The sequence below is a fragment of the Salmo salar genome, chromosome 11 (genome assembly GCF_965601325.2).
Source record: "Salmo salar chromosome 11, fSalSal1, whole genome shotgun sequence".
Classification (NCBI taxonomy): domain Eukaryota; kingdom Metazoa; phylum Chordata; class Actinopteri; order Salmoniformes; family Salmonidae; genus Salmo; species Salmo salar.
Window position 1 is genome coordinate 112,945,759 of NC_138301.1, and position 115,899 is coordinate 113,061,657.

General features: G+C 44.0%; 6 protein-coding genes across 16 annotated transcripts; 4 read left to right on the plus strand and 2 right to left on the minus strand.

Annotated features, from left to right (window-relative positions):
- Positions 1–7,805: 7,805 nt before the first annotated feature.
- LOC106563767 (sterile alpha motif domain-containing protein 9) lies at positions 7,806–28,807 on the minus strand. Its single transcript, XM_014129612.3, has 11 exons — positions 28,683–28,807; positions 22,431–25,610; positions 22,030–22,067; positions 21,615–21,679; positions 11,721–11,935; positions 11,275–11,528; positions 10,899–11,033; positions 10,590–10,722; positions 10,249–10,278; positions 8,936–9,203; positions 7,806–8,595 (listed from the first exon to the last, which is right to left on the minus strand). Exons 2-11 carry the CDS (start codon positions 25,372–25,374, stop codon positions 8,589–8,591), a joined length of 4,089 nt encoding a protein of 1,362 aa, XP_013985087.3. The 5' UTR covers positions 25,375–25,610; positions 28,683–28,807; the 3' UTR covers positions 7,806–8,588.
- A 17,835-nt stretch (positions 28,808–46,642) lies between these two features.
- On the plus strand, positions 46,643–61,382 carry LOC100194605 (v-akt murine thymoma viral oncogene homolog 2). 2 transcript variants are annotated; one of them, XM_082957504.1, is made up of 14 exons: positions 46,643–46,900; positions 51,786–51,942; positions 52,161–52,289; positions 52,576–52,687; positions 52,997–53,144; positions 53,447–53,578; positions 54,048–54,113; positions 56,364–56,432; positions 57,523–57,645; positions 57,958–58,086; positions 58,609–58,823; positions 59,908–59,995; positions 60,523–60,625; positions 60,714–61,382. In XM_082957504.1, the coding sequence occupies exons 2-14, from the start codon at positions 51,897–51,899 to the stop codon at positions 60,791–60,793; spliced, it is 1,440 nt and encodes a 479-aa protein (XP_082813630.1). In that variant the 5' UTR covers positions 46,643–46,900; positions 51,786–51,896; the 3' UTR covers positions 60,794–61,382.
- On the plus strand, positions 61,007–65,510 carry LOC145858909 (uncharacterized). Its single transcript, XM_082957579.1, has 3 exons — positions 61,007–61,105; positions 61,376–62,681; positions 62,721–65,510. Exons 1-3 carry the CDS (start codon positions 61,007–61,009, stop codon positions 64,445–64,447), a joined length of 3,132 nt encoding a protein of 1,043 aa, XP_082813705.1. The 3' UTR covers positions 64,448–65,510.
- An 11,006-nt stretch (positions 65,511–76,516) lies between these two features.
- Positions 76,517–87,583, plus strand: LOC106563768 (uncharacterized). 2 transcript variants are annotated; one of them, XM_014129614.3, is made up of 5 exons: positions 76,570–76,707; positions 76,812–76,885; positions 80,499–80,716; positions 84,077–84,237; positions 84,451–87,583. In XM_014129614.3, exons 3-5 carry the CDS (start codon positions 80,506–80,508, stop codon positions 85,759–85,761), a joined length of 1,683 nt encoding a protein of 560 aa, XP_013985089.2. In that variant the 5' UTR covers positions 76,570–76,707; positions 76,812–76,885; positions 80,499–80,505; the 3' UTR covers positions 85,762–87,583. The 2 variants fall into 2 exon arrangements, with proteins under 2 accessions (XP_013985088.2, XP_013985089.2); XM_014129613.3 differs by lacking the exon at positions 76,812–76,885 and having other exon boundaries at positions 76,517–76,707.
- On the minus strand, positions 87,566–92,306 carry LOC106563769 (uncharacterized). Of its 8 annotated transcripts, XR_014379477.1 has the most exons (5): positions 91,902–92,033; positions 91,361–91,448; positions 89,266–89,428; positions 88,924–89,114; positions 87,566–88,508 (listed from the first exon to the last, which is right to left on the minus strand). XR_014379477.1 is itself a non-coding variant. In XM_014129617.3 (4 exons), exons 1-4 carry the CDS (start codon positions 91,994–91,996, stop codon positions 88,501–88,503), a joined length of 354 nt encoding a protein of 117 aa, XP_013985092.1. In that variant the 5' UTR covers positions 91,997–92,033; the 3' UTR covers positions 87,566–88,500. The 8 variants fall into 8 exon arrangements, 2 of the variants coding, with proteins under 2 accessions (XP_013985092.1, XP_013985090.3); XR_014379479.1 differs by lacking the exon at positions 88,924–89,114 and having other exon boundaries at positions 91,783–92,005; XR_014379478.1 differs by lacking the exon at positions 88,924–89,114 and having other exon boundaries at positions 91,361–91,524; positions 91,783–91,993.
- On the plus strand, positions 92,307–106,140 carry sumf2 (sulfatase modifying factor 2). 2 transcript variants are annotated; one of them, XM_014129611.3, is made up of 9 exons: positions 92,307–92,580; positions 92,675–92,822; positions 96,056–96,170; positions 96,302–96,346; positions 96,643–96,793; positions 98,637–98,692; positions 104,361–104,445; positions 104,829–104,970; positions 105,815–106,140. In XM_014129611.3, the coding sequence occupies exons 1-9, from the start codon at positions 92,493–92,495 to the stop codon at positions 105,891–105,893; spliced, it is 909 nt and encodes a 302-aa protein (XP_013985086.1). In that variant the 5' UTR covers positions 92,307–92,492; the 3' UTR covers positions 105,894–106,140. The 2 variants fall into 2 exon arrangements, with proteins under 2 accessions (XP_013985086.1, NP_001135212.1); NM_001141740.1 differs by having other exon boundaries at positions 92,359–92,580; positions 104,829–106,140.
- The last annotated feature ends 9,759 nt before the right edge of the window (positions 106,141–115,899 follow it).

Sequence of the window (115,899 nt, forward strand, 5' to 3'; positions counted from 1 at the left end):
AGTCAAATATCACCCCGTCCCCTAGTCAAATATCCCCCCTCCCCATGTCAAATATCACCCCTCCCCTAGTCAAATATCACCCCTGCCCTAGTCAAATATCCCCCCTCCCCTAGTGAAATATCACCCCTCCCCTAGTCAAATATCCCCCCTCCCCTAGTCAAATATCACCCCTCCCCTAGTCAAATATCCCCCCTCCCCTAGTCAAATATCACCCCACCCCTAGTCAAATATCACCCCGTCCCCTAGTCAAATATCCCCCCTCCCCTAGTCAAATATCACCCCTCCCCTAGTGAAATATCACCCCTCCCCTAGTCAAATATCCCCCCTCCCCTAGTGAAATATCACCCCTCCCCTAGTCAAATATCCCCCCTCCCCTAGTGAAATATCACCCCTCCCCTAGTGAAATATCCCCCCTCCCCTAGTCAAATATCCCCCCTCCCCTAGTGAAATATCCCCCCTCCCCTAGTCAAATATCCCCCCTCCCCTAGTCAAATATCACCCCTCCCCTAGTCAAATATCCCCCCTCCCCTAGTCAAATATCCCCCCTCCCCTAGTCAAATATCCCCCCTCCCCTATTCAAATATCCCCCCTCCCCTAGTCAAATATCCCCCCTCCCCTGGTGAAATATCACCCCTCCCCTAGTCAAATATCCCCCCTCCCCTAGTCAAATATCCCCCCTCCCCTAGTCAAATATCACCCCTCCCCTAGTCAAATATCACCCCACCCCTAGTCAAATATCACCCCTCCCCTAGTCAAATAACCCCCCTCCCCTAGTGAAATATCACCCCTCCCCTAGTCAAATATCACCCCACCCCTAGTCAAATATCACCCCACCCCTAGTCAAATATCCCCCCTCCCCTAGTCAAATATCACCCCTCCCCTAGTCAAATATCCCCCCTCCCCTAGTCAAATATCCCCCCTCCCCTAGTCAAATATCCCCCCTCCCCTAGTGAAATATCACCCCTCCCCTAGTCAAATATCAACCTGCACTAGTCAAATATCACCCCTCCCCTAGTCAAATATCCCCCCTCCCCTAGTCAAATATCCCCCCTCCCCTAGTCAAATATCCCCCCTCCCCTAGTGAAATATCACCCCTCCCCTAGTCAAATATCCCCGCTCCCCTAGTCAAATATCCCCCCTCCCCTAGTCAAATATCCCCCCTCCCCTAGTCAAATATCACCCCTCCCCTAGTCAAATATCACCCCTCCCCTAGTCAAATATCACCCCTCCCCTAGTCAAATATCCCCCCTCCCCTAGTCAAATATCCCCCCCTCCCCTAGTCAAATATCACCCCTCCCCAATCAAATATCACCCCTCCCCTAGTCAAATATCACCCCTCCCCTAGTCAAATATCCCCCCTCCCCTAGTCAAATATCCCCCCTCCCCTAGTGAAATATCCCCCCTCCCCTAGTCAAATATCACCCCTCCCCTAGTCAAATATCAACCTGCACTAGTCAAATATCCCCCCTCCCCTAGTAAAATATCACCCCTCCCCTAGTGAAATATCACCCCTCCCCTAGTCAAATATCACCCCTCCCCTAGTCAAATATCCCCCCTCCCCTAGTCAAATATCCCCCCTCCCCTAGTCAAATATCACCCCGTCCCCTAGTCAAATATCACCCCACCCCTAGTCAAATATCACCCCTCCCCTAGTCAAATATTACCCCTCCCCTAGTCAAATATCACCCCTCCCCTAGTCAAATATCCCCCCTCCCCTAGTCAAATATCCCCCCTCCCCTAGTCAAATATCCCCCCTCCCCTAGTCAAATATCAACCTGCACTAGTCAAATATCCCCCCTCCCCTAGTCAAATATCACCCCTCCCCTAGTCAAATATCACCCCTCCCCTAGTCAAATATCACCCCTCCCCTCGTCAAATATCAACCTGCACTAGTCAAATATCCCCCCTCCCCTAGTGAAATATCCCCCCTCCCCTAGTCAAATATCCCCCCTCCCCTAGTCAAATATCCCCTCTCCCCTAGTCAAATATCCCCCCTCCCCTGGTGAAATATCACTCCTCCCCTAGTCAAATATCCCCCCTCCCCTAGTCAAATATCCCCCCTCCCCTAGTCAAATATCACCCCTCCCCTAGTCAAATATCACCCCACCCCTAGTCAAATATCACCCCTCCCCTAGTCAAATAACCCCCCTCCCCTAGTGAAATATCACCCCTCCCCTAGTCAAATATCACCCTTCCCCTAGTCAAATAACCCCCCTCCCCTAGTGAAATATCACCCCTCCCCTAGTCAAATATCACCCCACCCCTAGTCAAATATCACCCCACCCCTAGTCAAATATCCCCCCTCCCCTAGTCAAATATCACCCCTCCCCTAGTCAAATATCCCCCCTCCCCTAGTCAAATATCCCCCCTCCCCTAGTCAAATATCACCCCTCCCCTAGTCAAATATCAACCTGCACTAGTCAAATATCACCCCTCCCCTAGTCAAATATCCCCCCTCCCCTAGTCAAATATCCCCCCTCCCCTAGTCAAATATCCCCCCTCCCCTAGTGAAATATCACCCCTCCCCTAGTCAAATATCCCCCCTCCCCTAGTCAAATATCCCCCCTCCCCTAGTCAAATATCACCCCTCCCCTAGTCAAATATCACCCCTCCCCTAGTCAAATATCCCCCCCTCCGCTAGTCAAATATCACCCCTCCCCTAGTCAAATATCACCCCTCCCCTAGTCAAATATCACCCCTCCCCTAGTCAAATATCCCCCCTCCCCTAGTCAAATATCCCCCCTCCCCTAGTGAAATATCCCCCCTCCCCTAGTCAAATATCACCCCTCCCCTAGTCAAATATCAACCTGCACTAGTCAAATATCCCCCCTCCCCTAGTCAAATATCACCCCTCCCCTAGTCAAATATCACCCCTCCCCTAGTCAAATATCACCCCTCCCCTAGTCAAATATCCCCCCTCCCCTAGTCAAATATCACCCCGTCCCCTAGTGAAATATCACCCCACCCCTAGTAAAATATCACCCCTCCCCTAGTCAAATATCACCCCTCCCCTAGTCAAATATCACCCCTCCCCTAGTCAAATATCCCCCCTCCCCTAGTCAAATATCCCCCCTCCCCTAGTCAAATATCACCCCGTCCCCTAGTCAAATATCACCCCACCCCTATTCAAATATCACCCCTCCCCTAGTCAAATATCACCCTCCCCTAGTCAAATATCACCCCTCCCCTAGTCAAATATCCCCCCTCCCCTAGTCAAATATCCCCCCTCCCCTAGTCAAATATCCCCCCTCCCCTAGTCAAATATCAACCTGCACTAGTCAAATATCCCCCCTCCCCTAGTCAAATATCACCCCTCCCCTAGTCAAATATCACCCCTCCCCTAGTCAAATATCACCCCTCCCCTAGTCAAATATCACCCCTCCCCTCGTCAAATATCAACCTGCACTAGTCAAATATCCCCCCTCCCCTAGTGAAATATCCCCCCTCCCCTAGTCAAATATCCCCCCTCCCCTAGTCAAATATCCCCCTCCCCTAGTCAAATATCCCCCCTCCCCTGGTGAAATATCACTCCTCCCCTAGTCAAATATCCCCCCTCCCCTAGTCAAATATCCCCCCTCCCCTAGTCAAATATCACCCCTCCCCTAGTCAAATATCACCCCACCCCTAGTCAAATATCACCCCTCCCCTAGTCAAATAACCCCCCTCCCCTAGTGAAATATCACCCCTCCCCAAGTCAAATATCACCCCACCCCTAGTCAAATATCACCCCACCCCTAGTCAAATATCCCCCCTCCCCTAGTCAAATATCACCCCTCCCCTAGTCAAATATCCCCCCTCCCCTAGTCAAATATCCCCCCTCCCCTAGTCAAATATCCCCCCTCCCCTAGTCAAATATCCCCCCTCCCCTAGTCAAATATCACCCCTCCCCTAGTCAAATATCAACCTGCACTAGTCAAATATCACCCCTCCCCTAGTCAAATATCCCCCCTCCCCTAGTCAAATATCCCCCCTCCCCTAGTGAAATATCCCCCCTCCCCTAGTGAAATATCACCCCTCCCCTAGTCAAATATCCCCCCTCCCCTAGTCAAATATCCCCCCTCCCCTAGTCAAATATCCCCCCTAGTGAAATATCACCCCTCCCCTAGTCAAATATCCCCCCTCCCCTAGTCAAATATCACCCCTCCCCTAGTCAAATATCCCCCCTCCCCTAGTCAAATATCACCCCTTCCCTAGTCAAATATCCCCCCTCCCCTAGTCAAATATCAACCTGCACTAGTCAAATATCCCCCCTCCCCATGTCAAATATCACCCCTCCCCTAGTCAAATATCACCCCTCCCCTAGTGAAATATCCCCCCTCCCCTAGTCAAATATCCCCCCTCCCCTAGTGAAATATCACCCCTCCCCTAGTCAAATATCCCCCCTCCCCTAGTCAAATATCCCCCCTCCACTAGTCAAATATCACCCCTCCCCTAGTGAAATATCACCCCTCCCCTAGTCAAATATCCCCCCTCCCCTAGTCAAATATCACCCCTCCCCTAGTCAAATATCCCCCCTCCCCTAGTGAAATATCCCCCCTCCCCTAGTCAAATATCCCCCCTCCCTTAGTCAAATATCCCCCCTCCCCTAGTCAAATATCCCCCCTCCCCTAGTCAAATATCCCCCCTCCCCTAGTGAAATATCACCCCTCCCCTAGTCAAATATCCCCCCTCCCCTAGTCAAATATCCCCCCTCCCCTAGTCAAATATCACCCCTCCCCTAGTCAAATATCACCCCACCCCTAGTCAAATATCACCCCTCCCCTAGTCAAATATCCCCCCTCCCCTAGTGAAATATCACCCCTCCCCTAGTCAAATATCCCCCCTCCCCTAGTCAAATATCCCCCCTCCCCTAGTCAAATATCACCCCTCCCCTAGTCAAATATCACCCCACCCCTAGTCAAATATCACCCCTCCCCTAGTCAAATATCCCCCCTCCCCTAGTGAAATATCACCCCTCCCCTAGTCAAATAATCCCCCCTCCCCTAGTCAAATATCACCCCTCCCCTAGTCAAATATCACCCCTCCCCTAGTCAAATATCACCCCTCCCCTCGTCAAATATCACCCCTCCCCTAGTCAAATATCACCCCTCCCCTCGTCAAATATCAACCTGCACTAGTCAAATATCCCCCCTCCCCTAGTGAAATATCCCCCCTCCCCTAGTCAAATATCCCCCCTCCCCTAGTCAAATATCCCCCCTCCCCTAGTCAAATATCACCCCACCCCTAGTCAAATATCACCCCGTCCCCTAGTCAAATATCCCCCCTCCCCATGTCAAATATCACCCCTCCCCTAGTCAAATATCACCCCTCCCCTAGTCAAATATCCCCCCTCCCCTAGTGAAATATCACCCCTCCCCTAGTCAAATATCCCCCCTCCCCTAGTCAAATATCACCCCTCCCCTAGTCAAATATCCCCCCTCCCCTAGTCAAATATCACCCCACCCCTAGTCAAATATCACCCCGTCCCCTAGTCAAATATCCCCCCTCCCCTAGTCAAATATCACCCCTCCCCTAGTGAAATATCACCCCTCCCCTAGTCAAATATCCCCCCTCCCCTAGTGAAATATCACCCCTCCCCTAGTCAAATATCCCCCCTCCCCTAGTCAAATATCACCCCTCCCCTAGTGAAATATCACCCCTCCCCTAGTCAAATATCCCCCCTCCCCTAGTCAAATATCACCCCTCCCCTAGTCAAATATCACCCCACCCCTAGTCAAATATCACCCCTCCCCTAGTCAAATAACCCCCCTCCCCTAGTCAAATATCCCCCCTCCCCTAGTCAAATATCCCCCCTCCCCTAGTCAAATATCACCCCTCCCCTAGTCAAATATCAACCTGCACTAGTCAAATATCACCCCTCCCCTAGTCAAATATCCCCCCTCCCCTAGTCAAATATCCCCCCTCCCCTAGTCAAATATCCCCCCTCCCCTAGTGAAATATCACCCCTCCCCTAGTCAAATATCCCCCCTCCCCTAGTCAAATATCCCCCCTCCCCTAGTCAAATATCACCCCTCCCCTAGTCAAATATCACCCCTCCCCTAGTCAAATATCACCCCTCCCCTAGTCAAATATCACCCCTCCCCTAGTCAAATATCCCCCCTCCCCTAGTCAAATATCCCCCCCTCCCCTAGTCAAATATCACCCCTCCCCTAGTCAAATATCACCCCTCCCCTAGTCAAATATCACCCCTCCCCTAGTCAAATATCCCCCCTCCCCTAGTCAAATATCCCCCCTCCCCTAGTGAAATATCCCCCCTCCCCTAGTCAAATATCACCCCTCCCCTAGTCAAATATCAACCTGCACTAGTCAAATATCCCCCCTCCCCTAGTAAAATATCACCCCTCCCCTAGTGAAATATCACCCCTCCCCTAGTCAAATATCACCCCTCCCCTAGTCAAATATCCCCCCTCCCCTAGTCAAATATCCCCCCTCCCCTAGTCAAATATCACCCCGTCCCCTAGTCAAATATCACCCCACCCCTAGTCAAATATCACCCCTCCCCTAGTCAAATATCACCCCTCCCCTAGTCAAATATCACCCCTCCCCTAGTCAAATATCCCCCCTCCCCTAGTCAAATATCCCCCCTCCCCTAGTCAAATATCACCCCTCCCCTAGTCAAATATCAACCTGCACTAGTCAAATATCACCCCTCCCCTAGTCAAATATCCCCCCTCCCCTAGTCAAATATCACCCCTCCCCTAGTCAAATATCACCCCTCCCCTAGTCAAATATCCCCCCTCCCCTAGTCAAATATCCCCCCTCCCCTAGTCAAATATCACCCCTCCCCTAGTCAAATATCAACCTGCACTAGTCAAATATCACCCCTCCCCTAGTCAAATATCCCCCCTCCCCTAGTCAAATATCACCCCTCCCCTAGTCAAATATCCCCCCTCCCCTAGTCAAATATCACCCCTCCCCTAGTCAAATATCAACCTGCACTAGTCAAATATCACCCCTCCCCTAGTCAAATATCCCCCCTCCCCTAGTCAAATATCACCCCTCCCCTAGTCAAATATCAACCTGCACTAGTCAAATATCACCCCTCCCCTAGTCAAATATCCCCCCTCCCCTAGTCAAATATCCCCCCTCCCCTAGTGAAATATCCCCCCTCCCCTAGTGAAATATCACCCCTCCCCTAGTCAAATATCCCCCCTCCCCTAGTCAAATATCCCCCCTCCCCTAGTCAAATATCACCCCTCCCCTAGTCAAATATCCCCCCTCCCCTAGTCAAATATCACCCCTCCCCTAGTCAAATATCCCCCCTCCCCTAGTCAAATATCACCCCTTCCCTAGTCAAATATCACCCCTCCCCTAGTCAAATATCACCCCTCCCCTAGTCAAATATCCCCCCTCCCCTAGTCAAATATCACCCGTCCCTTAGTCATATATCATGGCTTGGTTTTTGCATTGACATGCACTGCCAACTGTGGGACCTTTATATAGACAGGTGATTGCCTTTACAAATCATGTCCAATCAATTGAATTTACCACAGGTGGACACCAATCAAGTTGTAGAAACATCTGAATGATGATCAATGGAAACAGGATGCACCTGAGCTCAATTTCAAGTCTCATAGCAAAGGATCTAACCCGGTATTTCCCGCCAAAACAGGAAGTGTCATTCAAAAGCATTATGAAGCATTATAAAGCATATAAATGTCTGGATTTGATTAGAGCTTTGATCAGCATGAAAATTCAAATCTGATGCTAGCAGAGCCTGATGAGCCACATATTAAATAACTTTTATGAGCCCTACATTGACTTTTAATAAGCCCAAGCCCAAATGATTGTGCCGTTATCCAATACATATATGATATACTTTATATGCCTTTTATTTAACTAAGCAGGTCAGTTAAGAACAAATTCTTAATTACAATGACGGCCTATCCCGGGCCAAACCCTAACCACATCTGGAGTCTTTGAAAATGTATAAATCATAAATCCATCACAGCAGATCTATTACAGCATTATAGAAAATAAAATACATGTCATTAAAAACATCATCAACATAAAAAAAATGTACTTTATCAACAGAAATCTACTTCATAAATATATGGCATACCATTTGATTGAGTGACAGGGTCTGATGAATACACTACTTCAAATAGAAAACATAGAATCAAACACCAAAAATACTAATAAAAGCAATGTTTATAATATAAGACCATCAATTCATGACAACACAGTATCAATAAAACACATTTTCTTTTCAGTTACAGTCCATTTTTGACATTGTTTCTAATCAGAGCTTCTGTACCAGGCTCTGGTATGAATATGACGCTGTGAACGACAGCTGCTTATCCATTCCTAAGTCAGAACATTATATGACTCAGTGGTCCAGGACAATACAGAGATGCTGGAGAGGTGATGACTGGGCTGTGAGGTTATGCCTGTGTAATTACAATTTTTATATCAGTTAATCCAGAGGCGTTTTCATATTTATTTAATCAAAACCATAAATTAATTGAGGAAGGTCCTTGGCCAAGTTATCATCAGTGCCTTCATTTGGTCAGCTTCAATCTTTCCTTACTGGGTTGATCTCGTGAAGTATATTTAACCACTATGACACAGACGTTAGCATTTTTGGATTAGGTTCTGCAAGTCAGAGGATGAGGCAGAGAGAGATAGAGGAAAGAGGATGAGGCAGAGAGAGAGGAAAGAGGAGGAGGCCGAGAGTGATAGAGAGAGAGAGGAAAGAGGAGGAGGCAGAGTGTGATAGAGAGAGAGGAAAGAGGAGGCAGAGAGTGATAGAGAGAGAGAGGAAAGAGGAGGAGGCAGAGAGAAAGAAGAATGGATTAAATGTAACAAATAAAGACATGTGATGATAGCAAAGTTCCCTCCTTTAACCATCAAAAATGTTTTGTTTCTCTTCGATCTTAATAACTGTATTTTACCTTTAAATTGACATGTAGAAGGTAGGGTAACTTTCTCTTACCCAGATTTTTCCAAGTCCTCAATGAGATAGGGACTCTGTTTCTTCAAGACTTCGAGGAAAGCAGACGCCACCTTTGGTTCTTTAATCACATATTTCAGTAGTTTCCTAAATTGGTCCTGAACAGTTTTTTCAACTTCTATTTTCGAGTAATCTTCCCAACTAATCATGTCTTTTGAAAGCAGAGCATCTGCTATTGACATAGCATTTTTGGCCCTCTGAATGATTTCAGCTCTGTGGTTCTTTAGAAACTTCACATTTGATGTCAATGCTGGGGGAAGAAATCAATTAATATACAGTATATGGTGTTAGGGTTTGCAGCAGAAGTTTCTAGAGCTGTTTTAACCACTTGAGGTCTCTCCAGTTACCATTCCTTTTGATAGTTATGTCTTGTATAGAGCTGAAAATATTTCCTATCCTACATTATCTGTTCTACACTTAACTAAAGTATAAATGCAACATGTAAAAAGTGTTGGTCCCATGTTTCATGAGCTGAAATAAAATATCCCAGAAATGTTCCATACACACAAAAAGCTACTTTCTCTGAAATTGTGCACAAATTTGTTTACATCCCTGTTAGTGAGCATTTCTCCTTTGCCAAGATAATCCATCCACCTGACAGCTGTGGCATATCAAGAAGCTGATTAAACAGCATGATCATTACACAGGTGCACCTTGTGCTGAGGACAATAAAAGGCCACTCAAATGTGCAGTTTTGTCACACAACACAATGCCACAGATGTCTCAAGTTGAGGGAGCGTGCAATTGGCATGCTGACTGCAGGAATGTCCACCAGAGCTGTTGCCAGATAATTTAATGTTAATTTCTCTACCATAAGCACATCGTTTTAGAGAATTTGGCAGTATGTTCAACTGGCCTCACAACTGCAGACCACGTGTAACCACGCCAGCCCATGACCTCCACATACGGCTTTTTCACCTGTGGGATCATCTGAGACCAGCCACCCGAACAGCTGATGAAACTGAGGAGTATTTATTTCTGTAATAAAGCACTAATTCTGATTGGCTGGGCCTGGCTCCCAAGTTGCTGGGCCTATGCCCCCCCCCCCCCCAGGCCCTTCAATAGCTGTGCCCCTGCCCAGTCATGTGAAATCCCTAAATTAGGGCCTAATTTATTTATTTCAATTGACTGATTTCCAATTGACTGATATGAACTAACTCAGTAAAACAGTTGAAATTGTTGAGTTTATATTTTTGTTCAGTATACATAACATATTTCTATCTGAATGCTCTGTATGTTCTGAATGTTTTGTAGCTTTGCGCCTCACTGACTATGACTCATGAAAACAAACTTACACATTGAATGAGTGGCATCGTTGTATTCATCTGAAAAATAAACAAACAAGAAAGATAATACATCTTAAAACTTTAACCCCCTAGAGTCTAATTAGCGTAATAAAAAAGTCCTCATCAAAAGCCGTCAGTTTAAGTTAGATGAAAGGTGGCAGCGCTAGAGCGGTGTTTGTCAGACCACGAGACATCCTGAAAATAAGACTTCTCACGAAAACGTCTGCAGCGCCCAAATGGTTTGGTCGTTATGACCCCTCTATCAAAAGATGAGACTCCCCCCTAGACTGTAGAGGGTTTTAATAGTATCTGTCCAAAAATGTAAGTTATGAGTGGCATCTATCGCTTACCTTTTGATAGTATATCGTCCCATACTGTATTTCCATCATCTCCGATTAACGCCATCTGAATGTCAATCCCTGTATTATCCATAACCATCTTAAAACGGCTTGGTTCGATGTATTCATGTAACAGCTGAATCTTCTGTATGGACGGCCATATGGTGCAACGAATGAGACAGAAACAAAAAAGACAAACAGAAGAGAATATGAGATAACGAGAGCGAGAGAAAGAAAGAGGTCAAACTTAATGAATAGATAAAAATATTAGAACTTTGAATTAAATGTCAGAGTCATATGCCTAATCTGCTAAAACAGCACCTGTGGTTTGATAGATTTGGCATGGGGATTTTGGAGCGCAAAATGACTTTTCAGCTTTAGGGGGCCATTTGGACTTGACAGGAGAAATTTGGAATATCCTTTGGACATCTGATCTTCCTCCTCTTTCTGCACAGCCTATAAAATGAACAATGGAGCAGTAAGTCTGCCCAATAATTCACACAACAACATGCAACTCTGATCATGCAAGTCTGTGAATACAAATATTTAAAGATGGCATTTAAAAAGGTAATGACCGACCTATGCTGCGTTTACCTTGAATGTGATCTCCGGGAACGTGGCATTGTCTACAAGCACAATTGGATTGAATCCCGGCCTAACAGTCAACATAGACACTTAATGATGGTTGGTGCCTTACCTCTTGTTGACTGGAGTTTCTCAGGAGCAGGTACAGCCGTGAAATTAGTGTTTCCTCTTTCACTGCCAGATAGAGCACCACATTACAGTGTACTTCTACATCCCAAAAATAGGGAAAGGTCAGTGAAAAAGATGAGAACTTAGGACGAAGAAGCTTAACATGGAATCGGGTGACCTCATGCACTTCCTCTAAAGACTCTCCATGTTCGTCTACATGAAGAATCTTCATGTCATTCCCCAGGGAAGGGTTGGTCCCTGCACAACACAATCAATTGGAGAGAATTAAAAAAATCTTATATTATTAATTCAGCACAATCAAGAACAATGTTAAGTCCTTTAGTCAAGATGAGCTTGAACTCAAATAAAACAAATAAACTTTTATTTTGTTAATTTTTTAAAAGTTAAATTACACAACAATTTTTTTCGGAATATGTTATATTATTTGACCTAAACAGATGAAGTGTGGCAGATGAACTTCCTCCAGTTCACCAAACTCCATAGTGATGTCCAGCAATGGACCACCTTGTGTGTACTGCATGCGTTTCAGAAATTGACTGTAGGGTTCCCAGTTCCTGTAGTGGTACTTCAGAATGACATTGCTCTCACACACCCAGCGAAGTCCAGACACGGTGCACTCATAGCACCCTTTGGGAGACTGGTGCCTGAGGTAACAAAAAAAGTCAAGCAAAACATGTCAAAGGATGAAGTGGTTGGACCAACGGACAGCTTTATATCCTTCAGACATCTCTTACTGTACATGCAGCTCTTATCTTGTATCATTAAAGATGTCCTCCAGGGATTTTTTTTGTACTTTTACTGTTGAAAAGTGATATCCCAAGTATAAATACAGTAAAGCACACACACCAAATGGTCAATTTTTTAGCTTAGACCAAAATAGTGTTTTTTTTACACACAACTGTAAACTACCAATGAGTAGGGTATTCAAGGAGTTGGTCTGATGGGGATTTGTGATGTCATCGGCCTCCCCCCTTGCTGCAAATCAAATCAAATTTTATTTGTCACATGATTTGTAAATAACAGGTGTAGACTAACAGTGAAATGTTTACTTACTTCCCACAATGCAGAGAGAAAAACAGAAAAATAACAGAAAGATAATAACACAAGGAATAAATGCACAATGAGTAACGCTAACGTGGCTACATACATGAGTTACCAGTACCCTAAGTCATCACGCAGGGGTACGAGGTAATTGAGGTAGATATGTACACAATGGGTAGAGGTAAATAAGCAGTAGCGGCAGCGTATGTGATGAGTCAAAAGAGTTAGTGCAATGGACGGTCAATGCAGATAGTTAACCTAATAGCAACCTAGACTATTTAGCAGTCTTATGGCTTGGGGGTAGAAGCTGTTCACGGTCCTGTTGGTTCCAGACTTGGTGCATTGGTACCACATGCAAGGCAGCAGCAGAGAGAAAATTCAATGACTTGGGTGGCTGGTGTCTTTAACCATTTTTAGGGCTTTCCTCTGACTCCTGGATGGCAGGGAGCTCGACCCCAGTGATGTACTGGGCCATATGCATTACCCTCTGTAGTGCCTTTGTAACAGTATAGCTTCCGTCCCTCTCCTCGCCCCTACCTGGGCTCAAACCAGGGACCCTCTGCACACATAGACAACTGACACCCACGAAGCATCGTTACCCATCGGGCCACAAAAGCCCTTGCAGAGCAAGGGGAACAACTACTTCAGGTCTCAGAGCGAGTGATGTCACCGATTGAAACAGTAGTAGCGTGCACCCCGCTAACTAGCTAACCATTTCACATCGGTTACACCTTGCAGTCAGATGCCAAGCAGTTGCCATACCAAGCGGTGACGCAGCCAGTCAAGATGCTCTCAATGGTGCAGGTGTAGAACTTTGAGGATTTCAGGGCCAATCCCCAAACTTTTCAGCGTCTTGAAGGGGAAGTGGCATTGGCATGCCTTCTTCACGACTGTGTTGGTGTGTGTGGACCATGTTAATTCCTTAGTGGTGTTGGTGGAAAATGAGAGAAAGTGATACTCGAGACTTGCTGGTGCAGAGGCCCAGCATGATGACTCAATCATGATTCGTATATTTGGATATCACAGGAGACAGCCACACCTTTGCGGTGGCAACCTCCGGGATGAGACATTCACTGATGCCACTGATGCCAGGAGAGGTGTGAAGACTGATGAACATTTTAAATGCTTAAATGAATGTTACTGTGTGAATGAAATTGTCATTTGGATTATTTCAAGAGCTCATAAAGATCTATGAATATTGATATGTTACATTGTACTGTAAGTGCTATGGATTTATTGTTACGGGGAAACAGTGGTGCACACCTATCATAAAGTTCTGAGGTGTGGTGATTCGTTTAGAGAATGAGTGTTGATCCTGCCTTTTGTTTTAACTAGCAAATACATGTTAATTCAGGTTGGGGGAGAGTTCCTGCTTGAATTTGGTTAAAAGGACAGTGAATTCGCTCAAAAATTTACTCTGTGTATTCTGTAATTTATCGTGTATTTCATGTACACTAATTGAATGTAAATTATTTTGTGACTAATAAATCGTATTGGTTAAATTGAGTAAATTAATTCCTCGTTTGACAGAGTAATTCTTTGATTGACTATACGTTTATTATTGAGTAGGTCTATTGGAAGTTTTATTTACACTATACACATAGCATATGATCGTGTTCCACCCTGATCTACTTGCCTCAATAAATTACTGCAAGAAGATTGTTCACCAGGATTAGCTATTTGTATCTATTCTCTTACTAATTGCATAACGGTGCAAGTTATACACATGTTCATTATAGTGTTGGGTTCTAGTTCGAAATACTTGCTATACTAGAAGTTAATGGTTACAGTGAGGGAAAAAAGTATTTGATCCCCTGCTGATTTTGTACATTTGCCCACTGACAAAGAAATGATCAGTCTATAATTTTAATGGTAGGTTGATTTGACCAGTGAGAGACAGAATAACAAAAAAAATCCAGAAAAACACATGTCAAAAATGTTATAAATTATTTGCATTTTAATGAGGGAAATAAGTATTTGACCCCCTCTCAATCAAAAAAAGATTTCTGGCTCCCAGGTGTCTTTTATACAGGTAACGAGCTGAGATTAGGAGCACACTCTTAAAGGGAGCGCTCCTAATCTCAGTTTGTTACCTGTATAAAAGACACCTGTCCACAGAAGCAATCAATCAATCAGATTCCAAACTCTCCACCATGTCCAAGACCAAAGAGCTCTCCAAGAATGTCAGGGACAAGATTGTAGACCTACACAAGGCTGGAATGGGCTACAAGACCATCACCAAGCAGCTTGGTGAGAAGGTGACAACAGTTGGTGCGATTATTCGCAAATGGAAGAAACACAAAAGAACTGTCAATCTCCCTCGGCCTGGGGCTCCATGCAAGATCTCACCTCATGGAGTTGCAATGATCATGAGAACGGTGAGGGATCAGCCCAGAACTACACGGGAGGATCTTGTCAATGATTTCAAGGCAGCTGGGACCATAGTCACCAATAAAACAATTGGTAACACACTACGCCATGAAGGACTGAAATCTTGCAGCGCCCGCAAGGTCCCCCTGCTCAAGAAAGCACATATACAGAGCCTTGCGAAAGTATTCGGCCCCCTTGAACTTTTCGACCTTTTGCCACATTTCAGGCTTCAAACATAAAGATATAAAACTGTAATTTTTTGTGAAGAATCAACAACAAGTGGGACACAATCATGAAGTGGAACGAAATGTATTGGATATTTCAAACTTTTTTAACAAATAAAAAACTGAAAAATTGGGCGTGCAAAATTATTCAGCCCCCTTAAGTTAATACTTTGTAGCGCCACCTTTTGCTGCGATTACAGCTGTAAGTCGCTTGGGGTATGTCTCTATCAGTTTTGCACATCGAGAGACTGACATTTTTGCCCATTGCTCCTTGCAAAACAGCTCGAGCTCAGTGAGGTTGGATGGAAAGCGTTTGTGAACAGCAGTTTTCAGTTCTTTCCACAGATTCTCGATTGGATTCAGGTCTGGACTTTGACTTGGCCATTCTAACACCTGGATATGTTTATTTATGAACCATTCCATTGTAGATTTTGCTTTATGTTTTGGATCATTGTCTTGTTGGAAGACAAATCTCCGTCCCAGTCTCAGGTCTTTTGCAGACTCCATCAGGTTTTCTTCCAGAATGGTCCTGTATTTGGCTCCATCCATCTTCCCATCAATTTTAACCATCTTCCCTGCCCCTGCTGAAGAAAAGCAGGCCCAACCCATGATGCTGCCACCACCATGTTTGACAGTGGGGATGGTGTGTTCACGGTGATGAGCTGTGTTGCTTTTACGCCAAACATAACGTTTTGCATTGTTGCCAAAAAGTTCGATTTTGGTTTCATCTGACCAGAGCACCTTCTTCCACATGTTTGGTGTGTCTCCCAGGTGGCTAGTGGCAAACTTTAAACAACACTTTTTATGGATATCTTTAAGAAATGGCTTTCTTCTTGCCACTCTTCCATAAAGGCCAGATTTGTGCAGTATACGACTGATTGTTGTCCTATGGACAGAGTCTCCCACCTCAGCTGTAGATCTCTGCAGTTAATCCAGAGTGATCATGGGCCTCTTGGCTGCATCTCTGATCAGTCTTCTCCTTGTATGAGCTGAAAGTTTAGAGGGACGGCCGGGTCTTCGTAGATTTGCAGTGGTCTGATACTCCTTCCATTTCAATATTATCGCTTGCACAGTGCTCCTTGGGATGTTTAAAGCTTGGGAAATCTTTTTGTATCCAAATCCGGCTTTAAACTTCTCCACAACAGTATCTCGGACCTGCCTGGTGTGTTCCTTGTTCTTCATGATGCTCTCTGCGCTTTAAACGGACCTCTGAGACTATCACAGAGCAGGTGCATTTATACGGAGACTTGATTACACACAGGTGGATTCTATTTATCATCATTAGTCATTTAGGTCAACATTGGATCATTCAGAGATCCTCACTGAACTTCTGGAGAGAGTTTGCTGCACTGAAAGTAAAGGGGCTGAATAATTTTGCACGCCCAATTTTTCAGTTTTTTATTTGTTAAAAAAGTTTGAAATATCCAATACATTTCGTTCCACTTCATAATTGTGTCCCACTTGTTGTTGATTCTTCACAAAAAAATTACAGTTTTATATCTTTATGTTTGAAGCCTGAAATGTGGCAAAAGGTCGAAAAGTTCAAGGGGGCCGAATACTTTCGCAAGGCACTGTACAATATGAACACCGAGGAACTTGAAGCTCTCAACCCGCTCCACCCGCTCCACTACAGCCACGTCGATGTGGATAGGGGCGTGCTCTGCCCACCGTTTCCTGTAGTCCACGATAAGCTCTTTTATCTTGCTGAAGTTGAGGGAAAGGTTGTTGTCCTGGCATGCCAGGTCAATGACCTCCTCCCTATAGGCTGTCTCATCATTGTTGGTAATCAGGTCTACTACCACTGTCGTGTCGTCAGCAAACTTAATGAAGGTGTTGGAGTCGTGTACGGCCACGCAGTCGTGGAAAACAGGGAGTACAAGAGGGGACTAGGCACGCACCTCTGAGGGGCCCATGTGTTGAGGGTCAGCATGGAGGATTTGTTGTTGCCTACCCTCACCAGCTGGGGGAGGCCCATCAGAAAGACCAGGATCCAGTTGCAGAGGGAGGAGTCCCAGGGCCCTGAGCTTGGTGATGAGCTTGGAGGGCACTATGGCGTTGAAGGCTGAGCAGTAGTCGATGAAAAACATTCTTTGCTTGAGGGACAATGCCTTTTGTTAAGTAAATCAGGTGATAAATGAGCTGAAAAGGAGACTGGAGTAGGACTTTAATACATCTAACTGGGCACAGATGTCAATTCAACATCTAGTTTTGATTAACATTTGGTTGAGTTGTCAATTAACATGAACTCAATGTGATGTCAACAAAAAAATGACACAATGTCATTGGACTTTGGTTTGGTGAAAAATGACAAAGTTCCATTACGTTGATGACTTTTTGCAAATCAAATCACTTTTCCATGTTGATTCAACGTCATCACATTGATGACTTCTAATATTAAGAAAGTCTCGAGGTATTGCTCGAATGAGGTAGAGTACCTGATGATAAGCTGTAGACTACACTATCTACCAAGAGAGTGCTCATCTATATGATTCGTAGCAGTCTATTTACCACCACCGATCGAAGCTGGCACTAAGACCGCTCTCAACCAACTCTATAAGGCCATAAGCAAAGAAGAAAATGCTCACCCAGAAGCAGTGCTCCTAGTGGCCGGGGACTTTAATACAGGCAAACTTAAATCAGTTTAATCAAATTTTTACCAGCATGTCACATGTGCAACCAGAGGACAAAAATTCCTAGACCACCTTTACTCCACACACAGAGACACATACAAAGCTCTCCACCGCCCTCCATTTGGCAAATCTGACCATAATTCTATCCTCCTGATTCCTGCTTACAAGCAAAAACTAAAGCAGGAAGTACCTTGAAGTACTCAAAACAGAAGTGGTCAGATGACGCAGATGCTACACTACAGGACTGTTTTGCTAGCACAGACTGGAATATGTTCCGGGATTCATCCAATGGCATTGAAGGGTACACCACCTCAGTCACCGGCTTCATCAATAAGTGCATCGACGACGTTATCCCCACAGTGACCGTACGTACATATCCCAAACAGAAGCTATTACAGGCAACATCCACATCGAGCTAAAGGCTAGGGCTGCCGCTTTCAAGGAGCGGGAGACTAATCCGGACGCTTCTAAGAAATCCCGCTATGCCCTCAGACGAACCATCAAACAAGCAAAGCGTCAATACAGGATTAAGATTGAATCATACTACACTGGCTCTGACACTCGTCGGATGTGGCAGGGCTTGAAAACTATTACGGACTACAAAGGGAAACCCAGACGTGAGCTGCCCAGTGATGCGACCCTACCAGATGAGCTAAATGCCTTTTATGCTCACTTCGAGGCAAGCAACACTGAAGCATGCACGAGAGCACAAGCTGTTCTGGATGACTGTGTGATAACTCTCTCGGTAGCCGATGTGAACAAAACCTTTAAACAGGTCAACATTCACAAAGCCGCTGGGCCAGATGATTTACCAGGATGTGTACTCAAAGCATGCGTGGACCAACTGTCAAGTGTCTTTACTGACATTTTCAACCTCTCCCTGACCGAGTCTGTAACACCTACATGTTTCAAGCAGACCACCATAGTCCCTGTGCTCGTTCTCAGCCCTTTCCTGTACTCCCTGCTCACCCATGACTGCGTGGCCATGCACGCCTCCAACTCAATCATCAAGTTTGCAGACAACAATACAGTGGTAGGCTTGATTACCAACAACGACGAGACGGCCTACAGGGAGGAGGTGAGGGCCCTCGGAGTGTGGTGTCAGGAAAATAACCTCTCACTCAATGTCAACAAAACAAAGGAGATGATCGTGGACTTCAGGAAAGAGCAGAGGGAGCAGCCCACTATCTACATTGACAGGACAGTAGTGGAGAGGGTGGAGAGTTTTAAGTTCCTCGGCGTACACATCACGGACAAACTGAAATGGTCCACCCACACAGACAGCGTGGTGAAGAAGGCGCAACAGCGCCTCTTCAACCTCAGGAGGCTGAAGAAATTTGGCTTGTCACCAAAAACATTCACAAACTTTTACAGATACACAATTGAGAGCATCCTGTCGGGCTGTATCACCGCCTGGTACGGCAGCTGCTCCGCCCATAATCGGAAGGCTCTACGTCTGCACAGCACATCACCGGGTGCAAACTAACTGCCCTCCAGGACACCTACACCACCCGATGTCACAGGAAGGCCAAAAAGATCATCAAGGACATCAATCACCCGAGCCACTGCCTGTTCACCCCGCTATCATCCAGAAGGCGAAGTCAGTACAGGTGCATCAAATCGGGAACCGGGAGACTGAAAAACAGCTTCTATCTCAAGGCCATCAGACTGTTAAACAGCCATCACTAACATTGAGTGGCTGCTGCCAACATACTGACTCAACTCCAGCCACTTTAAAAATGAGAAAATTGATGTAATCAATTTATCACTAGCCACTTTATATTATATAATGTTTACATACCCTACATTACTCATCTCATATGTATATAATGTACGCTATACCATCTACTGCATCTTGCCATCTTGATGTAATGTATCACTAGCCACTTAAACAATGCCGCTTTATATGTTTTCATACCCTACATTACTCATCTCATATGTATGTACTGTACTCTATACCATCTATTGCATCTTGCCTATGCCGTTCGGCCATCACTCATTTATATATTTGTATGTACATATTCGTATTCATTCCTTTACACTTGTGTGTATAAGGTAGTTGTTGTGAAAATGTTAGGTTATATTACTTGTGTCACGACTCCCACCGAAGGTGGCTCCCCCTCCTGCTCGGGTGGCGCTCGGCGGTCATCGTCACCGGCCTACTAGCTGCCACTGATTCCCTTTTTTGTTGTTGTTAGATATTACTGCATGGTTGGAACTAGAAGCACAAGCATTTCACTACACTTGCATTAACACCTGCTAACCATGTGTATGTGACAAATACATTTGATTTGATTTGAAGGTAACCTGCCTAAATTATTACCACCCTGTGGCACTCACGTCGGTAGCCATGAAGTGCTTTGAAAGGCTGGTCATGGCTCACATCAACAGCATCCTCCTGGACCCCCGAGACCCACTCCAATTCGCATACCGCCCCAACACATCCACAGATGATGCAATCTCAATCGCACTCCACACTGCTCTTTCACACCTAGACACAAGGAACACCTATGTGAGAATGCTGTTCATTGACTACAGCTCAGCGTTCAACACCATAGTGCCCACGAAGCTCATCACAAAGCTAAGGACTCTGGGACGAAACACCTCCCTCTGCAACTGGATCCTGGACTTCCTGACGGACCGCCCCCAGATGGTAAGAGTAGGCAACAACACATCTGCCACGCTAATCCTTAACACTGGGGCCCCTCAGGGTGTGAGCTTAGTCCCCTCCTGTACTCCCTGTTCACTCAATGCTGCGTGGCCAAACACAACTCCAACACCATTATTAAGTTTGCTGATGACAACAGTGGTAGGCCTGATCACCGACAACGATGAGACGGCCTATAGGGAGGAGGTCAGAGAACTGGCAGTGTGGTGCCAGGACAACAACCTCTCCCTCAACGTGAGCAAGACAAAGGAGCTGATCGTGGACTACAGGAAAAGGCGGGTCGAACAGGCCCCCATTAACATCAACGGGGCTGTACTGGAGCGGGTCGAGAGTTTCAAGTTCCTTGGTGTCCACATCACCAACAAACTATCATGGTCCAAACATACCAAGACAGTCGTGAAGAGGGCACAACAAAACCTTTTCCCCCTCAGGAGACTGAAAAGATTTGGCATGGGTCCCCAGATCCTCAAAAGGTTCTACAGCTGCACCATCGAGAGCATCCTGACCGGTTGCATCACCGCCTGGTATGGCAACTGCTCGGCATCTGACCGTAAGGTGCAACAAAGGGTAGTGCGAACGGCCCAGTACATCACTGGGGCCAAGCTTCCTGCCACCCAGGACCTATATAATAGGCGGTGTCAAAGGAAAGCCCATAAAACTGTCAGAGACTCCAGTCACCCAAGTTATAGACTGTTTTCTCTGCTACCGCACGGCAAGCGGTACCGGAGCGCCAAGTCTAGGACCAAAAGGCTCCTCAACAGCTTCTACCCCCAAGCCATAAGACTGCTGAACAATTAATAAAATCGCCACAGGACTATTTACATTGAGCCTTCCCTTTTGTACACTGCTGCTACTGGCTGTTTATTATCTATTATAGTTTATTATCATAGTCACTTCACCACTACCTACATGTACAAATTACCTCAACTAACCTGTACCCCCGCACACTGACTCAGTACCGGTACCCCCTGTGTTATTTTTATTCTTATTGTGTTACTTTTTATTATTATTTTTTTACTTTAGTCTATTTGGTAAATGTTTTCTTAACTCTTCATGAATTGCACTGTTGGTTAAGAGCTTGTAGGCAAGCATTTCACGGTAAGGTATACACTTGTTGTATTCGGCGCATGTGACAAATAAAGTTTGATTTGATGAAAATGACGTGGGAATAATGTTGATTCAACCAGTTTTTGCCCAGTGGGATGATGTAACTTTGAGATACACATAGCATCACCAGACATAACCATCCTTGACTAGATGCACAGCATTATTCAGAATATTCAAATATTGTGGTTATGATACTCATGTATACACAATATTCATCTTCACCCTCTTCTCCTGGACAAGTGCTTATTCTATGAACATGGATAAAAGGAAGCTGCAGATTTACCTGTACATTTTCTTTCCTCCTTCCATGGAGACTGATGGTCGAACCTGAAGCCAGTTTGTGGAGTCCTGGAGGGGTGGGGGAGGTGTTCAGGTCACTAAAGGTTTCCTAAAGGCCTTCCTCCGACCAAACTAATTTGTCCTAGCATATGTGGAAATGGCTTGATCTCCCTGGAGTTTAGGCTTAGGTTTTGTAAAGCACCTTGTGACAGACACATTTGTAAACAACATTTAAACTGTATAAAAAGTGAATTGATTGATTGATTGATTGATTGTAGCAGGGTCGGGGTTACTTGCATTTCAGTTCAGTCAATTCAGGGAGTGAACTGCAACTAAATTAAATTTACTGAAATTATAATGGAATTGACTCCAAACATGCAGCGATGTCAGGGACCCAAAATGTATATTTTCTTACTTACCTGAATGTGTCTACAAGTCTTACAGCCCATTGGAATCCCTGAAATAGTAAATGTTTTCACATGATGTACACCTTTGATGAGTAGTTTACCATATGGCTAATCAGAGAAAACGATATTTGCTCTGCTACCAAAAGAGGTAAAATGTCTAACATTAATGTCTAATATAAATCGAGATATTTACTTCATGTTCACATAATGTTCTGTATAAGACTAACATCCATCTGTATATTAATTTGTCATTAAGTCACCTAAATTTCCCCCAAAGTCTGGGTAACATGAACAAGAAGGAGTCACGCATTACCAGGTAAACATTTAACTCATAAAGTTTTATACAAATTACTAACATTTAAACGGGACCCATCATGTGGAACAGATCTAATACAAGTGAAGGTATGACTGACCTTGATTTAATGTTTTTGATTCTTCTATCATGGTTTCCTCTGATCCAATGGCATCATCCATTTGTTTCTGAACATTTGCTCCAGATCCCACTGTGGGCATTGTGTACTTTATGTCAAAAGCCACAGGGCCACTGATATTGAAGCCAAGGTAAAATGAGATGTTGCCATCCTTCCACACACTGGCCTGTTTTTTGGGACAAATCTCAATCTCTTTGTCTGCAATATGGACAAATGCCTTATGCTCTCTGACCACTCCATTGACACGAAGAAGTTGGCTTTGAAAACTCTGCCCTGGATTCTCCTCCGTCTCAGACTGTTCACATTGGTTGTTTATTTTAAATTTGAAAACAAGTCTTCTCAAACCGTCACCCTTTCCCAGGAAGAACAGGGACACAAGTTCTCTGGATCGAAGATACTTCTTGTATTTGTTGTTATATGCATGTTTCATAAGCTCAACATACATGTTGAAGTCAATGTCGTTGGTGCCATCCTCCTCTCTTGCTTCCTCGGGCCAAAATAGTAGCAGGACAAGGAGGCAAAACTCTGGGGTCCAGAGTTCTCTATTGTCTTCCTTCATGAACTTCTGAAGAATGGCTCTTAGTTGTGGTAGAATTGTGGGTTCTGGAAATGTCACTGGCCCATTGGTCTGGATGATGTTGGCCAGGATGTAATTACAGGCAATGTTCACATTGCCACGTGTTTCTTTTTGATCATAGATTGTTCTCCACAATTCTGTGATGTGTTGCAACTCAGACTTACTGGTGTTTTGATTGACACAGGAGAGCAGTCCAGGAAAGGTAGAGGCCTTTTTCTCTTGAAGTTTCTGAAACTGCATACCCCCTGGTTTCTGTGCATGGAACGGTCTGGGGGTACTCGTGTACTTCGTATAGCAATCATTGATATCTTGCTGGAAGTATGGTGGCTGGTCATTTAAGGTACTGGGCTCAGAGTAAGTGATGTACCTCTCAAAAAACTCCCATTTCCTTTCAACATCATCTCTGAGACTGGCGAGGAGAGGCTTGTACTTCTCGATTTTTCTATCTTTAAATAGTTGAGGAAGATGTTCTGCTGATGTTTTCTGGGTGAGAAGATTTTTCCATGTTTGGGTGATCTTGGTAAGGGAATAAAAAACAGTGTTCGCAACCTGCAAAAAGCCAAAGTGCCCCCTATTGTTAAAGATGCTGTAATCTTCTATGCCAGTTCCTTTTTCTTTTTCAGCCAACTCTTCCTCCTGTTTGAAGGCCTTGATGGCCTTTTCAGCATAGGACAAAATGTATCTTGCACATGATGACACCGGTTTGGTCTTCAAATGATTCTTATGGACTTGTCCCAGTGTATCAGCAATGAATGAATTTCTGGGCTCTCTCCTTTTAGCTTCTTTAGCCTCCTTCTCAGCTTTGTCATAGTCCCTCACTTTGATGTAGTAAAAGCGAGCAAGAGCTTGGGGGTAAAACGGATCAAGCATGAATGTATCTGATGCATTTTTCAAGACAGTTAAACAAGTGTGAACGCCTTCTTTGTCCTCAATATCTTGGATCAATCTGGAAAACTTCTCCTGTCCCTTTGGGGTTGTTTCCCTCTTAGTTAGCATGTCTTTGAAGTACTGGAACAAGGATAGCTGGATTTGAGCTTTGGTTACAAACCTCAGAAAGTCCAGTATCGTCTCACTCCTGGTCACACCAGCCTTGGCCAGTAACTCAGCACATTGATGAGCTATAAGTGAGTGTGCCATGTGAACATGCTTGTCTTCTCCCTTCTTCCTAGAGAATGCCACCATGAGATCGCTGAAAGGCTGCATTCCCCCCTCTTCCAAAGAGTCTGTATGCCTGAGAAATGCTTCACACTGTGACTGCAACAGATAGGAGCCAGGAACATAGGTATTTAGCAGCACAAGAAATGCAAAAAGTTTGGTTTTGCCAGATGTTTTGTTTGTCTTCGTAAATGAAATGATTTTCATTCCTTTTTCTGAACAAAGCGTTTCTCTCACATATTCTTTACTGAAATCAGATTTCATTATGTTAAAGCTGTAAAACATGATTAGTTTCTGTCTGTGGTACATTCGCAGCTCTTTTTCTTTGTTTTCAAAGATTACTTTCTCTGAGTCTGACAGTTGAGTTCTGAGGGTCAATTTGGTCTTGGAAATTGTCTCTTTTTTGGTTTTGTTTTTTTCTTTGATTTTTGTTCCTTCTTGTTTTTGGTGTCTTCTTCCTTCCTCTATAGTCTTCCCATCAGCATTTTCACCAAGGCTGACCTTGCGCATGCAATGTATGATAATGACCACAGGGAATTTGGCATGTATATTTTGCTCTTTAATTTCTCTGGTGAGGCTGTCCTGTAGAGAATTATTCAGGTGTTCGTTGTCCAGAAAGAGGAGCACAGTGTTCTGTTTTTCTGGACCACCTGTTTTGAAAAGTCTTATCACCTGTTTGGCAATTGCCTTTGTATCTAAACTGAGGTCTTTCTGTGCTTGTTTGGCATTAAACGTCTTGTCAGAAGAAGGGTTGACCAGAACAGTACATCTGAGCTGTTTCCTCAAGTCCCAGAGTACCTGCATGGCCAGGGTGGTCCCCCCACTGCCTGTCTCATGCTGGAGATTAACGGTGGTTGTGCTCCAGTGGCTCTGTTGAAGTACCATAATCTGCTCCCTAAGTTCCTCATAGCCTTCCCTCTTGATAATACCAACAGCCTTTCCTTTTTCTGTAGGTGTGGCACTGCTATCAGAGTCTGCCTTCTCATCTCCCAGGTAAAAGTTAATCCATTTGGGTGGGGTTCCCTTGTAAAAATCTGACTCCGTCTCCAATGCAACTGCTGGTTCGATTTGCTCTCCTTCAAACTCATTTGCGCTCAAAACATCTAGAAATGAGAGTGAGTCCCTGAATTCACTCTCCAGGGGAATTCCACCCCCTCCTGCCTTGGGAAGGGTTAGTATTACTTTGCCAGCCATAACAGCAGTGTTTTAACAGTGAAGGAAAACAGTTTTTTTTTATCATGACCAGTTGTTCTGTGCTATGTGCATGTGATTCTTCCTGAGAAGGCTGAGCATTCCTGTGGCATGTAAGTTGTGGCAGCATAGGGCATCACAGATCAGGTAAGTTGTTCTGTATTGACGTTTTTAAGAGTGTTGTTCCAGTAGTGCAGTGCAGCTCCAGTTTGTCGCATTGTTTCTTGTCATGTCCAAATCTACAAGGACAACATTTAGAAAACAAACAGCATTTCAGTCAAAAGTTGTTCTTGCTGACAAAAGCACACTAATTACCCTATATTTTAGCCCATTGTAAGGAATGCGAATTGTTCCACTGACTTAAATAGCTATTGTGAAATACCAAATAAGTTGGTGAAGGTTGGAAGGAAAAATGCTGGCCGGAGCCTGCATTTGGACATATTTTGGTAGTTCTGTTTACCTAGGAAAATGTTGTTTTGATGCTAATTTCCTGCAATTCTACGTCGTGTAACATTACTCATGACATCTTTCAGCTAGGCTATTTCATGATAATTTCATATAACATTTAATGTAATATGGATAGGGAAAATAGAGTCTAGACTATTTCGACATATGTTATTTCACAAATATGTAACTTTTTTTTTTGTTTAACTTTAGGCCTGGAAAACACAATAAAACAAATTCCATTACTTTTCCAGGATATTATGAATGCACCCCACATGTCAATTCTACGTCTATTCCACGTTGGTTCAACGTCATTTTGTTGAAATGACATAGAAACAATGTTGAATTCAACCAGTGTGTGCCCAGTGGGACCAGTACTCATACTGTAGGTTATATCCCAGCTGTGTTAGAAGTTATAAACAGATAGAAAGTGTAGGCTCTGTAGATGATAGAAATAGGCTAATGACTTTCAAATGTTAAATCATTCAACTAAATGTATAACCTACAAAAGCCCTCAGGCTACAACATCACACATTCCTGTGTTCCAGTGTTTAAACTTGTAAAGCAATCCAAGTAGCCTAGTGGTTAGCGCATTGGACTAGTAACTGAAAGGTTGCAAGATCAGAATCCCCAAGCTGACAAGGTAAAAATCGGTTGTTCTGCCCCTGAACAAGTCAGTTAACCCACTGTTCCTATGCCGTCATTGAAATAAGAATTTGTTCTTAATTAACTGACTTGCCTAGTTAAATAAAGGTAAAATACATTTTTTTAATGTATAAAAAATCCTGGCCTTAATTCACCATTTCAGCTCACATACATGTATTTATATTTAAATTAATATGGCCAGGATATGGCACGATGCAATGCGGCGTGCCTGGACACAGCCCTTAGCCATGGTATGTTGGCCACATACCTCAAACCCTGAGGTGCCTTATTGCTATTATAAACTGGTTACCAATGTAATTAGAATGTTTTGTCATACCTGTGGTATACGGTCTGATATACTACGGCTTTTAGCCAATCAGCATTCAGGACTTGAACCATCCAGTTTATAAATATATTTATACCATGGCATTGCTGAATACTCGTTTCTAATTGACTTAAAGGACATTCTAGAGCGTGCACTAAAACGCACAGCATATCAGCACAGTAGAATTCAATGGCTTCATTCTTACATGTTCTGTTTGAGCTGCTTTTGAAGGCAAAAGTTTAATTGAAAACATTGTCATTGTTGAATTCAATTTTCATAATAGTAAGCAAGGACTGATGGTTTGGTTAGGTAAACTAGCAAGTCTGTTTGGTTACTTAGGCAACTACTGTAGCTATCTAGTAAAGTTGTTATCTACTTAACTGGATGTTGAACACATTTCTACCTGAAATTGAACTCATTTCTAGCAGCAAATGTGTTAAATTATAGCCATGGTGTTAAATTAATAATCAACTCTGGGCTCTATGCATTCTCTGGAAAACAATGCAACTCCATGGAAGGTGTCAGACTAGGATAACACCTCTGCAAGATTAACAACTCAGCTCGAACCTGCGTACCAACGTTATTCCTTGTCTATTATTCCTCCAGATCTGGTAAACGGCGCTCAACCTTATCACCGGGTTAGTTTATAGCTATGGACAGTTCTTCTACCTCAGCGATAAGGGCCTTAACAATAGGTGGGCTATGCTCACTCCCGTTCCACCTGGTGCCATCTCGGATCATCCAGGCCAGAGCTTCCACCGTAGACCACTACAAGGGGCCCTATTGGGCCAGTAACCGAAAGGTTGCTGGATCAAACCCCCGAGCTGACAAGGTAAAAATCTGTCGTTCTGTACCTGAGCAAGGCAGTTAACCCACTGTTCCCCGGGTGCCGAAGACATGGATGTCGATTAAGGCGGCCCCCCGCACCTCTCAGCATGCCATATTATTATTATTATTATTATTTCAACATCATAATATTTCACCATCAATCTCCTACAGGCAGGGGCGTCAAATCCTTCCACGGAGGGCCCAACGTACGGTTTTTCCTTTATAAGAAGACCTAGACAACCAGCTAATTAGTGACATAATTTCATCAGTCAGGTGCAAGGGAGGAGCAAAAACCAGCAGAAACCCTGTGGAATGAGCCCACACCTGTGCCCCAAGGCCTTATCCTCAGAGCCTAATAGACATAGTCCTAATTTACCTTACAACAAACTAACATCTCATCCTTAAGCATTTGACTCCAGTCACCTTTTAACATTATCCAATATTTTCAACCTGTAAGATATTTGAATCAATTCCAGTCCCAATTAATTTATTTTCCTTCTTTTTTAAAGTCAATGTCCATTGTTTCTCTGAGTGGTCATTCTCCTCTGTGCTCTGTTTGTGAGTGTAAGTGAAACTTCTCTGTGTGTGTGTGTGTGTGTGTGTGTGTGTGTGTGTGTGTGTGTGTGTGTGTGTGTGTGTGTGTGTGTGTGTGTGTGTGTGTGTGTGTGTGTGTGTGTGTGTGTGTGTGTGTGTGTGTGTGTGTGTGTGTGTGTGTGTGTGTGTGTGTGTGAGATTGGGGCCTTCTGGTCACCACTTCCTGCCCATGCGCTCATCTATTAGAAAATGATGACTAATCCATTGTGCAACACACCTTCCACCTCATTCATTATTTTCCATAGAACCCATAGCCCCTCGGTGATTGTCCCTTACATATATATTTATTTTTTAGAGTACATTTATTGACATCTCATGTTCACTATTGTTTTGAAAAAATATAAACATGGAGGAGTGATGAAGAAAAACGTATTATCAACAGATCATTTACAGTTGTCATGTAAATGCGGCAGTCAAATACTTATATTCTGCATCAGAATTTCGGAATAAATGGGATAGAAAGCATTTTAAATACCTTATTCCTCATGACTTTGTTAAAATAATCTTCCGTATTTGTTCGTTGGTCTGTTGCTAGGAGTGCAATCCCTGAGTTGAAACTTGAGTTGAAACTTGTTCTTCCTTGCCACAGCACTCACTGTGTTCCACGGAAGGGATCAAGGGGATTGGATGCATGTTTTATAGAAACGCCCCTCAAGATTTGAGTTGCACTGAATGGTGAGAGAACGTTCTCTGCTGAGTTAATACAACTCTAAAAAGAGTAGCACTGTTTTATGTTCAACATTGTCAACAAAATTAGGTTGCTGTTACTTCAGTCCCTATTGCAGAATGCAGCCTTTTAACAGCTTGTAGTAAAGTCGATTTAATCCACACTTGCATTAGTCCCCTCGTTTGGTGATTGGTGTTTTGGTTGTGACAACGAAAAGGAAGCAGACAGACCTACAGTATATTTTAGCAGGGAAGTTTGGCAGGATGACCTGATTTGTAATTTAAAATAATTTTGTCAAACATATTGTGAACCCAAAAGTGTAAACTTGACTCTAGAGGGGGGACACTAAATAAAATAAAACTGTTGTTTAGGGTTTAGGGGCAGATTTATGTAATCTTGTCATCTGGAGATTTAATTATCTATTTACTTGATTTAGTCTGATCAGTGGAACAATTGTCATTCTTAACAATGGGCTAAAATATAGGGTAGTTACTGTGCTTGTCAGCAAGAACACTACTGTTATTCCCCACACTTTATTTTAGTGTTCCACTACTTCAAAATTTTGCTAGTGTAGTCAGCATGGGGATTGCTAAATCGAATCCCCAAGCTGACAAGGTAAAAATCTGTTATTCTGCCCCTGAACAAGGCAGTTAACCCCCTGTTCCTAGGCTGTCATTGTAAAAAATAATTTGTTCTTAAAACTTTTTAGGGATAGAGGGCAGTATTGGGAATTTTGGATGAATGAGGTGCCCAATGTAAACTGCCTGTTACTCAGGCCCAGAAGCTAGGATATGCATATAATTGGTATATTTGGATAGAAAACACTCTAAAGATTCCAAAACTGTTAACATAATGTCTGTGAGTATAACAGAACTGATATGGCAGGCGAAATCCTGAGGAAAATCCATCCAGGAAGTGGGATATTTTGATGTGTATAGTTTTCAATTGAATGCCTATACAGTATCTAATGGCTCAGGACTCAGATTGCCGTTCCTATGGCTTCCACTAGATGTCAACAGTCTTTAGAAATTGTTTCAGGCTTGTTTTCTGAAAAATGAGGAAGAATGATTGCGCGCCGTTCGTTGTTTTTCCTTTCTATTGAATATGCTATTGTCCGGTTGAAATATTATCGATTATTTAGACAATTGACAACCTGAGGATTGATTATAAACGTCGTTTGACATGTTTCGACGAACTTTACCGGTACTATTAGGATGTATTCATCTGCATGTTTTGACCGCCTTTGAGCCAGTGGATTACTGAACAAAACGCGCCAACAAAACAACGTTTTTTGGATATAAAGAGGGACTTTATCGAACAAAACAAACATTTATTGTGTTACGGGGACTCTTGTTAGTGCAACCATATGAAGATCATCAAAGATAAGTGATTAATTTTATCACTATTTCTGACTTTTGTGACTCCTCTACTTGGCTTGAAAATGTTTGTATGCTTTTGTAAGCGGGGCGCTGTCCTCAGATAATCGCATAGAATGCTTTCGATGTCTGCGATCATGGACATATAGCTTTGTTATATGTTCTTAAACTACAAATATGAATGTTTTTAAAAACACTGAATCATGTTGCTGGTTCAATTTTAAACACTAACTTCACTGACGTATGAATGCAGCAGATTTAAAACATAACAGCAACTATATTGGAATATGGTTTTAGAGTAATGGAGTAGAGAGCGCTGCATGTCGCCAGCGAAGAAGAGGGAAGTATACCTAAACCAGTCTGACCTGTTCCTTGGCCTACAGATGTGTGGGTTTATTATTCACATTTCTAAACTGCCCAGATGACATTTTTCAAACAGCACCAATACTTACTTAGTCACATAATACTATATGCATGTCTGAAGTTAGGGTTTGCTTCACAGCCAGGCATGCCAGGACTCTAGACACCTGACTGGTGAACGAAACCACTGCAGGAGTTGGTTTAAAGGTATTAGGTCAGAGAGAGAGAGTGAGCGAGAGAGGGGTCAAGGGAGAGAAGGAAAGAGAGAGAGAGAGGTGTGTGTATGTGTGTGTATGTGTGTGTGGGGAGACGGGGGGGGGGGGGGGGGGGGGGGGGGTAATTCCACCGTACCTATATGAGATGGCAAGGTGAAGCTACTTTCTGCATCTCAGATCTACATGAGGTGCCTAGAGTGTGATAGATGGATAACCCCACCTCCATTCTGCCATGTTGCTTTCACCCATCCATTCCTATCAGATCTGTGAACGGGAGGTAATTTAAGCTGAAGGGGAGGCCCTATTTTCCCAGCCTTGATCTTATTCAAAGAACTCACTGCCAAGCATCAACCAATCGGGTGTCTGTATTTTTTTCAGGCCAACCACCAGAATCCAATCAGTTTTCAAGTTGTTTTTCCTTATAAAGGCAGAATTACAGCAGGAGCCTATTGGCTATCTTAAAATCGCAAGGGGTAATTTGACACTTAAGAGACTTTGAGCGTGTGAATGAAATCTATTCATTGAAGAATGGACAGAAACTGTACCTCAGATCCCCTGTGTAGACCACACACGTGTCCAGTCTGTTGTAACACCAGGCATGGAAGACTGGGCCTCATAATACACATCAGTCAGAGGGAGGAGAAAGGGGGAGAGAATGAAAGAGTAAAGAAAGAGGAGGACTCTTTTCTCTGTATATATCAACGATGTCGTTCTTGCTGCGGGTGATTGCCTGATCCACCTCTACGCAGACGACACCATTCTGTATACATCTGTCCCTTCTTTGGACACTGTGTTAACTAACCTCCAAACAAGCTTCAATGCCATACAACACTCATTTACATTTTTACATTTACGTCATGTAGCAGACGCTTTGAGGCATCGAAAGCTCGCAACGCTAAGAGCCCTGACCACTCGGTTTTAAAGTTTGACCAGGAGCACTCACTCCAGTTAGAGGGTGCATTATCAGGTATTGGAGCGTCGAGAGATGACGCACAACAACGGTTTCTACCACGAAACCACGAATCCAAAAACCGAAAAAGACGTTTAGAATCCTCTTGGTGCAGAATCCGATCCAAGGAGATATTACGATATCTCGACACATTCCATCAGCCAATCTGATTGATCATTCTTTTCATGATTTCGAGCCAGCTGTCTCTGTGAATGAGCAACTTCCCTCCTCCTTGCAGTTGTGCAATACGGTAGTTGAGATGAACTTCTCTTGGCCTTCGGACACTTCCGCAAGCACTGCGGCCGTCTCAGCAAGAAAAACATCGATTCGCAGAGTATACTCTGCTTCCGATGATACACCTTCCGCTTTGTGGGGGACTGTCAACCCCTTACAATGACACTAATGGTGTCAGTCCAGCAACTGACCCGATGACTCCCACTGGTGAAACACTTTGCGATATCACTTTGCGATATCCTCGTCTCAGTTTGCAGGTACTGAAGAGGTTTCCACACGCGGACGCGGTGGTGACTGACAGACATCGACAGCCACTGAGCGTTTTGAAGCACAAACACCAGGAGATTTGGTTGAAAGGTTACAGCCATTGTCATAATAACGCGGCCACTGACAACTCGTACATAGGGTCCGAACTTTTCGTTTGCGCCTCGGACACCAACACCACCCGCTGGTGGGGGGGTCCCGAGACACAAAGGGGGGGAATAGTAGCCCAGTCCCATGATGAGCCTTATCGAGGCCGGTGGGGGGGGGGGGGGTCGAGACTACGGACAACACCGTACGAGGCCGCCAGAGCATAAATCAAATCTAGTTGTAAACTCCCCTTTGAGAACAGTGAGGAGCAGACAGGCCCCTAGACGGGGATTATCTTAGAACACACCTAAGATAGTACGGAGGTGTACCACACTGGTCGTAAAGGAAGTCCAGTGGACTTGTCCACCTCCAAAACAAATGCCAACAATAATCATTCCTTGCCATGGGTAGTAGCCACTACAAGACAACTAGTAAAATGCTCTAATTGTGTATTCCTGTAGGATAACATTTCAGAATAAATCGGTAGGACAACTGGTCCCCTTGAGTACCAGTACCAATACCACAGTCAGTCCAGCAACACTCAGTAAGAGGATTAGTAACCTCACAAGTTAAATTGCTATTGATAATAGCAACATAGGAGTCACTCAGAGTGCAACACGTGGAGGGGAATCTCCATTGCACTCTTCCAATGGTTAACACATGCCACTAATAAATAGAACCCTCCGTTCAGGAGAAAATTATTAGAAGTCATGAACCATGATCACACCACGGAAGACTGGTCTAATACTTAGAGTACTTCCGTCGTGAGGTTAGCTCCTCCGTGGATAACATAGCTATGAAATAGACTTCTTCATACCTACCACCACTACAGTAGTGAAAGACAGTGACTGGTAGTAAAACCACTACAGACTCCCTCGACACCAATTCTGAATGACCTCCAGGCATTGACCTGAAAATTACCTGACTACGTCAGACTCATTCTGAACAAGTTGTAATCTGCCAGGATACTTGGTTTTCTTCCCTTGACATGTGCGCTTGTGTAAGCACAAACGCACAAGCACAACGGAACATCCAATTAGGATTTATGCTAGGATTACTTAGGGTCCGAGCAAAATACCAGCCTTAGTAAAGTTGAACATTTATTTTGAGGCCTTTAATGCTACAGCTACGGCACTAACCAGTTTTCTTCCCAGAAGTCCATAGGTCATCCCTGTAGACTGCCCAAAACTAGTGCCTTACAGCTGTAGACTTATCATATAGTTATCAACTTAGGATAGTAACCTAAGCAACACCCCGCAAATTAGGAACGCCCTAGATATGACATTAGACAATGCCATGATAGGGTCATTCTGCCAAGACCTTGGACGTAGATAGAATACAGTCCAATTAGATGATTAAGGTGTCATAACTATATTTTGTTTTGTTTATGCTTTCATTCATTTTGTTTCATTTCCTTCGGCACATAGAAAGTGATAGAGCCATGAACAACTTCCCCATACAACCATCAGTTAGTGCATCAACGCCGCTCATTTGGGAGGAAATGTAATGATATATTTCATGAGTGTGTGTGCGTGCGTGCGTGCGTGCGTTGTTAACATCTGCCTAAGTTACTACCCAGATCTTCCAGTCTGGACGACCAGACGACGGGTCCGGAACGGTGATCCCATTCACGGACATCCGCTGCCCAGCCTTGGAGCGGACTTCTTCATTTGCAGACACCCTAACCTGGTCGACCACCAGAGGGGGGACTGCAACAGCTATCACCAACTGGACATATGTTGCCCCAGCCTTGGAGCGGACTTCTTCATTCGCATAAACCCTACCCGGGTCGACCACCAGATGGGGACCACAACAATGGTCCACAACCAGGACAACCCACGGTCATTTTTATGTTGGTTTGCAACATGCAGGTTAATCACAAGATTGAACCCAACATGGGGGGACTGTCATGATGTTGGCCTGTGGGTAAGGTTTATGACCCCCCCATAAATACCTTTCTCCTTTCCCTCTCTCTCTGACTCTACTGAAGGACTCTTGAATAGCCTTTGTTAAACATAGAGAGGCTGGGAACATCAAACAAGTGGGGGGAAAGGAACCATATTTCGGTAATAGAACCAGTTGAAAATATGCGTTGGTACTTAATGTATATAATGTCTGTTCAGTTGTCATCTGAGACATTATGACTGATGACAGGACGACATAAACTGTATCTGGGAAAGTCTACACATTCTAGTTATCAGATTCACATGGAATTCTTGTGCAAATTAAATGTTAAATGTTTGAATATGAAACTATTTGTGAAAAGATTAAATGTAATTTTAGCTTCCAAATGAGAGAATTGGGTTTTCATAAGGTTAGAGCCCTGCTCACTCAGTGGCCCGCCCATGTGAAGGGACATTGGTTGTAAACTATGAAACCTGCCCTCTCTCCCTCCACTATATAAGCCCTCGACGAAAATGTAACCTCCTGTTCCGAGGACGACGGTCCATACGTTAAAAAGGACTAACATGTCAACTATAGAATTAAGCCAACCTCAGCGTGAGCTTTGGTTGTGAATGGTATGAACTTTGAAATCTTATTCACTAAAGAAGTGAGACCTCCTAGCCATTGAGTTAGCAACAGCAGCTGTAAACGTTGGGCTAGGAAAGGACGGACGACGTATCCAGTCTAACACACAGCGAAGATACTACAACATACCCAATTTACCACCAGAGACATTCTTCCGAGGACAGGAAGATCTCTGTTGGCCAACACGGCCAGCATCTACGACCAACCTACCGAAGCGCAGCTCAGAGTAAATATTTATTGCATTTTCCTTTTCCAAATGGGCGGTAATTTAGAATGCATAAGATACTGTATTTACGAAAGCTTAGCTTCTCCCTTTGTTCCTCAGTCTTCCCGCTCTTTCATTCAAGCCCAACCACCTCTCTTTGTGTAACCAGCCGTCACGTCGGCTCCGTCCACCAGGGATGTTTTCTGTATGACATAATTTGCATTCTGTGTATATGTAATTCTGTGTGATTAGTTAGGTATTTAGTAAATAAATAATTAAACCCAATTTTGTATTGCTGATTCAACTTGTTAATCTAGAAAAAAGAAACGCACACCTATAAAGGCGAGGTGCTGGCTAGCGGAGTAGAAAACTAGAAAATAAGAGAGCACACTCTAAGAGCTCAGATGCAAAAATTTAATAACCAACGTTTCGACAGCGAAGCTGTCTTCATCAGGGTATCATCACAAACACTGCGAGATGAGTCATTTATATAGTGTCAAGAAACACACAGGTGTTTGTAATCATGGCCAAGTGTGGCCTAATATCATTGGTTAACTCAAATATTTAAAAAAATGGCATACAAAGAACATACAAAAAGACAAACAAATGGATAGCATACGATCATAGCATTTGTAGTCTAAAATGTATCTAACAAACAATTACAATGGCAAAATCACAATAATCACAAGAATGGCTTCAGATCAAAGTCTATGTTGAGACCGAAGGGAGCAAGGGTCTTTAAATTAAAGATCCAGGCAGCCTCTCGTTTTAACAATAAATTATCAAGGTCACCCCCTCTCCTCGGGAGGGTGACATGTTCGATGCCAATATAACGCAGAGACGAAATCGAATGGTTTGCTTCCAAAAAGTGGGCCGCAACTGGGTAAGTCAGGTTTTTGCACCTAATGGTGCTACGATGCTCTGAGATACGTACTTTTAATTCACGCTTTGTTTTACCCACATAATTTTTACCACAAGGACAAGTTATAAGATAAATAACTGCCTTAGTGGAACATGTAATAACACCTTTAATTGGGATAGATTTCCCTGTTTGGGGGTGTTTGAAGGATCTACATTTATAAGTGCCATTGCATTGAGCACAGCCATTACACTTGTAATTTCCATCCAGTATGGGCGCAAATAGACGTTGTTCAGGAATATCTTGGGGTGGTAAATCAGAGTGTACCAATTGGTCTCTGAGATTTCTTCCCCGCGAGAATACGACCAGGGGAAGATCAGAAAACACATTACCGAGACTATCATCATATTTCAGAATGTGCCAATGTTTGTGAACGATTCCTTTAATTTGTTCAGAGCACTTTGAATAGCGGGTAGTGTGAACACAAGAATGCGTCTTTTTGCGAGACTGACCTTGAAAAAGGTCATGTCTCGTTTTGTTTTGAATTTTCTCAATGGCAATATTAATCTGATCCTTGTTGTACCCCCTCTCCTTGAACAAGAATGTTACAAACCCTCCAGGGCGCCCTATTGTAGCGGGCATTGATGCAGTAACGGCCCCTATTGTAGCGGGCATTGATGCAGTAACGGCCCCTATTGTAGCGGGCATTGATGCAGTAACGGCCCCTATTGTAGCGGGCATTGATGCAGTAACGGCCCCTATTGTAGCGGGCATTGATGCAGTAACGGCCCCTATTGTAGCGGGCATTGATGCAGTAACGGCCCCTATTGTAGCGGGCATTGATGCAGTAACGGCCCCTCTATCTACTTTTGTTGACTTTTTTATTAGACCACTTGCAGAACAGCTCCCCTCCTTTGTAAAGGACACCAGCAGTATGATCTCTATCATTGAATCTCTTGATCCTCTGCCCGAGAACACCTTGTTAGTTACTTTTGATGTTGAGTCGTTATACACAAATATTCCACACGAGGGGGGTATTGAAGCCATGGAACATTTTCTTCTGCAACGTGACCCTATGAACTACCTTCCAGTGCCTGCATTATAACATTGGCTGAAATAGTACTCACACATAACTATTTCATGTTTCTAAATGATTTCTTTATTCAGACGAAGGGTACTGCTATGGGATCCCCCATGGCTCCTAACTATGCTAATTTGTATGTGGGTTACATGGAGAAACAATCCATTTTCAACCCTTTCAAAAATGTTTTCTTGCCTAACATCATTATTTGGAAACGGTATATTGATGATATTTTTGTTCTATGGAGGGGGGATGCAGAACTGCTCCAGGCATTCCATGCTTTTCTTAACTCCTGTTCTGAACATTTGAGGTTTACTATGCAATCTGATACACGTCAAATCAGTTTTCTTGATCTTCTGATCTTGTGTGAAGATAATGTTCTATACACTGATCTTTACAGGAAACCTACTCATCGTAACAGTTTGTTGAGGGCTGATAGTTGTCACCCACTTCCCTTGAAAAATAGTTTGCCCTACAGCCAATTCTGTCGAATCAAAATAATTTGTATAAAACAATCAGATTTCGACAGAAATATGGCTGAGACGCAGGATAAGTTCAAGGAGAGGGGGTACAACAAGGATCAGATTAATATTGCCATTGAGAAAATTCAAAACAAAACGAGACATGACCTTTTTCAAGGTCAGTCTCGCAAAAAGACGCATTCTTGCGTTCTCACTACCCGCTATTCAAAGTGCTCTGAACAAATTAAAGGAATCGTTCACAAACATTGGCACATTCTGAAATATGATGATAGTCTCGGTAATGTGTTTTCTGACCTTCCCCTGGTCGTATTCTCGCGGGGCAGAAATCTCAGAGACCAATTGGTACACTCTGATTTACCACCCCAAGATATTCCTGAACAACGTCTATTTGCGCCCATACTGGATGGAAATTACAAGTGTAATGGCTGTGCTCAATGCAATGGCACTTATAAATGTAGATCCTTCAAACACCCCCAAACAGGGAAATCTATCCCAATTAAAGGTGTTATTACGTGTTCCACTAAGGCAGTTATTTATCTTATAACTTGTCCTTGTGGTAAAAATTATGTGGGTAAAACAAAGCGTGAATTAAAAGTACGTATCTCAGAGCATCGTAGCACCATTAGGTGCAAAAACCTGACTTACCCAGTTGCGGCCCACTTTTTGGAAGCAAACCATTCGATTTCGTCTCTGCGTTATATTGGCATCGAACATGTCACCCTCCCGAGGAGAGGGGGTGACCTTGATAATTTATTGTTAAAACGAGAGGCTGCCTGGATCTTTAATTTAAAGACCCTTGCTCCCTTCGGTCTCAACATAGACTTTGATCTGAAGCCATTCTTGTGATTATTGTGATTTTGCCATTGTAATTGTTTGTTAGATACATTTTAGACTACAAATGCTATGATCGTATGCTATCCATTTGTTTGTCTTTTTGTATGTTCTTTGTATGCCATTTTTTTAAATATTTGAGTTAACCAATGATATTAGGCCACACTTGGCCATGATTACAAACACCTGTGTGTTTCTTGACACTATATAAATGACTCATCTCACAGTGTTTGTGATGATACCCTGATGAAGACAGCTTTGCTGTCGAAACGTTGGTTATTCAATTTTTGCATCTGAGCTCTTAGAGTGTGCGGCTTTCTCTTATTTTCTGATTCAACTTGTTAGCCAGGGTTCGTGAAGATAACCAAGAATTTACAACTTTCAGATGAGACTGAAATAAGGTGACGATTAATATTGACTGCTATTGATGTAAAATATTACTAGGTCTTTCAGAGTTTATTCGGAAGATAACAGCTCTATAAACACTCTTTCGTGGTGCCCCGACTTTCTAGTTAGTTACATTTACATGATTAGCTCAATCAGGTAATATTAATTACAGAGAAAGGATTAAAGAATAGCATGTCATATTACTTAATCCGGCATAGCCAAAGACACAACACTAGGTAAAGCTCCGCTTTATCTCAGCTCACTGGTCACAATAAGAACACTCACCCGTAGCACGCGCTCCAGCAGGTATATCTCATTGGTCATCCCCAAAGCCAACACCTCCTTTGGCCGCCTTTCCTTCCAGTTCTCTGCTGCCAATGACAGGAATGAATTGCAAAAATCGCGGAAGCTGGAGACTTATATTTCCCTCACTAACTTCAAACATCAGCTATCTGAGCAGCTAACCGATCGCTGCAGCTGTACATAGCCCATCTGTAAATAGCCCACCCCAATCTACCTACCTCATCCCCATATTGTTTCTATTTACTTTTCTGCTCTTTTGCACACCATTATTTGTACTTGCACATCATCATCTGCTCATCTATCACTCCAGTGTTAATTTTCTAAATTGTAATTAATTCGCTACTATGGCCTATTTATTGCCTTACCTCCTCACGCCATTTGCACACACTGTATATAGACTTTATTTTTTTCTATTGTGTTATTGACTGTACGCTTGTTTATTCCATGTGTAACTTTGTGTTGTTGTTTGTGTCGCACTGCTTTGCTTTATCTTGGCCAGGTGCAGTTGTAAATGAGAACTTGTTCTCAACTGGCCTACCTGGTTAAATAAAGGTGAAATAAAATAAAATAAAGGAGATGAAAGAAGAAGAAAGAGAGAGCAAGAGACAGAGGGAGAGGTATATATAGAGAGAGAGGTAGAGAGAGAGAGAGAGAGGTAGAGAGGGAGGTAGAGAGAGAGAGAGGGAGGTAGAGAAAGAGAGAGGTAGAGAGAGAGAGAGGTAGAGAGAGAGAGGGAGGTAGAGAGAGAAAGAAAGAGAGCAAGAGACAGAGGGAGAGGTATTATAGAGAGAGGTAGAGAGAGAGAGGGAGGTAGAGAGAGAAAAAGAGAGCAAGAGACAGAGGGAGAGGTATTATAGAGAGAGGTAGAGAGAGAGAGAGAGAGAGAGAGAGAGAGAGAGAAAGAGAGCAAGAGACAGAGGGAGAGGTATTATAGAGAGAGGTAGAGAGCAAGAGACTGAGGGAGAGGTTTGTTACGGATACAGGTATCCTGTATGTGTATTTCTTTTCTCTCCTTCTCCTCCTCACAGGTGACAATCATCACTCCCCAATCAGTCATCAATCAGTCCCCAATCAGAAGACACCTGTTCCTTTTCCCTCAACCAATCACATCCCCTTTCCCTTGGTTTAAAAACCCAGCCAGTTGTTTTCTCCCCAGATCTCTCTCTCTCTCTCCTCTCTCTCTCTCTCTCTCTCTCTCTCTCTCTCTCTCTCTCTCTCTCTCTCTCTCTCTCTCTCTCCTCTCTCTCTCTCTCTCTCTCTCTCTCTCTCTCTCTCTCTCTCTCTCTCTCTCTCTCTCTCTCTCCTCTCTCTTCTCTCTCTCTCTCTCTCTCTCTCTCTCTCTCTCTCTCTCTCTCTCTCTCTCTCTCTCTCTCTCTCTCTCTCTCTCTCTCTCTCAACTACATGTCACTTTGTCCATCCCACCTGTGAGTATTGTTTTTGTTAAAGTGTTGACTGTATGTTTGGTGAGAAAAGGGGGTACCAAGACAAGACGCCCATGGGCCTACATTACCCGTAGGAATACTTTGTCTAAGTACCCTAGTTAGAACTGGGCGGACCACCCACTGTGTTTTTGGTTGGTTAGTTAGCTGTTATTGAAGTAGGCTAGTCTAGCTTAGGGGTGTATTGGATTATTGTTTCTTTGCTTGGGTCCAGCTCAGACCCTTTTCTCACACCCCCATTACCGTGTGTTAAAAAATAAACCTTTAGAGTTTGACGGTAAACTTAAGTTGTCTGTGGTTTTTGTTCTCACTGTTACTTATTCGAGAGAGAGACTGAGGGAGACGTATAGAGGGAGAGAGCAAGAGACTGAGGGAGAGGTATAGAGGGAGAGAACAAGAGACTGAGGGAGAGGTATAGAGGGAGAGAGCAAGAGACTGAGGGAGGTAGAGGTATTTATTTATATATATATATAATATATATAGAGAAGGAGAGGTTTATAGAGAGAGAGAGAGAAGGAGAGGTTTATAGAGAGGTAGAGAGAGGGAGAGGTGTGTATGTAGAGGGAGGTAGAGAGAGGGAGAGGTTTATATAGAGGTAGAGAGAGAGGTTTATATAGAGAGGTAGAGGGAGAGGTATATGTAGAGGGAGAGGTGTGTATATAGGGAGAGAGAAGGAGAGGTGTGTGTGTATAGAGAGAGGTAGAGAGAGGGAGAGGTATGTAGAGGCAGAGGTTTATATAGAGAGGTAGAGAGAGAGGGAGAGGTGTGTGTATATAGAGAGAGGGAGAGGTGTGTGTGTATATAGAGGTAGAGGTGTGTGTATATAGAGAGAGGTAGAGAGAGGGAGAGGTGTGTGTATATGGAGAGAGGTAGAGAGAGGGAGAGGTGTGTGTATATGGAGAGAGGTAGAGAGAGGGAGAGGTGTGTGTATATGGAGAGAGGTAGAGAGAGGGAGAGGTGTGTGTATATGGAGAGAGGGAGAGGTGTGTGTATATAGAGAGGTAGAGAGGGAGAGCAAGAGACTGAGGGAGAGGTATAAAGAGAGAGGTATAGAGAGAGAAAGAGCAAGAGACTGAGGGAGGGAGGGAGAGAGACAGACAGTGGTAGAGAGAGAGAGAGAGACTGAGGGAGATGTAGAGAGAGAGACTGAGGTAGAGGTAGAGAGAGAGAGAGAGAGAGAGAGAGAGAGAGGGAGAGGTAGAGAGAGAGGGACAAATGTGTTAAAAGAGATTGTGAGTTATTAGCCCAGTGATAGCTCAATTCTAGTCAGCAATCAGGGAGTAATTGATTCCTACAAGAGCACAACACGTGTACATGCCTAGCCATCTTTGAAAAGCAAGTCAGTTAAATAGTATTTTTAATGTCTTACAGGGGCTGTATTATATTTTGAGACAGTCTTGAATAATGCTATGTTGCCAATAGGCAGAAGGTTTAATATTTCTGATTCACTGTAATAATGGTATGGACATTATAATGAATTGTATTTTGTAAAGTGGTTTCTTGCATCAAACAATACAACATTTTGAGTCACCTCCTTGTCTGAAGAACAAGTGGATAAATGCCCTGCATGTTTTTTTTCAAAAGTCTCATGGAATGTAGGCCTACATTGAACACCACACATTAGCTGCGACTGTAGGCTGAATTATAGAACAGCTATTTCCATGTTATAATATGATGGGATGCATTTTCTCCATAGTTTTTGATGGTAGGCCACTCTGGTAAGCCTACATTATGATCAAATAGCCACAGTAGCCTATTTGGCCACTGATAAAACTGTAACTTAAAGCAGGTACAGCCTCAATGTTCACGGTGAACGCCCCCGAGAAGTTGCACAGAATTTTCACAACATTCAAGTTTGTGCTCAGCAGACCTGAAATTTGCTCAGTTGCAAAAACATTGAGGGAACATTGGTGCCAGCCCCCTTTGACATGCTTTCTGTTTTTGGAGAAGTGGAGTGACCAATAACAGATTCCATACCAATGATCTGTATCCAAGGTTTGTGCTCAGTGCAGGACCTTTTGGACAGAGGGAAAGTTCTCTTGCTGTCAAAGTCCTCCTCAGCCGCTATCTCGGCCTGTCATTAGGCTTTGACAATAACACAGTACCCAGCTAGCACTTAACGTTCTGAGAACCATATGTTTCTTAAAGCTTGGTGAGAGCGTGGTTGTCCTATGGTTATTTTGCATACAACCTTCCACGTTAAGAAACAATGTTCGTCTGTGGGAGTTTCAGTACTTCATCATAACATTTTATACAGGTTTCCTCGTGGTTCTATTTAAAGTCATGTTCTCAGAACGTTCATGGAATGTTGAGAAACAATGTTATTCTGTGGGACCTCAGCATAATGTTCCTCAGCATAACGTTTTCTGCAGGTTTCCCCATGGTTCTATTTAAAGTCATGTTCTCTGAACATTAAAACATTCCATTAAAAAACACAAGAAAACATTAGTAACATTCAAAGTATGTTCTAAGAATGTTATTTTAAAAACATCCTTGTGGCGCAGTGGACTAATTCCATAGATAGAGAACAGAAGATCATAAATTAGAATCTCAGACGCCTTGCGTGTAGATGGTTGACATCGACTCTAGAGGGTTTTAAATGGAAATTTGAAAAATGTTATACTTCACATTCATCATCTCCAGAACACTCCAAACATCAACATATGTGAAAATGGCACCTTTCTACTATATATACAGTGCATTTGGAAAGTATTCTCGGACCCCATGACTTTTTCCACATTTTGTTGCGTTACAGCCTTATTCTAAAATGGATAAATTTTTTCGTTATCAATCTACACACAATAATGCATAATGACAAAGCAAAAACACTTTTTTTTTTACTTGTTGCAAATGTATTTAAAAAAAATGATGAAATATCACATTTACAAAAGTATTCAGACCCTTTACTCAGTACTTTGTTGAAGCGCCTTTGGCAGTGATTACAGCGTTGACTCTTCTTGGGTATGACGCTACAAGCTTGGCACACCTGTATTTGGGGAGTTTCTTCCATTCTTCTCTGCAGATCCTCTCAAGCTCTGTCAGGTTGGATGGGGAGTATCTCTGCACAGCTATTTTCAGGTTTCTCCAGAGATGTTCAATTGGGTTCAAGTCCAGGAGCTGGCTGGGCCACTCAAGGACTTTCAGAGACTTGTCCCGAAGCCACTCCTGCGTTGTCTTGGCTGTGTGCTTAGGGTCATTAGGGACATGCGTTTTTCTGGATTTTTTTGTTGTTATTCTGTTTCTCACTGTTCAAATAAACCTACCATTAAAATTATAGACTGATCATTTCTTTATCAGTGGGCAAATGTACAAAATCAGCAAGGGATCAAATACTTTTTCCCCCCACTGTATGAAGACAATGTTCCCTCCTGTCCTCTTCCCTTTCTGATATTCTGCATAGCACCAGGGACATGTAAAAGACAAGCCTGACCTCTCCCCTCTCTGGGCCCCAGTTGACTGAGCCCCAGCTGAGGGAAGAAGTACAACTGCCAACAACAGAGTCCAAAGAGATACATTCTAATAACAAGTATATCACATAAGCATATTATGCAGATAAGACATCTAATTATCTATGTTACCCAACTAATTCTGATTCATCTGCCACAGTGGCTATTTCAAGAATCTGAAATATATTTTGATTTGTTTAACACTTTTTTTGGTTACTACGTGATTCCATATGTGTTATTTCACTGGAATTAAGGGGCCTAACCCGAACCATGAAAAACATCCCCAGACCATTATTACTCCTCCGCCAAACTTTACAGTTGCCACTATGCATTCAGACGGGTAGCATTCTCCTGGCATCCGCCAAACCCAGATACGTTCATCGGACTGCTAGAAGGTGAAGCGGAATTCATCACTCCAGTGAACATGTTTCCACTGCTCCAGTCCAATGGCGGCGAGCTTTACACCACTCCATCCGACGCTTGGCATCGCGCACAGTAATCTTAGGCTTGTGTGCGGCTGGTTGGCCATGGAAACCCATTTCATTAAGCTCCCGATGAACAGTTCTTGTGCTGACGTTCCAGAGGCAGTTTGGAACTCAGTTTTGAGTGTTGTAAAAACAGCATGTAAAAATAGGACAGACTGTTTTTACATGCTTCAAAACTCAGTGGTCCCATTCTGTGAGCTTGTGTAGCCTACCACTTCATGGCTGAGCTGTTGTTGCTCTTAGACGTTTCCACTTCACAGTAACAGCACATACAGTGGACCGGGGCAGCTCCAGCAGGGCACAAATTTGACAAACTGACTTGTTGGAAAGGTGGTATCCTATGACGGTGCCACGTTGAAATTCACTGAGCTCTTCAGTAAGGCTATTCTATTGTCAATGTTTGTCTGTGGAGATTGCATGGCTGTGTGTTCGATTTTATACACGTGTCAGCAACGGGTGTGGCTGAAATAGCCAAATCCACTAATTTGATTGGGTGTCGACATACTTATGTCTATATAGTGTAGGAGTGGTCCCTCCACAGTGGCCGGTTCCCATTTCCCAAGCGCTCCAGTTTCTTTAGACAGCCTACTGGCCTGTGCCCTTCCTCACCGCAGAAGAAGCAACGACTACAGTTGGATAAACCCTGCTGGACACATTTGGGACATCCATACAGTTTCTCTCACCTGGGAACGAACGGTCTGCTTGTAGTACACTGCTCTGGTTGTTTTGCCTGTTGAAGAGCTGCTGGCAAAACGCACGAAGGTGCTGTTTGAATGAATGCTTACGAGCCTGCTGCTGCCTACCATCGCTCAGTCAGACTGCTCTATCAAATATCAAAGCATAGACTTAATTATAACATAATAACACACAGAAATACGAGCCTTTGGTCATTAATATGGTCGAATTCGGAAACGATCATTTCGAAAATGAAACGTTTATTATTTCAGTGAAATACGGAACCGTTCCGTATTTTATCTAACGGGTGGCATCCCTATGTCTAAATATTCCTGTTACATTGCACAACCTTCAATGTAATGTCATAATTATGTACAATTCTGGCAAATTAATTACGGCCTTTGTTAGGAATAAATGGATATCACACAGTCCGCAATGAGCCATGTTAGTAGGCAATATTAACTAAATATGCAGGTTTAAAAATATATACTTGTGTATTGATTTTAAAGAAAGGCATTGATGTTTATGGTTAGGTACATTGGTGCAACGACAGTGCTTTTTTTCGCAAATGCGCTTGTTAAATCATCACCCGTTTGTCGAAGTAGGCTGTGATTCGATGAGAAATTAACAGGCACCGCATCGATTATATGCAACGCAGGACACGTTAGATAAACTAGTAATATCATCAACCATGTGTAGTTAACTAGTGATTATGTTAAGATTGATGTTTTTTTATAAGATAAGTTTAATGCTAGCTAGCAACTTACCTTGGCTTCTTGCTGCCCTCGCGTAACAGGTAGTCAGCCTGCCATGCAGGCTCCTCGTGGAGTGCAATGTAAGGCAGGTGATTAGAGCTTTGGACTAGTAACCGGAAGGTTGCAAAAACGAATCCCCCCCGAACAAGGCAGTTAACCCCCATTCCTAGGCCGTCATTGAAAATAAGAATGTGTTCTTAATCTGACTTGCCTAGTTAAATAAAGGTATATATATATATTTTAAAAAAGTAATACTAATCGGCAAATCAGTGGCCAAAAATACCGATTGTTATGAAAACTTGAAATCGGCCCTAATTAATCGGCAATTCCGATTAATCGGTCGACCTCTAGTTCGGTGTCTCCACGAGACAGCTTCAGAGGGTGGTCGGTGTCTTCCTCGAAATTGTAGCAGTATGGGACGACTCCTTGGGTGGAGAGGTGTGTGAACATGTTGCGTCAGCCTGAGCAGTTGTCCCCCTATATGTCTGGGCCCTGGCGAAACGGTCCCGTGTAATCCGAGATCCTTGGGACGTCCCTATCCTAACCCCAAACTCAACACTTAACCATAACCATTACCTAACCCTAACCTTATCCCAGGGTTTCCCAAACTCGATCCTTGGACCCCAAGGGGAGCATGTTTTTTGCCCTAGCACTAACAATCAACGCTAATAATCAAGGACCGAGTTTGGGAAACACTGCCTTAACCCTTATCCTTACCATTTCAAATGTCAATTTAAATGGTGTAGGGACGTCCCAAGGATCCCATATAGCACGGCCGTTTCGCCACGGGCCCAGACATAGGGGGATATCTGCTCGGGCTGACGCACAACGTGTCCCAACTACGTACTTTTTTTGTTTTGTTGTTGTTGCCTTATTGGGATTCCTTCTTGGATGGCCTGTAACAAAGATTGTATCTGTACTGGATTGAGTCTGTCAAATAAACAAGAACAACGTGGGGCTAAGTGAGAAAACAGCGTATAAATACGCATGTATATGTTCTTTACGGCTCATACTAGTGCACCCTCTTCGCAAACACACCACTGCAGCAAGCAGGCGAAACTCAGGTAACGTAACTAGCTAACGTTAGCTACACCGGGATAAAAGGTGCAGGATAGATACCTTGCTGAAAACAACCATTCTGAGACGTCCTTGTTGCACAGAGCTAGTTAGACGGTGGGCCATTCCCATATCGTACTCGAGGAACAGACAGGGTTGATCGGTGTCTACTTATTCTCTAGAGGCCATGACCATAGTGGGGAGCAAATGGAACCTAGCGTAGCTAGCTAGCTAACGTCAAAGGTTACAATAGAGGTTTCTTCTGTTTGTTTACAATATGGGCTAACTAGGTCCTTGATAAAGAGTAAATGGGGAAGTGAAGTTGTAAGAAGTTACACGTGTACGTTTAAGTTTCAGTTGCGGATGGAAAAGTGACAGGTGTTGTTGTCAGTCCCTGTTCAGAGTTGAAGCTGGATTTACCAGCTAACAGATTGCTAACTTGCTAACGTTAGCTAGCTGCTATGATGATGATACTAAAGTTAGTGTCGTGTGAGCTGTTTACCAACAACGTGATTAGCTGACCTAGCTAGTTAGAGATATTCAGACCGTTTGTGCCTTGCCATTTCAATTTGACCCCATCTATTTAAGTAAATTTCATATGCTATTCTTATTATAGCTAGCTACAGTCAGATGCACCATCGTCGATCCATTACACATTGATTGTCAACAAAATAGCAGTTATTGATTAGTCATTGCGCTCCAGATATCTGTATATAGATATCAAGTTTCAGCCTGTCCTGAGTAGCTAGATAGCTCTCAAGTAAAACAGGTTTTAGTTAGCTATAGGTTTGACAGCTGATTTGCGTGTCTGCTAGGCGCCTACCTAGCTGGCCAATTCGATGTCGTATGCGCTCTGTACACCCATTGCATTGCAAAACTTGATCCCGCTGTGCTGGTGTGCTTGCTGGTACCCACTGGCACGTTTCTCTGATCCATTGGTGCTTTCAAGACAACTGGGAACTCGGAAAAATACGAGGTAAAGTCATGAAGTCATTGATCTTCAGGTCGGAAAGTCAGAGCTATAGAAAGAGGCCCTAGTTCCCTAGTTGGAATTCCGAGTTGGATGACCGTTAGAAAAATATTTTTCCCAGTCGGAGCTCGTTTTTCCGAGTTCCCAGTTGTCTTGAACGCAGTGAAGTCGGAGATTAACGAGTTCCCAGTTCTTTTTAAAGGAGCATTATCTGTTATTGCAGCACAAGTCTTGCTCAGTGGTATAGTGCTGTTTTTTTTATTGTTTTTTTAGATGAGGGAGCGCGTTTTAAAAATATACGTCATACTTTCCTCAATCAAAGTTTGTACCGACAGATGTAAACAATTGAATAGCCTATCATTATGTACAATGTATCCTCCAATTGCAACGTCTGCCTATGCCCACACACATTGGCTCAAAAACATTTTAGTTTTTTAATATCCTCCAACACCAAGTTAGGCATAGGCCACCTAATTTCTAAATAGGCCATCATCACTGTCAATCTTGAATTATAATTATTCACCATTTACCGGTGAAACGTTCAAACTTAATCTCCATGCCAATCATTTCATTGATCTCAATCAGTTTCACGGGAATATGCATTTAGATATTCTTGAATGACTGTTGTTTCGTGAGATAATTAGAGCAGATGGTGTTAACAAACTATTAGTCTTGTGTTTTGTTTCAATCAATGCATATATCCAGCCAAGTGGTGGGTTCTGTTTTGGCTCATGCAATTTTTTTGTTGACTATTCAACTTCAGCTAACCGTCCTAAAATCTCGTTATAAATTACGGTAAGTGTTTTTGGTGTAACGGTAACTTTATTATTATTATTATAGGCCTACTGTGCTATGGTTTTATATTTGGTTTTGTTATGTAAAATGCTAATTAATAATTGTGATATTGCTAGACGTTGTTTCGGCTTTGATCTAACTTTACTAAATGAGCACCGTTGTGAGAAGTACATTTTCTATTTGTAATAACAATAAGTGATGAGTATGACTATTAGCCATAGGCAACCGATCTTGATGAGATGAGCGCCCTGCAATGGTGCTGAAAGGACAGCGCCTGGATCGATCTTGATGAGATGAGCGCCCTGCAATGGTGCTGAAAGGACAGCGCCTGGATCGATCTTGATGAGATGAGCGCCCTGCAATGGTGCTGAAAGCACAGCGCCTGGATCGTGCAATGATGTTAAAGAAGTTGAACCAATTTGTGATGCTGAAGGATAGGTCTGCCATCCGGCCAGTTCAGGAACAAACAACAATCATTTGCAGTAGTCCTATAGCCTAATAGGCCTACAACTAAGTGGAATAGCTATTTGTAGGCTATATCCTAATGTAAATACATATAGCTTGATATCATTGCACTGTTTGCAAGGAGAGCTTCATTGCAAGTTGCATTTCATTGTATTGTGTAGCTTTGTATCAAATACACGTTGATTTGATTAGCTTAAACACATGGTTACAGTATACCCTATTACAGAATAAAAGAAAACAGAGGTGAACTATCAATTCATTGAATTTATTTGCGTATGTTAAACATGCTATCAATTGACCAAGTAGTGAACATAACTTATTACTACTGAGAATTGCGGGAAATGTGTTTTAAAACAGCCATAAAATCAAGCATTTGGTGTGGTGTATTCATCTCAATAAACTATAACCTAAATGCATTATTACTTCCAACTTGGCCCAAATCAAACTTCCAATTGCCCTCCTTGACATATCAAGCTACACTGAACAAAAACATATTTGATTTTACAGAGTTACAGTTCATATAAGGAAATCAGTCAATTGAAATAAATTAATTAGGTCCTAATCTATGGATTTCACATGACTGGAAATATAGATATGTATCTGTTGGTCACAGGTTCCTTAAAAAAAACGGGAGTGGATCAGAACCTGTCAGTATCTGGTGTGACCACCATTTACCTCATGCAGCGCAAAACATCTCCTTCGCGTAGAGTTGATCAGGCTGTTGATTGTGGAATGTCGTCCCACTCCTCTGCAATGACTGTGTGAAGTTATTGGATGTTGGCAGGAACTGGAACACGCTGTCGTACGTGTTGATCCAGAGCATCCTAAACATGCTCAATGGGGGACATGTCTGGTGAGTATGTAGGCCATGGAAGAACTGGGACATTTTCTGCTTCCAGGAATTGTGTACAGATCCTTGCGACATGGGGCCATGCATTATCATGCTGAAACATGAGGTGATGGCGGTGGATGAATAGTACGACAATCAGCCTCAGGATCCGTCACAGTATCTCGGTGCATTCAAATTGCCATTGATAAAATACAATTGTGTTCGTTGTCCATAGCTTATGCCTTCCCATACCATAACCCCACCGCCACCATGGGGCACTCTGTTCACAACGCTGACATCAGCTCACCCTCATGACGCCATACACGTGGTCTGCCATCTGCCCGGTACAGTTGAAACCTGGATTAATCCGTGAAGAGTACACTTCTCCAGCGTGCCAGTGGCCATCGAGGGTGAGCATTTGCCCACTGAAGTTGGTTACGACGCTGAACTGCAGTCAGGTCAAGACCCTTGTGAGGATGACGAGCACGCAGATGAGCTTACCTGAGACGGTTTCTGACAGTTTGTGCAGAAATTCTTCAGTTGTGCAAACCCACAGTTTCATCACCTGTCCGGGTGGCTCGTCTCAGAGCATCCCACAGGTGAAGAAGCCAGATGTGGAGGTCCTGGGCTGGCGTGGTTACACCTGGTTTGCGGTTGTGAGGCCGGTTGGACGTACTGCCAAATTCTCTAAAATGACGTTGGAGGCGGAATATAGTAGAGAAATGAACATTGTTGTCTGGCAACAGCTCTGGTGGACATTACTGAATTCAGCATGCCAATTGCACGCTCTCTCCATTTGAGACATCTGTGGCATTGGGTTGTGTGACAAAACTGCACATTTGAGTGGCCTTTTATTGTCCCCAGCACAAGGTGCACCTGTGTAATGATCATGCCGTTTAATCAGCTTGTTTATATGCCACAGCTGTCAGGTGGGATGGATTGTCTTGGCAAAGGAGAAATGCTCACTAACAGGGATGTACACACATTTGTGCAAAATATTTGAGAGAAAGTAGCTTTTTGTGCGTATGTTACATTACTAGGATCTTTTATTTCAGGTCATGAAACATGGGACCAACACTTTACATGCTGCGTTTTTTATATTCTTGTTTAGTGTAGAACGGGACCTGCATCTCAACCAATATCCAATGTAGGCTAGATATCCCAAACAGGGCTACAGCAACTATCAGAGAGGGCTTTGCGGTGGCCACCTGGTTGGATGTGCTCGGCAGAACGGTGTCACCATAACCAAGTGGTCACAAATCGTTCTGGGTTCCACTGTGCAAGAGGGGGTCCGTGGCGTTTTATGAGCGTCAAGGCAGACCCACTGTGAATTAGGATTTATTTTTCTTAGTTTTGATTGGCCAAAGTTGTCAAGCATCTAACGGGCCTCCACATCGCGCACATGTAGCCTATAGTTCTTAATCATTGTTGCCACCGTAGTGAGAGCACAGGGAAGAAACAAAATTATTGTTTTTCATGGACTTTTTGTGGTAATATAATTTCAGAATACATTTTCCAGAAATAGTTTTACCAGCTCTGTATTCTCCAATAGAAAACAGTGAGGGCGCGCCACTCCTCCACGCCCCGGCAGCACTACACCCCTCGTTTTGCCCCATTGTCAAACACAAGCAATGTTTCATAAAAGTTTGAGTTTTGTCATTCAGCCAGACAGGTTAGGTGTCAGTAATATTTTTGCCGGGAAAATCATATTGCATGCGAAACACTGTTAATCTCTGCTCATCTCTTCGTAGTCTGTGTAGGCTATGTCTTGCAAACACATGTAGGCTACCTGTCATTTAATATTCTCTCATGTTGTGTTTTCTTATTTGTCTAGGTGCTGGGGCAATGTTTACACTGACACCCTACTGACCAGTCCAAAAGTTACCCAGGCCCCCCTCCCATTCCCCACCTCTACCCCCCTTCCACAAGCTTTCCACCCTTCACTATGAATGAGGCCAGCGTAGTCAGGGAAGGATGGCTCCACAAGAGAGGTGAGGACCCTCCGTTTCTTATTATTCACAGCAAATGTAATATAATCACTTTCAAACACAATTTCAATAACATCGTCTGACAAAGCCATACATGTCTCGACACATTCTAATCCAAACTATGTAGTTGCCATAGAATATGCATTGTGGCTAACCTCAGAGACTAGGCTATGAGAGTATTCGGGTGCTGTGTACTCAAGCCCACTTGTTTCTCTGTACAGGTGAGTACATCAAGACTTGGAGGCCGCGCTACTTCATCCTGAAGAGTGACGGCTCCTTCATTGGCTACAAAGAGAAGCCTGAGCTGTCCGACCAGAGCTTGCCCCCTCTCAACAATTTCTCAGTGGGAGGTGAGGGTCCCTCAAAGTGAAAACTATTGTTGAAGATGTCACAGGTGACTCAGTGTTGTGCAGTGTTGGTTCTGTAGCAGGGTTTACAGAGCAGGACCTGCTGTCCTCTCACCACCTCTGTACAGAACACTTAAATGGAGTGTGTTGGTGTTTGCAGGCCTGGATGTTGCTTGGGGGGGTCTTCACAGTTCACTTTGTAAATGAAACAACAGAGGTAAAAACAATGGATTGAGGCATTAAAACATTTGTAAGGCTTGATCCCTCTTCTGTCTCTCTTTCGTCCCAGAATGCCAGCTGATGAAAACAGAGCGGCCCAAGCCAAACACGTTCGTTATCCGCTGCCTGCAGTGGACCACTGTCATCGAGAGGACCTTCCACGTAGAAAGCAATGCAGAGAGGTGAGGAGGGGATATGGGTAACTGAGGTGTGAGAAGGGGCCAATAGAAAGGGTAGGTAGACAGTGAGGAGGAGGAATAACAGTAGTCAACAAGAGGTGGAGGGAGGGATATGTTTCTGTCTGTGTCATGGACAAACGCTTAGTGGTTCAAAGGAATCCTACAAGCTCACTATGGTGTAGTAATTGCGTGTGTGTGTGTGTGTGTGTGTGTGTGTGTGTGTGTGTGTGTGTGTGTGTGTGTGTGTGTGTGTGTGTGTGTGTGTGTGTGTGTGTGTGTGTGTGTGTGTGTGTGTGTGTGTGTGTGTGTCAGAGAGGGGTGGATGCGTGCCATCCAGGCGGTGGCCAATGGGTTGAAGGTACGAGAGGAGGAGGAGCCCATGGACCTGTTTGGTTCTCCCAGTGACAGCAGCAGCATTGAGGAGATGGAGGTGGCCATGTCCAAGACCAACTCCAAGGTGGTGAGTGTGTGTGCAGTAACATATACTGTGCATATGACAGATACAAATGCTTACAAGGTAAAGGCAAGAGTCACACAAATACATGCTAATTGAATGACATGATAAACCACTCACACATTGTTCTTCCACAATGGTTGAATCCTGGTTTGTTCCTGCGCAGGTGTGTGATTGATCTGTTTAGTGAAGTATCACACTTCATCATCACTACCACTGTCCATCCTTCCCATTGTGAATGTGTTTGGCTGGGCTGGGTCACCCAGGATAAGCTAGTTGATTGTCCAACCCTGTTTCTGTGTTGTCAGACGATGAGTGACTTTGACTACCTGAAGCTGCTGGGGAAGGGGACGTTTGGCAAAGTGATCCTGGTCAAGGAGAAAGCCACGGGGATGCACTATGCCATGAAGATCCTGCGCAAGGAGGTCATCATCGCTAAGGTAACGAAATAGGCCTAACCTTTACCACTTTACAGTGGTGACTACTGGCCATCAGTTTGTTATTGGGGAATGACGATCTGTATGCATTAGGCCTGATCTGTAGTCTTAATTGTTCTTTATTGTGCATAGTATGTGGTATATTTTGTTTTATAAACTGGGTGGTTCGAGCACTGAATGCTGACAGCCGTGGTATATTTATGTTATAATATATTTTAATTGTTTCTATTATGTTATGTTTCTTAACGTTGTCTTAACACTTGCATTGCTGGGCTTCATCCAATACGAGAAGCCGCCAATGGCCACATTTGGAATGTCCTGTGTTCTCTCGTGTTTCCAGTAATACCTTCTGAACATATCCTGGCTTCACTGATTTGTGAAGGAGGGAATCTATTTGACAATGACTGAGCCATGATGGTATTCTTATGTATGTGTTGCTGTGAAAGGCTGACTCTCTGATCTGTGTGTCCAGGACGAGGTAGCGCACACGGTTACAGAGAGCAGAGTGTTACAGAACACCCGGCATCCCTTCCTAACAGTGAGTGGTCCATGTTCCTCTCACCTCATTACATGTGCTGGTCCAGAACAGAACACCCACATGTGCTGTATAGTCCTGTGTAGCAGTGGTTCCCAACTCCAGTCCTCCAGTACCCCTAACGACACACTTTGCCGTTGTAGCCCCGGACAAACTCCCCTGATTCATCTCATTGATGATTAGTTGACAAGTTGAATCAGGCGTGCTTGTCCGGGTTTACTACAGAAATGTGTACTGTTGGTGGGACCGGAGGACTGGAGATGGGCTGTTGGGGGGGACTGGAGGACTGGAGATGGGCAGTTGGTGGGACTGGAGATGGGCTGTTGGTGGGACTGGAGATGGGCTGTTGGTGGGACTGGAGATGGGCTGTTGGTGGGACCGGAGGACTGGAGATGGGCTGTTGGTGGGACCGGAGGACTGGAGATGGGCTGTTGGTGGGACCGGAGGACTGGAGATGGGCTGTTGGTGGGACCGGAGGACTGGAGTTGGGCTGTTGGTGGGACCGGAGGACTGGAGTTGGGCTGTTGGGTGGGACTGGAGGACTGGAGATGGGCTGTTGGGGGGGACTGGAGATGGGCTGTTGGGGGGACTGGAGGACTGGAGATGGGTTGTTGGTGGGACCGGAGGACTGGAGATGGGTTGTTGGTGGGACTGGAGGACTGGAGATGGGCTGTTGGGGGGGACTGGAGATGGGCTGTTGGTGGGACTGGAGGACTGGAGATGGGTTGTTGGTGGGACCGGAGGACTGGAGATGGGTTGTTGGTGGGACCGGAGGACTGGAGATGGGCTGTTGGTGGGACCGGAGGACTGGAGATGGGTTGTTGGTGGGACCGGAGGACTGGAGATGGGCTGTTGGGGGGGGACTGGAGATGGGCTGTTGGTGGGACCGGAGGACTGGAGATGGGTTGTTGGTGGGACCGGAGGACTGGAGATGGGTTGTTGGTGGGACCGGAGGACTGGAGATGGGTTGTTGGTGGGACCGGAGGACTGGAGATGGGTTGTTGGTGGGACCGGAGGACTGGAGATGGGTTGTTGGTGGGACCGGAGGACTGGAGATGGGCTGTTGGGGGGACCGGAGGACTGGAGATGGGTTGTTGGTGGGACCGGAGGACTGGAGATGGGTTGTTGGTGGGACTGGAGGACTGGAGATGGGCTGTTGGGGGGGACTGGAGATGGGCTGTTGGTGGGACTGGAGGACTGGAGATGGGTTGTTGGTGGGACCGCAGGACTGGAGATGGGCTGTTGGTGGGACTGGAGGACTGGAGATGGGTTGTTGATGGGACTGGAGATGGGCTGTTGGTGGGACCGGAGGACTGGAGATGGGTTGTTGGTGGGACCGGAGGACTGGAGATGGGTTGTTGGTGGGACCGGAGGACTGGAGATGGGTTGTTGGTGGGACCGGAGGACTGGAGATGGGCTGTTGGTGGGACCGGAGGACTGGAGATGGGCTGTTGGTGGGACCGGAGGACTGGAGATGGGCTGTTGGTGGGACCGGAGGACTGGAGATGGGCTGTTGGTGGGACCGGAGGACTGGAGATGGGCTGTTGGTGGGGACTGGAGATGGGCTGTTGGTGGGACTGGAGGACTGGAGATGGGCTGTTGGTGGGACTGGAGTTGGGCTGTTGGTGGGACTGGAGGACTGGAGATGGGTTGTTGGTGGGACTGGAGATGGGCTGTTGGTGGGACTGGAGATGGGCTGTTGGTGGGACTGGAGATGGGTTGTTGGGGGGGACTGGAGTTGGGCTGTTGGTGGGACCGGAGGACTGGAGATGGGTTGTTGGTGGGACCGGAGGACTGGAGATGGGCTGTTGGTGGGACCGGAGGACTGGAGTTGGGCTGTTGGTGGGACCGGAGGATTGGAGTTGGGCTGTTGGTGGGACTGGAGATGGGCTGTTGGGGAGGACTGGAGATGGGTTGTTGGGGGGGACTGGAGGACTGGAGATGGGTTGTTGGGGGGGACTGGAGGACTGGAGTTGGGCTGTTTGTGGGACCGGAGGACTGGAGTTGGGCTGTTGGGGGAGACTGGAGTTGGGCTGTTGATGGTAAAAGCTGTAATTTTTGTCTTGCCTTTTTTCATGAATTTGTATTTGTCATGCCTAGCCTATGATATGTCTCTATATTTTTGTTGTTAATATTTTCTTATCACAGCACATTTTCTGGTACTTAAAGCAAATATCTGTGAACATCAGACGATAAAGAAACATCTGATCTAATAGGAGGACATTGATCAATTGTCTTCTTCCACCCTTCCAGACACTGAAATACGCTTTCCAGACTCATGATCGATTATGTTTTGTGATGGAATACGCCAATGGAGGAGAGGTGGGTGTCCCAATGTACACACAGATATACATGAGCACACACACACAATTTTTCGATTGCTTGAACACTGGGATCCACATGGCCAAAACAATAATTAACAGATTGTAATTTCACATTGTTTTCACACTAAATGCAAATGATAAACACTTTTTTTGCAAAACAGTAGACACAAATCTCTATTACAAGACACTTTTTTGCAAAACAGTGCTACGGCAAAAACCAAAATGTGCACCCCTTTGTGTCGCCAGGACCAGGATTAAGATGAGGGTGAATCTTACTTTGCACTTGTCTTTTCTTACTAGCACCGACTTTGCTAGTAGTTACTATGACTGTGATATGTGGTTGTCTCATCTAGCTATCTTAAAGGGCCAATGCAGCTGTTTTTATTTCAATTTCAAATCATTTCTGGGTAACAATTTAAGAATCTTACTGTGTTTTCAATTAAAATGGTCAAAAAGAAACAGAGCAATTTCTGAACCACAAATTTAGCTAGGACTGTCTGGGAGTGGGGAGGGGAAAACTAGTTGTTATTGGCAGAGAAGTTTGGAACTCTCTTTCTAATTGGTCTATTAACTAATTTATTGCCTGGTGATGTCACCATGGAAGGCCAAAACTCCATCCCACCAAAACAGGCTGAAATTTCAGGTGTTCTTTTCAAACAGCTCTCACACTTAAAGGGCATTATCATCATTTTGACAATGTTACATTATTATTTCAACCTCAGTGTGGAAATGTATATAAAACACAGTAAAATAATGTTTTTGCTACACTTGGCCTTTTGAGATGAATGCACTAACTGTAAGTCGCTCTGGATAAGAGCGTCTGCTAAATGACTAAAATCTAAATGGTGACATGAACCTTCTCATTCAATTAAATACTATAGCGTTTGAATGGATTTGGCTAATTTTGTGAAAGGTATTTTTAAGTTGTGATAGTGTAAGTGCATTTTGCAAGAGATGTGTTGTTTTGGCAAACACATGCATTTTAGTGGGCTGTATTAAGTGTTCAAGCAATGGAGAAAGTGTTATATCAACACATCTCAAATTAATCCTCCTTTTTTCACTCTCTTTTGCTCTCATCTTCCCTCTAGCTCTTCTTCCACCTGTCTCGGGATCGTGTGTTCACGGAAGACCGGGCCCGTTTCTATGGCGCTGAGATCGTATCTGCGTTGGAGTACCTCCACTCTCGTGACGTGGTATACAGGGACCTGAAGGTAGGCACTGTGAAGATTCTGTCCTGCTTTCATAGTCACCCGTCCTGCTTTCATATTCATCTAAGGATTTGGGTTTTCCTGAACCAAGTGACAAACACATTCTGCCTTCATTCTTCAGTCATGTGATTTTCCTAAATGGTGATAATAATGGTGCCACACACCCTGCTTAGACACATTCCTCTCCGCACTGGAGACTGGGGTTAAATTCCCCACTCCAACTATTCAAACTGGCTGTCATTCTCTCTATAATGTTAGAACTGTCTCAATAATGCTCTGTTCTAATATCTCATCCGTCTCGCTGCATCTTCTCAGCTGGAGAATCTAATGCTGGACAATGACGGACATGTTAAAATCACAGACTTTGGGCTGTGTAAGGAGGGCATCACGGACGGTGCCACCATGAAGACCTTCTGCGGCACCCCGGAGTACCTGGCGCCGGAGGTGAGGGCCCTCTGCTAGTGGCACAAGCACATGCTACACAGTTGTCATACAACCTTAGTTGTTTTCATTAAGCAGCAAACGTAAGAAAACACAAACTAATAGGGAATAACTTTTTCAATTTCCGTTGCAAAATGTCTTCTCTTTTTGTAGCAGTATAAATGCAGGAAGTGAGACAAGGAGAGAGGCCATTTTAGACTCACTGTGGTGTTCCTGGAAGAACCACTTGTTTTTATTGGGGCCATTTATTACTTTAAGATTAGTTGGCTTGATAATCTGATAATCCATAGTTTTTATGTTAATGCAGTGAGTATTTAGGTAGAAAGATACCTCCTACTGTATGGTAATTTTATCAATTGATTGCCTCTGGAACATTCCTTTTGAAGACCCCATTAAGTGGCAGTTTGAAGTGACTCAAATCCAATCTGGTCAATTGCAAATTGTTGTTTAGACAGACAAAAAAACTATCTGATTTTGAGCATTAAGGCCTGCACTGTGAACAAAGCTCCCTCCCTGCCCGTCCAGGTGCTGGAGGACAACGACTACGGCCGGGCGGTGGACTGGTGGGGCCTGGGCGTGGTCATGTACGAGATGATGTGCGGTCGGCTGCCCTTCTACAACCAGGACCACGAGCGGCTTTTTGAGCTCATCCTCATGGAGGAGATCCGATTTCCCAAGAACCTGGCCCCAGAGGGCAGGGCCCTGCTCACCGGCCTGCTCAAAAAGGATCCCAAGCAAAGGTGCGTGGTGCTTGGTGTGGGTAGGGGTGGGAGGTGTGACCGTTTGACTGGCCTGCTCAGGGAGGACCCCATTTGTGTTTGGCTGAGTATCTGCTCAAGAAAGGTGTGTAAACTAAGTCCTCACAAGGAAAAAGGCTATTTCTAGGAAGTTTAGAGTTAAGGTTCGGATTAGGGGTTAAAGGTTAGGGTTAGGTTTTCGGGTTAGGGAAAATACGATTTTGAATGGGAATCAATTGTGTCCCCCCACAAGGTTAGTTAAACAAGTGTGTGTGTGTGCGCACGCGCTTTGTATGTCCAAAGTACACACTCAAACTGTTTGTTCGTTCAGAAAACATGGATATTTATTAAATAGCACAACTTGAAGTAGTATCTTCAACTGAATCTGACACAACTGTGGGAAACAAGGAGTCAATATGGGCCGGCATCCCTGTGGAATGCTTTCGACACCTTGTAAAGTCCATGCCCCGACGAATTGAGGCTGTTCTGAGGGCAAAAGGGGGGTTCAACTCAATATTAGGTGTTCCTAATGTTTTGTACACTCAGTGTATAGTCTACATTTGGCCTATATGAATTCAAGCTAATTTGAAGCACATCTCCAGAAGAAGCTATCCATTTTCATTTCTTTCTGTGCCACCAAATGGTTGCTTATACTGGTAAAGTTACCAGGATGTTAGCTAGCTAGCTAATGAGGTAACATGACTGAACAAGGTGTTAACAAATGGTTAGCGGCCCGCGATTAGTTTTAGTTGCCTGTTAGATGGTTTGTGAATGTAAAAATGAGGCCTGTCACTGCGCAAAATAAAAAATGTAGCGAAGATAATATGGGTCATAACTTTTGAATGGTTTGGGCTAGAAACAAGCGCTCGGTTTATGCTCAGTTTGTTCTCTTTTCCTCGGCACACTGGTGCTCCCCCCAAAAAATTCCAGGTCATACAGCAAAACATTCAGTAGCACATGCGACCAAAATGATCACAATTTGGAGCTCTCTGACAACAAAAAAACGTGAGATGCTCTTCTTCAGAAAAGCAGTGCAGCAAACGTGAGAGCACCATTTGAAGTAACCTCTGATTTTTGTTATTGACAGGTTAGGGGGAGGACCGGATGATGCCAAAGAAGTGATGTCCCACAAGTTCTTCACCTCTATCAACTGGCAGGACGTGGTCGATAGAAAGGTGATTGACTGGAGGCTGATAGCTTAACGCTATTGATAGTCAGTCAATAAATGGTGGCCTTCCAGGTCTTTGATTTAAAAAAATGATGTGACCTTTATTTAACTAGGCATGTCAGTTAAGAACAAATTCTTATTTACAATGACGGCCTACTGGGGGTTAACTGCCTTGTTCAGGGGCAGAACGACAGATTTTTACCTTGTCAGCTCGGGGATTTGATCCAGCAACCTATCGGTTGGAGATGGGTTGTTGGTGGGACCACTAGGCTAACTGCCACCGTTTTTGCAGTCATGCTGTGCAGATCAGATATTACAAATTCCACGTCGACTGCCGTCTGACTGATCCCTGAATGACCTTGCATCATAAATAAGTAAAGTAAGTAGCCTGTTTCTGTAGCGCGAGGCAGCTTGATATACAAGTACGCCCCCTGGACAGGACACTAGTCTATCGCAGGTTCTTACACCTTCTTGATGCTGAGTGCCAAGCAGACCATTTGCCAATCAATCACTGCTCGCTCTCTTCCTCCTCAGCTGACTCCACCCTTCAAGCCTCAGGTGACGTCAGAGACTGATACACGTTACTTCGACGACGAGTTCACGGCACAGACCATCACCGTCACGCCTCCAGACAAGTGTGAGTTTGTGTGTGTGTGTGTGACACAATATGCCACCAAGCGTGCCGTTAGAGGTGATGTTGACTGAGTGTGTTCTTCGTGTTCTAGATACCAACCTGGACTGTGGCATCCCCAACCAGCCAGCACACTTCCCCCAGTTCTCTTACTCTGCCAGCATACGAGAGTGACCCTGTCTTTACCATACACACTGAAGATATGCATAGCGCATCAGCTCACACTCTCATCCACAGACACACACACACACCACACACACACACACACACACACACACACACACACACACACACACACACACACACACACACACACACACACACACACACACACACTTTCTTGTAAAAAAAAAAAAAGACTGCAAGCTTGAGACTCCACATAGGCCAATGGATCTCTGGTCACAGCGGGGATTTAAGTGCCTAGTCTTGCAGCCATCTTGTCTGCTCAAACCCCGCCTACACTACAGTCACGCACAACAGCAGCCTGTGAACTGCACAGGACCTCAGTCAATACCTCACGTCGTCAACATCAGCAGCAGTAGCATATCATCCACGCACGGATAACTATAACCTATAGGTGGCGTTAACAGACACTACTGCTCCTCACTGGAAGGTCTAGTACAGGGCTGCCCAACCCTCTTCCTGGAGATCTACCGTCCTGTGGGTTTTCAGTTCAACCCTAATTTAACACAACTGATTCTACTAATTAGCTGCTCAACAAGACCTTAACTAGCTGAATCAGATATGCTAAATTAGGGTTGGACTCCAGGAAGAGGGTTGGGCAGTCCTGGTCTAGTACCTATAGGTGATCCTATAGGACACTACTACTCCTCACAGGGAGGACTAGGACCTATAGGTGGTCCTATAGGACACCACTGCTCCTCACAGGGAGGACTAGGACCTATAGGTGGTCCTATAGGACACCACTGCTCCTCACAGGGAGGACTAGGAGCTATAGGTGGTCCTATAGGACACTACTGCTCCTCACAGGGAGGACTAGGAGCTATAGGTGGTCCTATAGGACACTACTGCTCCTCACAGGGAGGACTAGTACCTATAGGTGATCCTATAGGACACCACTGCTCCTCACAGGGAGGACTAGGACCTATAGGTGGTCCTATAGGACACTACTACTCCTCACAGGGAGGACTAGGACCTATAGGTGATCCTATAGGACACCACTGCTCCTCACAGGGAGGACTAGTACCTATAGGTGATCCTATAGGACACCACTGCTCCTCACAGGGAGGACTAGGACCTATAGGTGGTCCTATAGAACACTACTGCTCCTCACAGGGAGGACTAGGACCTATAGGTGGTCCTATAGGACACTACTGCTCCTCACAGGGAGGACTAGGACCTATAGGTGGTCCTATAGGACACTACTGCTCCTCACAGGGAGGACTAGGACCTATAGGTGGTCCTATAGGACACCACTGCTCCTCACAGGGAGGACTAGGACCTATAGGTGGTCCTATAGGACACTACTGCTCCTCACAGGGAGGACTAGGACCTATAGGTGGTCCTATAGGACACCACTGCTCCTCACAGGGAGGACTAGGACCTATAGGACACTACTGCTCCTCACAGGGAGGACTAGGACCTATAGGTGATCCTATAGGACACCACTGCTCCTCACAGGGAGGACTAGGACCTATAGGTGATCCTATAGGACACTACTGCTCCTCACAGGGAGGACTAGGACCTATAGGTGGTCCTATAGGACACTACTGCTCCTCACAGGGAGGACTAGGACCTATAGGTGATCCTATAGGACACTACTGCTCCTCACAGGGAGGACTAGGACCTATAGGTGGTCCTATAGGACACCACTGCTCCTCACAGGGAGGACTAGGACCTATAGGTGGTCCTATAGGACACTACTGCTCCTCACAGGGAGGACTAGGACCTATAGGTGGTCCTATAGGACACCACTGCTCCTCACAGGGAGGACTAGGACCTATAGGACACTACTGCTCCTCACAGGGAGGACTAGGACCTATAGGTGATCCTATAGGACACCACTGCTCCTCACAGGGAGGACTAGGACCTATAGGTGGTCCTATAGGACACCACTGCTCCTCACAGGGAGGACTAGGACCTATAGGACACTACTGCTCCTCACAGGGAGGACTAGGACCTATAGGTGGTCCTATAGGACACCACTGCTCCTCACAGGGAGGACTAGGACCTATAGGTGGTCCTATAGGACACTACTGCTCCTCACAGGGAGGACTAGGACCTATAGGTGGTCCTATAGGACACCACTGCTCCTCACAGGGAGGACTAGGACCTATAGGACACTACTGCTCCTCACAGGGAGGACTAGGACCTATAGGACACTACTGCTCCTCACAGGGAGGACTAGGACCTATAGGTGATCCTATAGGACACCACTGCTCCTCACAGGGAGGACTAGGACCTATAGGTGATCCTATAGGACACTACTGCTCCTCACAGGGAGGACTAGGACCTATAGGTGGTCCTATAGGACACTACTGCTCCTCACAGGGAGGACTAGGACCTATAGGTGGTCCTATAGGACACCACTGCTTCTCACAGGGAGGACTAGGACCTATAGGTGGTCCTATAGGACACTACTGCTCCTCACAGGGAGGACTAGGACCTATAGGTGGTCCTATAGGACACTACTGCTCCTCACAGGGAGGACTAGGACCTATAGGTGGTCCTATAGGACACCACTGCTCCTCACAGGGAGGACTAGGACCTATAGGACACTACTGCTCCTCACAGGGAGGACTAGGACCTATAGGTGGTTCTATAGGACACCACTGCTCCTCACAGGGAGGACTAGGACCTATAGGTGGTCCTATAGGACACTACTGCTCCTCACAGGGAGGACTAGGACCTATAGGTGGTCCTATAGGACACCACTGCTCCTCACAGGGAGGACTAGGACCTATAGGACACTACTGCTCCTCACAGGGAGGACTAGGACCTATAGGACACTACTGCTCCTCACAGGGAGGACTAGGACCTATAGGTGATCCTATAGGACACCACTGCTCCTCACAGGGAGGACTAGGACCTATAGGTGATCCTATAGGACACTACTGCTCCTCACAGGGAGGACTAGGACCTATAGGTGGTCCTATAGGACACTACTGCTCCTCACAGGGAGGACTAGGACCTATAGGTGGTCCTATAGGACACCACTGCTCCTCACAGGGAGGACTAGGACCTATAGGTGGTCCTATAGGACACTACTGCTCCTCACAGGGAGGACTAGGACCTATAGGTGGTCCTATAGGACACCACTGCTCCTCACAGGGAGGACTAGGACCTATAGGTGGTCCTATAGGACACTACTGCTCCTCACAGGGAGGACTAGGACCTATAGGTGATCCTATAGGACACTACTGCTCCTCACAGGGACGACTAGGACCTATAGGTGGTCCTATAGGACACCACTGCTCCTCACAGGGAGGACTAGGACCTATAGGTGGTCCTATAGGACACTACTGCTCCTCTGATTTGGATGGAATTGAGACACTGATCTCTTACACTCAATTTTCTTTCTTTCTTGTGCTCGCTATCTCATTTTCGTTCTTTGTCTGTCGCTCCCTTTTTTCCCCTCTCTGTCCCCCCTCGTCCTCATCACTCACTCACTCACTCACTCACTCACTCACTCACTCACTCACTCACTCACTCACTCACTCACTCACTCACTCACACTGCTGGATAGAAGAAAAAAACACTGAAGTGATTCTTGTTTTCACAAATGAGAAACAAAGTTTTCTCTCTCTCATTGTTACAGTTTATAAGGAGTCATATTTCTGTGATTTATCCAAGTGCTCTTTTCTGTAACTAGCTGTTACCAATAGTGTTGAAGTGGTCCTACTGGGCAGGGCGGTGGTGGTAAACAATGAAGCTGTTTCTCTGTCAATGTGTTTGTGTGCTTGGAGAAAAGGAGGGACAACCAAAACTGAATGTCTGCATTTTGTGTTTGTATGTGTGCGTATGCCAGTGAAGTTGTGTGAGTGCTCAAATGTAAGCGAGCCTGACGTGCATCGGTATCAGTAGAATAATTGGCGACATCACACTACAGTTTTTCCGACTCAGAACTGAAAAACCTACTCTGGATTTACAAAAAGCGATGCAGGAGGGAGTACTACTTTTTAACTGTAATTCAGTGAAATTAACTAGTATTGCACTCTTTTTTTTCTTCCTCTATTTTGACTGGGATCGTTGTGAACAGAACACAAAGTTGCTACAGAGAAAATGTATGAATGAATCACTGTACAAGGCGTGTAGGTACGGATTTTTAAACCCTGTTTTTAATTCAGGACTTGTCTCAACACCTCTGGTCTTTGATCGAGACGGACCAGCCATGTGATTTACAACGGTCGACTAGCACTTAGTTACTTAAGCAGACCTCTTTTTACTCGAATGATGAGATTTGTATGTTTTATTCTTGTTATTTTGTTGCTTCGTTTCCTCTTTCAAATGTCATAAACGTCTGCTGTACTATCAAAAATGGCCGCACAGGTGGTGTTGAGTGGATCAGTGACGGGGCTCCGTTCGGGTCACAACACCAGGTGTGTGTTGAATGTAGTGATCACGCCTGCTCCTCTTCGTCTGCTGTCTGACTGCTGACAGTCACTGGTCAATGAGATCCAGGTTTTTCTCTAATGTTCTGGTAGTCATGTGAGCCTTGTGTCCATTATGTGCCGTTTGGAAATTGTTTCTGAGACTAACTATTGTTGTTTTTTTTGTTTTTGTCTAGTTCTGTTTTCCACCTCACTGTTTCCCTGACCCCTTTTGAAGACATTGCTACTCATTTAACATTCATAAATGTTTAATTCAATGAAAGAAAAAAGTGTATGTTTCCGCTAAAGTTATTTCAATTAAAAGGATCCCATTGTATGTATTTTGTGACTGACTGACTGTGTTTTGTGAGACAGCTGTGTGCTTGTATGTCTGTGCATGCTTGCATTTGTACTGTATTACCTATATACACATGCATGCTATAATGTAATCATGAAGTGCTTTAATAGGCTAGTCAAAGATTTTATCACCTCCATCTTAACTGACACCCTAGACCCACTACAATTTGCATAACACCCCAACAGATCCACGGATGACAGAATCGCCATTGCAATGCACGTTACCCTATCCCACCTGGACAAGAGAAATACCTACAGTACCAGTCAAAAGTTTGGACACACCTACTCATTCAAGAGTTTTCCTTTATTTTACTACTTTTAGAATAATAGTGAAGTCATCAAAACCTATGAAATAACACATGGAATCATGTAGTAACCAAAAAAAGTGTTCAACAAATCAAAATATATTTGAGATTCTTCAAAGTAGCCACCCTTTGCTTTGATGACAGCTTTGCACACTTGGCATTCTCTCAACCAGCTTCACCTGGAATGCTTTTCCAACAGTCTTGAAGGAGTTCCCACATATGCTGAGCACTTGTTGGCTGTTTTTCCTACACTCTGCGGTCCAACTCATCCCAAACCATCTCAATTGGGTTGAGGTTGGGTGATTGTAGAAGCCAGGTCATTTGATGCAGCACTCCATCACTCTTCTTCTTGGTCAAATAACCCTTACACAACCTGGAGGTGTGTTGGGTCATTGTCCTGTTGAAAAAGAAATGATAGTCCCACTAAGCGGAAACCAGATAGGATGGCGTATCACTGCAGAATGCTGTGGTAGCCATGCTGGTTAAGTGTGCCTTGAATTATAAATAAATCACTGACAGTGTCACCAGCAAAGCACCCCCACAACATCACACCTCCTCCTCCATGCTTCACGTTGGGAACCACACATGCGGAGATCATCTGTTCACCTACTCTGTGGCTCACAAAGACATGGCGGTTGGAACCAAAAATCTCTCATTTGGACTCATCAGACCAAAGGTCAGATTTCCACTGGTCTAATGTCCATTGCTCGTGTTTCTTGGCCCAAGCAAGTCTCTTCTTCTTATTGGTGGCCTTTAGTCGTGTTTTCATTGTAGCAAATTGACCATGAAGGTCTGATTCACGCAGTCTCCTCTGAACAGTTGATGTTGAGATATTTCTGTTACTTGAACTAAGTGGAGCATTTATTTGTGCTGCAATTTCTGAGGCTGGTAACTAATGAACTTATTCTCTGCAGCAGAGGTAGCTCTGGGTCTTCCTTTCCTGTGGCGGTCCTCATGAGAGCCAGTTTAATCATAACGCATGATGGTTTTTGCAACTGCCCTTGAAGAAACTTTCAAAGTGATTGGCTCAACTGTATTAAGGAAAGGAATTCCACAAATAAACTTTTAACAAGGCACACCTGTTAATTGAAATGCATTCCAGGTGACTACCTCATGAAGCTGGCTGAGAGAATGTCAAGTGTGTGCAAAGCTGTAGTCAAGGCAAAGGGTGGCTACTTTGAAGAGTCTCATATGAAATATATTTTGATTTGTTTAGCACGTTTCTGGTTACTACATGATTCCATATGTGTTATTTCATAGTTTTGATGTCTTCACTACTATTCTACAGTGTAGAACCCTGGAATGAGTAGGTGCCCAAACTTTTGACTGGTACTGTATGTAAGAATGTTGTTCATCGACTGCAGCTCAGCCACCATAGTGCCCTCCAAGCTCATCACTAAGCTCAGGGTTCTGGGTCTGAATCCCTCCCTGTGCAACTGGGACCACGGGCCTCGTTTTATCAGTCATGTGTAGGCACAAATCTGTGCGTAAATCATGAGTAGTTTTATTTCCACACAAAGTGTAAGATTTATCAAAATGAATGTTTTCTTGAGAGTGTGGTGGAGTGGCAGAATAAGGCAACTGCTTGTCAAGCGTGGTCTAGTGAATGGGGAAAATACAGTGCATTCGGAAAGTATTCAGACCCCTTGACTTTTTTCACATTTTGTTACATTACAGCCTTGTTCTAAAATAGATTAAATATTTTTTCCCCTCATTAATCTACACATAATACCCCATAATCACAAAGCGAAAACAGGTTTTTAGAAATATTTGCTAATTTATTCAACATAAAAAACAAATACCTTATTTACATAAGTATTCAGACCCTTTGCTATGAGACTCAAAATTGAACTCAAGTGCATCCTGTTTGCATTGATCATCCTTGAGATGTTTCTACAACTTGATTGGAGTCCACCTGTGGCAAATTCTATTGATTGGACATGATTTGGAAAGGCACACACCTGTCTATATAAGGTCTCACAGTTGACAGTGCATGTCAGAGCAAAAACCAAGGGATGATGTCGAAGGAATGTACGTAGAGTGCCAAGACAGGATTGTGTCGAGATACAGATCTGGGGAAGGGTACCAAAACATTTCTGCAGCATTGAAGGTCCCCAAGATTACAGTGGCCTCCATCATTGTTAAATGAAAGAAGTTTGGAACCACCAAGACTCTTCCTAGAGCTGGCCGCCCGGCCAAACTAAGCAGTCGGGGGAGAAGTGCCTTGGTCAGGGAGGTGACCACCAACCCGATTGTCATTCTGACAGAGCTCCAGAGTTCCTCTGTGGAGATGGGAGAAACTTCCAGAAGGACAACCACCTCTGCAGCACTCCACCAATCAGGCCTTTATGGTAGAGTGGCCAGACAGAAGCCACTCCTCAGTAAAAGGCGCATGACCACCTGCTTGGAGTTTGCCAAAAGGCACCTAAAGGACTCTCAGGCCAAGATTCTCTGGTCTGATGAAACCAAGATTGAACTCTTTGGACTGAATGCCAAGCGTCATGTCTTGAGGAAACCTGGCACCATCCCTACGGTGAAGCGTGGTGGCAGCATCATGCTGTGGGCATGTTTTTCAGCGGCAGGGACTGGGAGACTAGTCAGGATCGGGGGAAGATAAATGTGGAAAAGTAGAGAGAGATCCTTGATGAAAACCTGCTCCAGAGCGCTCAGGACCTCAGACTGGTGTGAAGGTTCACCTTCCAACACGACAATGACCTTAAGCACACAACCAAGACAACGCAGATGTGACTTTAGGACAAGGCTCTGAATGTCCTTGAGTGGCCAAGCCAGAGCCCGGACTTGAACCCAATCGAATATCTCTGGAGAGACCTGAAAATAGCTCCATCCAACCTGACAGAGTTGCAGAGAAGAATGAGAGAAACTCCCCAAATACAGGTGTGCCAAACTTGTAGCATCATACCCAAGAAGACTCGAGGCTGTAATCACTGCCAAATGTGCTTCAACAAAGTACTGACTAAAGGGTCTGAATACTTGTAAATGTGATATTTCAGTTTTTATATTTAAAAAAAATCTAAAATACTGTTTTTGCTTTGTAATTACAGGATATTGTGTGTAGATTGATGAGGGGAAAAAACTATTTAATCCTTTTTAGAATAAGGATGTAACATAACAAAATGTGAAATAAATAAGTCAATAATTTTTCGATTTCATTGAATTTCCATTGTGAATTCATGCAACCTATCTTGACAGACTATATCATATAATTTGACTACATCGGTGCATTTGTTACAATAATAATCCACATAAAGTACAATCATTTGTTAAATTAGAGACCTGTAGGAAAGTGAAACCATTGTAGACATACTAGAAAAAACTGAGATAATGGGAAATCGAATGAGAGATGGTTGATCTTGGTCTATTGGAAGATTTGGCATGCTTCATTTCACAGAGAGCGCGGTTTTAGAGACAGATGGGTTTTTATAGGTGGGACTTTTTTTGCAGAAAGTACAGATTTGGCTCATCAGATATTGTTTCTCAAAACCAATCTCATAATATTTTTGCGATGACTTAAAACCTATTTTAAAAAGGCAAACACATGCCATTCAGGTGCACATCCAAGTGCTATCCACACTTGGGTTTTTGGTAACGGGCACTTTTGGTATTTGGTATATTATTAGGACCCCATTAGCTGTTGCGGAAGTGGCAGCTTCTCTTCCTGGAGAAAACATGACATAATACAGAACAGTAATAGACAAGAACAGCTGAAGGACAGAACTACATACATTTTAAAATGGCACACACAGCCTACATATCAACACATACTGTACACGCAAAATATATAGGTCAAACAGGGGAGAGGCGTTGTGCCATGAGCTGTTGCTTTATCTGTTTTTTAAAACCAGGTTTGCTGTTCATTTGAGCAATATGAGGTGGGAAAGGAGTTCCATGCAATAATGGCTCTATATAATACTGTACTCTTTCTTGAATTTGTTCTGGATTTGGGGACTGTGAAAAGACCCCTGGTGGCATGTCTGCTGGGGTAAGTGTGTGTGTTCCAGAGCTGTGTAAGTTGACTATGCAAACAATTTGGAATTTTCAACACAATGTTTCTTATAAAATGAAGAAGTGATGCAGTCAGTCTCTCCTCAACTCTGAGCCAAAAGAGACTGGCATGGATAGAATTTATATTAGGCCGCTGATTAAAATGAAGAGCAAGGCGTGCTGTTCTGTTCTGGAACAGCTGCAGCTTAACTAGGTCTTTCTTTGCAGCACTGGACCACATGACCACAGGACAATAATCAAGATAAGACCAAACTAGAGTCTACAGTACTTGCTTTTTGAAGTGTTGTATATTCCCCATGGGCTTTAAAGGGATGAATTTGACCCTATATGGTTTCAAATTAAAATATACTGCTCAAAAAAATAAAGGGAACACTTAAACAACACAATGTAACTCCAAGTCAATCACACTTCTGTGAAATCAAACTGTCCACTTAGGAAGCAACACTGATTGACAATACATTTCACATGCTGTTGTGCAAATGGAATAGACAACAGGTGGAAATTATAGGCAATTAGCAAGACACCCCCAATAAAAGAGTGGTTCTGCAGGTGGTGACCACAGACCACTTCTCAGTTCCTATGCTTCCTGGCTGATTTTTTGGTCACTTTTGAATGCTGGCGGTGCATTCACTCTAGTGGTAGCATGAGACGGAGTCTACAACCCACACAAGTGGCTCAGGTAGTGCAGCTCATCCAGGATGTCACATCAATGCGAGCTGTGGCAAGAAGGTTAGCTGTGTCTGTCAGCGTAGTGTCCAGAGCATGGAGGCGCTACCAGGAGACAGGCCAGTACATCAGGAGATGTGGAGGAGGCCGTAGGAGGGCAACAACCCAGCAGCAGGACTGCTACCTCCGCCTTTCTGCAAGGAGGAGCAGGAGGAGCACTGCCAGAGCCCTGCAAAATGACCTCCAGCAGGCCACAAATGTGCATGTGTCTGCTCAAACGGTCAGAAACAGACTCCATGAGGGTGGTATGAGGGCCCAACGTCCACAGGTGGGGGTTGTGCTTACAGCCCAACACCGTGCAGGACGTTTGGCATTTGCCAGAGAACACCAAGATTGGCAAATTCGCCACTGGCGCCCTGTGCTCTTCACAGATGAAAGCAGGTTCACACTGAGCACATGTGACAGACGTGACAGAGTCTGGAGACGCCGTGGAGAACGTTCTGCTGCCTGCAACATCCTCCAGCATGACCGGTTTGGCGGTGGGTCAGTCATGGTGTGGGGTGGCATTTCTTTGGGGGGCCGCACAGCCCTCCATGTGCTCGCCAGAGGAAGCCTGACTGCCATTAGGTACCGAGATGAGATCCTCAGACCCCTTGTGAGACCATATGCTGGTGCGGTTGGCCCTGGGTTCCTCCTAATGCAAGACAATGCTAGACCTCATGTGGCTGGAGTGTGTCAGCAGTTCCTGCAAGAGGAAGGCATTGATGCTATGGACTGGCGTGCCCGTTCCCCAGACCTGAATCCAATTGAGCACATGTTGGACATCATGTCTCGCTCCATCCACCAACGCCACGTTGCACCACAGACTGTCCAGGAGTTGGCGGATGCTTTAGTCCAGGTCTGGGAGGAGATCCCTCAGGAGACCATCTGCCACCTCATCAGGAGCATGCCCAGGCATTGTAGGGAGGTCATACAGGCACGTGGAGGCCACACACACTACTGAGCCTCATTTTGACTTGTTGGATCAGCCTGTAGTGTGGTTTTCCACTTTAATTTTGAGTGTGACTCCAAATCCAGACCTCCATGGGTTGATAAATTGGATTTCCATTGATTATTTGTGTGTGATTTTGTTGTCAGCACATTCAACTATTTAAAGAAAAAAGTATTTAATAAGATTATTTCATTCATTCAGATCTAGGATGTGTTATTTTAGTGTTCCCTTTATTTTTTTGAGCAATGTAGTTAAGCTCATGCACGAGCACTAAGGTTGAAAACAATTTGTATGTATCAATGGTGATCTCCTACCAGTGTGCGTATAATGATAGTAGGATTGTTTGATAAATAACACTTTTTCTATGCATACGAACATTCTTAATTCCGTTCAGAAGTTATATTTTAGAATAGTTTTACGCAATATTAATAAATGAGGCTCCCGGACTTCCTGACAGGCCGACCCCAGGTGCTGAAGGTAGGCAACAACACGTCTACCACGCTGATCCTCAACATGACGGCCCAACAGGGGTGCGTGCTTAGCCCCCTCCTGTACTCCCTGTTCACCCATGACTGTATGGTCACACTTGTCTCCAAATCAATCGCCAAGTTTGCTGAAGACACTACAGTGGTAGGCCTGATTACCAACAATGATGAGACAGCCTACAGGGAGGAGGTGAGTGCCTTGGGAAAGTGGTGCCGGGAAAATAACCTCTCCCTCAACGTCAATAATACAAAGGAGCTGATCATGGACTACAGGAGGCTGCAGAGAGAGCATGCCCCATCCACATCGACGGGGCCGCAGTGGACAGGGTCAAAAACTTCAAGTTCCTCATCGGGCACATCACTGAGGACCTCAAATCAAATCAAATCTTATTGGTCACATACATGTGATTAGCAGATGTTACTGCGGGTGTAGTGAAATGCTTGTGCTTCTAGCTCTGACAGTGCAGTAATATCTAACAAGTAATATCTAACCAATAACACAACATATACCCAATACACACAAATCTAAGTAGGAATAAATTAAGACTATATACATATGGACAAGCGACGTCAGAGCGGAACGGACTAAGATACAGTAGAATAGTATAGAATACAGTATATACATATGAGATGAGTAATGCAAGATATGTAAACATTAAGTGAATGACATACAGTAGAATAGTATAGAAAAGAGTATATACATATGAGATGAGTAATGCCAGATATGTAAACATTATTAAGTGACTAAGATACAGTAGAATAGTATAGAATACAGTATATACAGTTGAAGTTGGAAGTTTACATACACTTAGGTTGGAGTCATTAAAACTCGTTTTTCAACCACTCCACACATTTCTTGTTAACAAACTAGAGTTTTGCCAAGTCGGTTAGGACATCTACTTTGTGCATGACACAAGTAATTTTTCCAACAATTGTTTACAGAAAGATTATTTCACTTATAATTCACTCTATCACAATTCCAGTGGGTCAGAAGGTTACATACACTAAGTTGACTGTGCCTTTAAACAGCTTGGAAAATTAAATAAAATGATGTCATGGCTTTAGAAGCTTCTGATAGGCTAATTGACATAATTTGAGTCAATTGGAGGTGTACCTTTGGATGTATTTCAAGGCCTACATTCAAACTCAGTGCCTCTTTGCTTTACAACATGGGAAAATCAAAAGAAATCAGCCAAGACCTCAGAAAAACATTTGTAGACCTCCACAAGTCTGGTTCATCCTTGGGAGCAATTTCCAAACGCCTGAATGCGTTCATCTGTACAAACAATAGTAGGCAAGTATAAACACCATGGGACCACATAGCCGTCATACCACTCAGGAAGGAGATGCATTCTGTCACCTAGAGATGAACATACTTTGGTGCGAAAAGTGCAAATCAATCCCAGAACAACAGCAAAGGACCTTGTGAAGATGCTGGAGGAAACAGGTACAAAAGTATCTATATCCACAGTAAAATGAGTCCTATTTCGACATAACCTGAAAGGCCGCTCAGCAAGGAAGAAGCCACTGCTCCAAAACCACCATAAAAAGCCAGACTACGGTTTGCAACTGCACATGGGGACAAAGATCATACTTTTTGGAGAAATGTCCTCTGGTCTGATGAAACAAAAATAGAACTGTTTGGCCATAATGACCATCGTTATGTTTGGAGGGAAAAGGGGGAGGCTTGCAAGCCAAAGAACACCATCCCAACTGTGAAGCACGGGGGTGGCAGCATCATGTTGTGGGGGTGCTTTGCTGCAGGAGGAACTGGTGCACTTCACAAAATAGATGGCTTCATGAGGAAGGGAAATTATGTGGATATATTGAAGCAGCATCTAAAGACATCAGTCAGGAAGTTAAAGCTTGGTCGCAAATGGGTCTTCCAAATGGATGACCCCAAGCATACTTCCAAAGTTGTGGCAAAATGGCTTAAGGACAACAAAGTCAAGGTATCGAAGTGTCTATCACAAAGCCCTGACCTCAATCCCATAGAAAATTTGTGGGCAGAACTGAAAAAGTGTGTGCTAGCAAGGAGGCCTACCAACCTGACTCAGTTACACCAACTCTGTCAGGAGGAATGGGCCAAAATTCACCCAACTTATTGTTGGAAGCTTGTGGAAGGCTACCCGAAACGTTTGACCCAAGTTAAACAATTTAAAGGCAATGCTACCAAATACTAATTGAGTGTATGTAAACTTCTGACCCACTGGGAATGTGATGAAAGAAATAAAAGCTGAAATAAATAATTCTCTCTGCTATTATTCTGACATTTCACATTCTTAAAATAAAGTGGTCATCCTAACTAATTCCTAAAACAGGGAATTTCCACTAGGATTAAATGTCAGGTATTGTGAAAAACTGAGTTTAAATGTATTTGGCTAAGGTGTATGTAAACTTACGACTTCAGCTGTACATATGAGATGAGTAATAATGTAAACATTATTAATGTCCCTTCACACCGACAGTGTGGTGAAGGAGGGGCAACAGCACCTCTTCAACCTCAGGAGGCTGAAGAAATTTGTCTTGGCCACCCGAGCCATGGTCTGTTCACCCCACTACCATCTAGAAGGCAGAGACAGTACAGGTGCATCAAAGCTGGGACAGTCAGACTGAAAAACAGCTTCTAACACCAGACCATCAGACTGTTCAACAGCCACCACTAGACTGCCTCTGCCTAGTGCCCTGCCATCTGCCCAGTACCCTACTCTGCCCCTGTCACTGTCACCAGCCGGCTACCACCGGGTACTCTACCCTGCAACATAGGGTCTGCAGCTTAATGTACATAGTAATTGTACACTGGTCGCTTTAATAATGTTTCCATACTATTTATATATCTACTGCTGTCCTAAATGTTTTCTTTTTTTCTTTTCTTTTTTATTAGTGTGTGCTTGTTGACATTTACTGCATTGATTGATATGAACTAGGAGCATAAGCATTTTGCTGCTCTGTTTTTTTATGCCAGAGGACACATGTTACAGAGAAATGTCCCCTGATCTCCCCGTGTCCTCATTGCCTGCCCCCCCCCCCCCCCCACACACACACACACACACACAGAAATGTAACATACTCAGGAGTGGGACTCCTGTTGGAGGCATATTAATAGCAAAAGATGGATAATAATTTCACAGAGGGATTTATTGAAAAATGGGCTATGCTTTATTTTCCCCGAGTGCAGGCGTGAAATGCAAACACCTTATGCATAGTGCAAATGGGGTTAACTCACTTGGTGGGAATTGTAACGGGACTCATATAGCGAGGATTGCCACACTGCCTCCTCCAAACAGGAAGTCACGTCCCCGTGCTTTGACTACTCAGTCCCCTCAAATGTCCGGACTCTGCACTCCGATTGCCCCACTTCCGCCATCCCACTTCTGACACAACGTAGCGAACGTCAGGGCAGGGAAGCGAACGGCACCAATGGAGCTGTTTAGACGGTTAAGTGCCTTGCTATTGGGCACAACGGTAGTAGATACTGACACATTCCTGACCTGTCAAGATTGTGTGAACAAATTTAAACAAAATGATTTACTGTATCACTACTGTCAACATATGATTCAGTCTTCTAACACACACACACACACACACACACACACACACACACACACACACACACACACAGAGAGAGATTAATTCACACAGAGCAAGAAATCAGAATTAATGACATCAATAATTAATTAATCAGAAGGAATGATATCAAGTTGGCTATAATTGCTCATAATATATGTGGTCTTTATTGTGTAAACATAACTACAATATCCTTGCATATGTTGTTCATTAACGAATAATGTAACAGAGTAATGAAGTTGTACTCAAGTCTCTGGAGTGGTTTTCAGCGAATGTGTATGACCACATCCCGGAGACACACGAGCCACAGTGATGCTTTTACGCACTCACCGCGTGGAACATGTGCGGTCGAAGGAGCGTGGCCACGCCTCTGAAATGCTTTCACATGTTGCCGCACACATTCATACCGTTCGCCCCCTAGCAAAACTCAAATCTGTGGTCTCTCGTCCACGTGGGTCTCGCTGTAGCTGCGTCACAACACACCTGAGAAAATACCCGAAAGGATTATGACGATGTCTCATTCATAAACTTTTAGTCCAGTTTAATCTCAAATGCAACATGGTGCCATCCCTACATTAATGGTGTGAGCTATATGGATAAGTAAAAAATATATGCGTTGCTCATTGTCATTTGGTAATGTATCTATGAATAGCCTACTGCCCACGTGTGTGTGTGTGACTACGTGTCTTTTTTACACTGTATTATAGCGTTGTGTGTGTCTGCGTGTGTATGTGAGTGTGCGTCTGTGGCAGACACATGCGCTCCCCTACACTTCGCTCTGATTTTAGCCTAAATCCCGCCTACAATCAGTATACCTCCTCACGTGGATTAAACCATGTTGCCGCCCGCACACGTGTTTAGGCACGGGATTGGCCACAGCACTGCTGTCTCTGATGGCTACGTCACTGCTGACCGTGGCATCACCACTAGGCTATTACTATTCAGATTAGGAGGAGGGTCTATGCGTAATGCTCATCGTCATGGACGCTTTTTGTACAGCTCGGAAGGAATATTCACCAGACAGGGCGTATAGGTACATTGCTAGTTACAATGTATCGACTCGAGAACTCAGCGACAACATTAACGGGTGTTTGAAATACTTTTACATTGTTATTCTGGATGAGGATGCCCTACCGAGCAGGAGGTAAAACATTTTTCTACAGGATGGTACCCTAGCTAGGACTTGAAACTTGAGGAAAATAGTTATCTACATGATTCAAAGATGCTTTGGTTGGTATCTGCCTATAGACTGAACGCTTGTCAGGTCCTAGGGCGGGGAGATTGACAAGGCAGAAGGTTTAAGGACAAGGACAGAATAAATGGTAAGACAAATGATAATATTGGCTTCATAATGATTCTACCTCGTACTTTTGCATGCATATCTCCAAATATCAACAGTTTAATAATTTAAGGATTTCGTTCCAATATCCCCAACTCTATAGACTACTGTTTAAATAGGTCACGCTACCAATTTGGTGCCTTTTGTGAAGTATAACTTCTTCCCAAAAAATACTTTGCTCAACTTCATAAAAAAACACGTTTTCCTATCTTATGAGGTATTTTTTTATACTACAGTATGTGCCTATTAAGTACCAACTAAAGTAACAGGGTTGACCTCAGTCTTGATTTCATCTAAAATCAAACATAAATCCCCTTGTGACGAGGGATTGGAAGCATGTCGTGTGCAACAGGGAGTGGCAATTGAATGCAAGCTTCACAAAGAACATTTTATTGTTAAAACATTCCAGCATGTCTATCTATGAGTAACTGGGTTGACATATTATACCTGACCCCGGGGCCATGCACAGACCTTTTGGAGGGCAGGTGCTGAAACTGTAAAAAGGGCACCAAAAAAAAAAAGTATATATTCGACAACTGTGGTCACAGACTTGTTGAGCAATTATGACTTGTATTATTTAGTTACATAAAAACAATAGATGGCATCTTAATGCTTAATTAAATAACACATATTTAATGTAGATTTAATGAGGACTTGGGGGCAATGGATTCAGAACAACAGTGACAAAAACTGTACATTTTATTTTACCCAAAACAAAAGGGCACTTTAGAGACTGGAAGGGAAAAGGGGCATGTGCTCTGTACAGGTAGAGCCCTATCTGTGCACGTGCCTGCTCCACCTGCTCAGTTTTCCACCACAAAACACCAGAAAATGGCAAAAAAAAGAGTAGAACCAGCTCACCTGCTTTTACACTATGATTTGACTATTAGTTCTCAATGTTTGTTTAAAAAGGAATAGTTTCACCATATTAATATGAGAGTTCAGTTCACGTAACACAGTTGACCTTAAAATAAGGGACACATGTAAATGAATCACTAATTACATGAAATAAATAATAATCTTCAGAAATTACTTTTTCAAAGCAGGAGCATAACTTGGGTTTTACAATGATGGTACAAACTTGAAGAAATGTTGGGGTTAAGTGGGTCACAGAGGGTGCACAGAGGGACATGTCAAAATGCTGAATTTCGGCACTTTAGCAAGTCTGATTTATTGATTTATCCATGTGGTCTATATTAATAGGGCACTTCATTTAATATAACAGGCTTTTAAAATTCAATATTGGTGCACAACTTCTACTTAAAATATCAAAGGGATGCAAAGGAACTCTTTTGGTGAAACGACCCAAATACTACTTTATGAAAACTTAGTGAGGGCTTTTAGTCTTTTGCTTATGCCTAGCTGACTAAACTCAACTCCACGATTTACGATGGAGTTGAGCGGTGACTATTGTGGGCGGACTTGACCTCCGACATCACATAAAGTGAAGTTTCTATCAAAAACGACTGATTTCAGCACCCTGATTACAGCACCCTGATTTCAGCTCCCTGATTTCAGCACCCTGATTTCTGTGTATTCTTTGGATGCTGAAATCAGTCGTTTTAATGTGACGTCAGAGGTCAAGTTCGCCCATAATAGCCGCTGCTCAACTCCATCGTAAATCGCGTAGTTGAGTTTTTAACCTTTATTTAACTAGGCAAGTCAGTTAAAACCTCTTAAAGATCGGACCCTTTTTTTTCTCCAAATTTCGCCTTAAATGACATAGCCTAATCAAACTGCCTGTAGCTCAGGACCTGAAGCAAGGATGTGTATATTCTTGATACCATTTGAAAGGAAACACTTTGAAGTTTATGGAAATGTGAAATGAATGTAGGAGTATATAACACATTAGATCTGGTAAAAGATAATACAAAGAGAGAAAAAAGAAGAAAATATATATATATATATTTTTTTTTTCATCATTTTTTAAATGCAAGAGAAAGGCCATTATCTGACTAAGGACTCTAGGCGCAATTAAAATGTTGGCCACTAGATGGCAGCAGTGTATGTGCAAAGTTTTGGACTGATCCAATGAACCATTGCATTTCTGTTTAAACTGTTGTATCAAGTCTGCCCAAATGTGCCTAATTGGTCAATATTTACATTTTCAAGTACATAACTGTGCACTCTCAAACAATAGCATGGTATGTTTTCACTGTAATAGCTACTGTAAATTGGACAGTGCAGTTAGATTAACAATCATTTAAGCTTTCTGCCCATATAAGATATGTCTACGTCTTGGGACATTTTCTTGTTACTTACAACATCATGCTAATAACATTAGCGCAACCGTCCCAAGGGTGGGACACCGATCTGTAGAGATGTTTATTAAGTACAAATTATTATTTACATTGACGGCCTACCCTGGCCAAACCCAGACGACACTGGGCCAATTGTGCGTCGCCCTATGGGACTCCCAATCACGGCCGGTTGTGATACAGACTGGAATTTAACCAGAGTCTGTAGTGACGCCTCAAGCACTGAGGTGCAGTGCCTTAGACCCGCTGCGCCACTCGGGAGTTTAATCGTCTAGATTATGATAAGGAAACAATGAGTGATCGATGGTCTTCAGACCTGACAAACAAACAAAATTGTTATGTGTACTTGGCAATGCTTTCATATTATGATGATAATAAATATCATTCTGTGCATAGTGCACACGTGTCAATGGGGGTTGTTATTTCTATGTAGCAGCTATAGTGCCACTGCCAGCCAGCAATTACATAACACGGTTGGAGGAGGTACTTTACACAGAGCCTGTCTAGCCACAGATGATCTTATCAAGTTACTCCTCCCTCATCCGCGTGCAGGTCCTAGGGTGTTTACTCATAGGCTACGCCACGTTACAGCGGCTTATAGCAAACATGTGAGCCCTTACTCAGCGCTGCTTACTCCAATTACTCGCTATTCAAGTCAAGCTGGATGGGCATTGTGGTGATGTAGGTTTGTATATCCTTTAAAAAAAATGTGGCGACAGCAAATAGCTTAAACCATTAGGAAGTAAGGAAATGGTGTCCCATGTTTCTCCCCACATTCGTGATCCATAAACTGATGGAACTGTAAGATGTAGGCTAATGAAAAAGTTATATTTGATGTCCTTAATCAATCAATCTCTTGGGGACATTATTCTATCGTGTTGGTATTCCAGCATAAATATCTATTCTGATACCCTCGGGTTGAGCTTTAATAGTGATAAGCTGGGGATCATTTAGTTAACAGGTCTGTTATATAAAGTGGAGCTCGTGTCATGTATGTGCTGGTGAAGCCTGTAATGTTGAAATGCGTAGCTTTTTTTTTTAGCAATAAAGAAGCATTTTTTTGTCCTCCCCAAGAGTGTCTGAATATCTCTTGTGCATCCAGTTTGTTCCTCAATTCATATGCCTCTTTTGGACTATGAGGTAACAACCATATACTTTTCTCCTTTGTACACACTAGCCATCCATGCCCAAATCACAGTAGGGATATATGAAAGCATCTTTACTCTACTGAGTTATAGCTGAACCAGCCAAGTAGCCCAGCATTAGTCATCAAATTGATCAGGAGGACACCTGGTTCCATTGCGGTGTACATGTTTCTCACTGCTCTCCTCCCTGAAGGTCCGTGATGCCAAAGGAGCAGGCACATTTTGGGGAGCGGCCCGAGCGCGTACCCCAGGGCACCTCTAAGAATGCCAAGGATAAGAGTAACAGTGCCACTCTGCGGGCATCCCAGTGTGGCACTCACAGAGACCAGGAGGGTAGGAGAATGGGCATGAACGGGAGGATGTCACAGTCTGACTCGGAGAAGGACTCAGAGAAAGACTCGGGATACTCTGGTGAGTAACTCTCTACTTTTGGCCACAAGAGATATTCTCTTTTTGTCCCCCAGCAAACATTGGCACCATGTGGCCCAGGGTTGGGGTCAATTTGAATTGGCCCATAGAGATGTATAGAGATCATTAAATGGAAATAACAAATTTTGCATGGACACTGCCATTGAGGGCTTCCGCCATTTTAAAGTAGTCAACTGTGTGGGGATTCCTATGAGTTGGCAGCCATTAGCCAATTATCAGAGTATTGCCTTCTTTAAATTGGGTTGAGTATGGTTTGTAAATGGCTTTAAGCTATATAACTGCCATCTAGTGGCCACAAAAAAGTTATGACACAAGATTTACTGCAGGTGGCGGTAAGCCACCATTATTAGCACTTTTTCAAACATCAAAAGAATACAAAAATTGACTGCTTTAAAATGGAGATAGCCTCAATGGCGCTGCCCATGATGTTACAGACACAATGTTGTGTTCTCTACACATCTCTATGAATTGGCCACACCCCACAGGAAGCAAAATTTGAATTGAAGGAAGTAGAATTTAATTCAAAGCATTTCAAACCAATTCAACTGAGACGTAAAACATGAAAGTCTCATTCATTTGACACATCTTTTATTAAAATGATATGCCACCAATTCATGCAAAGAATATTATAACTCAGATGTCAAACAGTGTTTTCTTTGTAATGAGATGTTATATTGTTCCCTTCCATACTGCAGTGTTTGACTATTGCATTATGGGAATGTATACTGCTCAAAAAAATAAAGGGAACACTTAAACAACACAATGTAACTCCAAGTCAATCACACTTCTGTGAAATCAAACTGTCCACTTAGGAAGCAACGCTGATTGACAATAAATTTCACATGCTGTTGTGCAAATGGAATAGACAACAGGTGGAAATTATAGGCAATTAGCAAGACACCCCCAATAAAGGAGTGGTTCTGCAGGTGGTAACCACAGACCACTTCTCAGTTCCTATGCTTCCTGGCTGATGTTTTGGTCACTTTTGAATGCTGGCGGTGCTTTCACTCTAGTGGTAGCATGAGACGGAGTCTACAACCCACACAAGTGGCTCAGGTAGTGCAGCTCATCCAGGATGGCACATCAATGCGAGCTGTGGCAAGAAGGTTTGCTGTGTCTGTCAGCGTAGTGTCCAGAGCATGGAGGCGCTACCAGGAGACAGGCCAGTACATCAGGAGACGTGAAGGAGGCCGTAGGAGGGCAAAAACCCAGCAGCAGGACCGCTACCTCCGCCTTTGTGCAAGGAGGAGCAGGAGGAGCACTGCCAGAGTCCTGCAAAATGACCTCGAGCAGGCCACAAATGTGCATGTGTCTGCTCAAACGGTCAGAAACAGACTCCACGAGGGTGGTATGAGGGTCCGACGTCCACAGGTGGGGGTTGTGCTTACAGTCCAACACCGTGCAGGACGTTTGGCATTTGCCAGAGAACACCAAGATTGGCAAATTTGCCACTGGCGTCCTGTGCTCTTCACAGATGAAAGCAGGTTCACACTGAGCACATGTGACAGACGTGACAGTCTGGAGACACCGTGGAGAACGTTCTGCTGCCTGCAACATCCTCCAGCATGACCGGTTTGGCGGTGGGTCAGTCATGGTGTGGGGTGGCATTTCTTTGGGGGGCCGCACAGCCCTCCATGTGCTCGCCAGAGGTAGCCTGAATGCCATTAGGTACCGAGATGAGATCCTCAGACCCCTTGTGAGACCATATGCTGGTGCGGTTGGCCCTGGGTTCCTCCTAATGCAAGACAATGCTAGACCTCATGTGGCTGGAGTGTGTCAGCAGTTCCTGCAAGAGGAAGGCATTGATGCTATGGACTGGCCCGCCCGTTCCCCAGACCTGAATCCAATTGAGCACATCTGGGACATCATGTCTCGCTCCATCCACCAACGCCACGTTGCACCACAGACTGTCCAGGAGTTGGCGGATGCTTTAGTCCAGGTCTGGGAGGAGATCTCTCAGGAGACCATCTGCCACCTCATCAGGAGCATGCCCAGGTGTTGTAGGGAGGTCATACAGGCACGTGGAGGCCACACACACTACTGAGCCTCATTTTGACTTGTTTTAAGGACATTACATCAAAGTTGGATCAGCCTGTAGTGTGGTATTCCACTTTAATTTTGAGTGTGACTCCAAATCCAGACCTCCATGGGTTGATGAATTGGATTTCCATTGATTATTTTTGTGTGATTTTGTTGTCAGCACATTCAACTATGTAAAGAAAAAAGTATTTAATAAGATTATTTCATTCATTCAGATCTAGGATGTGTTAATTTAGTGTTCCCTTTATTTTTTTGAGCAGTGTATTTTAGTTGTTTTTTTTAACATTAAGGGAATTATTATAGACAACCCACAACATAATCTTAACATATTTACAGACCACTGTAATTATTTAAAATCGTTTTAGGAGAATGAGTTGTAAAAATGAAATATTTCAACCTTATGCTACATGGTATTGGTAACCATACATTATGTCAAAAATAAACATTACTATGGTGCTGTGTAGAATAAGTAAGACATTTGAATTTCATTGAATTAAATTATACTTCCTTTTAATTAAATTAAATTCAAATTCTGCTTCCTGTAGGGTGTGGCCAATTAATATAAAAAAATGTAATCAGAATCAAAGAGCAATTCGAAACTCAATTAAGAATTATCTCCAACCCTGATGTGGGTCCAATGCAGGCTCAAATATTGATCCCATGTAGCATGGCCATATTGGGCCGATGTGACTTTGTTCATCAGCGTTACATTGGCCCTAATGCCCTCACTTTGTGTGAGCAGCCCATATCTGCTGAGGGTAGCCCTCACTTTGCCTGCAATAAGCGCACCCTTTCGATCAACTGCCATTATTGGGCTCATTTGTGTACCAATATGAGATCATGGTCTTGGCCCTACAAAAAAAAACAGTTTACTACCAGGAAATGGAATCATTAAAAAGTTGGGACCAGCTGGGTTTGCGTACAGCACGTACTAAGGGAAAGGGGAAACCTAGTGAGTTGCACAACTGAATGCATTCAACCCGAAACGTCTTCCACATTTAACCCTACCGCTCTGAATCAGAGGAGTCATACTGGTATCATACATTCACCCAGCTACGTTAAGATGAATTGCACCAACTAAGTCGCTCTGGATAGGAGCGTCTGTTAAATAACTCATGTATATAGTGGCTGTGTCAACAGGATGAATCTCCTCCCTCTTTCGTTTCTCTCCCTTTATCTCTTACTCTTTCTCTATTTCTTTCTTCTTACCGTTATCTCCCTTTTCTCTCTCTCTCTCTCTCTCTCTCTCTCTCTCTCTCTCTCTCTCTCTCACCCCCTTCCACCCCTCTTCCTCTTCCCCAGAGACTGGTTCGGACTCAGTGCAGAATGATCTGGATGACCAGCGTAGCAGCGTAAGTGAGGCCTACCGAGCCCACAGCAGTAGCAGCTCCCTGGGCCACAACTTGCCCCCATTTGAGGAGCAAAATCCCATCTACGTCATCAAGAACCTGCTGGTTAAACCGGTGAGACACTTTGGTTGGCATTGTAGAATACCATAATGTTTGGTTAGAGGTTGCATTGTCTTGAGGTTACCCTCGGGACAATAATTTGTTAAAAGCATCCTTTCCTCATCCTCTTCCTGCTCCTGTTTGTTTAATCTGATCTGTCAATGTAACCACCTCCCCATGTCTTCTCTGTCACAATACACCCCTGGTTATAACCTCCTGATGGTATAGTCTGGACCAGAGCAACTACTGCACAGAACCCTGGCATGGGGGGGAGGATGGGACAGTCTGTCTGGTTCCAAGGCCCCCACCCAGCTCCTACTCATCCAAAAACCAGGGGTACCCTCCCCCGTCCCTGCCCCCAACAATCTGCTCGATCCACAGGGCCAGTCCAAGAAAGGGGGAAGTAGAAGCAACAAGAACCATAACAGCAAGAACTCGTACCTCCCCATCCTCAACTCCTACCCCCGCATTGCTCCCCACCCGAGCAAGGAAGGCTCAGAGCAGAGCAGAGAGGGTGCAGGGGATGTGAAGGAGAGAAGCATAGAGGGCCAGAGCCGGAGCAAGAGGGTGTGTACGGAGGACAAGAGAGAAGTAGTGTCCACCACCACTCATCTTCGACCACAGCAGCACCAACTCCACCAGCGAGAGAGCAGAACCCAATCCCATTACAAAGTCAGCAGCAGCCGAAGCTCCTCCTCCCACCTCCCTCACCATTCCATGGGTGGCCCTGCCTCCTCCAGCCAGCAGGGATCTCACTACTGCCACCAACATGCCAAACCCAGCCCCTCTCTCTCCCACTCCAACGGTGTTGGCTCCCCATCCGTCATCAGCTCCCATACATCCTCCTCCACCTCGTCCCCCTCATCCTCCGCCGACAGCTGGGCCCCAGAAACCTCAGTAGACCTGTCCGACTGCTTGTCTGACTGCTCATTGGTGCGTCAGCGGCGCTTCCTCAACACAGCAGAGATCCTGAGCCAGTCGGGCCTGCTGGCCATCACGCTGCGCACCAAGGAGCTTCTGCGCCAGAATGCCGCCACCGAGAAAGAGCTGACCCAGCTCCGCCAGCACGCCCAGCTACTCTGCTTGGCGGCCCAGACCGGCCAAGAGGCCACCCAGCAAGGACCTAACGAAGGTCCCAGCCCCATGGACAAGCTGCTCCAAGCCATGTCCCAGTCGGGACGCTACCCGAGCCTCGACTGGACCTACTTTAATGCCAACGGCCACAACTGTCCCGAGAAAGGAGACGAGGCTGAGAAAGACAGCAGGGACAGTAATAACAATGACAAGCACAGCCCGTCTCAGAACCCGTTGGCGGCGGCGCCCCTGGGTAACCATGACGATGGCACGTCACCTCCGTCGCCACTTTTCGCCCTGTCTCCTGACCCAGAGGACTGTCCCGATGTTCTTGCCAGCCTGCTCTCCATCTCTCCATCTCCCCCTCCCCAAGGGCAGGGCCGGAGACATGTGGGCAGCGCTAAGCCCCTGTGTGACCTCACCATGCCCCCGGATAGCTCCACCCACCGGGCCTATTTACTCTAGCTCTTATGGGGAGGGGCTTCCATGGGGGACGTTTTGACGGAGGAGCATGTGCCACTGTAGGGGGAGAAGCTAAGGAGAGAGGGGAATGCACTGAACTGTGCGAAACTGTGAATACCCGATCTTAACTGTATTACATCTGATGGATGTATTTTTTTATATATATATATATTTTTTTTTTGCTGTTGACTCTACTACCACACTTAAATAATTATCACAATATTGTTTATTTTATTGATCTAATTAGCCAGGCTATTTCATTAATGAGAACATACAAATATGCTTCTTAGGGGACGTTGTAAACAAACAAGAGGGTCCATGAATGGATTATCTAATTCAGTACATTAAATTCCAGCACATCATTAAATGTATGGAATATAATTATTCTGCTAGGGCCCTTTTTAAACATAGAAAGGTTCCCTCGGCTGTAGTTTGCTTAAAACCCTTGGTAAAACGATAACAGCACACTAGGATACTAGGTGCGGACAGGCTTTTCAATATAATGGGAAAATGAGCACAGACCATCTCATTATTCTTTTGCTCAGACTTTCAGATGCTCCTTGACCGCTTCAGTGGCGCTGACAGTGTGGATGGGGACTTTGACCTCCACCGACCGTAGGGGTAGTCTCCAATGAACCCCATCATGCCATGGTCAGTGCTACTGTGCACTCGGGTCATTTTGAGGGTTAAAGCCATTCTCAGAATAAAGAATGGCCTGCATGTAGCCTAGTATATTGCAGCTTTGAAGTGCTTTATATATTGTGGACCATGTTCTCTCTTTGTTCAGTCATATTATCAGTCAGCACTTGTTGTAGAAAGTTTGGGATGTGCATATTTTGCACACTTCATTGAATCCAAGGACATGGGAAGAGATTCTCTGGTGTAACATGAGACTAGAGTCAGATATCATGGAGACCGACACTACTAGAAGCACATTGGTCATAATAGCTGATTGAATTGTAGTTAGACTATACAGTTTTCAGACTATTTTGATGTGCATGGCACTGGGATATCACTGGCTATTTCTGTATAATTTGGTATGCTTTTTGGTCCTATTTGTAAGTGTGTCACCTAAATTGCAGTGTGATTGGATTATGGTATTGTGAGTATGGGCACGGACATTTAATATATGTTTGTCTGCAGCTTTATGGTGGATTAAAGGGGCAATCTGCATTTCAAACAACAACAACATTTTTGGGGGGCTAAAGAAATGTAACCACTCTGAAATTAATAGACATAGCTATGGATGCAAGGACCAAACATCGTTGAGATCAACATTATAGTTTTAACCATGTTTTGAGGCTATAAGTGTTTTTTCTTTTTACAATTATATTGTTTACAAAAATATTATAAAAAGGTTATTTTCAGTTCAGATGGGATACTACAGTTGAAGTTCATGAGGCATTTACACTGTGTACAAAACATTAAGATCAACTACCTAATATTGAGTTGCACTTTCATCTGAATTCACCTGGTCAGTCGGTCATGGAAAGAGCAGGTGTCTATAATGTTTTGTACACTCAGTGTATAAGTTATATTCGTCAAGAATCAATAGCATCATTCATTGGAAAGTCAAATGTATGTAGCAATCGCAGCTTGTACAGTTGTGAAATTTGACTGATTCTATGAAAACACAACTATAGGACTTCAGTTATTGTAGATAAAATTAGAAGTGAATTTGAAGATTATATAAAATGTATACAATTGTGTCAAACCAAGTGTTGTTCCCTCCCCTGCTTCAGGCGCCTGAACACATAGGCATTAAGATGATGTAATAAAGCGCTCCAATTCATTCAATAAATACAAATTACTTCAAGTTAATTTATTTGGAGGTCTGTGTTGTGGTTTAATGTGGGTGATATGATGTTTCCATCGTTGCTTAACTATTTACATAATCAGAATTACGTAAATGACATGGAAAAGCCACTGAGTACCTCTGACCGACACAAACACAGCCATGAATAAAAGACAGGCAATGTAACAAATGTAATCACAGCCATGAATAAAAGACAGGCACTATAACAAATGTAGTAATCACAGCCATGAATAAAAGTTAGTCACCAAAACAGTAATCAATAAGCTGGAACATGTGGATCCCTCTTTGGACCTCTGGCCCAGGGGCTATTATCTACAGAACTTTAGTACATCAGATGTGTCAACATCAAAGTGTTCTAGAACGGAACCCCCAGTCAGGGTGAAGGTGACAGCATCTTGTTTTGTGTCTGTAGTTTGTTTCTCAGGAGGACCACCCTGGATAAACTTCACATACTGTAGATGGTGAACCTGGAACTGCCCAGAGATAATGCAGGGATAATGAAGACAATGAAGAAACAGTCAGACTGACAGCTGATCATTAACTGGAGGGACACATGTTGCAAGGCCCAAACAGCCGTCTTGTTCTTAGATGTCTGAGGCATTGACCTGCTCACTGTCTTAGTCTACCTGGTTTCTCCAGTGAGGCTTCTCAAGCCAACATGAGTGTCTGGAGTACGCCTGAGGTCATGGACTCCTCTGTGTCTGGAGTACGCCTGAGGTCATGGACTCCTTGAACTGCTGATATGAGGAGTGGACTGGGAGACGGAGGATGAGAGTGCAAGTGTTGGCCTCTAGGTACAGCGTGGAGAACACCCGTCTCTCCCCCCCGAGTGTGCAGGAACTCCATGGTGGGCTGTGTGGGGAAGCCCAGTGTGGAGATGTCCCCTCGGCCAGACACGAAGACCAGAAGCTTCTTGACGGTCAGACTCACATCCCTGAAGAGGACACAAACACAGACAATATGACCTAGGATGAATCTTGAGAGGCTGATGTGCTTCTCCTCACATAATCCCGTGTTGCTCAGTTGGTAGAGCATGGTGTTTGCAACGCCAGGGTTGTGGGTTCGATTCCCACGGGGGGCCAGTACGGAAGAAAAAAAAAAAGGTATGAAATGTATGCATTCACTACTGTAAGTTGCTCTGGATAAGAGCGTCTGCTAAAATGACTAAAATGTAAAATGTATAATGCATTTCTATTCATATATAAAAACATTCTCTCCTTGATTGGTTCTTGAGCTCCTCTATTAGGCCTGCTTCCAGGACCCAGATTAAGCCTTGTCCTGGACTAAGAAACATCCCTTAAACATGATGATGAATCAGTTGCATTGAAGATTGATGACATTTTCCTTACACTCCACCCCAATAAGCCAGTCCCTCCAGTAGCCATACGTTATGTTCTCAGCTATTCTCTCATCACTACCGGGGGCTGAGAAGTTCACGAGGAAGAGCGTGAGGAGGTCTATTGCATGAGAGAGGTCTGGCTAGGAGCATCTGCTTGAATACAGCAGGATGCCTCCAGCAAGCCCAGAGTAGCCAGTCCTTCTTTCATTTGGTTTAAGCACAACAAAAAGGACAACACAGAGTGAGAGATGTGCACAAGAGACTCAGCTCATAAAAGTAATTACTGTAATTGGTCTGCTGGGCCAAAAGTGACTAGGCCCAACTCAGCAGTTATTGTACAAAACATACTTACTGGTCCACATGACAACCAAACCTCCAAATAGCCCCTTGCAGCAAACCACACGTCTTCCCTTTCCTCCCATGTCTGGACAGGGCTGAGGACCCCCAGCGGACGCAGAATTGAAGACTTCCTCCGTGACCTCACTCGCAGCCTCCAGGGTTGTGGCCGCCTTGAGCTGTGGGTCGAATGACATGATGAGGAGATATCACAATGCAAATCAAAGCCCCAGGCCTGTATTCACAAAGCATCTCAGAGTAGGAGTGCTGATTTTTTTTATTTTTATTTATTTCACCTTTATTTAACCAGGTAGGCAAGTTGAGAACAAGTTCTCATTTACAATTGCGACCTGGCCAAGATAAAGCAAAGCAGTTCGACAACATACAAAAACACAGAGTTACACATGGAGTAAAACAACATACAATCAATGATGCAGTAGAATAAAAAAAAAAAAATAATAATAATAATAAAAAAATAAGACTATATACAATGTGAGCAAATGATGTGAGATAAGGGAGGTAAAGGCAAAAAAATGCCATGGTGGCAAAGTAAATAAAGTATAGCAAGAAAAACACTGGAATGGTAGATTTGTAGTTTGAAGAAAGTTCAAAGATAAAATATAAATAATATGGTGCAAAGGAGCAAAATAAATAAAATAAATAAATACAGTAGGGGAAGAAGGTAGTAGTTTGGGCTAAATTATAGATGGGCTATGTACAGGTGCAGTGATCTGTAAGCTGCTCTGACAGCTGGTGCTTAAAGCTAGTGAGGGAGATAAGTGTTTCCAGTTTCAGAGATTTTTGTAGTTCGTTCCAGTCATTGGCAGCAGAGAACTGGAAGGAGAGACGACCAAAGGAGGAGTTGGCTTTAGGGGTGACCAGAGAGATATACCTGCTGGAGCGCGTGCTACAGGTGGGTGCTGCTATGGTGACCAGTGAGCGGAGATAAGGGGGAACTTTACCTAGCAGAGTCTTGTAGATGACCTGGAGCCAATGTGTTTGGCGACGATTATGAAGCGAAGGCCAGCCGACGAGAGCGTACAGGTCGCAGTGGTGGGTAGTATATGGGGCTTTGGTGACAAAACGGATGGCATTGTGATAGACTGCATCCAGCTTGTTGAGTAGGGTATTGGAAGCTATTTTGTAAATGACATCGCCGAAGTCGAGGATTGGTAGGATGGTCAGTTTTACGAGGGTATGTTTGGCAGCATGAGTGAAGGATGCTTTGTTGCGAAATAAGAAGCCAATTCGAGATTTCACTTTGGATTGGAGATGATTGATGTGAGTCTGGAAGGAGAGTTTACAGTCTAACCAGACACCTAGGTATTTGTAGTTGTCCACAAATTCTAAGTTAGAACCGTCCAGAGAAGTGATGCTGGACAGGCGGGCAGGTGCAGGCAGCGATCGGTTGAAGAGCATGCATGTAGTTCTAGGGTCAGTTTCCCATTTTAGATCATAATGAATAAGAGTATACAGGTAAATGCCAAAATAAAGGAAACACTTGAGTAAATGAGGAATAAAAAGTAGATTGAGAGCAGGTGCTTCCAGAGTTAATTAAGCAATTAACATCCCATCATGGTTAGGGTCATGTATAACAATGCTGGGCAGGCCATTATCTTTGCTACGATGGCTTTGCCCCCATAGGATGACAATGCCCCATCCATAAGGCACGAATGGTCACTGAATGGTTTGATGAGCATGAAAACAATGTAAGCCATATGCTGTGTCCGTCTGTCACCAGATCTCAACCCAATTGAACACTTATGGAAGATTCTGGAGCAGAGCCTGAGACAGCATTTTCCACCACCATCAACAAAACACCAAATTATGGAATTTCTCATGGAAGAATGGTGTTGCATCCCTCAGAGTTCCAGATACTTGTAGAATTTATACCAAGGTACACTGAAGCTGTTCTGGCCAAACACCCTATTAAGACACTTTATATTGGCATTTCCTTTATTTTTGCAGTTACCTGTAATTACAGGGAGGACCTGGTCCAAGATCAGCAATCCTAGTCTGAGAAGCTATGTGAATACAAGCCCAGGGCTCAGGCTACAAACACAAACCAATATATACGGCAAAGAACACATGAACCAGAACATGTCACGTGCCTTTTCCAGCCTGGCTCGTATTTCCTGATGTGTGATCTCATCCAGGGCCACAAGAGCAGAAAGACCACAGATCATGTCAAACGTTCTCCTGGACAGGAAGTGGGGTCATATCTCACCACTCAGACACTGATCATGCTCCCCACCAGCCTGTACATTATCCCACGCTAAAACATGGTACAAGTTAATACCACTATATTAAAATATTATCCATATTTTCTTTTGGGGGGGGGGGGGGGGGGGGTTACTATGGATAGCGCATAAGATGCCACATAGCTATGTAGTAATATACCATATAGGACCTTATAGTTCACTCTGCTAGGACTACACTGAAAGTGATACAACAGGACAGAGTTCTAGGACTAGATAGAAAGTGTCATATTTGAACATATAAACAGTGCGATCTTACAAAAGAAGCAATTTACCATTGTAGTCCAATACTACACTTTTGCAGTGGTCTGGCCCCTGTAACAAACAACAGTCTCGGGTGGCTGCCATCAACAGCTGAAGGAACTCCTGTGTTTGACCATGTTGGTCGACTCACATTGAACCTCTGAGGTTGAATCGTTTCCAGCTGAATGCCTTGGTGGCAGAGCGGAGTACGTCCTTTCGTAAAATAATCAGGGTGTTCTCTTCCATGTTCTCCGGATGGGACACCTGGGAGGCCAAGGCAGACAGCAGTACCTGTAGGTGAACCTACGATAAAAACAGAAAAAATGATGACATGATACGGAGACACATCGTTTGGAGGATAGAGGCTGTGGAAATGTAACAGCCCACTGGGCAAAGGCTACTTGGAGCTCTGTTCTCCAAGCGGGACGAGAAAGGCAAGTAAGATTTACACAAAATTCCTGATTAATTTAACGCTAACACGCTTTAGGTTAACTATATATGGAAATGATGCACAACTGAGTCAACGTTTCAACAAAGTTGTTTCCAAAGGGAACTGTTTTTTTCAGTCGGACCAGTTTCCTGTCCGTCAGTGAAAATAGTCCGACTGTAATTGTTTCAGGGTTCAGTGTAAAGCTGGAGAAGTGTATATATACACAAAACATTGGCTACTTAGAGAGCGTTGATCTATGGTGCTCAAAGTACATGAACGTACTTACCCTGGACCTGCACATTCCGCTAGTTTATGAAAACACGGTCGCCTTATCAATTTATAACCATGAACTTCAGAATAGTACTTATTTTGTGCCTCTCCGCTCTGTCTTGCATCGCAGGTAAGGTACATTCACTGATGCTAATCAACTTTTTCTGCACAATTAAATAATACAGCAGATACAGCTTCACAACTGTACATCTTTGACTCTGCAGACGATGAAGGAATGGTGCAAATTCCAGGAGGAAAGATGACGATGGGGACGAACTCAGCCGACGGCAGGGATGGAGAATCACCCACAAAAGAAGTGACAGTCGATCCATTCAGAATCGATAAATATCCCGTCACTAATTCTGACTTCAGGTAACTTACTTTGATACAGCGATGATAATACTTCCCAGTAAGCAACATTACGTTGAAAGGATGTATAAAAAAACGTATTTTTCAGACGTTGAAGTTGGGTTAATTTTAAGTATTGAACAAACGGTGAAAATATGTATTTTCTGGACGTTGAAAAAACATTTTTTTTTCCCCCCGGACATTGATATCAGGTTCATTTTCGGTTCTGTCTTTTTTTGGTAATTGATACTGTGGCCAAACTTCAACTGCACATACATTCTCAAGGAAGTAAGGATTATATCACAATGATAATGTTTTTATCCATTTAATATAGGAAGGAGGAACCAATGGAAGATTGCAACATAGAATATGTATTATTGCTCCCATCTGTCACATGGACATATGTTAGCTTTTTAAAAAAGCATTAAAATGGACAATGATGATGTTCAAATTAGTCCAACCTACAGAATAAACCGACAGACTACTTTAACTACAATAACATTCTCAGTAATGTTTTTTCTTGTCTTGTTAGGACTGTGATACTGTATGTTGCTGTTGAATGCTCTGGATGCGTCTGCTGGATGACCAAAATATACATTTAAACATTCACAAGGCCGCGGGGCCCGACGGATTACCAGTGTACTAAGAGCATGCGCGGACCAACTGGCAAGTGTCTTCACTGACATTTTCAACCTCTCCCTGACCGAGTCTGTAATACCTACTTGTTTCAAGCAGACCACCATAGTCCCTGTGCCCAAGTAACCTGCCTAAATGATTACCGCCCCGTAGCACTCACATTGTCAGCCATGAAATGCTTTGAAAGGCTGGTCATGGCTCACATCAACACCATCATCCCGGAAACCCTAGACCCACTCCAATTCGCATACAGCCCCAACACATCCACAGATGACGCAATCTCACTGGACTTCCTGACGGGCCGCACCCAGGTGGTAAGGGTAGGCAGCAACACATCTGCCATGCTGATCCTCAACACGGGGGCCCCTTAGGGGTGCATGTTCAGTCCCCTCCTGTTCTCTCTGTTCACCCACAACTGCGTGGCCAAGCACGATTCCAACACCGTAATTAAGTTTGCTGGCGACACAACAGTGGTAGGCCTGATCACCGACAACAATGAGACAGCCTATAGGGAGGAGGTCAGAGACCTGGCAGTGTGGTGTCAGGACAACAACGTCTCCCTCAACGTGAGCAAGACAAAGGAGCTGATCGTGGACTACAGGAAAAGGAGGGCCAAACACGCCACCATTCACATCGATGGGGCTGTAGTTGAGCGGGTTGAGAGTTTCAAGTTCCTTGGTGTCCATATTACCAACAAACTGTCATGGTCCAAACACAGCAAGACAGTTGTGAAGAGGGCACGACAACACCTTTTCTCCCTCAGGAGACCCAGAACCACAAAAAGTTCTACAGCTGCACCATTGAGAGCATCCTGACCGGTTGCACCACCGCCTGTTATGGCAACTGCTCGGCCTCCGACCATAAGGCACTGCAGAGGGTAGAGTGTACGGCCCAGTACATCACTGGGGCCAAGCTTCCTACTATCCAGTGTCACATCTGCTCCTGCTACGCCCTCCAGTGCTCATCCGGTGTCTCCTTGACCTGCCGCCACTCCCCCAGTGCTCTCTCCCTCTCTCTGTGTGTGTGTGTGTGTGTGTGTGTGTGTGTGTGTGTGTGTGTGTGTGTGTGTGTGTGTGTGTGTGTGTGTGTGTGATTGTGTGGGCGGAGACAGATGTGCTGGAGCCAGAGCAGATCCCCACCAGCTGCAACCTGTTCCATAATCAAGACCTCTACAAATACTCAGTCCTGCCTCTTCCACACTGCCAGATCAGAATCTCTGCTCAGTCAGTCCATGTTTTTAGCCGTTTGTTCCTGTTGTGCCTGTTTTCCCTTGCCTGACGCTGTTTTCCTCTCCGCTACAGTTCTGCCCACTCTGGTCCCTGTCTCCAGTCCGACTTCTCGTCAGTCATGCTGCTCTGTCCTGGATTCCCCACTCAACGCTCCCTTGGATTCCCCTTCGGACCTGCTTACCCAGTACCAATACCTCTCACTTCAGCCTCAGTCTCCGCACCTCGTTTCCGGCAACCCGCCCGAGCTTACCCTGGCCTGCACCCAATCTTCCCCCCGTGTTTCAATAAATACCGTGGTTACCTCATCCCAGTCTCCTCATCTGAGTCTGTTCTTGGGTTCACTTGTTCCGCTCCACGTGACATCCAGAACCTTTATACTAGGCTTTGTCAGAGGAAGGCCCAAAAAATTGTCAAAGACTCCAGTCACCCATGTCATAGACTGTTCTCTCTGCTATGGCACGGCAAGCGGTACTGGAGCACTAAGTCTAGGACCAAAAGGCTCCTTAACAGCTTCTAATCCCAAGCCATAAGACTGCTGAACAATTAATCAAATGGCCACCGGACTATTTACAGTGACCCCCCCTTGTTTTTACTTGCTGCTAGACGGTGTTTATTATCTATGCATAGTCACTTTACACCTACCTACATGCACAAATTACCTAACCTGTTCCGCCGCACATTGACTTGATACACGTACCCCCTGTATATAGGCTCATTTATTTTATTGTGTTACTTTTTATTACATTTTTTTACTATGTCTTGAACTGCATTGTTGGTTAGGGGCTTGTAAGTAGTATTTCACGGTAAGGTATGAAATACTACTTACACGGTACCTGTTGTATTCCGCGCATGTGACACAAGCTTTTGATTTGATGTGTTGCACAAGTTTGAACAGCACAGTAAAGTATGGCACAATAGAGCACAGAGTACATTATGGTACAGTTTAATTTAGTAGAGTACAGTATGGTTTAGTTCAGTAGAGAACAGAGTAAACTTGACTTTTCTTTACTGTGCTGTACTTTACTCTACTTTTCTTGACTGTACTGTAATGTACTATACTTTTCTGTGCTCTACTGTACTGTGCTGTCCAAACTTTTGAAAAATAATGTATGTCTATGTTTGGGCCAAATCGAGGCCGGTCCGGACCGGGCCAAATCGAGGGCGGGCCGGAACAGACCAAATCTGAACCAAACATAGACGTCTATGAATGGTTCAGATTTGGTCTGGCCCGGACCAAAAATCGACGTCCGTGGACGTTGAAATTGAGACATGTCCGCACCAAGACGGCCAAAAGACATTGGCATCAGTCTATGCTTGGTCGGTTTGTATGTGTGTACACTAGTTGACACTGGAAACTGAGAATATTGAAGTGGTTTATTGTCTTCATCCCAGGGAGTTTGTCAGGGCACAGAAATACAAGACTGAAGCGGAGACCTTCGGCTGGAGTTTTGTGTTCCAGGACTTTGTGTCTGAAGAGCTGAAGAGCAAAGTGACAGAGAAAATAGAGGTGTGTTGAAAGTCACTTCTGCATTTCATATCAAACATCTCTCACACTGATAGGTGATAGGTAAGTAGTTTTTTGGGGGTTTTTTTCCCTTCGAATTGTGATAATGATTAACTCTCCTTTCCCCCCTGAAGTCAGCACCTTGGTGGATGCCAGTCGAGCGGGTGTTTTGGAGGCAGGTAATGAAGTAATTTTTTTGTTTTTCCCATCCACGCTCTGTCTCATAGTGCTTCACCATTCCATACTGGATATTAATCACTTCCTGTATGTATTACCCCTTTGATTATTCTACCACCTATATCCATCTTCTGTTACTCCTCTCTTGATGTTGATACCCATCCCTTCCTCATTGGTTCTCTCCTTTTGATTCTGTTTTTCCTCTACTGATTCTTTCACCTCCTGAATGTCTTACCATGTCCCTGCCCCCCTGTACCTATATCTGGACTACCTGACTCCTCTCCATGTGTTTGTCCAGCCTGCAGGTCCTGGTTCTGGGATCCGGGAGCGTCTGGACTCCCCAGTGGTCCAGGTGAGCTGGAACGATGCCCAGGCCTTCTGCAGCTGGAGGGGGAGGAGGCTGCCCAGCGAGGAGGAGTGGGAGTGGGCCGCGCGTGGGGGCCTGCAGGGTGAGTGGGGCTCGTTAACATAAAATAAAAAATTGTAGTGGGATTTTCTTTATTACAATGCCTGCTGGGGTGGATCTCCACAAAGAATAAGCCACATATCTCACCATAGAATAAGAACCCATGGAAATAGAATTCAAAGTCTTGTTAAGTGTTTTTTATTAAGCTTCAAATTAATAGCCATTCATGTACAGTGGGGGGAAAAGTATTTGATCCCCTGCTGATTTTGTACGTTTGCCCACTGACAAAGAAATTATCAGTCTATAATTTTAATGGTAGGTTTATATGAACAGTGAGAGTAAGAATAACAACAAAAATATCCAGAAAAACGCATGTCAAAAATGTTATAAATTGATTTGCATTTTAATGAGGGAAATAAGTATTTGACCCCCTCTCAATCAGAAAGATTTCTGGCTCCCAGGTGTCTTTTATACAGGTAACGAGCTGAGATTAGGAGCAAACGCTTAAAGTGAGTGCTCCTAACCACAGCTTGTTACCTGTATAAAAGACACCTGTCCACAGAAGCAATCAATCAATCAGATTCCAAACTCTCCACCATGGACATGACCAAAGAGCTCTCCAAGGATGTCAGGGACAAGATTGTAGACCTACACAAGGCTGGAATGGGCTACAAGACCATCGCCAAGCAGCTTGGTGAGAAGGTGACAACATTTGGTGCGATTATTTGCAAATGGAAGAAACACAAAATAACTGTCAATATCTCTCGGCCTGGGGCTCCATGCAAGATCTCACCTCGTGGAGTTGCAATGATCATGAGAACGGTAAGGAATCAGCCCAGAACTACACGGGAGGATCTTGTCAATGATCTCAAGGCAGCTGGGACCAGTGTCACCAAGAAAACAATTGGTAACACACTACGCCGTGAAGGACTGAAATCCTGCAGCGCCCGCAAGGTCCCCCTGCTCAAGAATGCATATATATGCCGTCTGAAGTTTGCCAATGAACATCTGAATGACTCAGAGGACAACTGGTGAAAGTGTTGTGGTCAGATGAGACCAAAATGGAGCTCTTTGACATCAACTCAACTCGCTGTGTTTGGAGGAGGAGGAATGCTGCCTATGACCCCAAGAACACCATCTCCACCGTCAAACATGGAGGTGGAAACATTATGCTTTGGGGGTGTTTTTCTGCTAAGGGGACAGGACAACTTCACTGCATCAAAGGGACGATGGACGGGGCCATGTACCGTCAAATCTTGGGTGAGAACCTCCTTCCCTCAGCCAGGGCATTGAAAATGGGTCGTGGATGGGTATTCCAGCATGACAATGACCCAAAACACACAGCCAAGGCAACGAAGGAGTGGCTTAAGAACAAGCATATTAAGGTCCTGGAGTGGCCTAGCCAGTCTCCAGACCTTAATCCCATAGAAAATCTGTGGAGGGAGCTGAAGGTTCGAGTTGCCAAACGTCAGCTTCGAAACCTTAATGACTTGGAGAAGATCTGCAAAGAGGAGTGGGATAAAATCCCTCCTGAGATGTGTGCAAACCTGGTGGCCAACTACAAGAAACGTCTGACCTCTGTGATTGCCAACAAGGGTTTTGCCACCAAGTACTAAGTAATGTTTTGCAGAGGGGTCAAATACTTATTTCCTTCATTAAAATGCAAATCATTTTATAACATTTTTGACATGTGTTTTCTGGATTTTTGTTGTTGTTATTCTGTCTCTCACTGTTCAAATAAACCTACTATTAAAATTATAGTCTGATCATTTCTTTGTAAGTGGGCAAATGTACAAAATCAGCAGGGGATCAAATACTTTTTCCCCCCACTGTATAACAGCCCTCCTCCATTCCATGTTGATAACAGAACCCCTTCTTCCCTCCAGGTAGAACGTATCCCTGGGGAAACAAATTCCAGTCCAAACGCTCCAACCTGTGGCAGGTCAGACCAATGACATCACATTCACCATCCTGAAATGAACATTCTAACGTTCTTCTGAACTTTCTCAGTAATTCTGTAAAAATATATTTTGGTTCCCGTGTTCTAAAGCCAAAGTTAAAACTTACATAACCTACATCCTTCACAAGTTTCCATGTTAGGATTTGCTCAGAAATATTTTATTCATGATTTATAAAGTGTTTACAATTAGTATCCCTTGTACTGTTGACTTAAATCATCAGCAAGGTTACATCACATAGCAGTAAAGGTCGTTATCAATAAAACGTCACAATAAGGTGCAGAGTGTTTGATTTGCCTGCTGGGGGACAAGGAGACTCGCAGCTCTGCAAAAACCATTGAAAATTGTGTGCAATTTTCATTGTTAAATAAATGTTAATTATTTGGTTGCAATATTATCACCTCTTGAAGCACTGAGTCAGAACTACAGATGTCAGATTATTCCATGCAAAACAATTGCTCACATTTAGATCTATCATCAGAGTTATAGCCTACAGCAAGTAACTGCATGCTTTTCATCAGTACAAATAAATTCATCATGTAATTTCAGATACGTGAGGGTAGCCTCACGATACCTTTCATGGCCACCATTAATTGGATATTTGAGTGATATAAAAAGTCAACTATACCTGAAAAGTATGAGTGGTTTAGGTTAATTTCCCATCATTTGTGGGCTCTGCCTATCAAGCAGATTTGAAATAAAATATCCCAGAAATGTTCCATATGCACAAAAAGATGATTTCTCTCAAACTTTGTGCACAAATTTGTTTACATCCCTGTTAGTGAGAATTTCTCCTTTGCCAAGATAATCCATCCACCTGACAAGTGTGGCATATCAAGAAGCTGATTAAACTGCACGATCATTACACAGGTGTACCTTGTGCTGTGGACAATAAAATACCATTGTAAAATGTGCAGTTTTGTCACACAACACAGTGCCACAGATGTCTCAAGTTTTGAGGGAGTGTACAATTGGCATGCTGACAGCAGGAATGTCCACCAGTGCTATTTCCAGAGAATTGCATGTTCATTTCTCTACCATAAGCCACCTGCCTCAATGTCGTTTTAGAGAATGTGGCAGTACGTCCAACCGGAAACACAACTGCAGACCACGTGTATGGCGTTGTGTGGGCGAGCGGTTTGCTAATGTCAACGTTGTGAACAGAGTGCCCCATTGTGACAGGTGGGGTTATGATATGGGCAGGCATACGCTAAGGACAACGAACACAATTGCATTTTATCGATGGCAATTTGAATGCATAGAGATACCATGACGGATCCTGAGGCCCATTGACGTGCCATTCATCCGCCGCCATCACCTCATGTTTCAGCAACCTCATGTTTCGCAACGATCTGTACACAATTCCTGGAAGCTGAAAATGACCCAGTTCTTCCATGGCCTGCATACTCACCAGACATGTCACCCATTGAGCATGTTTGGGATGCTCTGGATCGACAGTGTGTTCCAGTTCTCGCCAATATCCAGGAACTTTGCACAACCATTGAAAAGGACAACATTCCACAGACAATCAAGGGCCTGATCAACTCTATGTGAAGGAGATGTGTCGCGCTGCATGAGGTAAATGGTGGTCACACCAGATACTGACAGGTTTTCACGCCCCTACCTTTTTTTTTATGTATCTGTGACCAACAGATGCATACCTGTATTCCCAGTAATGTGAAATCCATAGATTAGGGCCAAATTAATTGATTTCAATTGACTGATTTCCTTTTATATATGCATGCATACATACATACATACATACATACATACATACATACATACATACATACATACATACATACAGTGGGGGGAAAAAGTATTTGATCCCCTGCTGATTTTCTACGTTTGCCCACTGACAAAGAAAGGATCAGTCTATAATTTTAATGGTAGGTCTATTTGAACAGTGAGAGACAGAATAACAACAAAAGAATCCTGAAAAACGCATGTCATAAATGTTATGAATTGATTTGCATTTTGATGAGGGAAATAAGTATTTTACCCCCTCTCAATCAGAAAGATTTCTGGCTCCCAGGTGTCTTTTATACAGGTAACGAGCTGAGATTAGGAGCACACTCTTAAAGGGAGTGCTCCTAACCGCAGCTTGTTACCTGTAAAGAAGATACCTGGCCACAGAAGCAATCAATCAATCAGATTCCAAACTCTCCACCATGGCCAAGACCAAAGAGCTCTCCAAGGATGTCAGGGACACGATTGTAGACCTACACAAGGCTGGAATGGGCTACAAGACCATCGCCAAGCAGCTTGGTGAGAAGGTGACAACATTTGGTGCGATTATTCGCAAATGGAAGAAATACAAAAGAACTGTCAATATCCCTCGGCCTGGGGCTCCATGCAAGATCTCACCTCGTGGAGTTGCAATGATCATGAGAACGGTGAGGAATCAGCCCAGAACTACACGGGAGGATCTTGTCAATGATCTCAAGGCAGCTGGGACCAGTGTCACCAAGAAAACAATTAGTAACACACTACGCCGTGAAGGACTGAAATCCTGCAGCGCCCGCAAGGTCCCCCTGCTCAAGAATACATATACATGCCCGTCTGAAGTTTGCCAATGAACATCTGAATGACTCGGAGGACAACTGGTGAAAGTGTTGTGGTCAGATGAGACCAAAATGGAGCTCTTTGACATCAACTCGCCGTGTTTGGAGGAGGAGGAATGCTGCCTATGACCCCAAGAACACCATCCCCACCGTCAAACATGGAGGTGGAAACATTATGCTTTGGGGGTGTTTTTCTGCTAAGGGGACAGGACAACTTCACTGCGTCAAAGGGACGATGGACGGGGCCATGTACCGTCAAATCTTGGGTGAGAACCTCCTTCCCTCAGCCAGGGCATTGAAAATGGGTCGTGGATGGGTATTCCAGCATGACAATGACCCAAAACACACAGCCAAGGCAACGAAGGAGAGGCTCAAGAAGAAGCACATTAAGGTCCTGGAGTGGCCTAGCCAGTCTCCAGACCTTAATCCCATAGAAAATCTGTGGAGGGAGCTGAAGGTTTGAGTTCCCAAACGTCAGCCTCGAAACCTTAATGACTTGGAGAAGATCTGCAAAGAGGAGTGGGACAAAATCCCTCCTGAGATGTGTGCAAAACTGGTGGCCAACTACAAGAAACGTCTGACCTCTGTGATTGCCAACAAGGGTTTTGCCACCAAGTACTAAGTCATGTTTTGCAGAGGGGTCAAATACTTATTTCCCTCATTAAAATGCAAATCATTTTATAACATTTTTGACATGCGTTTTTCTGGAATTTTTGTTGTTGTTATTCTGTCTCTCACTGTTCAAATAAACCTACTATTAAAATTGTAGACTGATCATTTCTTTGTAAGTGGGCAAACGTACAAAATCAGCAGGGGATCAAACACTTTTTTTTCCCCCTGTGTGTGTGTGTATTACCTTTATTTAACTAGGAAAGTCAGTTAAGAACATTCTGATTTACAATGACGACCTACCCAGGCCAAACCCAGACTATGCTTGGCCGATTGTGAGCCGCCCTTTGGGACTCCCAATTACTGCCGGATGTGATGCAGTGTCGCATCTTGTACTGAGATGCAGTCTCTTAGACCACTGCGCCACTATATGAACTGTAACTCAGTAAAATTGTTGCGTTTGTTTTTGTTCAGTATAGATGGCTATATCCAAATATTGTTTGATTTGCTTGTCATCTATAGTGGTGATGACAGCAGTCCGACTAACAACTTTACTAGGATGAGGACTTGCCCATGTCAAGCTCTTTCCAAAAGCCTAATCTTTGATGAAGCAAGCTAAATGACCCATGTTGTTTGCTTAGCTAGCATGCCAAATGGATCTCACAACCCTCACGTATCTGAAAATACACGATCAACTGATGTTTACTGTTTGCTGTAGAACTCTGATAGAGATAAATATGGAATAATCGGAAATGTGTAGTTCTGACTATGCTCTTCGTGTGACATTAAAATGCCCATGAAAATGTCCATGAAAAAAAAAATTGGTGGGACTTGCTTTAACTCATTACAAGTATTTCTGTAGTAGTGGAAGAAGTTTAAAATCTTTTACTTAAGCCAAGGAGTAAAATTATGTAAAATAATTGGTCTGATTACTTTGATAGACTACACTATCAACCTTATTATTTTGGAATGTGGGGCAGTTAGATCACATATTTCATCACAAATAACTACACTCAGACTAGCCTACTACACTTTTATACAGTCTCCTACTGGAATACCACAGTATATGGAAAATGTGATAGAGTATAGACGACAAGGAGGCATTGTTGAAGTTACCCTTTTAAGTTGTTGTCTAGGACGAGTTGTTGAGAAAAGTGGTCAAGGTAGCAGATTAGTGTCAAAAGTAATTGTGTCATGCTTAGAATGTGCTCCCCCATTGTTAAAAATTGAAAGTTCTGAAAAGTTGTATGGCAGTTAATTCAATAGTGGGAATTAGCTAAATTAGAGCTGTACTTCTTGATTGGTAGTAGATATTTCTGTTCTTATTTCAGATTTGAATAGCAGAGAAGTAGACCAAGGTGTCATACCCTTTACGTTTGTCTACGTTGTTGAGAAAAGTGGTCAAGATAGCTGATTTGTGTGATGCTTAGAATGTGCTTGTAAATTGTTATAAATTGAAAGTTCTGAAAAGTTCCATAGCAGTTAATCGTTGATGTGGTTACTAAAACAGCTGTAACTCTAGATTGGCACTAGATATTTCTGTTCTTATTTCAGATTTGAAGAGCAGAGAAGTAGACCAAGGTGTCATACCCTACTGAAGTTTTATTCTAAAGTGTTGGGAAAGTGGTCAAAATAGCAGTTGTTTGAGAAAATTAAGACAAAGTTGTTGATGCGGTTACTAAAACAGCTATATTGTTAGATCTGCACAAAATATTTCTGTTCCAGATTTGAATAACAGAAAAGTAGACGAAGATGTCATAACCTCTAACTTTTTGTCTAACTTGTTCGGAAAGTGGTCAAAATGTCAGTTGTTTATAAAAAGTTATGGAAAATGTTGTTGATGCGGTCACTTATACAGCTGTAACGTTTGATCGGAACCAGATAATTCAGTTCTTATTTCAGATTTGAATAGTAGAGAAGTAAAGAAAGATGTCATACCCTCTAACTTGTGTTTAGCAAAGTGGTCAAAGTTACTGATTTGTTGCATTTTACAGTGAATGGAAGTTGGAAGTGATGATGTCACAATGGGGAGCTTTTTTCAAAAGTAAAATTAAAGTGAATGATGATGGACAAAAAGAATGACAAAAAAATGTAGTTTTAAAAGTATAAATAAATAATATAAATAATATCCAAAAGTTGTATGCAACCACACTATTCCAGTCTGCACATGGTTAAGTTTGAATGGCATTACTATCTTAAACGGTGTAAGAGGAGTAGCGTGCAGAATAATAATAAGAAGTATGATGAAGATTTAAAGTTGGGACTTTTTGACAATTCCCACTTAAATAGTTAGCCTATAACATTTATTTAACAATCCCTTGAAAACGGCATGTAGTTGTCAATGGTTTTAGTGGAGCTAGGGGGTCTCCTTGCCCCTCAGCATCCAAATCCAACACTATTGTGACGTTATATTGATTACGACCTGTTATAAATGAGACATTACATTATTATCCTGATGTGTTTTGTATGTGTGTTTCAGGGCCTGTTCCCTGATGGAGACACAGCAGAGGACGGTTACCATGGTATCGCCCCTGTCACTGCTTTCCCTCCTCAGAACAGTTTTGGTAAATATCCCATTATACAGCCTTCCACCCAGCTTAGCAACGGGAGAATCACCATTTTCTTGATCCATATCCAATTCTTTCAGATCTACATAGGAGTAGTGTATAGGAGTAGTGGCCAGGAGTAGTGTATAGGGAGTAGTGGCCAGGAGTAGTGTATAGGGAGTAGTGGCCAGGAGTAGTGTATAGGGAGTAGTGGCCAGGGGTAGTGCATAGGGAGTAGTTGCCAGAGTAGTGTATAGGAGTAGTGACAGCGCAATGATTCTGCCTGGACTGCCGTTTTGAAGGACAAAAGTCATGTAGGTGTGACTCCACTGACATAGGACAATGGGCCAGGGGTCCATTTAGAATTGGTCATCAATTTGTCTCTCTGTCCCCTCCCTCAGGACTGTATGACATGATGGGAAATGCATGGGAGTGGACATCTACACCCTTCCCTGGAGGACGACCAATGTTCGTGTTGCGTGGTGGTTCCTGGATCGACACGGAAGATGGATCAGCCAATCACAAGGCTCGAATCACGACCAGGCGAGTGACCGTTTAGGATGCGAAGCTTGCCCAGTAGGCATACGACGTGATAAAGACGTATTTTACTGGTTGAAATCTCGTCGGGACGTCTTATGCCCCCATTGCATGTAATATACTAGCAACATTACAATTATTAAAACATTTGAGTAATTATCTTTTCCAGCAGGGTTTGCATGATTCAGCTTGGCAAACAACAGCTGGCAGAGCGCACCAAAGCGGGTTAGGGTCTTGTGGCATACTGTATCCAGTCAACACGCTGGGCTCGGGCCTAATCCGAGACTCGGCATGGACTCGGACTCAAGGGGATTCATGCAGGCCGAGCTCTTCCCGACTCCGTCAGAATCATATTACCCCCGAGCTCCAGCTAATGGTACCCGGGCCGAGTCCACTTCAGTTTATCCGGCCCAATTAACTTTTTCAGAAGTACGGCGATTTGAGGTTTCTATTCGACAGGTGTTGAAACAACAGTTTAAAAAAATTAAGAAATGTGATATATTTCACCCCAAGTCATGGAAAGGGAAAGGGGGATACCTAGTCAGTTGTCCAACTGAATGTATTCAATTGAAATGTGTCTTCCGCATTTAACCCAACCCCTCTGAATCAGAGAGGTGCGGGGAGCTGCCTTAATCAACCTCCACATCATCGGCGCCCAGGGAGAAGTTGTTGGGGGGTTAACTGCCTTGCTCAGGGGCAGATTTTTACCTTGTCGGCTTGGGTTTCGATCCAGTAACCTTTCGGTTTTCAATGCATAGAATGAGGGTTTGAGGATCAGTTGCTGTTACTTTACTTGGAAAGTGTGGGTGTTGAAATGGGACTGTGTTTTTTGTTCCTGTCTTTTCTACAGGATGGGGAATACTCCGGACTCGGCTTCTGATAACCTGGGCTTCAGGTGTGCTGCCAGGAAGGACAAAACGGAGCTGTAGGGACCAATAACCGAAGACGATAAAAGTTATGCCACAAGGGAGAGCAAGATAGAAACCAGTTATTGGTACTATGCAGTGACCATAGCATTTAGTAAAATTAAGACTGAGACAGTGGTGATGATGTTGATAATGTGCAGGAACAATTTTCTCCTGTGGAGACCTGGGCTCAAATCAATCTGCTTAACCTATGTGTCTTTTTCTACAAACTACTGTAATACAATGAGTAATAAACAAGATTTTACATCAAGATGTTGTAAAATGTACTTACTTACACACACTTTTCACACTTTGTCATTGTGTACTAAGAATATGAGACCAAATACTAAACTTTTGACAACTTAAATATTCATAAGTGAATTTGTCCCAATACTTTTGGTCCCCTAAAATGGGGGGACTATATGTAAAAAGTGCTGTAATTTCTAAACGGTTTACCCGATATGGATGAAAATACCCTCAAGTTAAAGCTCACAGTCTGCACTTTAACCTCCATAGTCATTGTATCATTTCAAATCTAAAGTGCTGGAGTACAGAGCCAAAACAACAACAATAATGTGTCACTGTCCCAATGCTTTTGCAGCTCACTGTAAGTGAAGACACAGAATGTAGGACTGAACCCAGCTGTAGGGCAATTCCATGGTAACAGAGTGATGCCGACACTAAGATTGTTCACTTTAAAATGTATGAAACAAACCATACAACTCTATGCATAAGGACTACTTTTAACCATTTGCAATCATAGGGTTCTTAGAACACTCATCTGTGCGTGGTCTTCTGAGTTGGGCCTCTGGGAGATTTAATGCTGACAGTAGATTTGCGATGTCTTTGGTGATAACCTAAAAGACTGCATTCCATAGCATGAGCTGGTGTTTGTGTGCCGGGAGGTACCAGGGTGGAGATGGCTCGGGAATGGATAATGATGAGGGGAACCTTGTTTTGGGGGCCAGACCCTGGTTTCCACACAATGAGAAGTCTTTACAGCAGATAATGTCTACTGTGAATTATTAATTTCTTTCATACAAATCCTAACCTTGTGACCCAATCCACACATCTGTTGTTTGTCATGTAGACTAAGGGGGTGTATCTTTGCTATAAAAGATCTTTGTATCCTTTGTGTCGGGGCTCTCAACGAATCATCTAAGGGTGGTTCGTTGACCAGCCATCGTTATTGCAGAGCACTCACATCATCCACTTATGTGTGTGGTGTGACATGCTTTCCTTATTAATAAGTGAATAAAGATATAGTTGAAGTATAACTGTGTGATAAGTTTCTCTCATTTGATAATACAGAAATTAACCACAACAATACATTTTAAAGTGAAAAATGAATCTCAGCATCACCGTGGAATTGCCATGTACCAATTCATTTTACCTTTATTTAACTAGGCAAGTCAGTTAAGAACAAATTCTTATTTACAATGACAGCCTAGGAACAGTGGGTTAACTGCTCTGTTCAGGGGCAGAATGACAGATTTTTACCTTGTCAGCTCGGGGATTCAATCTAGGAACCTTTACGGTTACTGGCCCAACGCTGTAACCACTAGGCTACCTGCCGCCCCACTTGTCTGTTAGCATGGCTCAGTATTGTAATTGCTATTGTAGCTGTCATTTCATGTATTGTAGTATTGTAGCTGTCATTTCATGCCCAACCAACCTCGTGGAGAGCTATCCTATAGGTTTTCACTTCATCCCTTACCTACCTACACTACTTACCTACACTACGCAGTAGCTAGGTTTCCAATCCGATTGGCAACAGATTTTCATGTGAATATTCTAAAATCCGCATGAAGAAAATATGCACATTTTCCCACCAGTGGTGTGTTTCCACCAAACTGACATAGTGCACACAAAATGTACTTCTTCACTTATGTTTTCATGTACTGAGATAAAAATGTAATTTTCAATGTGTTTCCATCGCATTTTCAACTCTACCGATAGTTTTGTCACAAACTGTTTTGTTAAATAGAAATTGTGCCTCCTCCAGCCTTGGCATATGCACACTAGCCAACAGCTCACAGATACAGTGTGGGTAGGTTAGTCTACATCAGTGGTTCCCAAACTTTGTATAGTCCCGTACCCCTTCAAACATTCAACCTCCAGCTGTGTACCCCCTCTAGCACCAGGGTCGCGCACTCTCAAATGTTTTTTTTTTTTTGTTGCCATCATTGTAAGTCTGCCACACACACACTATACGATACATTTATTAAACATAAGAATAAGTGGGAGTTTTTGTCACAACCCGGCTCGTGGGAAGTGACAAAGAGCTCTTATAGCACTTGGGCACGAATAATAATATAATAATAATCAATCATTTTGCTCTTTATTTAACCATCTTACATATAAAACCTTATTTGTTCATCGAAAATTGTGAATAACTCACCACAGGTTAATGAGAAGGGTGTGCTTGAAAGGATGCACATAACTCTGCAATGTTGGGTTGTATTGGAGAGTCTCAGTCTGAAATCATTTTCCACACACAGTCTGTGCCTGTATTTGGTTTTCATGCTAGTGAGGGCCGAAAATCCAATCTCACATAGGTACGTGGTTGCAAAGGGCATCAGTGTCTTAACAGCGCGACCCATATTCTGAGCGCAGCCCAATCCAGATATCTGGCACTGGCTTCTGATGAAATTCAATTTTCACAGAACCGCTTGTTGCAATTTCGATGAGAATCTCTTGTTCAGATATAGGTAAGAGGACTGGAGGCAGGGCATGAAAGGGATAACGAATCCAGTTGTTTGTGTTCACTCCGGGAAAGTATCTGTGTAATTGCCCACCCAACTCACTCAGGTGCTTCGCTATATCACATTTAACATTGTCCGTAAGCTTGCTAGGTTTTTCAATGTTCCATAATCCACAGGGGTTTGGGGGCCAACAGAACCTCTTGCAGCCAGAGTGTTGAAGCCAGATGATGTGGATGTCTCAGGATGTGGATTTCCCATTGACAAAGACGCTGAAGATATTTTGATTGTGAAGGATCTGCTATCTGCATGTTGGATTCAATACCATTTCACCAACATAAATCTGCACTCTGAAGCTAGCTGTCACAAGCTGCCATCTACTACACTTGGCTCTTGGAACTGAAAGTGCTTGATAAACTCACTGGAGTACATGGGCTGCAGCCTGGGAAGCCTTCAAAGGATACGACACCCTACTTATCGGGATGTAATTGTGGTTCATCTCATTTTCATTAGTCAATAAAAGAATGATGTATCAAGAAGCTCTTGTTTGTCTCTTTTTGATACAGCTTTTGCCATACCCTAGTTATGTGATGGGAGGGAAAAGTTACACATAGTGTCGCCAGGAGAGGGGAGGCAGGTAGCAGAGTAAGCAGTGGATAGCAGTAGGTCAGTTAGGACACAATAGCTACAGCAGTCAGGTGTGAGAGTAAAGGTGAAGCAGGACAAGGTGATCATCTCAATAGTACAGTCAGTGAGAGAGAAGTATCCTACGGCTTATGTCAAACTTTTGATTGATGACTCTGCATTTAGTCCCGCCCCCCTGACATATAATGACTAATTTTGACCTCCCCTGTATTTGGTACATCCCACTGTTACATCATTTCATACCCAGAATCCTCCACATTTCCGGATTGAAATGTGTATAAATATGAGTATTAATTGAAGGCATCTGACACTTCTGCTCAGATATCTTCAGACGACGTACCTTGAAACATGTCTCAGGGAAAGCCTTCAACAATCATCCCATGGACTATGAAGCGCAAGAGGATCCAGTGTTTCCTCAGTGGAGTGCAGGGTCTTCAGCTGACATTGCGAGAGGCTTCTCTCCAGGTCAATTGGACGGCAACCATTCATTGGAGAACAGACATCCATTGGACGACAACAGCCATCCATTGGAATGGAAAACGTTCAACCATCATCCCTTGGACTATGAAGCACAAGAGGATCCAATGTTTTTTCAGTGGAGTGCTGCGCCTTCAGTTGAAATTGCAAGTAGCTCCTTACAGGATCAATTGGATGGCAACCATTTATTGGACCACAGCCATCCATTGGAAGACAAACATCTATGTGTTTGCCAGGAGGCGCTAGAGTTTTCACCGGGCTGCAGCCTGGGAAGCCTTCAAGGGACACGACACCCTACTTACCAAGATGTAATTGTTGTTTGTCTAATTTTCATTCATCAATAAAAGAATGATGAATAAAAAAGCTCTTGTTTGTCTCTTTTTCATACAGCTTTTGTCATACCCTAGTTATGTGATGGGAGGTCAAAGTTACACATAGTGTCACCAGGAGAGGGGAGGCAGGTAGCAGTGGATAGCAGTAGGTCAGTTAGGAAACAATAGCTACAGCAGTCAGGAATGAGAGTAAAGGTGAAGCAGGACATGGTGACAATGTCAATAGTGAAGTTGGTGCAGCCATAGCATGAAGTCACTGTCAATTGTATATTTCACTCTACATTGTGATTTTTTTTTTTTTTTTTTTTGTCTCAGGCCCTAACCACACATACACGTGCTGTAATTTAGTCCGTTTTAGTCAATTCATTTATTGATGTATACATTTACCTGGGAAAAACAATGTGCTTCTTTGGGCCTGTCCAAAACTGACTATAAAACTGGCATACTTGAAAGTGTGCACAATCATGTTTTCGTATTTTTTTTTACTTTTTGAAAAATACATTTCCAAGACAAGAAGAAACCTAGATAACTTGTATGATATACATAGATGTGACTTCTCTTCTTCTTGTATTTTGTCAAAAAGTTCATCAATAACAAGCCATCTATATCTGGCTTTCAAAATGTAGGCCTACTCACCACAAGACAAATCATTCTGTCATTCTGCCAAAACTAAAGTCATTCATCCTTTTGTTTTGGCAGAATGACAGAATGACTCATAGTGGGGCGGGACTAATGACAGGGTCATCAATCATACTGAAGTTGACAGAAGCCACAGGATACTTCTCTCTTCTCTCACACTGTCATTTTTATGGTCTTGAGCCCTGTTATGAAATTATATAATAGTGGGACGGAAACCAAAACTAGAACACAATCATACATGTAATGTATTGAGTGCTTTTCCGTGAATAACTCGCCTTGACACTGTTAACCACTTAGATGGAAAACATGTTAAATTAACACTTTTTCATAACATGGACAAATTAGGATTGACCTAATTCCAAATAAATGAGAGAAAATACTGTCCAACATTTCAAATGAGATCCATCGGTTTAAAACTGGATTAATATATGTTTTCTGTTGTGCTTTATTGAATTAAATAATTGTATTGTGAAAATAGCACAACGTCCCTATACACCTGTCACGGTTGTCGTAAGGATTGGACCAAAATGCAGCGGGAATATGTATACTCATCTTCTTTTTATTTGAAGAAGGAGAAACAACTAAATACGTATACAAAAATAACAAAACAAAACAGTCCTGTCAGGTGCAACAAACACTAAACAAGGAACAACTACCCACAAAATCCCATAGAAAAACACCCCTCTTAAATAGGACCTTCAATTAGAAGCAACTAGGAGCAGCTACTTCCAATTGAAGGTCAACCCAACAAACACCACATAGAAATAGACATACTAGAACTAACATTGAAATAGACTAACAAGAACATAACCCAACAAACCCCGAAACACTCTAAACAAACACCCCTCTTAAAACAGAACATAGCCCAACAAACCCCGAAACACTCTTAACAAACACACCCCTGCCATGTCCTGTGTCACGTCCTGACCAATATTTAGGTATTATTTGTATTATATTATGTCAGGACGTGGCAGAGGTATATTTGTTTTGTATTGTGGGGGTTTGTGTGTGGTGTAGTGGGGTGTGTTAGTTTTGGTATAGGTTCTAGGTTTGTTTTTCTATGTGTAGTTTTGGGTGCTGGACTCTCAATTGGAGGCAGGTGTTTCTAGTTGCCTCTGATTGGGAGTCCTATAAGTAGGTGTGTGTTTGTTTGGTAGGTTGTGGGTAGTTGTATTTTGCACTGCGTTTATTCTGCCTGTAAAACTGTCACTAGTCTTTATTTGTTTTCTTGTTTTTTCTCCGTGTTCACATTCATTTAATAATTTAAGATGATGAGCACTAACTCCTCTGCCTATTGGTCCACGTTCTCCGACGATGATTTCGCTATATCGTCTGACGACGAAGATTTCTGTGACAGAACTACCCACCACAACAGGACCAAGCAGTGGAGAAAAGAGCGGGACGAGGAATATAGGGATTATTGTGAAAAGTGGACTTGGGAAGAGATACTGGCCGGAGATGGCCCGTGGAAGAAGGCTGGGGTGGAACAGGAATGCTACGTTGGGACACGTCTGGCTAGTAAGCCGGAGAGGCACCCCCAATAATGTTTTTTTGGGGGGCACACGGGTAGTTTGGCTGGGCGTAGGAAGAGCCATAAACCAGCTACCCGTGAGTGCAGGAAGGGGCGAAGAAGGTGGAGAGCACCGTGTTTCGCCGAGGTGCGCACTATCTCGCTCATACGCACGCACAGCCCAGTCCGCCCTGTACCAGCACCCCACTTGTGCAGGGCTACTAGTTCCATCCAGCCGGGACGGGTTGTGCAGGCAGTGCGATCACGGCCACCTGTGCGCCTCCATGGCCCAGTCTTTCCGGTTCCTGCCTCTCGGAGTATCCCGGAAGTGAGTACTCCCAGTCTAGCACGACCAGTACCAGCAACCCGGACCAAGCTTCCCAACAGTCAGCCTAGTCCTGTTCAGCCTTTTCCCGCTCCCCGCACTAGCCCTAAGGTGCGTGTGCCCAGACTGGCACATCCTGTACCAGCCCCACGCATCAGGCATCTAGTGCGTCAGCCCAGCCTCGCCAGTCTGGGGTCGCCAGAGCCGCCCGCCAGTCAGGAGTCGCCAGAGCCGCCCGCCAGTCAGGAGTCGCCAGAGCCGCCCGCCAGTCAGGAGTCGCCAGAGCCGCCCGCCAGTCAGGAGTCGCCAGAGCCGCCCGCCAGTCAGGAGTCGCCAGAGCCGCCCGCCAGTCAGGAGCTGCCTGAGTGGGCCGTCTGCCCGGAGCAGCCTGAGTGGCCCGTCTGCCCGGAGCTGCCAGAGTGGCCCGTCTGCCCGGAGCTGCCAGAGTGGCCCGTCTGCCCGGAGCTGCCAGAGTGGCCCGTCTGCCCGGAGCTGCCAGAGTGGCCCGTCTGCCCGGCCAGAGTGGCCCGTCTGCCCGGAGCTGCCAGAGTGGCCTGTCTGCCCGGAGCTGCCAGAGTGGCCCGTCTGCCCCGGCCAGAGTGGCCCGTCTGCCCGGAGCTGCCAGAGTGGCCCGTCTGCCCGGAGCTGCCAGAGTGGCCCACCTGTCCGGAGTCTGCCTGTGACCCGGAACCGAAGGGGTCTGTTTGTGATCCAGAACCAAAGGGGTCTGCCTGCGACCCGGAACAGAAGGGGTTTACCTGCGACCCGGAACCAAGGGGGTCGGCCTGCGACCCGGGACTGAGGGAATCTGCCTGTGACCCAGAACCGGGTGAGTCTGGCTACGATTACAAAATAGAATTAATTAACTGTGAATGTAATGAGTCTGCCTACAGCCCGGGACCGAAGGATTCGGCCTACGACCTGGAACCGAAGGAGTCTGCCTACTGTCCAAAGCCAAGCAAGTCTGTCTACGGTCTGGAGGGCAGTAGGCCAGAACCAGAGCCACCTCCAATATAGGTGGGTTGGGGAGGGGGGGTGTAGCACAGTGCCGTCGTTGACGGCAGCCACCCTCCCTTTAGTTTAGGGGGTTTATTTTTGTATTGGGTTTTCTTTATGTTGGTGCATTCGGTGTATGCACCTTTGGGGGGGGGGGGGGGGGGGTAATGTCACGTCCTGACCAATATTTAGGTATTATTTGTATTATATTTGGTCAGGACGTGGCAGAGGTATATTTGTTTTGTATTGTGGGGTTTTGTGTGTGGTGTAGTGGGGTGTGTTAGTTTTGGTATAGGTTCTAGGTTTGTTTTTCTATGTGTAGTTTTGGGTGCTGGACTCTCAATTGGAGGCAGGTGTTTCTAGTTGCCTCTGATTGGGAGTCCTATAAGTAGGTGTGTGTTTGTTTGGTAGGTTGTGGGTAGTTGTATTTTGCACTGCGTTTATTCTGCCTGTAAAACTGTCACTAGTGTTTATTTGTTTTCTTGTTTTTTCTCCGTGTTCACATTCATTTAATAAATTAAGATGATGAGCACTAACTCCTCTGCGTATTGGTCCACGTTCTCCGACGATGATTTCGCTATATCGTCTGGTGACGAAGATTTCTGTGACATCCTGACCAAACTACAATAACAAATAACCCCTATTACTGGTCAGGACGTGACAACACCACTTTTTCTTCATCTGCAAATCAATTAAATTATTCTTTACATATATTTAAATGGGAAATCTTCAGTTCAAACACTAACAAAGCAGTCACCCAATCACAAATTTAGTAAATAGTTGAGGGATGGGGCTGGAGTAATGTAACCACTCTCAAATTCATATACAAAGCTATGGATGCAATGACTGATGATCCATGAGATCAAAATGAGAGTTTCAACCATGTTTTGCCTTCAGAAACTATTCATACCCCTCTGCTTTTTCCACATTTTGTTGTGTTACAGCCTGAGTTTAAAATGGATAAAATTGAATTATTTTCTCACTCCTATACACACACAATACCCTATGTTACGTTCCCCAGTTTCTGTGTTTTGGTTTATGTATTTTCATGTATGTATTTCAGGAAATGGATTCCTGAAATTCTCTACAAGCAGCTGATTGGTCAGCCCCATTGATGATTGGAGAGCTGACCCCGCCCCCTCGTCAGGACGCAGCTGTATCCCATTACCGACTCCCCAAAGCTATATAAGCCAGTGTTCTGTTGCTCAGAAGAAAGATATGATTGCTGAGAGACGAGGCTGATGGCTGAGGGTTAATTCTGTGTTGGTTGTTGCTCAGAGTTTTTTGTTAAGTATTGTGTAGCCGCTGCTTCTGAGGTATGTGTGTGCCAATAGGATGAAGTGGTTTAGATTATTTTAATTGTTTACTTACGTTTGTGTTATTCTGTTTCATTTGTTCCCAGGGGGGAAAGGGGAAGGCACCTAGGGAGTGCTTAGGCAAGAGGCCCGCGGGCATACATAACCCGTAGTAGTTTACTGTCTATGCACACTAGGAAAGACCTGGGCGGACCATCCCCTGTATTTTGGTTAGTGCACCAGGTGGTGCTAGTTAAGTAAGTAGTGGGTAGGCAGGTAAGGTAGGAGAGGGGGCTTTGATATTTGCTTTCTTTGCTTTCCAGACCCTTTTCCCCAAACTTATCATGCGACGGAATAAATTCCCTGTAAACGGTAATTCTCTGCCTTTTGTCATCCTTACTCACACCTACAGTCCCATACCTCTTTCACACCACGGAGAGTTGAGTTGTAGCAGGGTGTTGCGTTCCCTCTTCCGAGAGGCGTACATAACACCCTACAATAACAAGTGAAAACATGTTTTTTGGACATTTTTGTTGATTTATTGAAAATGAAATACTGAAATAATACAATTACATAAATATTCACACCCCTGAGTCAATACATTTTAGAATCACCTTTGGCAGCGATTACAGCTGTCAGACTTTCTGGGTAAGTCTCTAAGAGCTTTGCACACCTGGTTTGTACAATCTTTGCCCATTATTCTTTTAATAATTCTTCAAGATCTGTCAAGTTGGTTGTTGAAAATTACTAGACAGCCATGTTCAAGCTTTTCCATAGATTTAGAAGCTGATTTAAGTTAAAACTTTAACTAGGCCACACAGGAACATTCAATGTCTTATTAAGCACCTCCAGTGTATATTTGGCCTATTGTTTTAATTTATTTTTCTGCTGAAAGTTGAATTTGTCTTCCAGTGTGTGTGTTGTAAAGCAGACTGAACCAGGTTTTCCTCAAGGATTTTGCCTGTGCTTAGCTCCTTTTAGTTTATTTTTTATGCTGAAAAGCTCCCCAGTCGTTAGCGATTACAAGCATTCCCATAACATGAATCAGCCACCACTATGCTTGAAAATATTGAGAAGGGTACTCAGTAATATGTTGCATTGGATTTCCC

Coding starts and splice junctions, on each gene's coding strand:
- LOC100194605 (XM_082957504.1), top strand. CDS start 51,897: ATGAATGAGGCCAGCGTAGTCAGGGAAGGATGGCTCCACAAGAGAG. Junction 53,145..53,446: donor CCAAGACCAACTCCAAGGTG/GTGAGTGTGTGT, acceptor CTGTGTTGTCAG/ACGATGAGTGACTTTGACTA. Junction 59,996..60,522: donor AGGACGTGGTCGATAGAAAG/GTGATTGACTGG, acceptor CTTCCTCCTCAG/CTGACTCCACCCTTCAAGCC.
- LOC106563769 (XM_014129615.3), bottom strand. CDS start 91,996: ATGGAAGAGAACACCCTGATTATTTTACGAAAGGACGTACTCCGCTCT. Junction 91,449..91,901: donor TTCAACCTCAGAGGTTCAAT/GTGAGTCGACCA, acceptor CTTCCTGTCCAG/GAGAACGTTTGACATGATCT. Junction 89,115..89,265: donor TTTGGTTGTCATGTGGACCA/GTAAGTATGTTT, acceptor ACCAAATGAAAG/AAGGACTGGCTACTCTGGGC.
- sumf2 (XM_014129611.3), top strand. CDS start 92,493: ATGAAAACACGGTCGCCTTATCAATTTATAACCATGAACTTCAGAATA. Junction 98,693..104,360: donor AACGCTCCAACCTGTGGCAG/GTCAGACCAATG, acceptor TGTGTGTTTCAG/GGCCTGTTCCCTGATGGAGA. Junction 104,446..104,828: donor CCCTCCTCAGAACAGTTTTG/GTAAATATCCCA, acceptor CCCCTCCCTCAG/GACTGTATGACATGATGGGA.
- LOC106563768 (XM_014129613.3), top strand. CDS start 76,532: ATGCTCATCGTCATGGACGCTTTTTGTACAGCTCGGAAGGAATATTCA. Junction 80,717..84,076: donor GAAAGACTCGGGATACTCTG/GTGAGTAACTCT, acceptor CCTCTTCCCCAG/AGACTGGTTCGGACTCAGTG. Junction 84,238..84,450: donor AGAACCTGCTGGTTAAACCG/GTGAGACACTTT, acceptor CTGATGGTATAG/TCTGGACCAGAGCAACTACT.
- LOC106563767 (XM_014129612.3), bottom strand. CDS start 25,374: ATGGCTGGCAAAGTAATACTAACCCTTCCCAAGGCAGGAGGGGGTGGA. Junction 10,279..10,589: donor GGACGATATACTATCAAAAG/GTAAGCGATAGA, acceptor TTTATTTTTCAG/ATGAATACAACGATGCCACT. Junction 9,204..10,248: donor CGATGCCACTCATTCAATGT/GTAAGTTTGTTT, acceptor TTCTTCCCCCAG/CATTGACATCAAATGTGAAG.
- LOC145858909 (XM_082957579.1), top strand. CDS start 61,007: ATGGATCTCTGGTCACAGCGGGGATTTAAGTGCCTAGTCTTGCAGCCA. Junction 61,106..61,375: donor GTCACGCACAACAGCAGCCT/GTGAACTGCACA, acceptor ATGCTAAATTAG/GGTTGGACTCCAGGAAGAGG. Junction 62,682..62,720: donor ACTAGGACCTATAGGTGGTC/CTATAGGACACC, acceptor GAGGACTAGGAC/CTATAGGACACTACTGCTCC.